Source organism: Rhinatrema bivittatum, chromosome 4 (assembly GCF_901001135.1).
Source record: "Rhinatrema bivittatum chromosome 4, aRhiBiv1.1, whole genome shotgun sequence".
NCBI lineage: Eukaryota > Metazoa > Chordata > Amphibia > Gymnophiona > Rhinatrematidae > Rhinatrema > Rhinatrema bivittatum.
In genome coordinates, this window is record NC_042618.1 from 137,581,092 (window position 1) to 137,725,270 (window position 144,179).

A 144,179-nucleotide genomic window follows, 5' to 3' on the forward strand; every position below is an offset into this window, starting at 1 on the left:
CTCTACTGGCAACTCTGAATGCTGTGAATAAAAGCTGTTAGTTTGTCATTCCATCTGCTCACGATGGCATGTTTTAAATTAAGCTTCTGTTGAAAATATCAGCAGTTCTTTGTTGTTATAGTTATTAGAGGTCCATATTCAGCGGTGTGGTGAGCAGGAAGTTACTCAACTAACTTTGGTCAGGATATTCAGCAAGACTTAACCTAGTAAGTCTCCTGCTGACTATGCTCAGCTAAAGTTATCTAGATAGAGTTTTTTGGGTTATTTTGCCACTCACCAGAGTTTTGAATATTGGCAAAAATACCTAGTATGCTGAGCAGGTGCCAACCTCCCCATCCCCTAACCTTAAAAAAAAGACGTTAGCCAAATCCCCACCTCGTGAACCCTCAAAAGTGGCCTGCTGGGCTAAATACTAATGTAACAGAGCTGACGGCTCCCATCCCACAGCTATTAAATTATTCACGTCACTCTGGTCCCTTCACTGACCCAATTATTCACGTCACTCAATAACTGGCCCCTTCACTGACAGCTGTCAGCGAAGGGACCAATCCCTGTTCAAACCTCAGTAGCTTTAAGTGGTTAAAGTTATCTTCCTAACTTAAACCGGATATCTAACCTCCTAAAGTTAGCTTGTCAGAATCTGCTGTGACAGCAATGTTGGGCTTGCTGTCAGAACAATGCTGGAAGTGGCCAGGAGCAGGGAAAACAGTACTGGCTCCCAGCTCAGGTTTGGGGCTTCGGGGGGGGGGATAGAGGTTGCAGGTGGGTGGGAAAGGTGGGTTGAGGGCAGAAGGGGGCTAGGTACCTTTCATTTCAATATCATGGAGGGAAGGGGGCTGCCTCGGGTTGCCAGGGTCCTTGCGTTTTGTTTTGTTTTTAATTTGAGGGGTTGGTAGGATTTATTTATTTATGCTAGCCTGCACCTACTTTTAAGTATTTTAGGGGGGTTACAGAATTGATCCTGAAAGTCCAGAAGGATTTTTTTAATATATACTTTACAGGCTATATTCTGAATATAGCCAGTTACGTATCAAATCATTCAGGTACACACACTCAGATAACTTTAAGACTGCTCTGAGGCAGTCCCAAATTTATCTGACTAACTTAGGGCCTGATTCATCAAGTTATTTTCCCATAGACACAGAATGGGAGAAAAGCCGTAGTGAGTTAGGCAGTTAGCCAGATAACATTGCTCTGCCATTGAATACCCCTGGCCCAACCTTGACTTAACCGGCTATGTTTATAACCAGATAATTACTTAGCCACTTAAGGTAGTGGCATGGAAACTGGCAGGATTTTTAAAACCCATGGTTTGTCCAGCTAAATCGTGAACATAACCGGATAGACACTTTTAAAAGGGTCTAGAGATATGCAGCCAAAAAATTTAATTTTGATTTATTTTTTCTTTTTTAGTTTATTTGGTGTTTGGTTTGCTCAAATGTTTATCTCAGTTTAGTTCATTTGCCAAACTGAAATAAACATTAACCCTTCCCCCTAAAAAACAAAAATAAAACCATAATGGGGTCCTCTCGACTCTTCCACCCCCACCCCCACTCCTGATGCCTGCCACTACTTCCCAGGGTCTGCAAGGCCTCTCTGATTCACTTCTCTCCACCTGGTACCAAAATGCCAGAGTCTGGCCCCTCAATCCCCCTATCCCCTGGAAATGAGACAAGGTCATTGACCACCCTAGCCCTCAGTTAGCCCTTCCATGGAGTCTTGCAAGAAGAAAAGGGCAGAAGCAATCCTTACCAAGTCCTGCCCAACTTTGTCTCTTTTATAAATGGCATCAGCCAGCCCTGAGAGTGGCACAATTTTTTTTTTCTAATTTTCTCTTTATTAATTATAATAATAATTTGACAAAGAAACAAACATGTCAATAAATGATGTCATTAATGTGGAAACAAAGCAAAAAGAAACTATCCCCATGGAAGATACATTATTTTAATGGCCCTAAAACCATGCAGTAGGGGAGCCAAGATCCTAAAGAGCAATACCAATTAGCAAACAGATTTAGAAGAATAATGAGAGCTAACCCCGATATTACAACATTAGTTGGCTGTATTTCCTAATAAAGCATGGGAAGCTAGAAAGGACTTTAATTGTGTGGGTTCAAAGTAAATGTATTTAACATTGTTAATTTTCATGATACATTTGCAAGGATATCGAAATATAATCTGGGCTCCTATTTGTCTAGCTTGTTGACAAAGTGCTAGGAATTCCTTCCTCCTCAGCTGAGTGGATTTTACTATATCTGGAAAAATCCACAGTTTCTGTCCATAGTATGGAACTTGCCTATTTCATAGAAATAATTTGAGAACCAAGTCTCTGTCAGATGGAAAAATAAACTTAATCAATAACGTTCCACGTTTTTCAACTTGTTCTTCTGCCAAAGACTCAAAAAAAGCAGATGAATCAGCAATAGGAGGTACTGAACCCAGTACTTGAGAAGATACATCATCTCTTTTATCAAAGGAAATGAAATACATTTTTGCAAAAGGTGGCAATGCTTCAGATGGAATTTTCAAAATTTCCTGAAGATATTTTTGGAATTGATCCCGAGGGGAGACATGTAAAATCTGAGGAAAATTCAGCACTCTTAAATTCAAGTACCTCACCTCATTCTCAATTTTTTCAAGCCTCCTTGAGTGAACTGTATCATCCTGCATTAGTCCAACTTGAACCCTCTGAATTTGAGACACTTTCTGCTCCATTTCTTCCAGCTTTATGGTATGCGAAGCAACCAGATGTTTTGAGGTTTATATAGGTTATTTATATCCACTGTTAGAGAAATTAAAGAGGAACTAGACTTTTCCAAAGTCATTGCAGATCATACTGAATCCAATGTAATGACTGAAGGTTTAGCAACAATCAGTTTAGGAATAGAGCCAGCCAAATCAAAACCGCTAGAGTTTACCACATTACCGTGGATACTAAAAGTTCCTCCTTCTCCCATGGCAGTCAATGCCACTGCAAATAACTTCTGGCTCTCCCCCCGAAGCATGCTGACCCAATGGCTGAGGTGAGTTGTTAAGTTTTTCACTTACTTCAGGTTTCTCAGCTTGGACCAAGGGATTCGCCCCAACAACCTCCGGGGGTAACTGAACTGTTCCCAGATGTTCCACCGGTCAATCTAATCCAGAGGTCGGTTCACAGAAAGGGGGGGGGGGAGGGAGTTATCAGCGCTCCAGGACTTAGCGAAGTTGATGAAGCAAGTGACGCCGACATGCCGGAGGTCACAGCAGTTCCTATAGCTGGAGTTTGTCCGGGGTCAGTGATGAAAAAACCCTCAATTCTCTGCTCAGCCGGGCCTACTGGGGAGAGAATTGGGGCTACCTCCCTCAGTTTGCCCTTGCGCTTAGTATGAGGCATGCTTTACTAAGCAACCAGGAAAAAACCACAAGAAAAACGATCAACGCAGAGCAGAGCTGATCCAACGCGTCTCTCCATCAGGACGCCATCTTGGCTCCCTGGGTGTGAGTGGCACAATTTTGATGTCCCTTTGGCATCAGTCTCAATGCTAATTGGAGCTATTTTTAAAGAGCTGTGGAGGGGGAATCATTCCTATCCCTTTCCTACTTACAACACCCTTACAGAAGGGGTAATTAAGGCCTGGGAGGCAGAGCTGTAGCCAGGCAATTTGGTTCCTATGGCAAATGAAAAGCTGTGCCCTCACCCATTACACAACACATGACACCATGTATTGGGAGACTCTGTTCAATGTTTGTACTGCAATGTCCATGGCCAGGGCAAGGGTATTAGGTGCCCTAAAAAAACCTTACAGTCTTCCACCCCCACCCCATCACACCCTCCTTACACACAATTTAAAATTATGCATTTATAATAACAGATTTTACATGTAAAAGAGCATTCAAAGCACAGTCTTCTGAAGTAAAAATATCACTTACAATATGTATATTATATTTACATGCACTGCTGAGGTGCCAACCAGAAAGCCTTGAAAAAAAGCAAAAGAGTATTGGAATGTATATGGTATTAGTCCTACTGTAATGCATCTTGGGCATGGACATGGATATGTCCCCAGAGAGCCACTCAAACAGCAACAATCCTACCTATGAAAGTTAATATTATAAATATTACACCAGCCCTAAAATAGTAATAAACCCCATATTAGGAAAACAGAACAATCCAAGCTGCTATAGATCCCTACATAGAAACTACACACTAAGGGCCGGATTTTAAATGCCCTGCGCGCGTAAATCCGGCCGGATTTACGCGCGCAGGGCCCTCACGCGCCGGCACCTATTTTGCATAGGCTGCCGGCGCGCCTATTTTGTATAGGCTGCCGGCGCGTGCACAGCCCCGGGACGCGCGTAGGTCCCGGGGCTTCGTAAAAGGGGCGGGGGAGGGGCGTGTCCGGGGGCATGGCACCGGCCCGGGGGCATGGTCGAGGCCTCCGGACCAGCCCCGGGTCGAGTGATGGCGCGCCAGCAGCCCGCTGGCGCGCGCAGATTTACCCCTGCTTTCAGCAGGGGTAAATCTGGCAACAAAGGTAGGGGGGGTTTAGATAGGGTCGGGGGGGTGGATTAGGTAGGGGAAGGGAGGGGAAGGTGAGGGGAGGGCGAAAGAAAGTTCCCTCTGAGGCCGCTCCGATTTTGGAGGGGCCTTGGAGGGAACAGGCAACGCGCGCCGGGCTCGGCGCGCGCAGGTTGCACAAATGTGCATCCCCTTGCGCGCGCCGACCCTGGATTTTATAAGATACACGCAGCTACGTGCGTATCTTATAAAATCCAGCGTACCTTTGTTCGCGCCTGGTGCGCGAACAAAAGTATGCCCTCGCGCAAATTTATAAAATCTACCCCTTACAGAATAACTAACTTCAGTCACTCATGCAAAATACAGATAGATCCTCAAACACTGAATAAAGAGACAATACAGTTTAAATAGAAATGTACAGACAAAAACTGAACTGGAAATCACAACAAGTCAAATTCTGTATGTACTGCAGCAATGTAAAAAACAGAAATATTACCATTTCTCATAAAACGAAATTAATAAAACCATACCAATAAAAAGAATAATTCAAAACAATTAATGAATAGAATAACATTCAATAATTAAAAACCCATATAAAAATCTTCCAGACATCAATAAAATATCAAAACAGACATATCAAATTAAACCCAACAATTAAAATAAGGATTTTTAAAAATGCCCCATTATCCATACCTTGGAACTTTTGATTTCCAGATGCCCTGAAATTATCATGGATTATCAGGCAGAGAGTAACTGGGATAGTTATGCACACACATGTTCCCTTTCATACATACACATGCTTTGTCTCATTCCCTCACACACGTACACACATGCTCTCCTTCACTGTCCCACACACATGCCCATATTCCCAGCAACATGAAGGACACTAGATATCTTGCTGCAGAGCCTTGGCCCTGTGAATGATTCTGGTTTTAGCTAAGCTCACATGTATCCCTGACCTGCCTCACACCGGGACTTGAAATGCAAAACCTATGGACTTTAAAAACCTTGATTAAGGATTTGATTAAGGACTTATTGATACACTATTGCCAAGCCAACAACTGACCAGTTTTCCTTTTTTACTTATGCAAGCTGATCTAAAGGCCTAAACTCATATCTGACCAGCTTGTCTGTCTGTTGATCCATAGTCTGTGAGTACATCATGCTGGGGTCCTAACCTTGTTTTATAATTCCAAGAATATTTGCAGATTTTTTCCTCTTTAACTCATTACTATGTCACCTACCAAACTTTCTCCCTTTCATGCACTATTTGGTGTCTTTTTACTGATTAAAAATTATTAAAATCTACTGCTAAATAAGTCTTGAAATCCAGAACATGTCTGCAAGTGAAATTATTATTTGAATGACTAATAAATCCTGACTGAGCTCAAAGTCATGCCCCTGATAATCATGGTGGATGAGAGAAGGCTTGACCATCCTTAGTTGATATAAATTTCCTGATTAGAATATGTAATATCATCATCCTATAAATTGAAAAATGGATCTGTTGAATTGTTTAGAAACTTTTGAATCAGCACATTAGATTTATACTGCGTATGTCATGGCTTAGTACTCTCACAGTCAATTGCATCCATCTCCTGTGTGCATTTCATAATTAAAATAATAATTCAACTTGCTTGACTAAACATAATCTGATATAACCTGACATATCCCAAGTTGCAAAATAATGTGAGCTTATGATACATATGGCTGAATTATTTAACACATCAGGAAAAGTTGAAATGGAGTCCACTTATGTTCAGTTTCACCAAATTTTGTAGGTTAAAACAATGAGGAAATGCAAGCTGTAGACTACAGATACTTTATTGCCTTCAAAAGGTTACCTTCAGGGATGTGAAGCTCTTGTCCTCAAAGGCTGAGATAGGCTTGGTTTAGAGTTTAACCAAATATGCAAATTAACCAAAAACTATAATAGCTGAATGCTAATTAATTTCCTAGATATTCATTGTGAATACCCTAACAATAAGACTTCATTGCAGCCCTTGTGGACTTGAATGTCTCCAATGACAAACAGGTACAATGACCAACAAAGATGGATCATGTATCTCCATCTCATGCTGGCTCCAGATGATTCTTCCAGAGCTTTTCAGGAAAAGCTTCTGAGCATTTGAGGAAATTTCCACATGCAGACCTACTGCTCCTCAGTTTTTACATTTTCATTCTTCGGATGTCCCATCATAATACTTCTGCCATAATTTTGAGGATAATTTTGAAAAGCCATTCACTTGGGTAAATACTGATTTATTTAGGTAAAAGAGTATCTGAAAATTTCCCACCATTAACTAGCCTAAAAGTATGCGTGGGAATACCTAGTGTATGTAATTTTAATTGAGTTAAGGATAGGCATTCAGAGGGGTAAGTTTTGATTGGGATTAGGAAATAGGTGTATACATTGCATATGATACATATGATATCTCTCAGGCAAATTTAGATTGCTTAAAAAGCAGGTGCAAAGGCTGTGGACCAGTTTTACCAGGGGTAATTTTCAAAGGGACATACAGACTTTCCTTTTGAAAATTTGTACAAAGTCCATGGGTACAACATACCCTCGAACTTTGCATTTGGGATGGCTGTTTTGAAAACTTTTATGTTTAGATCCACTTTTTTTTCGGTTAAATTGGCTCCTTCTTCTTGCCAGAAAGTACTCTCTCTAGTCAGGATTTATTATACCCTGGCCTAGGAGCATAATGAGAAATTACTACTTACCTGATAATTTCCTTTTCTTTAGGACAGACAGATGAATTCAGAACCAATGGGTTATGCACCTCCACCAGCAGATGGAGACAGAGCAAAGCTGACATAATAATATATATACTCCTGCAGTGACATCAGTCTGCCAGTATTCTCTTCAAAAGCCAACTGTGGACAAACTAGCAAAAACTTGATTAATAACAGATAACCATTTCAGTACTCAGCCAACAGGAAAAACTGAGCCCAGACAAAAAATGTATCAACACTAGTCTAGGGACTGGACTAATACTTACCAGTAACCCCTGGAACACATAGCCATGCAGGAGGACCATAGCACAATTATTAGACAGCCAAAGGTGGGAAGCTGAATTCATCTGTCTGTCCTAATAAAAAGGAAATTATCAGGAAAGAAGTAATTTCTCATTTCTTAGCGTTCAGGCAGATGAATTCAGAACCAGTGGGCTGTACCCAAGCTACTCCTGAGTAGGGCGAGAGGCTGCCCACAGTCCTGTAAAAACTGCACGTGCAAAGACTGCATCCTCCAGGGCCTGCACATCCAAACGATAATGCCTGGGAAAGGTGTGTAAGGAGGACCATGTTGCAGCTCGGTAAATGTTGACGGGAGACAACAATCTAACTTCCACCCATGACACTGCCTGAGCCCTAGTGGAATGAGCCCTAACCTGACTAGGTAACGGCTTTTCAGCATCCACATACATGGCCATGGCTACCTCCATAATCCAGCGAGCTATTATAGGCCATGAAGCTGGCTTGCACTGATTACCTCCACGGAGGAGGACAAACAGGTGATTTGTCTTCTAAAAAGGTTTAGAAACCTCCAGATACCTCATGATATGTCTCTTGACATCCAAGAGTCAAAACAGGCGATGTTCCTCCACATCTCTTTCCCTATCCAGAGTAGGCAGGGAAAAGGATTGATTCAAGTGAAAATCCGAGTCCACTTTTGGCAAAAAGGAAGGAACAGTATGCAGTTGTATCGCCCCTGACTCACTCAAAGGAACGGCTCCCAGCAAGTTAAGGCCTGCAGCTCGGATATTCTACGCACAGAACAAATTGCCACAAGAAATATCATTTTCAATGTTGGCTACCGCAAGGAAAGGTTATGCAATGGTCGAAACGTAGGGCCCGCTAAGAAATCCAAAACCAGAATACGACTCCACAAGGAGTCTGGATGAGCCAAAAAGTGTCCACCATTCACTTGACCCATGAAACAGGCAAGAGCCACTACCTGTACCGTCAAGGAATTAAGGGCCAACCCTATATTCAATCCATCCTGCAAAAATTCCTTAATGAGTGGGATCTTAACTAAACAAGGAAGCACCCCTCGATCTTCAAGCCTCAAACACTCGCCAAACCCTCACATAGGCTAAGGAAATGGAGAACTTTCATGCACATAGTGAGGTGGCAATCACCACAGCAGAATATCCATGCTTCAACAAGTGAGCCCTCTCAAGGGCCATACCATAAGACTAAATCGAGTTGGATCTTCGTGAAGAAAAGGCCTCTACCGCAACAGATCCCTGTGTGCTGGAAACCGGAGGGGGGAGTTTATCAGGAGCCTCCACAGATGCACATACAATGGTCTCCTGGGCCAATCTGGTGCCACCCAAAGCACCATCCCTCTGTGATTCTTGACCTCTGAATCATTCTGCCCAACATAGGCCATGGGGAAAAGGCATACAGTAACTTGTCCTCCAGCAATTCCTGCACAAGAGCATCGATGCCCAATGACCAGATCTCTCTTCTGACTGAAGAATCGGGGAACCTTCACATTGAGAGAAGTCGCCAGCAGGTCCAGAAATAGAAGGCCCCAGCAATTCTACTATCAGCTGAAATGCCTCATCTGACAATACCCATTCTCTTGGGTCCAGACTCTGCCTGCTGAGAAAGTCTGCTATTACATTCTCTTTGCCAGCAATCTGCAAAGTTGAGATCTCCCGAAGATGCAGTTCCACCCATTCCATAAGTTGGTCTGTTTCATGTGACACTTGTTGAATCTTGCTTCCTCCCTGCCGATTGATGAAAGCCACTGTCGCTGCATTGTTCGACATTATCAAGACCGCTTGACCCTGCAACCTGTCACCTAACTGTAAGCATGCCAACTGGTCACTGCCTTCAAACCAAGCACCTATAGATAAGACCACACTGTTGGGTGTATTGTGTTCACCAACAGTCACACCTGTGCCAACAACTTCTGAATACGACCCTCTGACAGGAAAACCTATGACCACATGACCACATCACCCCTATTCTGATTGGCTTACATTGGTTTTTAATTAATGAGTGGATCAAATACAAAATAGACATAACAATATTTAATAGAGATGTGAATCGTGTGATCGATCATCTTAACGATCGATTTTGGCTGGGGGGGGAGGGAATCGGATCGTCGCGGTTTTGTTTTTTTAAATAGCGTGTAAATCGTAAATCGGGGGAGGGCGGGAAAACCGGCACACTAAAACAACCCTAAAACCCACCCCGACCCTTTAAAATAAATCCCCCACCCTCCCGAACCCCCCCAAAATGTCTTAAATTACCTGGGGTCCAGTGGGGGGGTCCCGGTGTGATCTTCCACTCTCGGGCCACGGGTGTGTTGATAGAAATGGCGCCAGCGCTACCTTTGCCCTGTCATATGACAGGGCAAAGGTAGCGCCGGCGCCATTTTGGTTCCTGTCCCCCGACGTCACGAGCATAGGAGATCGCTCCCGGACCCCCGCTGGACCCCCAGGGACTTTTGGCCAGCTTGGGGGGGCCTCCTGACCCCCACAAGACTTGCCAAAAGTCCAGCGGGGGTCCGGGAACGACCTCCTGCACTCGAATCGTGTTGCCGTAATGAAAAATGGCACCGGCCATACGGCCATACGGCCGGTGCCATTTTGCAGTACGGCAATATGCCATACGGCCGGCGCCATTGCATACGGCCGGCCCCCTTCCCCCGATTTACGATTTTTGACGATAAATCGGGGGAATTCCTATTATATATCGCCTCTAATGATTTTTGACGATTTAAAATATATCGGACGATATTTTAAATCGTCAAAAAACGATTCACATCCCTAATATTTAAACTGATTAACAATCACTCTTGCCCATGGTCCAAAGCCATCCTAAAGATATATCAACCATCCAGAAATTTGCGATTCTCACAAAGAGGCCTTTTAGACATCTCAGCACCAAAATTAGCACACCTTCACATTACTCGAGAATGTGCCTTTTCTGTTACAGGCCCGGTTCTTTGGAACTCCTTTTCATTAGAACTGCAATTATGTGACTCCTTAAAAACATGTAGAGGACTTTTAAACACCTTTTTATTTCAGCTTGCATACATGTGATTCATTTTAACTTTGTTTTATATTGAATATTTTTATTACCTGTCTGTTTATTTGAATTATTTAATGTATTCATTGTTAATTTTTATTTTGTATGTTTTAGTTTTATATTTTTATGTATGTTTTATTGTATATCGCTTAATAAATGTAAAATGTAAATGTAAATACTTCATGTTAACCCAAACACCTAGATACTCTAGTGACTGGGATGACTGAATACTGCTCTTGGCCAGGTTTACCACCCAACCAAGCTCTTGCAACAAGGAGATCACCTTGCATATCACCAGGAGGCTCTCTTCCAGAGACTTGACTCGAATCAGCCAGTCATCCAAGTACGAGTGTAATAGGATCCCATCCTTTCTCAACTCTGCTGCCACCACCACCACTATAACCTTGGAGAAAGTTTTGGGCACTGTGACCAGACCAAGAGGCAGTGCTCGAAACTGATAATGACAACCCAAAACAGCAAGTCACAGAAAACTTTGGTGCTCTAGCAAGATGGGAATATGCAGGTATACATCAGACAGATCCAAGGAGGTCAGAAATTCCGACTATGTGGCCATTATCACTGAGCGTAATTTCTCCATGCGAAAATGAGTAACCCACAAATGACAGTTGACCCCTTTGTGATCCAGGATGGGACGAAAAGAGCCCTTCCTTCTTGGGCAGCATGAAATAAATGGAATATCGTCCCATATTTTCTTGAGACATGGTCATTGGAAGCACAGCCCTCAGACTGAGGAGCCTTGACAATATACACTCTACCACCTGCCTCTTCTGCGGGGAGTGGCAAGGAGACACCATGCACATGTCTTTGAAACTCCAGCATATATCCATCTCGTATCACCTCCATGACCCACTGGGCTGACGTGATTTTGACCCACCTCTGATAAAAGGGAGAGAGGTAACACTCTATCTCCTGTTCCCAGGGGTGGGTCGGCACACCTTCATTGAGAGGCTTGGGAGGTTCAGCTATCCAAGCCTGCACCCCATCTGGGCTGTCTGGGACAAAAGAAAGGACTGAGACCTACCGAATGGTCAAGTCCTCTGAAAGGTCGCTCCTCTATAGGGACAAAAATGATTGGATACCCTAGCATGACCTCTCATGCCAAAAGAGTGTGGTGTCTGTTTCTTATCCTCTGGCAACCGAGGACCTGGGGACTTACCCCACTTATTGACCGTTTTCTACAACTCACTCCCAAACAAGAGCGAGCCTTTAAAGAGCAATTTCATAAGGTTAGCCATGGAGGTCGCATTGGCACCCTAGTCCAGATCCTGCATACAGGAAAACTTGCACTGAAAACAGATGCTGCTTCCAACTGGATGCCCAAACAGGTGTCCAACTAAGCGTCCAAAAACTAGGCGCAGAATTTGGACACGCAATGAGACACACTTGCACAAACGACAGTCCTGAAGAGGGCAGTCTAACATGCAGGAAAAACTCACAAAAATGACCGCCGTGGCCTGCCACGTGTTGCACAGAGAAAAGCCTAAGAGGAGGGCCTAGCCCAAATAGCCTGCTCAACTCACCAGGCTGACCATGTCCCTTAACCTCCGTCGGCACACCAAGCACAGAGACCGGAGGAAGGAGGAAGCCTATAATAAACCCTCCTTTTATGTTCTCTGTTTTTTGCCTTTGAGCTGTTTCAACAGCTAAGTCCACACCACTTAAAAAGCCAGACCAAGGCTCTCATTTGAGGGACCATGGAAATCACCTCACAAATTCTCAACTGGGGGAGGGACCATTTGGTATCACCGCAGGAGAGTGGGACAAATTAAATCTCCTTTCTTTCTCCTTCTAAAACTTGAAGCAATCCCCAGTAGGGAGATGCACGTCCACCATCTGCTGGAGATGAATAATACTGGAGGCTGGATATCACTGCAGGAGTATTTATACTGTGATGTCAGCTTTGCTCCATCTCCATCTGATGGTAGAGGTGCATAAGCCACTGGTTCTGAATTCATGTTTGGATGCTAAGAAAGAAATGCACATGCCAGCCATGCAATTTTTCAGTGACAGTGACAGTGATGTGCCGGACCCAGAGCCTAGAGGGTATTCTGGGCCCCACTAGCCCCCAAGGAATGTAAAGGTATGGCAAGATAGAGTTGGGTGATGAGCTAGGTAGCGGAGGGGGGAAAGAGGCCTGGAGGTGCCTTGGAAGCCAGGGGAGATCAGAGGACTAGAAGGGATATTTGTGAAAAGAAGTGAGGTTTGGGAGGGAGAGGAGAGGAGGGTCTTGTGCTGTTACTCTTTCACCTTTTTTAATTAATTATTTGTTCACTGGGTCCACCTTAAGAGGTATCAGAAGACGTGGGACAGGAAATCTTGCCACATCCCCAAAGAGGTCTTTCTACTTGAGGTACTTTGTCGGGACCTTTAATTCACTGCCCCAGGAGCATCAGAATGTATGTTAAAGTTGTAACTAGCTTTCCAGAAACTAATGTGGCTTGCAATTTTTCAGGCAAGCCTCATTATTTACCAAAACATTGTGAAGTAATGAGTTGCTTGAGACATTTAATGCATGGTAAGCATGGCAACTTAGTATATGACCCTTAAGATGTACTGGGAAGGCAGCTCAGCAGGAAGCAACGCCATAGAGAGACATCATTGTGGAACTGAGGCCTTTAGGCAAGAGGTGCGGCATGTAGGGCCCCATTGGCTGAGCTGCAAGGATGCCCAGTCAAATTGCAGAGAATGTTTCTGTAACCAAGGTAATCCAAGGACCAAGGGATGAATAGCCCGGTCAATGACATGGAAAGCCAGCGTTTCTTCATGCAAGACTCCGGTGCAGAAGGTGATTGGAATGGTGGTATGGGTGACCTTGCCCGGCAAGGGCTCCCTGGAAATTGACAACAGCACAAGAGGGACTGGAGCGAGGCAGGTGGGAATCCTGAGGTGCTGGACTAGTTGTTTGAGGATAAAATTGCTCCCGGCTCCGGAGTCCACAAGAGCTAAGGCATGGAATTTGTGCTTGTTCAGCATGAGGGATACTGGAAGCATGAGAGGGGGATTAGGAGATATCAGGCCTAGGGGAACTCCCCTAATATGACCTAGGACTGGGCATTTCCTGGACATACAGGGCATAGGGCCAGGCGTTCTTCTGACCTCTACCCAACTGCTTGGGCTCCTCAGAGGTCATTTTACCAGCCCCCACAGACTGTTTGGGAGAGGGCGAGCGTAGAAGCCTCCGCGAGGCTATAGGAGGCTTTTTAGAGAGTTGTAGCTCTCGAGTTCTCTCTTGGAATCGACGATCAATGCGACCCACCAGATCGATGAGGGCATCGAGTGTTGAGGGTAACTCACGGGACGCCAACTCGTCTTTGATCCAGTGGGAGAGGCCATCCAAGAAGATAGAGTGTAAACAGTCCTTGCCTCACTGGAGTTCAGATGCCTGGGTGCGAAACTCGATAATGTAATCTGCGAGAGACCGGGGACTTTGGCACAGGTACAATAGAGACGAACTGGAGATAGACTAGCATCCAGGATCATCAAAAACTGTATGAAACAGTGAGAGGAAGCCTTGCAAGTTTTGCAGCACTAGGTCAGCATGTTCCCAAAGTGGAGAGGTACAGGCCAAAGCCTTACCGTCCAACAGGGAAAGGATATATGTGATTTTAGTGAGATCATCAGGGAAAAGCGCTGACTGGAGACAAAAGTGCATGTGGCACTGGTTCAAGAAGCCGCAGCAGTGCTGGGGATCCCCAGCGAAATGTGGAGGAGCCGGGAGGGGCAGAACTGGATGTGCAGTTGGCGAAGGGGCGGAGTGGCCCACAACCATAGAAGCCAATGCACCCAGATGAATGGAGAAATCCAGAAGTTGACCCAGCCATTCCACTGCCGAGGCGAGGGACTCCAGCACCTTCTGTTGTTCAACTATTTTTTTGGGGCTAAGTCTGGTATGGCCTGCAGAGCAGAGGCCTCCACCGGATCCATGGGCTTGGCAATCTGTAGAAACCACGGCGTGGTCTGTGGACCCCTAGCCTGAGTTGGAGTTGACATTACTTGAGAGGGAAAACTCCCACAGGTCCCTAACGTCAGGATGCGAGGCTGGAAGAAGACAGGGACCAGCTGGAACTTCACCAATATCAGTCTGCGTTCCTCACAGGTTGTGCCCTTGGGTGCCAGGACCAGCTGGACTTGGGTGGGCCCCTGAGGCATGGTATAGGTACCGAGTCTGAAGCTGAAGCAGCAAGCATTAGACATCATTGGTATATCTTAAAACTACATCAAGATATTTTTCCTGACTTACCTTTCTTCTCTTATAGAAGGGGTAGAAATATTAGAGACCAGGTGGTCCGCGCTATGACTAGCAAAATGAGCTCTGAGCCTACTACAGGTTTTCATGGGGCATGTAATGACTGTGATATGTGTGCACAAACAATTTCTGGCACATTTTGGCAACATCCACATACTGGGATACAATACAAAAAAAGAAAAATCACTGATTGTTAGGGATGTGAATTGGACTTCGGACGATTGAAAATATTGGACGATATTTTCAAAATCGTCAGAAATCGGGGGCTCCCGATAAGAGAACCCCACGATTTTGTTCCTGGGGTTCTCTTATCATTTTGGGGGAGGGCGGGAAAAACGGCACACCAAAACAATCCCTAAACCCACCCGACCGTTTAAAACTGTTTCCTTAGCTTCCCCCACCCTCCCCAACCCCCCCAAAACTTTTTACAAGTACCTGGTGGTCCAGTGGGGGTCCCGGGAGCCATATCCCGCTCTCGGGCCGTCGGCTGCCACTAATCAAAATGGCGCCGATGGCCCTTTGCCCTTACCATGTAACAGGGTATCCGTGCCATTGGCCGGCCCCTGTCACATGGTAGGAGCACTTGATGGCCCGCGCTATTTTTAAAGATGGTGCCGGCCATCCATTACTCCTACCATGTGACAGGGCCTGGCCAATGGCACGGATACCCTGTCACATGGTAAGGGCAAAGGGCCATCGGCGCCATTTTGATTAGTGGCAGCCGACGGCCCCGAGAGCGGGAGATCGCTCCCGGGACTTCCACTGGACCACCAAGTACTTATAAAAAGTTTTGGGGGGTTCAGGAGGGTGGGGAAAGCTAAGGGAACAGTTTTAAAGGGTCAGGTGGGTTTTTTTGTTTATCGGCTCGGGCGCAGCCGATAAACAAAACCGCGATCGGGCCACACAAAAAAAAATTAACGATGTGAATCGGAACCGATTCCGGTTCCGATTCACATCTCTACTGATTGTACTTCTATCAATGTTGTCTATTTAATACAGTGCCCTTGTCCATTCCAAGCAGAGCAGTGAAGATTCGTCTGAGAGAACATAGAAGCAGGATTAACACTATCTGGAAGCTCCTATGGTTAAACACTGCGTTGAATATTCCCATGCTTTTCAACAGTTGTGATGGACAGTGTTGGATCAAATAATTGGTTCAGATAGGGGAGATGATCTACATTATAAGTTAAATTATTGCGAACAAAAGTGGATTTTCAAATTATCATAGTATGGCCCTGCAGGCATGAATTAATTGGTGGATTAGTTAACTCTAATCTATCGTCACAGGTTTGCATTTTTTCTATTGGTAGACAAGCCTGTTTGTTCTTCATTTTTGTGATTGGCTGGTAGCAATATCCCATGACAGGGTTTAAATAGAGCTTGGGAAAAACAAGTTGGAGGATCGTACTTGGGAAACTCTGTAGTGACTGAAATGAGAAGAACGATTTGAAAATCTGTGGACAGTATGTATGGCGGTTTATCTATGCCTTTTTTGGTTTTTATAAATATAAAAGGCAGTAATTATATGTTTTTTCATTTTAGTAAATTTAAAGACAGAGTGTCAGCGCCTGATGAAGTAGCCGACGAAACACGAGCCGTGTCGGGCAGGAGACTCTACTTGATGTTCTCAGCATTCATCTGTTTCCGCTCAACTCTCAGCTTGCAGCTTTCAGCAAAAAAATTATAAGATAAGTTGCCAGAAATAGCGTTAAAACGCTTAGCAATTTGCCACCATGTTCATTTAACAAAGAGAAAATCTTAAAGTATAAGAACAACAAGGAACTGTGTCTGCTTTTGAAAAAATGAACGCTTGCTCATCTCAAAAAAAAAAAGGGAAAAGAAAAAGAGAAAGAAAAAAAGAAAAAAATTGTGAATGAGTCCCATGATTATACAAAAATTTTAAGATGGTGATTTAATGCACCTTTGGAACACAGGGTACATTAAGCAAGAACTGTCTTTATTAAGTGTGAGTAAACAGCAAGTTGCCTCCACTAAACTATATATGAGGTTTCTATTCACCATATATAAATATTATATACAACAGTTTCCATCTATATGATGTTTTCCATTCATATTTGACCAATGGATTTCCCTTACAAATTTTTCTCCATCTAATTTTAATGATCCTGCTCTTAGATAAATGTCTACAGTTTTACAGTGCAGTTTGCTTTAAGTACTTTCTTCCCCCCTCTGGGAATTGTTATTGGCTACCACAAATTCAGCTGTCCTCTTTCTGTCTTCACAGATGCAAAACTATAGAAGTTCACCTTTCTTGTCCCCTTTCATCATCATTTTTTGCATGACAGGTGTTTTATTCACCGGGGATACCCATCGTTGCTGCTGTTCTCATATTGAACCAAAGTAGCATTAATGCATAGATATTGAGCTTCTCTTGAACAGTCAGAAAATTCAGAGTTCAACAGAACTGAACAGCAACTCCAAACACTTGATGGTCCATATCTAAACTGAGTGCAAGCTCCCTTAATTGTTGATTATATTTACACAATTCGATTTTGAAAATGTTAATTTAAAAGGGATTAAAAACTACTTTGAATCTAGCAGTAGCACCTTGATATAACACTTTATACCTTGGCTATTCAAAGCTAAATTGGTTGGATATGGGTATATTCAATACATGAAAAGGCTTGATTGACCAAATAGCCTTTGTATAATCTTAGCATTTCTTGGCTTAGTAAAGCTAATTTGTTTTAAATTGCCCTTTTCAACAAATAAAAATACAGTTTTTATATGACAATGTAAAGGATTGCATAGTTCACTTAGAGGAGGTAAACACCTAGGGCTTCTGGTGCCTCCAAGTGAAAAGATTTAACATTCATTTAATGAAGATGAGGACTATACTGAATATTCTAAAGGCCTTCAGTCTTTGAGTGGTCAAAAATAATTTTGTAGTACAAACAAGCAGGTAAATATCTGAACAAGAAGAGAAGAATGGAATCCCATCAAGAAGCAAACAATGTGGAACTGTTCTGTCTCACTCTTCCATGGGATATCCAGGAAAGATATTTTCATGGTAGAAAAGGATAATATCTTAGCAGACAAACTAAGGGGGTTATTTTCTAAAGCTTTATTGACTTTAAGAGAATAGGGCCTTTTCGCATGTGATATAATGCAAATTGGGGGAGGGGAGGAGTCAGGGCGGGAGGGGGCGGAGTTGGCAGTGGCTTTGCTGCAGGTGATAATGTTACTAACATTATTGTCGGCAGTAGCGTGCTGAATAGCGCCACCTTTCACGGTGGTGCTATTTGGTGAGAAAGCCGGCAGCCAGCGCACCGCCGTGGTGTGAAGGTTGCGGGCTTTCACACGCCCGCCCCACCTTTGCATCCCCGCCCCCCCTTTTTCGCAGGATTCATCATTCTGCGAAGAATAATGAATCCAGGCTTAAGTACGTTCCTGCTAAATCCCCACAGATTTTATTTATTTATTTATTTAAATCTTTTCTATGCCTTCGTTAAGCAGGTGCCATCACAACGGTTCCTGAATCATGATGTGGCAGATAGAATCTCTCTTATGTAAAGTTTACCTGAGGTGGATCTCTCAGAACAAGAAAGGGTCCATTTTTCCTCCAAGAATAGAACAGAAGACAGGTTAGAATCAATCACCTTGTCCCTACATTGGATGACAGGTCTGCTGTATGCATAGTGGCAGATTTTAAAAGCCCTGCGCGCGTAAATCCAGCCAGATTTACACGCACAGGGGACTTGTGTGTAAATCTGGTGCGCCTTTGTTGCATAGGCCACCGGCACGTGCAAAGCCCAGGGACGCGTGTAAGTCCCAGGGCTTTGCTTGGGGGGCATGCTGGGGGCGGCGTGGCATTCGGGGGCGTTCCGGGGGCAGGGCCATGGGTGTGGTGCTGGCTCGGGGACATTCTGGGGGCGTGACTGAGGCCTCTAAACCAGCCGTTGGGCCGGGGAATGGCGTGCCGGCAGCCCACCGGCGTGCACAAGTTATGCCTGCCTCAGGCAGGCGTAACTTTCTGCACAAAGGTAGGGGGGAGGATTTAGTTAGGGCTGGGGAGTGGGTTAGGTAGGGGAAGGGAAGGGAGAGGAAGGTGGGGGGGGCCGGAAAAAAGTTCCCTCCGAGGCCGCTCCGATTTCGGAGCGGCCTCGAAGGGGATGGAAGCAGGTTGCTCGGCTTGGTGTGCGCAGATTGCACAATTGTGCACCCCCCCTGCGCGCGTCGATCCTGGATTTTATAACATGTGCGCGGCAGCGTGCGCTTGTTATAAAATCGGGCATAGATTTGTTTGTGCCGGGTTGCGCGAACAAATCTACGCCCACGCATAACTTTAAAAATCTACCCCATATTCTCTTAAAGTCAAAAACTTAAAAAAAAATTCTGAGGTGATAAGGAGGCCAATATTCATTAGGCTGGTAGTGGACAAGTTATCCGTCTAACCTTATCCCATATATTTAGCAGGATAAACATCCCTCTGAATATGCAGCTATAAAGATATCCAGTTACATATAGCCAGCCAACTTTAAACCTGCTCAGAAGCAGGTCTATAGTTATCCGGCTAACCTAGTTGGATATACCCGATATTCAGTTAGGTTAGCCGGATATCTCAGCCCCTCCCTGGAACACCCTCAAAACACCCAGCTAGAATTTAGATGGATAAGAGCTGAATATATCTGGGTATACTATTTAGGTGGAAAACTGTTAGGTTATCTGTCTAAATGGCTTTTGGATATGGACCTCCAAGGGGTCTATAATCCTCATAGTAATAATAATAATAACAATATTTATTTATAACACACTTTACCACCAATAGATGTCCAATGTGTAGAACAATTAGTAAAAATATATTGAAAACTCTAGAAAATTCCTGGGACAAATATATACCACAAATTTGCTGCTTTCCTTATGATTTTATCTGATGTTTTCAATGGGATACAACCTAGAATACAAAGGAGGAAGAAACAGTTTTTGAGATAGGTTTTTCTATTGGCAAAGCAAACTATTTTGGAATGTTGAGAAGTGCTAAAAAATCTACCATATACCAATGGAGAGTGCATTTGCATAAACTATTGATGTTTGAGCATAAAACAGCTAAAAATCTCTCCTTTACTAAATATGACATTTTCTTAGAGATCTGACATGAATATACCTTATCAATGTCTACTAAAGCAAGGAGTTTACTCTTTAATATGTGATATGATTTCTTTATAAAATGGTTAAGAGTTTTTCTTTGCTAAACTGTCTAGAATGAGGCTCAGAAAGATTATAAAGTGTATGAGTTTAAAGTGGATATTTGTTGTCAGGGGGTAGGTCATGGGAAATAGGGGGGCATGTATTGCATTGTGGTATTGATGTTCTTTACTGCTATTGTTGTAACTCATTTTGAAAAATCAATAAATAAAACATTTTAAAAACTCTGGGAAAAATACAAGAAAGCCACACTATCATAAAAATATATCACAATACATTATGATAAATATAACAATGAAATAGAGCAACCCATTCTAAACCTGGTGGTCTGTAATGCAATCACCATAAATAAAAACTGGAGTAAGTCAAAACAGTATTGAGAAATATAATCACAGCCCCCAGCATATTGTAGGAACTTGTGGTAGATTCTATGACAAGAGATACTAAATCCTACAGCAAAGTAGCTAAAAGACTGATATCAACCCCGCCCCCACCCAAGGCATGAAGCATCCCAATAGAGAGGTTCCAATAAAAGCAATAGTAGTCCATGTACCTATAAGAAAAGAACCACCTAAGTTAAAAGATTCCAAAATATCGTGGTCAAGTGATAAAAGAACAGTGTTAAACGGAGTGCCAAAAGGATTGGGGTTCAGACCGGTTCTGTTCAGTATCTTTGTGAGTGACATTGCAGAAGGGATAGAAGGTAAATTTTGTCTATTTGAAAACGATACTAAGATCTGCAACAGAGTGGACATATTGGAAGGAGAAGAGAGAATGAAACATGATTTAAGAAAGCTTGAGCAGTGGTCAAAGATATGGCAAATAAGATTCAATGCCAAGAAGGCAGAGTCATGCATCTGGGGTGTGGTAATACAAAAGAGCTGTATGTGATGGGGGTTGAAAGGCTGTTGTGCACAGACCAAGAGATGGACCTTGGGGTGATAGTATCTAGCAATCTGATGACGGCAAAGCAATGTGACAAGGTGATAGCTAAAGCCAGAAGAATGCTAGGCTGCATACAAAGAGGAATAATCAGTAAGAAAAGGAGGTAATAATAATCCCCTTGTACAGATCCTTGGTGAGGCCTCACCTAGAGTACTGTGTTCAGTTCTGTCTCAAAAGGGACAGAGACAGAATGTAGGCGGTCCAAAGATGGGCGACCAAAATGGTGGGGGTCTCCATCAAATGAGTTATGAGGAGAGGATGAAGAACCTAAATATGAATACCCTGAAGAGAGGAGTTGCAGGGGAAATATAATACAGACCTACAAATACCTGAAAGGTTTTAATGATGCACAATCTACAAATCTTTTCATTTGGAAATAAAAATCAGTAGAACTAGGGGTCACAACATGAAACTCCTGGGAGGACCACTCAGAACCAAAGTCAGGAAACATTTCTTCATGGAGAGGGTTGTGGATGCCTGGAATGCCCTTCCAGAGAAGGTAGTGAGGACAAAAACAGTGAAAAAATTCAAAGGGGTATGGGATAAATACTGTGGACCTCTTTTATAATCTCCATGTATTTTTCGAGATACTATTTTTATGTCCAGTTTTCCCATTTGCATTAAATCAGTCATTTTATCTAGCCTCAAGGTCAGACTTGGCAGGGTTTCTTCTATCAATTGGTGAAGAATACATTGCCATGCTATTAAAGTCCTATCTTAAAAATTTAGAACTTTTAGTTAAACATAGAAACATAGAAATGATGGCAGAAAAGGACCAAATGGTCCATCCAGTCTGCCCAGCAAGCTTATGGTAGCACCAGCCGCGCCATACAGGTATCCCCTATAATGGTATCATCAGGGGATGGCAACTGCCGTGCCTTACAGATTACCCTCATACTTAGTTTCCCAAACCATTAAAGTATTGTTGTTTACTCTCCGTGTCCATTTCCCCGTTATCTCTTGCTGTTGAAGCAGAGCACAATGCTGGAGTTACATGACAAGTATAAGGCTTATTGGTTAAGGGTAGTAACGGCTGCATCAGCAAGTTACCCCCATGCTTATTTGTTTTCCCAGACTGTAAAATTCATGTACTTATTGGTTGTTGTCCAAAACTAATTCCCCTTTTCCCCCTGCCATTAAAGCAGAGAACAATAATGAGTTACATCAACAGTCTGAATGCTTGTTGCTTAAGGGTAGTAACTGACACACCAACAAGTTACTCCCATGCGCTCTTTTCCTCATCTCCATACTCTAGCCTTTAGGGATCCACAGTGTTTATCCCATGATCATTTGAAATCCTTCACCATTTTTGTCTTCACCACTTCCTTTGGAAGGGCATTCCAGGCATCCACCACCCTCTCCGTGAAGAAATATTTCCTGACATTGGTTTTGAGTCTTTCTCCCTGGAGTTTCATTTTATGACCCCTAGTTCTACTGATTTCTTTCCAATGGAAAAAGATTTTCAAATGTGCATCATTAAAACCTTTCAGCTATCTGAAGGTCTGTATCATATCTCCCCTGTACTTCCTCTCCTCCAGGGTATACATATTTAGGTCCTTCAACCTCTCTTCATAAATCATTTGATGGAGCCCCCACCATTTTTGTCGCCCTTCTCTGGACCGCCTCCATCCTGTCTCTGTCCCTTTTGAGATACGGTCTCCAGAACTGAACACAATACTCCAAGTGAGACCTCACCAAGGACCTGTGCAAGGGGATTATCACCTCCTTAAGGAAGCACAACAAATTCTTTCTTCAAACAATAAAGCCAAGCCATAGAAGAGTTCTGCTGTTCCAGTAACCTTTACAAGCATCAAAAGGACTTTGTCCTCAAAAGAGAAAATCTTATGAATTAATAAGAATACGTTCACAGCAATCCTTTTTCTATTTTACGTTGACAGTAGAGATCAGTCCTCACATTCCATTTTTCTCACTCATATATGCTCTCTTACTCACACATCTCTCTTCTCTCCTCTCCCTCACAAACACATGCTGCCTCTACCTTTCCCTCATACAAACTCTCTCTCTCTCACACATACATACACATATACACACACACACATCCTCTCTCTCATACATTTCCCTCTCTTTCTCACTTATACATGCTTTCTCACACACACTGCCCCTCTCTTTCTCTCTCTCTCATACCAGGCCTTGCCCTCTGTTCTTCAGACACTGGCAGAGACCCCAAGGATCTCTTCCACTCTTCAGCCACTGACAGGATAGGTTTCACCAGGACTGACCATAGAAGGGAACAGGGTCTAGGGCAAATCATCTGCAGTGGGGACCCCCCCATCTATGACTGAAGGTCAGGAAGGGGTTCCCTGTCCTTAATTAAAATTGCTTTCACTTGCTTCCCACAAGTTTATTTTTTCTCTAATTATTTTATTTAAAAAAACACTTGTATACCGCCACTTCTAAGAATACTTTGAACAGGGCAGTTTACACATAAACAGTCATTGTAGAAACTTGTCATTTGTTGTTACTACTAGCATATCCTTTACACGAAGACCTGAGTTTTGAAATTCAAAAATATGGATTTTGCTGAAATGGGAAAATACCTGGAGATGGAACTTGAAGACTGAGAGAAAATGGGAGAGGTGGAACAACTATGGGCCAAAGAAAAAGGAGCAATTACAAAGGCAACTAATCTTTAGGTTAGAAAAGTAAACAAAAGCAAGAGAAACATTTATATGTACAAGTCCTTTCATGATTTTGTAGACCTCTGTCATATCCCCCCTTAGCCGTCTCTTCTCCAAGCTGAACAGCCCTAACTTCTTTAACCTTTCCTCATGGGGAGCCCTTCCATATCCCTTATTATTGTGGTCACCCTTCTCTGCACTTTCTCCAGTTCAACTATATCTTTTTGAGATGCAGCGACCAGAATTGCACATAGTATTCAAGTTGCGGTCTCACCTTGGAGCGATACAGAGGCATTATGACATCCACAGTTTTTTTGCCATTCCCTTCCTAATAATTCCTAACATTCTGTTTGCTTTTTTGATCACCACAACACACTGAGCTGACAATTTCAATGTATTATCCACTATGATGCCTAGATCTCTTTCTTGGGCAGTAAATCCTAAGATGGAACCTAACATCATGTAATTATAACAAGGGTTATTTTTTCCTATATGCATCACTTTGGACTTGTCCATATTAAATTTCATCTTCCATTTGGAAGCCCAGTCTTTCAGTCTCACAAGGTCCTCCTGCAATTTATCACAATCTGCTTGAGATTTTACTACTCTGCATAATTTTGTGTCATCACAAATGTGATCACCTCATTCATAGTGCCCCTTTCCAGATCATTGGCTTTAGTAATTGAAGAACATGTAATTATGTAACTATTTGATGTGAAAACGTCATATCTTCACAAAGAAGAAATAGTCTTTATAGAGCAACTTACAGGGATTAATGAAAAGGAAAAGATGACAAGAGTCTGCAAGTTCAAAAGGGCAACATATGGCTTAAAACAATTAGATGGTAACTTTGAAACCCGCACGTGGGCATCCATGTGCCTATGTTCTGCGACAAGAAGAATATGCTATACTAGCTATTGATGTAGATGATATGTTAATAGCATCAACAAATGGCAAGTTTCTACAATGAGTAAAGACGTTATTAGAGACTAAGATTGAACTAAAAGATTTAGGAGAGCCAAGTCAAATCTTAAGGCACTGGAACAGAGAAAAATGCAGATAAAAAAATAATTGTCAATTAGTCAAAAAAACTATATTGAAGAAATCCTAAAACATTTGGCATGAGGGACAGTAAGATGATATGGGGCCTCATTTTCCAATATCGCATGCGATACAAAAAGGGGTGTACCTTATGCTAATAAGCATGTGTACAGCTATGCAAAAGGCTATTATTGCACTATTAGCCCCAATTTGGGCTATATTGCAGTTCATGAGAGAGCAAGAGAGAGCCTTACTATAGTGGCTCCTCCCTAGCAGGTATTTGTATCCCTATGGGAGGCCCACCTAGTAACTCGAGGTGAGGGCTAAGTATTAGTGTAGGGGGTTAGGGGCCACTTTCACATTCAACGTGAGACATACGAACAGAACAGTGGTCTCTTGTGAAGATTTGCTGGCCTTCGGAGTGAGGAAACTCACTCCAAGATGAGATTTGTGCAATGTTCTCTCAACCTAGCTTGATGGACTCTCTACCTGGGTAACAGGTAGACATCGTAAAGCGCGATAAACCTTTACCGGCCTGTAGCGCACAACGTAACGCAAATGAAAGAGGTGTAGTTAGGAGCCGCGCTAACAGTGCAGCTGTTTCACAGCACATGATAAATCCTCCCTACTTTACATTTGCTCCGCCCCCTGAATACAAAATTAAAAATTTGCATTCGCAAATCGCATTAACTGCTGTTAGCGTGATTTGCGGAATTATCACACGCGGTAACTCCTAGGAAAATGAGGCCCATAAATACCCACTGAGCTAAACCATAAATAGTGAAGATCCACACGGAATAGATTATCCATATTTTCCATACCAGAATCTTATTGGAAATATGATGTATCTTGTACAGGCAACAAGAGCAAATATTACAACTACAGTTAATTATTTAAACCATTTCAATACTTGCTATACTACTGAACAATGGAAGATGTCCAAACATATTCTCAGATATCTTCAAGGAACCAAAGATAATATTTTGTATTATAAAGCTTCAGGTGAAAGAATAATTTATTATTCAGATTCAGGATGGAAAATCTACTAAAGGTTATACATACAAGCTATCATAAGCAGCAATTAGCTCGAAAGCTCTTAAACAACAGATGGTATGTTTTAAAGCTGAATAGATCACTCTATGCAAAACTATCAAAGAAGAAACATGGTTCACAAAAATTCTGGAAGACCTTGGATTTAACAAATACTATAGAAACCCAGTTGACATATAAATTGACAGATGGAGAATACAATTGAACATCAGTGAAAAAATACATTGATCTTAAACATGTATTCATAAGAGATGAAATGAAACAGGGAAATTTTCAACTGAGCTGCATCCCAACAGAAGAGATGATTGCTGATGCCTTGATCAAACCTCTTCAGAAAAATAAGAATCAATTCTGTATGGAAGGATTTAGACTTATTAAATAATGTTAATGTAGCAAGATATATTCATGTGAATGAGTGGAAGAGTATTGAAATACATTTCATATCACTGCTAGACTGTATTGAATTAGTTATTAATTATTTTGAGCTACTAGGGCTTGAATACTACTTTGTATGTAATCTTACCTGCTTCCTTATTCTGAGTGAGTTGACTTACTTGTTTTTGCAAATACATTTTTATGTTGTTAATAAAAGCAGTTCTGTTTTTACTGCTCTTCCAAAGAAGACATATTCCTGGCTTATTTATATTTCTTTCAAAGGCATTCTCTTTTCTAAACTAACTCCATTGTGCCATGAATTTCTAAAGGTTTCCAACCTAGTCATCAGTCCTCCATCATCCCCCTTATGTTATCACCCATTACTTGGGTGTGTAGCACAACCCATATGTACCCTGCTGGTTTAGCCCTGCTAAATCTTTTGCCTGCCCTTGCCCCACCCTGTGCTGTCAGGTAGAAGTACCACTCTTAAAACCCACCTGGCACGTATAATTTTTCAAGTACACACTGTTGCCTTACTCAAAATTAATATGCCAACTGACACACCGCCATCTGTACTTTAATAGTTCTGCTGGTGCGGCCAACATATACCATATACAAACCCACCAAAGAACAGAATCGATTAGTATGTACATTGCCACAAAGTACATCTACTGCAGCTATCAAGGCATCCATCTGGAAACATTGGCATATAGTGGCACTCCACAAAATTTTGGAAGAAGAACCCCTCATAACAACTAAGAGAGGGAGGAACATTCGAGATCAAGTGGTGCATGCACAACAGAAGATCAAGAAACCTTACAGTATGGGGCATCATAGTAAATGTGGGAAATGTACGGTCTGTGATACCACAATTGAAGGGGATGTATGGATTCATCCAGTGACTGGATACAAAGTATATAGAAAATCCAAGACAGATTGTACCACCAAAGCAGTGATATACGCCATTGTATGCTCCTGCCCAAAGGTATATGTTGGCTGCACCAGCAGAGCTATTAAAGTACGGATGGCGGTGCACCGTTCCCGATTAAATACCTCTATGGTAACAGCTCCGATAGTACTCCATTGTGTGGAGAAGAGCCACACATATGACCAACTGAGATGGACCGTGATTGACAGCGTTGAAGAGAAACAGGGAAGCCTGTCACTACTCAATTACCGCGAGCAAGCATGGATCTTCAAATTACGTTCTGAACAGCCCACAGGGCTCAATGATCAATTGGATTGGTTGTCTCTGATTTAATGCCCTGTGATAGGTTAAGCTGGTATCCTGGGTGTTCTTTAAATAGCAAACAGGAAGTGGGCTAGGTCTGAACACCATCAGATTCAGCGTTACATGGAGGCTTGCTGAGCACCGAGTTGAAATTGGAAGTTGCGGTAGAACGCGATAAATATTGCTTTGGATTTTACAAAAAAGAAAAAGAAAAGAAAAAAGGGGGGAGACAAACCCTGATGAAGGCATTCAGTGTCGAAACTTGCACAAGTTGGAATTCTTGAAACGGAATTCTTTAAACGGAAGCAAGGACGAACATTCAGGACATTTCAAAGCTAAGTAAATGTGGTTAGTTTTCTGACAGTTTAATAAACAAATAGGAAGTGTGTGTAGCACACGAAGATACACATGAACATAAGTTAAAATAAAAGGCAAAAGAAAAAGGAAATAGGGGTAATCCTGTTGCCTATCTTAAAGTTTTTAAATATACATTTGAAATTAAAAAAAGGGAGGTCAGAGGGTGAGTTAATGATTAAAAAATAAGGCACCGAGGGGGTTGCCTATTAACAAACGTATGAAACCATCCTCTGCCCTCCTAATAAATTTATTGGTGTGTCAATTGGCATATTAATTTTGAGTAAGGCAACAGTGTGTACTTGAAAAATTATAAGTGCCAGGTGGGTTTTAAGAGTGGTATTAAGCACACATTTGGGGTGATCTCTTTTGAATTAGTAGTGTCAGGTAGAAGTAGACATGGGTAGTATTCAGGCTTATCTAGATGTTACTTATAAAATGGTTGCTACTCCCCTCTAGCTTGGACAGTATCACCTGTATTTAGGCAATGTAGGAGTCACAATTACTACTACTATGTATAATTTAGAATTTATAAAGCGCTACTAGACATATACAGAGTTGTACAGATATACATTAAAGACAGTTCATGCTCCATGGTGCTTACAGTCTAATCAAGGCAACTGCCTACTACATGCTGTCCTGATGTAACTTTGTAATTTTGATTTAAGACGTGCAGCAACCACCCAAATTCCATATTCTGGAGGAGCTGGTTGTCCAGAGAAATCATTTCCCCAATGGTCCATGTCACCACCTTCGATGCTGTCTGCTTCTTGCCATTGATGTAGGGCTGCTAGCCTGCTGCCTCACTGGGAGAGAGGCCAGAGGGGTCAGCTTGGGAGGTGGCCTTCCCCTTTGCTATGGCTTTCCCGCATCTGCTGCTGCTTTGAGTGGAAGATGGTCTCCCCAGACTAGTGCAGGCTTCCCCAAACCTGACAGTAATAGATGGTGTTTTTGCAAATGATGGAGCATACCACAGTTTGAAAAATTATCCACCTCCTCCCTTCTACAGATGGCTTTTCAATAGTGACTGAATTCTGCAAAATGCTGATCTTCCATAACTGTAAAGTGCCTCCACACTGTCTTTCAGGATCCCCTTTCTGGATCCATGGGTGTGCTGCTGGGATTGGGGTTGAAAGCAGATCAGGAGGTAAAGGCCAAGTTTGTCTCTCATGCTGTCAACTGCTTGCTGTTTCTAGAGAGTGATCTTGTCCCCAATAGGACTGCTTTCTGTTTCTATGGCTATGCTATCAATCTGCTGCTGCTCACCAGATAGTACAATAGTAACTAGGTCCTACAAACTCTCCTCAGATACTAGCTTTTCAATATCCTCTACCTCTAAGCCTTCAAATCCCCTGACATAATTCATCTGAGTCAGTAGCTTGTGAAGAGATCTGCCACAGATTCTAGTCAGAATGGAACAGGGAATACTGTGCTGGCTTTCGCTTATGCCCTCCAAGTCCTCTCCTACTACAGCTGCCATCTTGCACTGAGTGGGTTTGTTTTTTTTTTACCCTGTACCATACTCACAGTGGAAACGGGAGTAGGTGACAACTGTTCCAGCTTCTCAACTAAGTCTGCATCTCTAGCTAATTTTCTCTTCATTTAAAAAATCCCATCTGAGCTTGATAGGAGGGCTCATGGTCCTCATCCTATGCCTCTCATCATTGCCACTGCTATTTGTGCTTGCCTCAGGATTCCCTGGAGGAATAATAACCATCTCTCTTCCTCCTCCATTACCACATTTGCCTCTTGATGCTAGTGACATGATGTAATTTATTCCACCAGATCATTGGTGGGTAGGAGCTTTTAGTGTTACATTTAACGTACACCTTAGTGTGGACATACACAGACAGCAGACCAAACAGTCATTTTTGTGTAAAAAAAAACAGCACATTGAATTGCAGATGCTTGCTGACTAGTATACTTAAGAACATAATGCAAGAATCATACACAGAATTAATAAAACGTCACAGTGTCACTGACTTTTTAACTCAGAGAAAGCATTCTACCCTTTGTTGCAGTGGGTCACTGTCTACACATGCTACAATTAAAAATCAATCTCTATGTAAGTTTTTATAGAAACTGATGCACACTGCTTGCCTGCTGGGAAAAAGCACAATGTTACCCTGCAGATATACAATTTCACTTTATCTCTCTGGTAGAGAGATGATGGTTTCTCCTGCTGCTAACAGCACAGCACTGTGGAAGTGACTATAAAAGCACACTTTGCATTCTCTTCCAAATATAAATCTTTTTTCCTATTCCTCTTTTTAATTCTGGAACTTTTAAGCAAGGAGCTTCAAAATCTCTGCCTTTTCTCTCTGAGATCCTAAAGAGGATCTTCTGTGTTCTTAGTTTCATTTTCATCTAAAAGAATGATGAAGTCAATCCAAGCAGCTGCTATCTGGTTGAAAAAGTGATGAAACATGATTGGCCTTCTTCCTTTGTCCTGTTCCCAACTGGTTTCGCTCTGTCTGGCTTTACTTTCCCCATAGACTTGAATTAGACTGAATCGAATACACTAAAAAGGATTCAGTATTTTGAGGGAACTGCATCTGTTCAGTTTGGTTGACTTGAACCAAACTGAAAATTGACTAATTTGTCATGTTTTTCATTTCCAGATCATCTGAAGGCACATCCTTACTAAACCTAGAGTCAGTCACAATCTGGGCTACAGCATTCTGAATAAGTTGTAACCTGTTAGGAGATTTTAAAGAGAGACCACAGAAGAGACTATCATAATAATAAATATGGAACACAATCAGTGTCTGCACCAATATGATTACATCTGGTTCACTTAAATATGGTCATAACTGCCAGGTGACACAAAAATGAAAGAAGATAGAGAAGTTACTAAAATGATTTTCCATACCTATTTTGGAGTCCATAACTACCCCAAGATTTCTAGCTTAGGCCTGGATTCTTTAAGGTGCAGACATTAGAGAATCCGGCGGTAACAGGGGGAGGGCCTGCAAAAGTTGGCAGTGATTGCACCTCCATGGTGCTATCGCTGCCGGCTTTCACACCCAATATTACCATCGTAAAAGATAGTGCTATTCGGCACGCTACTGGCAGCGAAAAGGGTTCTTACCTTTTCGCAGCCAGCGATCTTTCTGCCGTGTCCGCCCCGACGAAACTCAGACTTCTCCTCTTCCGGGGCCGACTCTGCCCCGAGCTAGCTATCGCACATGCGATATGCTACGAAAATGACCCCCTAAGTCTGTTACAGATAATCCTATACCCTCTAAAACAAGTGATAGGAGTAACCTAGTGGTTAGAGCAGTAGGCTATAAACCAGTGATCCAAGGTTAAAAATCCCACTACTGATCCTTGTGACCTTGGCAAGTCAATTTAACCTCTGTTGCCTCAGGCACAAACAGAGGTAAATTTTAAAAGATTGGCACACACCAAAATCAGGAGATAAGCACAAGTGGGGCTTCTGTATCCCATCAAATTTTAAAAACTGCCAAGATGCACGCATATCTCCCACTGTATGCACATCTCAAAAGTTTTCAAAAAGGGGCTGGGTGTGGGTGTGATCTGGGTAGGACATAAGTGTTTTGGGATGTGACCAAGAGATGTGCACATAAATAATGACATGCCTGGGCATGCACATAGAGACAAGGTGTAAGTTAAATAATTAAAAGAAGGAGCCATTTCTCAGTGGTTTAAAGAGTCTGGAGAAAACGGGGGAGTGCAGACTATCAAACCAGGGGGGTTTGGAGGACTTAGGTACTAGATGAATTGGTGAAACTGGCAATGGCGTGGACATGCTCCTCTTTTAAAATTCCCTGACTTACATGGTAGAAGTGGGATTTATATGCATAGGCATGCACCCACTTAAAATTGGGTGCACATATATGTGCGGTCAGGCTATTTTATAACATGCGCAATATACAAATGTAAGTTATAAAATGTATATCTCTGTATATCTGGGCACATGCTAACGCACACATGATGAAAAGCACTCACGCACCAGTTTGAAAGTTACCGTCTTACTGCTTCCTTCACTAAGACTTTTCTCCCATTCTGTATCTATGGGAAAAGACCTTGATAAATCAGGCCCTTAGATTGTAATCCTTCTGGGGATAGGGAAATACCTACAGAACCTGAATGTAATCTGCTCTGACGTGCCTGAAAAGCAGAATATAAATAAATAAACTCTAATAAAGTCACCTTACCTACAAATAAAATCAGGTATTTTTTAGGATTAAGTGATAGCCTATTATTTAATATCCATGTCTGGACCTCTTTTAGGAATAGATATATTAGATTTGCAGTAGCACCATTATCTAATTCTAATGATACAGAATAGCCTAATTATATCTACTAATGGCTTCATGTAAATGTTAAATAGAACCAAAGATAGTGCTGAGCCCTGAGGTACCCCATAGTTCACTTGGTGACATACAGAGGAAAATTTGTCCATATCAACTTGCTAATTACATTTCCATGTCCAACAACTTTGTTCCCCCAAGGATTTACCCAGATTAGCTTTTAAGGATTTTACCTTACAGTCAGTAAATTACATTGTTATACCCTATAAGAGTTATGGAGCAATAACCAAAAAATGATGAAAACAAAATACTAAAATTATACAGAAAAAAAGCTATAATGAGAAATTGAAGACCAAATGAAAATAGCACATTCTCTGCATGGGTCAAAACAAGGGTAAATCACATATCCCAACTTGCTGTTTAGAAATGAAACCATCCAAGCAAGAGCACTTCTGTCTACATTATATTTATGTGATCCAGGAGGACTTCATGATCTTTGATGTCAAAGGCAGCAGTGAGATGCAGCAATATTATAATACACCTCTCACCCCCATCTGAGGCTCATAGCAGTTCGTCCATATTCTGCAAGTACTGTTGCTGTGCAATAAGCAGCACAAAAATCCGATTGCCTGTCATCCTGGTATCTCATTTCTTCTAGCAATTTATTAATCTGGAATATCACAACCTGCTATGTTAATTTGGCCAAAAATGGTATGTTGATAACTGGACTATAGTTTTTTAAATCATTCATTAAAGAAGGTTTTTTTAGAAGTTGGAATGTTGATAAGTTGGTGGGTATCTCCTTCTATTGGAGATACCCACCAAGGAATCCATCAGGCTGGGGTTTTCTCCATGTCAGAACCAAGGTTCATTTTTTCATCTCAACATTCAGTCTTTAGTCCTCACAAACAGGATGTTTAGAGGGTAATAATTGGTAGACCTGATATCTCTCAAACTGTTAGGCGTGTGGACCCTTGGGTCGGCTGAGATGGATGGTGATGCACTGTGGGAATCCACAGTGGATGTCGCAGCCGGGAGGCGGCACTGAGAAGGCGCTGGAAGACTTCACCTTTGGAAGCTCGCGGTCCCCCTGGGAGAAGCCTGTGAGAACTCGAGCCGCTGGGACTTAGGCGAGATCCTCTGTGACCGAGGACCTGAGGAGACAGGCCCGGGAAGCAGCTGGTACCAGGAGGTTGATGAAGACTTCACCCTTGGAAGCCTACGGTCTCCCCGGGAGGAGCCCTTGAGGACCCGAGCCGCTGGGGCTTAGGTGAGGCCTCCTGGTGGGCAAAGAGCTGGATGCCTGAGGATGAAGAGAAGCCGGAAGCCGGGGTCCAGTCAAGTACGGAAGCTGAAGCCAGAAGTCAGTGGATGAGCCAAGGTCGGAAGCCAGGAGTCAGAAGCTGAAGACAAAGCCAAGGATGGAAGCTGAATCGGAAGTCCAGGAACAGAGCTGGAGTCACAAACCAGAAGACGGAGGCTGAAGAGACAAACAGGGATCCTGATGCAGCAACTAGTAGGGATGTGAATCGGTACCGGACTCGTTTCCGGTATCGAATTCAGGTAAAAACCATGGGAAATCTTCATTCCCGCAATTCTTACCCGTTTTAATCGGCTGTGTCGTGCCGGAAAAAAAAACCACCCCGACCCTTTAAATTTAATCCTTTCGCATCCCCCACCCTCCCGACCCCCCCCCAAATTTTTTTTTTAAGTACCCGGTGGTCCAGCGGGGGTCCCAGGAGCGATCTCCCGCGCTCGGACTGTCGGCTGCCACTAATCAAAATGGCGCCGATGGCCCTTTGTCCTTAGCATGTGACAGGATATCCGTGCCATTGACCAGCCCCTGTCACATGGCCCCTGTCACATGGTAGGTGTGCCATCCTGTGCTCCTACCATGTGACAGGGGTCGGCCAATGGCACAGATACCCTGTCACATGCTAAGGGCAAAGGGCCATCGGCGCCATTTTGATTAGTGGCAGCCGATGGTCCGAGCATGGGATATCGCTCCCGGGACCCCGCTGGACCACCATGTACTTAAAAAATTTGGGGGGGGGGGGGTCGGGAGGGTAGGGGATGTGAAAGGATTAAATTTAAAGGGTTGGGGTGGGTTTGGGGTTTATTTTTAAGTGCCCTTTCTTTCCACCCCCACCCCCAAAACAATAAAAGAACCCCATGAAAAATGTTGTGGGGTTTTCCTATCAGGTTTGGGGGCCCCCCGAATTCTGACGAGTTTGAAAATATCTTCTGATATTTACAATCGTCAGAAAAATGATTCACATCCCTAGCAACTAGTAACTCTTAACAAGAGTGAACCTCATTGCAAGGCGAGGTTTAGGCCAAGCTGCAGGGTTTAAATACCCTGCAGCGTCTGACGTCATCTGAGGGCTGTCCTCCCTCTTCCCACGCTGGCCCCTTTAAAAGTTCGAGCCCCCGCGCACGCACCTAGGGGACGAGACCAAGCGCATCGGATCGGCGGCATCTCCCTCACGAAGGGAGAGCCACGGCAGGAGCCAGGTCGGGCCTAGATGGCCGAAGAGAACTTCCTGTGGCCCGGGCTGGCCCCGAGGTAGGTGAAGGGCCCGGGGCACGGCCCGGGACCGTAACACAAAGAGTGTCTCAGGTTTTTCTAACCTCTAGAAAGAGTGTGCTTGGAGGTCATATGTTTTAAATGGAGGTTTACCATCTGTATGAGGGTAAATGCCTAGATTCTCTCTCTTGCATCACACAAACTGCATAAATGCCTTCTGTATTTCTCAGATTTCTCGGTCTGGTTTGAAAACTAGTTCAATTAGCTAGGGTTCATCTTGGTGCAATTTGTTTTGTCACCATTTAAAGAGGAATCTGATTTCTGTCTAGTGTTTAGTTTTCAGCTTTATTTGAGCTTGCTACAGCTGATAACTCTCCTAAAGCCTTCAGCAGTATTATGAGATATCAATGTGTACTTATCCCAGCTTATGAAAATCCATTTCAAGTTTCTCAACTTTTGTGAGCTCAAGTATCTAACCTGGAAGGTCACATTTTTGGTGGTGCTTATTTTAAACTATAGAATCAATGAGCTCCAGGCCTTAATGACTTTTCTACCTAAACTTTTCATCAGAATAGGTTGGTGCTTTTTCCCCCCCTTCTAAGTTCCCATTTAAGGTAGTGACAGAATTCCAGTTTAATCAGTCTTCACCCTTTCAATATTTTCCCCTTATCCACATGCATGAGGCTCCACTATATGGCATTCACTTCACACATTTACCAGTCATTAAAGTCTAGACATGTCCACCTACTAGGATTCTAGGTGTGGAATGTCGGTCCAAAAAATTCTGTTTGTGGAAAAGAGCCCCTCTCTCTCTCCTAGGGCCCATTTTCTGTTGGTTTTCACGTTGCCCACCTATCTTCTGTGTATGTTTTTGTTTTTTTTTTGTAATTGTGTGTTTATTAGCAGAAGAACCAATACAAAACACTTCCAAACATCGTGCAGTCTATTCTAATACAGAGACAGCCTGCCCTAAGAACAGAAAAATCCAACAACAATCCAAACAACGAACAGAAAGTCTGTACCACATAAACCCCTCAAATCCCACATCTTGGTTCCTCCATTTTCTCCCCCACTCCAAGTTTAGTTATTTATTTCGTTTCATTTTATTACATACTCTAACCACAAGAGCCTCAGCCTACACACAGTCCTTTGTTGGAGTTCTTATCCTGTTTATTCCTCTTTTGTTGGAGACAACCTTAGGCTAAGGAGTCCAATATGTGCGGCTCATTGCACTGCTGCAGTCAGAGAACATTAATTATAATTAAACAATTATACTTCCAGGTCCCTTTCTATTTTAAAAAGTCCTGCTACTGAATGTATTCATTTGTGAATTCAGTTTCATGATTGGATTGGCTGTTGAAGGACCATTAAAGTGCAAATTGGAAAGGAGGAAAGTAATTTTCAAAACATCCTGTATAGGCTAACGTTTAAGTGGATTTAAGTGCATAAATCCGCCTCGAAAATTCACAGGTGCATATAGAATCTTGTGCAGCATACACTCAAGGATGTGTAAGTTTGTGAAAGTGAATTTACATGCATGCCTTCGAAATCAAACATGGGCACATAAATCCCGATCCTGCCCCAAATCCGCTCCCATTTAGTAGGCACATAAAAAAAAAATATGCAAAATTATGTTCTGCACATACTTGTACCTGCATATCCACCAGGGCTATTTTCAAAAACCCATTTGTGTAAATAAAACTGGGCTTTATTCATGTGCCTTTGAAACTTACTCCTAAAATGTCTTTCTTGTAACCAAATGTGATGATTAACTCGGGTCCCTTTTTCTTTGAATCTAATTCCACTTTCATGTCAATCAACATTTTTCCCCCAAGGATTTTCCCAGTTTAGCTTTTAAGGATTATACCTTACAGTCAATAAATTACATTGTTATATTCTTTAAGAGTTATGGAGCAATAACCAAAAAATGATGAAAACAAAAAAACTAAAGTTATACAGAAAACAGCCTTAACGAGAAATGGAAAACCAGATGAAAATAGCACATTCTCTGCATGGGTCAAAACAAGGGTAAATCACATATCCCAAGGCAAGAAACTAAATACAACTATCAATCAGCTAAAAAAAAGAGGTCTTCATACAATTCTAGAAACAATATATATATTGGAAAATGAATGTAAGGCACGTTCTTTTTTAAAATTCAATTTTCACAAATCTATCACATTTAAGTGAATCAAGAAATCACCCAGCCAATACAAAATAATAAGTCTAGAAAGTGGAAAAATTACATACCAAACAAAGGGGGTCATTTACCAAATTGCTTTATGGCGTTTTCGCACGCAAAAAGCACCATAACGAATGGTGCAATGCTAATTTGGGAAAGGGGAGGAGTTTGGGACAGGATTTCTGGCCAAGTGGGCTGGCTTTGCAAATTATGAAGCCATATCACACAGTTTTAATGTGGGAAATAGCTACACCTTTTTCATTTGCGTTAAGCTGTGCGATATGGCTTTATCGCACTTTGCTGCTGTAAGTAAACCTCATCGGAACTGCTACAGACTTCCTGCAGAGATTTCCTCTGGCTTCTCCCTACCCAGGGATAGTAAGTTTATCATCTTTCGGCTTCTAAATGGTTTGATTAGTCTTGTGCCCTATACATGGGTCTGAGATCTGATTTGCACATCAAGACCATTGCAGGCCTCCTCCAGGGGTTTCCTCTGGCGTCTCCCTACCCAGAAATAGTAAGATCTACCATTATCCAAATTCTAGATGGCCCCAGTCAAACCTCAGTCACTTAAGGCAGTGGTGATGTGGGGGAAGGGGTCTGGGAAAGCCTTCTTTTTTTAAGACAAACCAAAAAACTTTTGGGTTGCCTCACTATTACACCTAGTGCCCATGAGGTTACACCTCCTCCCTGCTGATGGAAATCCAGCACCCCAGTGGCCAAGCAAAGCTATTTAAGATGTTAGAGGTCCGGGATGATGAGTATTGGCACTAGCACCGTGTGATCCCCCTTATTTCAGCCATCCACAGAAAGAGAGCTTACAATAAAAAATTAAAAGCTGAAAAAATGTGATTTAAAACCTGTTCTTCCTACCCCTTAACATTCCAGCTACCTTTTCCCTGCACAAATTAACCTGCTCAAGATAATTTTCTGTCCTAGCTAGCCTGCACAAAAAAAATAGTACTACCTTTCCCCAATGAATATTTACTACCACACAAACATCAGTACCCTCTATCTCCAAGCAGCTCTTTAATTCATCTGGAAACAACCAGGTCTTCACCTTTTTTCTAAAAGTCAGATAGATTCCAACTGCACCTCTAATGCAGCAAAATTCCGCAAATCTGGACCTCTAACCGAAAAAGCCCTCCTGCAGTTTGTAACCTTGTACATTTCTTGATTTAAAGGGACTTGACGCAACACGCCATAAGATGATCATAAATTGTGGCCAGGAATATAATCCCTCAATAGCTTCTGCAAATACCTAGCCCCCATACCCTTAATCTCTTGATGCATCAAAATCATCAATTTAAATTTCACATGTCCCCTTTCAAGAAGCTAATGTAATCGACATAAAAAAAGGGGACAGTACTTAATCTATGGGAGCAGCTACAAAATGTCCTTGCCACCATATTCTGTAAAACTTGTATGGACAGAAGAAGACGAAGAAAAAAAAACCATTTTTTTTACCTCTGGTTAGAGGAGGGGAGATACCCATGTCCCTGAATGAAGCCTCGTGCACAGGCTGGCTGGAGAAAGGGCTGTCATAACCCAGCAGCCCAGACTGGAGCAGGAGAACACAAGGCAGCCATCAGCAGCCGCAGGAGGGACCATTCCCTGCCTCCCATGACACGGGAAGAAAGAGAAGGCCACCGTGGGAGCATTTTGCTTGCCTCCCGTGGCTCTATTAATGCCTTGGGGAGAGAGCAATCATGTACCTGCTGCAGCTCTTCCACCAGCTGTGCAAGGAGGCTTCTGCCACTGCTAGCAGCAGCAGCAGCAGAGAGCAGCGGCAGGGAGGCAAGAAAAGCGGAGAAAAGTCCTAAGAACAGTCCCACCATGTTGGAAAGGCTTTTGCTGGGCCTGGCATCACGGGAGAGATAACATCACCACTTTGACCTTTAAAGGGAGTCGGGTCACAGTGGTACCATGGGGGGGAGGAACAAAATAAATACAAGAAAAAAGAGGGAGAAACAAAACCAAAATAATTATAAATAAAGGTGCGGGGGATGGGGAGCATAATGGCAGCAGGAAGACCCAAGTAAGCCACTGCCACAGTCATACCCCCTCGGGAGTGCCAGCATACAAAGAGGTACAAAGGAAGTGGGCCTGGCAGCAAGGGCTCTGGAAAAATCCCTGCAGTGCCTGCAGAGGTGAAAGAAAATCCAGGGAGTGAGCTGACCGTGCAGCCCCTGGGGAATTCAATTAAAATAAGTATATGGGCCAGTTGAGTGATGGGGTGCCCAGTACTAGCCCCTATCATTTGTGCAAGAAGGGTTAGGCACTTTAGTAGGGCCAAGGAAAACCCCTGGGTGATGGTTCCAGTCTGCACAGGAATCCATGCCAGGTTTTACCTACGGAGCGCTGTTCTATCTTCTGCAGTGCCTTAAACGGAGAAGAAAGATTACTAAGTCAACTCCAAAAGCACTAGGGCTAACCCTTTTGGCTGTTGCAAGTGAGATGGGCAGTGGAAGGACACCAGGGAAGTAAAGTAACCTGTACAAAATTGATAGAAATTAAATAGAAGTGGCTAGCATCTGTGCCAGGATATCAAGAAGGCTGAGATTGGCAGCATCAGAGAAGGTAAGAGCTTGGTAAAATGTATTACTTTATGATGCTGTCATCTGAACAGGGATCTGCTCTGGGAAAAAAAATGTTTTCACATGGGAAACCTTTGGCAGAACTGCTGTTCACCAGCTCTGGCAGACGGCAGAAAAATCTTGGTGGAATCAGCTTGCACCAAAAGGGGACAGTCACAGGGACTGCTAATACCTGTGTTACTGTGTAACTGAGAGGACTGGAAGAGGAAAAAGTGAATTTAATTCAAAGTGATTCATGTACCTTGTGCCAGGCTAAAGGGACCGAATAGTTAATTGAAAAGGAGTTGGACACGAATGTGAAATATTGTACCTGTTCTTAATAAAAAAAAAAGGTTGTGTGAAGGAGTGAATGCTCCTCCCTTAACACATTTAAGATAGGGAATTTTTTATTATCTGTTTATTTTCTACAGCTAGAAAACCAGTTTCAACAAACATTCAGACATCACATTAGGGATCACCTAGCTGAGGGAAGATTCTCATTGTCAGGGAGATAGACTTTATTATTGATTTTGTACACTCAGGCAGTAGATACCCCTAGAGGAGAGAACGCTGGAGGAAGAATCAACACCCAGTGCATCTGGACTCCTCGCCCTGAGGATGCCCGCTGCATTTGGAACCATCAACCAGGAGATGTCTGCTGCAACAGAGGCCATCGCACCAGAGTTTGGACCAAGACCAAGGACCAGAGATAAGTGTGTACACTCACATGTGAGATTGGCCAGACTAGTAACATTTACTAAGCTCTGTAGTAAAGCAACACAAAACAGAGAATAAAAACACAGGGGCTCTGTACAAGAAGAGCATGTAAGAAGAAATAAAATATAAAAACTCAATTTATTAAGGTACCAATTTGAAATATAAACACTCTCAGAGTAAAGTAAAGAGAATCACAAAGACAATACTTATCTGACTCATAGTTGAATTTGGTATAAGAGTAATAAGAAACAGCATAGTGTTGCGTCCGTTGGTCGCAGACGGCTGCGACCGCTCTGCCTTACCTCTTTTTCTCCCCTTTCCCTCTCTTTGGGCAAGACGGCTGTCTCCGGTGCCGAGTGCTGCGGGCCTCGGCATTTTAAAACCAGCTTGGGTGTCCCCATCCGCCTTGCTCACTCCCATGGCCTTCTAGGGCGCGAGCGCGCACATCTCTGGCGCTCAAATACACGTCATGGAGGGAACCTCGGGGGCGGCCCCACTGCATGACGTCAGTACCTCCGGGTATATCTAGCCTCCACTTCCGCTACCAATTTGAGTTAGCAAAGACTTCGCTTCGCTACTCTGCCTGCTCTAAGCTGCATGCTTAGACGCCTCCTTTTACTAAGGGCCTCGCTCCAGCAGAAGCTCAAACACCCGCTCCTCGGGGGTCTCTCACTTCCAGCTCCCTTCGGGGTCCTCACTAACCTAGACAACCGCTCCTCGGGGGTCTTTTCTCTTATTTAATTCCAGGATATTGGACCATTGGGTACTCGCTCCTCGAGGGTCTATCTACTTCATATCCTGCACCAAGGACCTTCGGTCCCGCCATTCTACCATCAGGAAGACGCCTTCACTCTGTGAGTACCTCTACGGACCGGCGCTCCAGCTCCACCCACCAGCCGCGGCGTTACCCGCACTGTGGGCCCCTGCCTATCGTGAACATCTGGGTGAGACTACACTTCTGAGCCTGTTGAGCGTATTGGCACCTCGTGGATCAGTGCCTTACCTTCCTGCTTTACCATCTATTTACAGCAGTACAATAAAGACTCTATCCATTCTGTATCTACTAACTGTGTCAGCCTATCGCAGTGGTTCCCCACGGGACTCCTCCCCATGGGCGGATTCATATCCATTGTGACCAAGGGTCCATAATGCCTCAAACACAAGAGATTGCTAACTCCATGGACTCGGCTCAACTCGCAGCCCTGCAAGCCATTCTGGGCCTAGCACAGCGGATTACAGAACAACAAAAGTCTTTGGAGAACCTTGCTACTGCCTTCAATCAGTTACATGCTCAACTGAACTCCTCAGCTACTCCCGTGAAGGAGTTGCTGTCACCAGTGGTAACCCTTAAGATCACTGTGCCTTTATTTACACCTACCTGCTTCACAGGCAAAGCCAAGATGAGCAGAGGGTTCATCAATCAATACAGCATGCATTTTGCTTTACAGCCTACCCTCTTTCCCACTGAGGCTTCAAAGACCACCTACATCCTGTCGTTCCTTGAAGGACGAGCCCTGGCCTGGGCTTCACTGCTATGGGAACGTGAAGATCCTATCCTGAAAAACCTATCAGGATTTCTACAACTTTTTAAGTCTGTGTTTGATGACCCGGCTCGCCAGACCATCGTTGGATCCACCTTTCTCAGCCTTCAGCAAGGTAACAAGCCACTTACAGACTTTGCCATTGAGTTTAAAACTCTAGCATCTGAACTGCATTGGGACACTGGATGCCTACGTGCCATATTCATGGAGGGTCTCAACTCTCGCATAAAGGACGAACTAGTGGCTTGTGATTTGCTTGAATCCCTTGAGTCCCTGATGGAACTAGCAGGGAGAATTGACCGCCACGAAAGTCTACAGTGAGGGCTAACCATCCAAAACCTGTACCAACTGCTTCCAGCTTACCGTCTATATCCCTAGAGGAGGAAGAGCCTATGCAACTAGGCCGAAGCCACTTGACCTCTAAGGAAAGACGCATGGGCCTGTGCATGTACTGTGGCCAATCGGGTCAAGCAGTCCAAACCTGTCCCATTTGTCTGGGAAACTGACGGGCCTGGGATCTGCAGGAGGACTTCTCCTGGGCCTTACCTCTCCTACTCCTCCATTATCTTTACCTGTATCCCTGCTTTGAGGAGGTCTTCAGTTCCAGACTCTCGCTCTCGTTGACTCCGGTGCAGGAGGTAATCTTATTCTGAAGCGCTTGGTCGAACATCTGAGGATTCCTCCCACACCAATAGATAAGCCTCTGCTATTGTCATCTATCCATGGAGAACCACTTCCTGGAGAATTTTCAATGATCACCCAGGCCACTGGCCTGCGCACTGGAGCTCTACACTCAGAATCAATTTCCTTTCTGGTGTTGGAAAAAGTCATGCACCCGGTGGTGTTGGGTCTGCCGTGGCTTCAAGACCATATGCCACAATTTAATTGGGATACCTTGGAAATGTCCCGGTGGGGACCAGACTGGCATGGTTGGTGTCTAGATGAAGTTTCACCGCTCATCTGCATACCTACCACTCCATCATTACCTGGCTTACCTCCACAATACGCCTCCTTTCAGGATGTTTTCTCTAAGCAAGCAGCTGATGTGCTTCCTCCACACAGAGAGTTCGATTGTGCCATAAATCTGAAGCCAAACTCAGAACCTCCCAAAGGAAGAATCTACCCTCTTTCTGGAGCTGAGACCAAAGCTATGTCTACCTACATACAGGAAAATCTACAAAAGGGATTTATCAGACCTTCCAAATCCCCTGCTGGTGCAGGCTTCTTTTTTGTAGGAAAAAAAGATGGCACCTTATACCCCTGCATCGACTACAGGGGTCTAAATGAAATTACCATCAAGGACAGGTAACCCCTGCCTTTAATATCTGAACTGTTTGATAGACTCCAAGGGGCCTAAATATTCTCCAAATTGGACCTAAAAGGAGCTTACAACTTGGTGCGTATTCGAGAAGGAGACAAATGGAAGACTGCTTTTAACACCCATGATAGACACTTTGAATACCTCGTCATGCCCTTTGGTTTAAGTAACGCACCTGCAGTCTTTCAAAATATGATGAACGACATCTTACGGGACTTACTGTATCAATGCGTAGTAGTATATCTTGATGATATACTGAGCTTTTCTCAGAATCTCCAAAGTCATCAAGAGGATGTTAAGAAAGTCCTAAGACGCTTGCGTGAGTACCACCTTTATGCAAAGCTTGAGAAGTGCGAATTTCACAAAGAAACTGTACCCTTCCTGGGATATATCGTTTCGAAGAACGGTTTTCAAATGGACCCTAAGAAACTCGAGAGTATCCGGGACTGGCCTCAACCCACAGGCCTGAAGGCATTGCGTCGCTTCTTAGGATTTACCAATTACTACCGATCCTTCATTAAAAACTACTCATCATTGACAGTCCCTCTAACTGCTATGACCAAGAAGGGAGCCAACCCTGCCAATTGGTCTCCTGAAGCCATCTCAGCCTTCATGATGCTCAAAGAGGCTTTTCAAAAGAAGCCGTGTCTCTGCCACCCTGACCAACCAGTTCTTAATTCTTTTCTTTTTCCCATACAATAAATTTGTTAAATCTATTAGCACAGTATCATTTCTTTTTACAGAGGTTTTCAGGCAAACATCCCTCACAGAACATTTTCTTAATTTTATCCCTGATTCCCCTCCCTACCTCAGGAGTGGGGCTGACTAGATGGGTTAAATGTGACCACACAAAGCCCGACATGAAAGAGGACTTTTCAAGTGTGCTCCCTCAAGGAAACATTGTGAGTACCTACTTACCTTCACTCCCTTGGCCCAGAAAACCAAAGTGGACTCCATTGCAAGGGACTCCATTGTGAGGCAGTTTACTTCTAAGCATTAAACACTTTTATTTGGAAACAATTACAGTAATCTAACAGAGGTGAAATATAAATCTGAATTTCTGTTTAAAAAGAGGAAACATTTAACAGGGAGCCCAGGCTCCATACCTGTCCAAGTTTTTAAAAACCCTTCTGCACCACTGTGAAAATATGGGATTTCAAATTGAACAAAGGATCCATCTGGGCACCCAGATCCCTCAACTTTGCCCTATAAGTTTCCTAAATCTCATTTATTTTAAGAGCCAAAGAAGAGATTATAGAATCCCAACCAAGCACAAACAACTCCATTTTTCCTGTATTCAAAAAGTATACAATTCTCTAACAACCATCCTGAGATCACCTTCAGCCTATTATTCAGACTTTCTAAAGTAGAGGCTGGTTCCATAAGAACATAAGAACATACCATACTGGGTCAGACCAAGGGTCCATCAAGCCCAGCATCCTGTTTCCAACAGTGGCCAATCCAGGCCATAAGAACCTGGCAAGTACCCAAAAACTAAGTCTATTCCATGTTACCGTTCCTAGTAATAGCGGTGGTTATTATCTAAGTCAACTTAATTAATAGCAGGTAATGGACTTCTCTTCCAAGAACTTATCCAATCCTTTTTTAAACACAGCTACACTAACTGCACTAACCATCCCCTGGCAATAAATTCCAGAGTTTAATTGTGCGTTGAGTGAAAAAGAACTATCTCCGATTAGTTTTAAATGTGCCACATGCTAACTTCATGGAGTGCCCCCTAGTCCTTCTATTATCCAAAAGAGTAAATAACCAATTCACATCTACCCGTTCTAGACCTCTCGTGATCTTAAACACCTCTATCATATCCCCCCTCAGTCGTCTCTTCTCCAAGCTGAAATTTTCAGTACGGTATCATAGTCAGAGTATCTCTCTTTTGCGCATACAACTATATAAGAGTTTTGAGACAGTGATGACTTTCATCTATAAAAAGAGCACTGTTAAGAATATGCTCTTACATTACTCAAGTTTCCATCTGTGATGATTTAAAATATTCCTGTGGGCCAGTTTCTAAAGCTACATTGGATTTGTACCATGACTGATGAGTGCAAGAAACAAACTGCCCAACTTAAACAAAGATTTGTGGAGCAAGGCTATTCATAAACTTGCATTAAAAAATACATATAAATGTCATTATATGCATATCAACAAAATTTATTATTCAAATTTGACAAGTCTTCTTTGACCCTTATGGTTTGCACGGTGCCTTATTATATGAGGTCAGTGGCCATTAAGCAGATTGTTTTAAATCATTGGGGCATTTGGAATGCAGAGGCACCCAATAAGGGTGGAGAAGCCCAAACTGCAATATAGCAGTAAAAATCAAAGGTAAGGGAACAAATTTTAATGTCCACCAATTTATGCTGTTCACAAAGATAATTTATTATAGTTGCAAGAAGAGTCAATTTATCATTAGAGAAACAAGTTGGTGGTAGAGATGTAAATCGGGCTTCGGACAATTGAAAATATCGTTGATATTTTCAAAATCATCAGAAATTGGGGGCTCCCCCGAAACGATAGGAAAACCCCATGATATTGATCGTGGGGGTTCTCTTATTGTTTTGGGGGAGGGCGGGGAAAATGGCACACAAAAATAACCCCTAAACCCACCCCGACCCTTTAAAACTAATCCCTTTGCTTCCCCCACCCTCCCGACCCCCCCAAAAACATTTTACAGGTACCTGGTGGTCCAGTGGGAGTCCCGGGAGCGATCTCCCGCTCTCGGGCTGTCGGCTGCCATTAATCAAAATGGCGCCGATGGCCATTGCCCTTACCATGTGACAGGGTATCCGTGCCATTGACCAGCCCCTGTCACATGGAGGGAGCACTGGATGGCCGGCGCTCTCTCATACTTCCATCCTCCTACCAGGAATGCATGTGTTTCGAATGCGGACCCTTGGGCCGAGGGGGAGTTGGAGCTACCTGTGGGGAGGAGCCCCACAGAGCCCCACTGTCATAAGCAGAGGCCCAAATGGAGCTTCACTGTTATTATTTGTGATAATTGTGGGTGGATCCTTGGGCCGGTGGCAGATGACCATGCCCACGGGGGAAGATCCCGAGAGGGGCCACCGGTCAGGCTCAGAGTTGGGAGACACACACACACTAGATCTTTTATTAAACTGTATAGTAAACCACCAGAGGTGGCAGTAGTGAGCTGGAAGAGCCCGGCTGGGCTATAGTCCCTCAGGCATTGGAACAGCGATCCCAGGATGGCTGAGCTGTAGAGAAACTGAGTATAGTGAGTAGGCAGAGTATGCAGAGTTCAGGAACAGAACCTTGATGGTAGCACTCACACAATAGTCTCTTGAAGCAGCCCAGGGGCTGGAATGAAGTAGGCCCTCAAGGAGCGAGTACCTGGTTCCAGCGAAAGCTCTGAGAGAGAGATGGTAACTCACTGGTGTTGTAGGCAGCGGTGACTTCCTGGCAGAAGTTCTATTCCGTAGCAGGTCCAGGAACATGGGCCCTTGAGGAGCGAGTACCGGTTCCAGACTGCGACCTGAAAAGCAAGAGAGAGAGCGAGGCCCCCGAGGAGCAGGTTCCCCTGGTAAAGTCCGAGGAGGCAGAGTAGCAAGGTATGCGGAGAATGAATCCCATCCACTGCGATACCTGGAGGAAGCTAGGAAAAGCTTTGTAAACCTTTGATAACTCAAATAGCTAGGAAAACGACAGAACTTAAGTATCCATTGAGGATGACGTCATCACAGGAGGATGCCCCTGAGGTTCGCGCCACAGCTGGTACTTGAGTCGGGGCTGCGCCGCACGCGCGCCCTTAGGCTTCAGGAGAACATGGCGGAAGGCAGCATCTAGCCGGTCCGGGGACGCCAGAGAACAGCAAGATGATGCCGTGGCAGCCAAACTTCCATCAACCAAAGAGGGGAGTCGCAAAAGAGGTAAGGTGGGCGGAGTGGAGACATCAGGCAGTGACGGTCACAACATTCACCATACTAGCTCATGTTTCCCTTAGGTTGAGCCCTTGGGTTCTAGGGCCAGCTGGTCTTAGGTGGGGGCCTCTGCAGTGATGGAAATCCAGGCAGGTGGGCAGTGCTGCAGGCCAGCATGCTGTGGGAGTAGCGGAAGGACAGACCAGGGTCAAGTTAAGATCAGAGCAAGCAAAGCACTGTAATATCGGTGTCCAAGCAGTAGTCAAAGGCAGGCAACAAAAATCAAGGTCGGTGTCCAGGCAGTAGTCAGTGGCAGGCAGAGAAGAGTCAAAGTCGGTGTCCAGGCAGTGGTCGTGGCAGGTGAAGTTCATGTAGCGTCAGGGTCCAGTCCAGGGTCAAAGCCAGAAGGTCAATCCATGAAGGATGACAAAGAAGAGGAAGATGATGACCACAAGGTCATCGTCTTCCTCTTCTTTGTCATTGATTGAAGATTGATGAGAGGAAATTGACCACAGACAAGGAAATTCAGGGACAAACAGACAATTGGAACCACAGACAGAAGACAGACTCAGGAAACCAAAGCAAAGACAGGAACCAGGTAACAAAGATAGGACCGCAGGCAATACATTACTCCCAAAGGAGTCGACCAATTGCCAAGGCATCTGTGGAGTGCAGGAGGAAACCTTTAGCACAGGACCACCTCTGACAACATCGGGAGGCAACCTTACAGAATTCCCACCCTCGGCCCTTTAAGAGAAAGTCAGTTGGCATGCGCGTGCCCCTAGGAAGGCGGGACTGGGCACGGCGGCATTCTGTCAACTGCTGTGTACCAGGCCGCAGCAGTGTTCTGCCGTGACCTCAGTGTACCAGGCTGTGGCGCATCTGCCACGTTCACTGGAGGAGGCTGGTGCCAGCCCTAATGGAGATAAGAGCGGTGGTCTGCGTGACAAACCCGTGAACCGCTGAGCACAACAGCATGGGAATCCATTCCTTCTGTTGACCTCTGAAGGATCCTTGGATCTCTCTGAGTACGTGACTCCTTAAAAACCCTTTCTTCTTAAATTCCATAGGCCTTGGGGAATTTAGTTGCTAAATCAAACATAAATATACAGACTTCCAAAAACAACAAAAAGGTGAAGGAAGGGTGGACAAAACTTCCTCCAAAGCAAAGTTCAAAAAGCAATTAAAATAGTTTCTCAAAAGAGCAAATAAGTTACCTTTTTTTCTTTCTAGCTCTGATATTACACCAAAAGTCCAAAAATACACCTTCTAAATTAAAAAAAAAAAAAAAAAAAAAGACAAAACAGGAGTAGTTAAACTTCAACCTGCCTCCTCTAGTTCAACTAAAAATTCCACACCATATCGAAATGTTTTCCTCTTTTATAGTAGTAAGAAGTGCTCACATAGGGGAGCTGTACACCAACTAAATATATTTCTCTTCTGCATTATGAATTTTATGAAATGAGACTTACCTTGGAAGACAGAAGAGGGAGAGGGAATATGATAGCAACATTCAAATAATTAGAAACTATAAATAATGCACACATTTTTTTTCAGTGGTAAAAACATTCTAGAATAAAGGGTTATAAGATGAGGCTTAAAAGGATTAGACTCAGGAGTAACATTAAAATATTTCTTTCCAGAGATGATGGCGAAATAACCAGTAATATAATTCAAGAAATTATGGCAGAAAATTTCATTGAGAGTTCATGAAGGTTAACCCAGAGATCAGACAGGCTCTGTGGTATTGTAACTGGAAAGGATATTGGGCAGACTAGATGGGCCTTGAGGTCATTATCTTTCATTGTATTGTTTGTATGAGTCCCTTATCCTCATTGCTTCCTATGAAGTTTGGCCATATATGTTTTTATTTAATTAGTTAGTTAAAATTACTTCTATCCTGCGCCCTCCAAAGTTCGGGATGGGTTACATAAATAACATGCACAATTATGAAAGCAGCAAACAACAAATAACATACAATAGAACAAATCAATAGTAGTCTACAAAATTCTCTGCGAGGACTTTGGTTCTGTGCATATTTAATAAGACAATATGGTAATTAAAGTGTTGATAAGCGTTTTTGACATCTTGTCTTTATTTTGAGTTAAGATCATGGTAGAAGCATGCTCAATGGGCTTCCTTTGCCTAGTTCCAGAGGCTAGTCATGAGACATCATGAGAGAGATTCTGCATTTCAGAAAACAAGTAATAAGAGTGATACATATTCTAGTGATGATGATTATAATGCATTACATAATTCAGAGCGGGAACTGGTTTATAAACCCAACATAAAGAGAAATGTATTGAATTTTCCTAAGATATACAGGAGTCACTTTTAACACAGAATGTGATTATTTTGACTTCAGTGAATAACTTTCTGCTGGGAATGATTCTCATTCTAAAAGTTGGGTAAAGTGAGCCATTTGATTGTGTCAGTTCTTCCCTTGATTCATGGATCATGGGTCAAGAAGCACAGATTCTAATTAATATGAAAGGCTGGATTCATTATAATTCAGGACCAAGAAAAAATTTCCAGAAGAAAAATATTTGCTGACTTTGATGAATTAAAAATGTTCTTCCTTCCCCCCCTGTTCCTGGACTTCCTCTTCTTATCAACAAATACTCCACCTTTGATGTCTCTCTCATTCATCTCTAAAGGCAGAGATAGGTGGAGTTCAGGCCTGTCTATTTCCCAGAACTCCACCCCAGGGCTCCTGAGTGCCTTTTGATGTGAAGCTGTCTTTCTCAGCACTGACTTGGATGCTCTTCCCTTAGCCTTGCTTACTATAGTTATTTCAATGCCATCTAGTGGATTTGTATCACTTTTTGTTTTCTTGTGTTTTCCCTGTGATGGATACAAATCCCATTGCATATAGTGAAAGTATTGTAAACTACGTTTTCCATTAATACAGGTTACTCCACCGTATGGCCAAGCCAGATGTTTCTTTTAGGCGTTATTTAATGACAAGAAAATTAGTCAGCAGCTCCCTAGGATTTTTCTAGGAGGCATACTTCCCCAGAACTCTGCCTTTGGACTGTGTTACAACAAAATATATTTTAGAGAAAAGTCATACAAAATCAATGGTTCTCTCAGATGCTGAGAGCAAGGATGAGAGCAGAATTTTTATGCCAATAATATAATATAATAATATACAGCACAGAAAAATAGTAAAGATTCTCTTCTGAACTTTTCTGAAACTTTTTGACACATTTTTTTTGCCAAAATCACACTTGATTAAAATAACACCATATGCAATAAAAACAACAATTTTATTATTCCGTATCTCTTCAGGAACTTTAAAACTGTAAACATAAGTATGCATCATCAATACCTATTACATGAACTATCTCACTATTGCAAAACAGGGAGTGGTAAGAATGGAAATAGCATTTTCTATATTCATCCTTTGTATTACTCACTTAAGATTATTTCACAAGTTTAAGTCTGCTCAGAATTAATGCAAATGAAGTTTATGAGATCTTGCATGACCTTAAGGGAAAAGCAGTGCAGCTGATGATGATTCCCTGATGCTTGAATGTGTAACACTTCCCTTTTCCTGGCAGCCTGTCTCAGACCCTCTTATCTCAATGGTCCAGATGTCCCTGGGCAGCAAGCACTTATCTAAAGGCCGTTTACTTTCAGGAGCTTCTCAGAACTATATGGGAGTTTCTGAATAGCTTACTAGATACAGTTTATTATTTTCTTTAATATAAAATTATTCCTATTCTCTAATAAGCGATTCCCCTAGAAAATATGCCCCCCTTCCCTGCTTAATATACCCACATGAAAAAGTAACGTAGTAACATAGTAATAACAACAGAAAAAGACCAAATGGTCCATCCAGTCTGCCCAGTAAGTTTTTTATGGTAGTAACTGCCACTCTGCGTTGTTTATCCCCATGTTTCTGTTAAGGGTAGTAACTGCTGCTCCGTGCAGGTTACTCCCAAGTTTCTGTTAAGGGTAGTAACTAATGCTCTGTGTTGTTTACCCCCATGTTTCTGTTAACAGTAGTAACTGCTGCTCCATGCAGGTTAGTCCCATGTTTCTGTTAAGAGTAGTAACTAATGTTCCTTGTTTGTTACCCCCATGTTTCTGTTAAGGGTAGTAACTAATGTTCCTTGTTGATTACTCCCATGTTTCTGTTAAGGGTAGTAACTGTTGCTCCATGCAGGTTACTCCCATGTTTCTGTTAAGGGTAATAACTAATGTTCTGTGTTGGTTACCCCCATGTTTCTGTTAAGGGTAGTAACTAATGCTCCATGCATGTTACTCCCATGTTTCTGTTAAGGGTAATAACTAATGTTCTGTGTTGGTTACCCCCATGTTTCTGTTAAGGGTAATAACTAATGTTCTGTGTTGGTTACCCCCATGTTTCTGTTAAGGGTAGTAACTAATGCTCCATGCAGGTTACTCCCATGTTTCTGTTAAGGGTAATAACTAATGTTCTGTGTTGGTTACCCCCATGTTTCTGTTAAGGGTAGTAACTAATGCTCCATGCATGTTACTCCCATGTTTCTGTTAAGGGTAATAACTAATGCTCCATGCAGGTTACTCCCATGTTTCTGTTAAGGGTAATAACTAATGCTCCATGCATGTTACTCCCATGTTTCTGTTAAGGGTAGTAACTAGTAACTAATGTTCTGTGTTGGTTACCCCCTTGTTTCTGTTAAGGGTAATAACTAATGCTCCATGCATGTTACTCCCATGTTTCTGTTGAGGGTAATAACTAATGCTCCATGCAGGTTACTCCCATGTTTCTGTTAAGGGTAATAACTAATGTTCTGTGTTGGTTACCCCCCATGTTTCTGTTAAGGGTAGTAACTAATGCTCCATGCATGTTACTCCCATGTTTCTGTTAAGGGTAGTAACTAGTAACTAATGTTCTGTGTTGGTTACCCCCTTGTTTCTGTTAAGGGTAGTAACTAATGCTCCATGCATGTTACTCCCATGTTTCTGTTAAGGGTAATAACTAATGTTCTGTGTTGGTTACTCCCATGTTTCTGTTAAGGGTAGTAACTAGTAACTAATGTTCTGTGTTGGTTACCCCCTTGTTTCTGTTAAGGGTAGTAACTAATGCTCCATGCATGTTACTCCCATGTTTCTGTTAAGGGTAATAACTAATGTTCTGTGTTGGTTACTCCCATGTTTCTGTTAAGGGTAATAACTAATGTTCTGTGTTGGTTACCCCCATGTTTCTGTTAAGGGTAGCAACGAATGTTCTGTGTTGGTTACCCCCATGTTTCTGTTAAGGGTAGTAACTAATGCTCCATGCTGGTTACTCCCAAGTCTTATGTTAAGGTTGTAAAATTGACATTCAAAACCAAACAAATGTTAAACCCATTACAAAATTACAGGGTGAGCAGCCTTCTTGAAATTCAGACAATGCTGCTTGAATGTACTTTGCTTTTGGACTTAGCCATAGAAGCAGTCCTGCGTTTTTTCCCTAATGTCTGTGTATCAGTACCCCAGACTGTAAAAGTCGGGGTCTGGCATTGGCTGGCATCTGAATCCAATTCCCCTTTTTCTTCCTGCCGTCGAAGTGGAAGCGATGTTGCAATTGTATCAAGGCTCACTATCAGGACCTTTCTTCAACAATTTACACTGCACATTCATATATCTGTTCTACATCTGAATGTAACCATTCTGCAACTTATATTCTCAAACTGAGAAATGATCATGAAAAAATCATTGCCTTCACTGGTTGTAAAGAAAGCCAATTAATCAAATACATTAAACTAAAGTGAACAGCAGATGACACTGTCTTTTTTACTACAGTTTAGAGAATTCAAATCTCATCAAGTTATCTCACTAGACACAGAACCACTTTATAATACTAACTAATTAATAGCAACTGTCTCTTTAAATAAATTTCCCCAGCATTGGCTGTCTTATGAAAGTCAATAATGAATTGTTCATTTCTCACCACTCATCTAAATCTCTTCTTTCTCACAACAACAACAACAAGATTGAAAAGGTGTACTGCATTGAATAAATTAAGGGGTATATTTTAAAAGAAGCGCGCGTGGCCTACATGTGCGCGTGCTACCCGGCGCGCACACATGTACGCCCGATTTTATAACATGCATGCACAGGCGTGCGCATGTTATAAAATCAGGGGTCGGCGAGCGCAAGTGGGTGCACAGTTATGGACCTTGCGCATGCCGAGCCGCGCTGCCTTCCCCTATTCCCTTCCCCCTAACCTGGCCTTCACACCCCTTCCCCTAACCTTTCCTCCCCCTAGCCCTACTCTAACCCCCCAAAAAAATTTGAATTAACCTTTTGCGCCTGCTTCTGGACAGGCGCAAGTTGCGCGTGCCAGCCAACTGCCGGCGCGCGATCCAAACACCGGGGCAAATGGCCACTGTGCCTGGAGCATCTGACCCCGACCCCGCCCCGCCCCCGGACCACCCATGCCCCACCCACCTCTTGACGTGGAGGTGGCCGCCTTCTTCGATGTTCCTTGGGGGGAGGAGAGAATCCGGCTCCCCCTCGGAATGGCTGGAGCTGGTTCAGGTGTAGGAGCTGGGCCTGGCCTTTCCTCTTCCTGTTCATGTTCTGCAGCATTTTAAAACAAAAGCAGGGGTCAAAGAAACTGTACATTAATGAGGAAAAACACGTAAGATATGTAAGAACATTCCATTAGCATGGAAAATTCACTTACCACCAGGCCCAGCCCACTCCGCCCGCAGCTGCTCCAGCAACCTCCCCTTCTTTAGGCATAGCCACCAGGCCTTCTTCTTCAGGTCCTCTATCTATTGGAAAAAATGGAAAGAGTACCATGAGTGTACTCTGTAGGTGCTAATAGGACTTGCATACTGGTAAGTGACAATGAGTGCTATAACTACAATTTCCAACCATGAAGAACCATAATACTGAGGTTCAATAGTCATGTAGCAAATAATCAATGCAAATAATCTTTGGGGTTTACATTACACTCTCCATCCATAACCCTATACTATAAAAATTTCCTCCCCCCAGGCCTAACCTGACCTTCACACTCCCACATTGCCCCCATCTGCAGTAGCTTACATAACTGTAAAAACTGTCTACTTACTCCACAGGGGTGGGAAGCATTCTGGTTAAATTTTTCCTGCAGCTCCCTCCAGGCCCAACTCAAGCTTAGGAAGTTGGTTCTTCTTCCCCTGACTGGGAAGAGGGAGTGTTCTTTTTTCACCATCAGGGATGCAAGCAGAGTAACATCCCTGGTGGTGAAATTTGGCTGCCTAACCCTCCCGACCATTTTGCTTGCAGAAAAAAATTAGCAGGAAGTCCCGCCCTCACATTGGCGTGCGCTCCTCAAACATGAGCGCTCGAATGCACGGTGCACGCAGGCACATATGCAAATTCATGCACCTATAGCAGTGCGCACGGGGCTCGCACAACTACACACACTGCGCATAATGGATGCACACAACTCGCAGGCAAAACATGCGTGTATTTTGCATAGTTCGCGTCCAACCCTGTGTGTGTTTATGACTGCGCGCGCACATGTTTTAAAATCTACCCCTTTGTGTGTGAGTGCACTACTGGAAAAACAGAAGTAAAAGTAAATGCACTAGTAATTTGCATGCAGTAATAAAATTAATGAATCCAGAAAGTGGCTGACTGTACCAGTGGTAACTGGTATAGACTTACTGCATACTTTGTGGATGCAGTGACATATCTATCTAACAGACACAGACACAGACAAAGTGAGTTAAAATAGCTTCTCTATCAGGCCGATACAGTTCAGTGCGCTCCAGTGGAACGCACTGTTAACCCGCATTTGGATGCACGTTTTTGACGCACTAGCTTTAACCCTTATTCAGTAAGGGGTAATAGCACATCGAAAACGCGCGTCCAACCCCCCCGAAACTAATAGTGCCCGCAACATGCAAATGCATGTTAATGGCCCTATTAGTTATTCCCACGCGATACAGAAAGTAAAATGTGCAGCCAAGCCGTACATTTTACTTTCAGAAATTAACGCCTGCCCAAAGGCTGGCGTTAATTTCTGCCGGCACCGGGGAAGTGGCGATATTAAGCCGGAGGCCCCAAAAGCTTAAAAAAAAGTAAAAATGTAAAAAAAAAATTTAAAATCTGCCCGCAGCTTGCGGGTTGAAAACCGGATGCTCAATTTTGCCGGGTTCAGGTTTCCGAACCCGTGGCTGTCAGAGGGTTTGAGAACCGACGTCGGCAAAATTGAGCGTCGGCTGTCAAACTCACTGACAGCTGCTGCTTCTGTCAAAAAGGAGGCGCTAGGGACACGCTAGTGTCCCTAGCGCCTCCTTTTACCGTGGGCCCTAATTTGCATAGGCCACCCTCCTAAATCACGCGCCCAGGAGAGTGGCCTGTGCACGCGCCGGGAGAGCGGGCGCTCGCCAGTTCTCCCACGCGTTTTTCTGAATCGGCCTGCAAGTGACATGCTATGACAGAGTTCAGTTACAGTGCTGGTACTATACTGGTTAGCAACAGGTTTAAAATTTAATAAATTACTGCAAAAAGATCCACTGCCAGGCAGGCAACCTGCAGTGCCTTCCCCCTGCAGGGGAGAAGGGAATGATGGAAAACAATAATCTTCCCCTGTGTCAGTGGAGATGACAGCAGTGATATGTTAAAAAAAATTGTACACCTGTGCAAATGAATACAGTGTGACAGCAGCTAACAGCTAATAGGATTAGAACAGATGGAATGTTTCTAATCTTGAACCAAAGCACTGTTGATACAGAAATCTGTAACAATACGAAATTCAAAGACAGCAAAGCAGGATGCATCTTCCATGAGTGAGAGAATCCAATTGCAAGCTGAAACACCCAGGGAATACAATAAGAAGGATGGAAAGTTCAGTAATTCACTGATTTAGAAAACTGCTTCCCTCTGGTATGTTCCCTTGCTTTTCAGTCTGGTTTGCTTGACAACAGATCCCGGTTCTCCTCTGACTGCACATATGAGTGATAGGCATGATGGCTGGTTGCTATGAAAATTCCCAAATGACCTTCCTAGCCTCAGACTCTATCTTTTTAATGCAACCAATACTTTTCAATGAGGACACAAACGAATAAAATGAATGACATATGTTTCATTCCTAGGACTTGATTGTATATTTTCAGGGGCAAATAAATCAAACGAATATAGTATATTCATTGCAGATAGCCATTCATTTTTTTTAAACTTTATTTATAATTTTTCACAATATGTAACAAAAACAACAGCATACTGTGTAATATGATCAGTAGCAGTAAACCCCCCAAATGAGTAGGGAGGGAAGACATAGCCATTCATTTTAAACAAATGCACATCCTTATAATTCAGTAGCAAAGAATGGATTTGTCTCTCCAAGTTAGTAGAGTTTCAAGTGCCACTGAGCATGTGTAGGAGTTCCCACATGGGTATTGCTTTGTGAGCCTCCTCAATCATTTTTTGTCTGAATACAAGCACTGATATGTATGTATGCTAAATTTTGTAAACCACTTCGACCTTACTGTATAGGCGGTATAAAAAAGCTTTTAAATAAATAAAATAAATAAATGTACTCAATATCTCATCATACTTTTTTCTCTAAACTTAAAATTTTGATTTATTTATACCTTTATCATATCTTATTGTTGCCTCAATGCCTCAGCAGTACCCACAAAAGCATTTCTCAGTATTATCTAAAAAAAAAAAAAAAAATGAAATACAAAGATTTTCTTCTCAAAGGCCTTGCCTCTTCAACATGTTGGACAAAAAATAAAAACCAACGATGAGCGGTTTTAAAAGTTTCATCTGTGGATAGGTAATGTCCCTCACTGACGGTCATGAGTGCTGCAATCAGTACCTTGGACCAGAACATGACCAGGTAAATTTCTATGCCTGTGGAAGATGTTCCTGCACGCCCAACATTCCAGGGAAATTCAAATTGAGGAGCTGCATAAATCTCTTTGGAGTCACAGCAGATTTGTTTTCGACATTGCAGTGTCCTATGCAATGTGAAAAAAGATTCCACCATCAGTCCAGAGCAAAACTACGGAGTCAAGTATGATCAGCCTCCCTTCATTAAAGAAAAAGCGGCACTAATCCCTGGAACCATCAGAGTCTACATCAAAGAAGCACAAACAGTCCAAACGTGGAGCATCAGCACTGGTGCCATCAAAGTAGCCATCATCAGTACCATCAGCACAAGATATGTTGCACACTCAAAGCATCAATGCATCCCATCTATGCATCAAAGTGTTCAACACAAAATGTTCTTGATTCATGATGCACCCTTTTGCTCAATGAATGGCACCCCATTGCATACAATGCAAGGCACACTGATGTGTTTGATGCATGACATGCCAGTGCATCTTACACATGATGCACTGAAGTTCACAATGCCTCCAGCCCTTGTTCCATTGATGCATCTTGGAGCCTGTACACATGAATTGCACTGTGCATCTGGCCCTCTGAAACATGTCCCCACAATGCATGCCACAAGATCACACCGTGCAGCCCTGACATATTTGACAAAATCGACACTCACATCGGGTCAACAATGGTTTCAGTGATGCAATTGAAGCCACACTCTTCTAAATCATCCAAGCAGTCCACACAATCAAAGCTGTTACACATCAAACTCACCTGATCCTTCAGGCTGCTCTACCAACATAACTTTATTCAGCCGATCCTAGATCTGTAAGGAAGAGGGTCATGTTACCACTATCCCCTTCAATTACTAGAACTCTCACTCCAACAAGAATGCTCTCAGAGGGACTTCGCTTGGAAACATCAGATCCCATGTATGCCATAGTTCTGCACACCTTCAATAATCCACAACCAGATGCAGGAATTTATACTGGTCTCTGAGGAGGATGTATCACCATCCATACCAGGTCAAAGTATACAGCAGTTACTTGACCAGACTGCAGGTTTGGAGAGGAATTTATTTACCTCTCTAACTAGGGAGACAGAAGGAACAATTTAGACTCTTCTCGTCTCCATTACTACAGCAATTCCCTATACTGGGGTCCCAATCTCACCTATCAGTCTGAACACATCATCAGAACCCATTTGGGGTTCTTCAACATCATGCAGTGGATTCCAGTCTCTAGAAGGTGATTGGCCAGGATGTATATCCTCAGGTACAATTAAAGGGGCATACTGGTTGACCCACTTCATTATTGGAGTCCTGGATAAGTAAACCATTGATAGTGGGTTCATGTAAAGACTCTACAGGTATTCCATCTGATCCACTTCCAGACCCTTCTGACCCCCCCCCCCCCCCCACACACACACACACACACACACACACCGGAAGACCTCACCTACTCTAAATTTGTAGAGAAGGTGGGTACAGTGGTAAGAATCCATGTCCATATAGATAAAGACTCCTGTTCAGAGTTACTTGGAATGCTTCAAATTCTGGATACCCTGTCAGAATAAGCAGCCCTTCCAGTTCACAACATCCTCTACTATTCTACTAATGAGAATGTGGGAAACTCCTGTCTCAGGCACCCCATGGTGAGACAACGTGACCTTAAATATAGAGTTCAAAAGTCCCCTGCTTTCACCATCATCCACACTAATCTGTAGTAGTTGAGTCTACTATGAAAAAAGCAAAAAAGACCAGAATTCATTCAAACTCACCTCCAAGAAAGGATCATCAAGTAGATGATAAATTCAGCAAGAAAATCTTTCAAACTTCCATGCTTTCTGCTCATATATTATCCACCAATTTTATATGGTGCAATACATTCATGAATACATCCAGAAGCTGTAAAGGGTAGTGGGCATGTGAGCCCTTTGTGTTGCAGCGTAGTTGATGCAGCCTCAAGAGCGAACCCATGAGGCATGCACAATGTAGCAGGACAGTCTGGAGCTTTGCCTTTACCAGCCACCTTCTCCACAGGTTGAGCCCTTGGGTTCTGGCAGACAGCAAGAATTAGGTGGGTCCCTAGGGCGGTGAAGCACTAAAATCTGAGCACACCAGGGTCAGGGCAGGCAGCGGACTAACAAGAGTCAGAGACAGGCCAAAGTTGGGGCAGAAAGCTAACAAGACAAGGCAACCATGGTCAGGTCCAAGCAAGAGGTCAAGATCCAGAGAGTCAGGTCAAGGGTGGATGAAGACACATGGAAACACTGGACAAGGCAAATAGGACAAGGTAAGGCTGGATGAGGCAAGGCTGGAAGAAATATCTGGATGAGGAAAGGCTGGAAGGCATGGCTGGATGAGGCATGGCTGGAAGGCAAGGCTGAATGAGGCAAGGCTAGAACGCAGGAACAAAAGGCAATATGCACTGCAAGGCAGAAGACCCATTGCAAAGCTGAGGCAGGGAGGTTCGGGGAACCCTTATATAAGGCAGAACTGCTGCGTCATCCTAGGGTGTTGCAGGGCATTTCCTGCTGCAGGCCTTTTTAGAGGTGCTGTGTGCTGCCATTGCACACTAGGGGGACCATGGGGAGGAGCAGGAGCATTGCATCAGGGAGTAGCATCAGAGCCTCTGACAGGGCTTGGGGCCTGCAGGGTCTGAGTGGCATCAGGGATGAATGCAGCGGCTCACTAGGCTGACCTGCAAGCTGCAAATCTTAACAAAAGCGAAAGCCTTTTCTACAACCTATCAAGGCTAGTATTTATCCCAGCTGCTTTTGGATGTGGAAAAAGGCATTCAACACCTGCTCAGATCTGTGTATGAGTCATTTGATTCCACTTCACATACCTCATCAGCCTCAATTGGACTCAGTGTATGGTGTGGCTTCAAGTGAATAGCATTCAGGAAGATGTCCATCTGAAGTTGGCTGATTTATCTTACTTGGGTGACAACCTATTTGGTGAAAAGCTCAGGAAATGGTTGCTCAAATTAAAGGTCAGAATGCAGTAGTGCAGCCTCTCTTGATGGCTTTCAAACAGTCTTTTGTGACAAGTCACTCCTTCACCTACAAATGGGCATATTTCCAGTGTCGACCATACCTCTCTTTTCAACAGTATCATTTTCTGCCTCTTTCAGCCCACCACCAACAGCCACTTCCAGCCAGACAGAAACAGCGTGAATGTCATAAACCAAAAACCATGCAGCAGGTCCAACTAAAGTCTGGGCCCAGTTTTTGATCATTTCCAACAATCCCCATGCCTCTGTTCGGTAGGGGAAAGAATCCAGCCCGTCTTGAAAATGTGTCATCAGATAACCAAGGAATTTTTTGGTCCTCAAAATCATGAAGTCTAGTTGCCAGTTGCATTTCTCCCAGCTTCCATCCCTTTCACATTGTGTGCCTCTCCTTTCACATTGTGTGCCTCTCCATCCAAACTCCACTCACTGCTGCAACTTCGACTGGGAATCCAATCACTTCAACAACAAGTGATAGAGCTGATCCCTGCGTCCCAACATGAGCAAGGCTTCTACTCCCACAATTGAAAAATGGTTACAAAGCTGGCAGGTTTCACAATGCACAAGTTTTTTTACATTTATTGTTCATCATTATAGCATTTGCATATATAAAAAGGTGAATGATTGATAAGACTGTGAGTTGGATGAGATCTCCACACACCATCTGTCTTGCTGATATCCTTCATAGTACCACAATTTATATGTATTTCCAGTTATAAGATTTTGTTTTTTTGATGTCTCTTTCTACTTATCTGATTTGTCTTCAGAGAAAGTGGATCAATCTTTTTCCCCAGTCATTATATTAAATCCAAGACATACCAAACCTTCAGTCTGGGAGAATATTTTGAACTTGCCCAGAGGTGAATCTGAAAAATGGAAGGTAGCAGCTGAAGAAGAGATACTCCCTTCGCAAGAACGAAACCTGAAAACTTACACACATGACACCTGGTCACAAAATGGTCAGATGTAAGAGGATATTCAAAATCAAAGACAATGCAGAACAAGAAGTGAACTTCTACAAGGTCAGAAGTATGGCCAAGGCTACGTAGAGATGTTTGCATCAGTCATCAAGCAGGCTATTGTGAGAATCTTACTCTGCAGAGGTATGCAAGTAAGACACCTAGATATGAAGTCAGCATTCCTATATGGAGACATCAGCGAACTTATGTACATGAAACAACCATCTGGATTCATAGATCCAGAGCATAGTGACCTGGTATGCAAACTCCAAAAGAGCATCTATGGGCTCAAGCAGGCTGCCAGGGCCTGGAATGAAAACTTCAACAGAAGAAAAGTCATCATCCAAGGAGGATTCATGAGAAATAAGGCAGATCCTTGCCTCTACTCCAAAGAATGAGACAGCAGATAGACCTACATCCTAGTTTGCATGAATGACATATTAATGTGTTATGAGGAAGGGGACTATTAGGAGATCATGCACAGACTCCATGAGAATTTTAAGATCAAGAACCTAGGAAACGTCATACACTACCTTGGTATTTAAGTTGAGAAGGAAGATAATGGAAATTTCCTGACCAACCAAAGCAACAAGATCAGACTGAATTTGGGCTGAGGGAAACAAAAGATGTATTGACACTCATGGACCTGAAGGGGTATGATACAGATAATCTGCCAGACAACAACCAATACCAAAAGGTATTTGTTAAGCTAGTGACCAGATCAGACACTGCATCTGCAGTCATATTACTGTACAGGAAAGTTGAAACACCAACCCAATGCTACTGAACACAGTGAAAAGGGTTATGTGGTATCTGAAGGACAAGATCCACAAAAAACTAAAGTTACCAGAAACTGAGAACCCAAAGTTCATTGGCCCAGTGGACTGGGCTGGTGACACAATAGACTGAAAATCTACCATTGGGCATGTCTTTCAGTTCAGAGCTGGAACCATCAATTGCTTCAATAGTGGCACTCTCATCCACCAAAGTGGAATACATTGCAGCATTTGGCTAAGCCAATTGCTGGCAGATGGAATCAACATGCAAGAACTCATAACTCTACTAGAGGACAACCAGGGGTGCATAAAACTTGCAGAAACTGAGAAGATTAACTCTTACACCAAGCACATTGATGTGGAAGTACCACCTTCTGAGAGACTTGCAAGAAAAGGGTATTATTGAACTTGAATACTGCCCAAAGGAATGGATGGCTGCAGATGTGCTAAAAAAACCACTGCCCAGAGAACACTTTTCAACCTTGCAGAAAGAATGAACCTTGGGGGCAGTCCATTCAGCCATCGAGAGGGGTGTTGGGGGACCAATAGCAGCAGGCCATCTTCCAGTACAGAGAGCAAGGGTTAACACCTCCACCCCCCACTCCTAGTAATGTCACCTGACACTGTGTGGAAGGGGATAGGTCTGCAAGGCTGCCTAGATAGGATGTAACCTGTACTAGCGAATCTGTTCTTGTCTTTCTTCCTGCCTGATGTTGTTGTGTCTTGTGGCTGCAGCTGCCTGCAGCCGTGACCCTCTACCTGAGTCGCAGCGCTGGGGCTGCCGCGACAGCACCGGGGAGTCTAGGCCCTTCATCCCAGCTCCTCGCTATGGCTCCCCGCAGTGATTACCGGTGGGGGAGGCGCCCCAGGCCTCCCCTCACGGCGACGGGCCACTCAGCACAGCTTCCGGGATCCAAGATGGCCGCCCTGTCCTTAGGCGCGAGGCCGCACCTCCTCTGCAAATTTAAAGGGACCTCATCCTCCAAATTGACTTTACCTGTGCCTGATGGGCCAGGCACAGGGAAGTATATAGCAGGCTTCCTCCATTCACTCGTCGACTTGGCAACTTGTTGCTACAAGTCTGCTCGCTCTGGTGAGTCTCCTGGTGCTTCGGTTCCTGGTTCCTGATTCCTGTTTCTTCTCGGTGATTCCTCAGTGTGTGACTTTGGACTGGCAAGTGGTGATCCCTCGGTGTGTGACTTCGGACTGGCAAGCAGCGATCCTCTGGTACTCGACTTCAGACTTCTCTCGGACCATCCACCTTCAAGGACCCGCCTAAGACCCAGCGGCCCGGGTCCCTATGGGCTCCTCCTGGGGGGACCACGGACTTCCAGTGGCGAAGATCCAGTTGGCCCTTGCACCGACCTCACGCCTCGCTGACCTCTCAAAGGTCCACCTAAGTCCCAGCGGCCCGGGTCCCTATGGGCTCCTCCCCGGGGTACCGCAGGCTTCCAGTGGCGAAAATCCAGTTGGCCCTTGCACCGAATCCGTGCCTCTTCGACCTCTCAAAGGTCCATCCAAGTTGCCTGCAGCGAAGATCCAGCCAGTCCCAACTTCTGTTCTGCCTCGCCACCTGACGGGGAACCTGAGGAGCCATCTCCTAAGGTCGTACCAACTTCCCCGTCGGTCCAAGGGTTCACATCCCTCCTGGTCATAACAGCTGTGCTGGTTATATTCCAGCACAATCCCCTGTATAGAACCAACAGTTACAGTATATATATATTGTTTATTGTATTCTATCCCAGTTTCCCAAGTAAAGTATCTTGCATGCTGCCACAGAATATTTATTTATTTATTTATTTAAGTTTTTTATATACCAACATTCAAGACGGTGGTCCCATCATGCTGGTTCACAAGAAACAGGGGTGAAACTTTACCATTTAACAAAAGTGCAGAAAAGCAGTTACATAAAACAAGGGAAAACAATAACTTGGAATGAGAAGGGAAATGAAGATTAGATAGTAAAATATAAGTATAAATAACATTTTGAAAGGTGGCTGTTAACGCTAATACTAGCGGAGCTTGTTGTGTGAAGGGAGATTAGATGGGGTTGGAGTTAGGAAAGGCCTGCGTGAACAGCCACGTTTTGAGTCTTATCTTGAATGTTGAAATGTTGGGTTCCATTCTAAGATCCGGGGGAATGGAGTTCCATAATGTTGGACCGGCTGTGGAGAATGCCCGATCTCTAAGCGTGATGTGTCTGGTAGTCTTGGCTGGAGGTACTTGAAGTGATCCTTTATAAGCATCTCTTGTCGGTCTTGTGGAATGGTGTAATCGGAGGGGAATATGGAGATCGATTGGGGCTAATTGATGGATGTTTTTGAAAATGGTGAGAATGGCCTTGTAGATTATTCTGAAGTGGATGGGCAGCCAATGGAGGTCCATCAAGATAGGTGTTATGTGTTCTCTTCTCCTGGTGTTGGTGAGTATACGGGCGGAGGCATTTTGTACCATTTGTAATGGTTTGGTGTGTGATGAAGGGAGACCAAGCATGATGGTGTTGCAATAGTCCAGCTTTGCGAAAATGATTGATTGTAGGATCGTTCTGAAGTCATGTGTGTGGAAGAGAGGTCGTATTCTTTTCAGCACTTGGAGCTTGTAAAAGCAGTCTCTGGTGGTTTTGTTGATGTTAGCTTTCAGATTTAGGTGATTGTCAATTTGAACTCCTAGATCTCTCACTTGTGTAGTGCTTGGTACGGTAGGATGAGTGTATGTGATGGAGCTGTTTTCTGGAGTGATGAGTAGAAGTTCCGTTTTTGATGAATTTAGTATCAGGTTGAGACTTGTAAGAAGTTGTTTGATGTTTTGGAGGCAGGATTCCCAGTGCAACATTGTTTTTGCGAGCGATTCTTCGATGGGGATCAGGATCTGAATATCGTCAGCGTAGAGAAAATGTTTGAGATTGAGGTCAGTGAGAAGTTTACATAAGGGTAACAGATAAATGTTAAACAAGGTAGGAGACAGGGATGAGCCCTGAGGGACTCCTATGGCTGCGGGGTGTAGAGAGGATTCTTTATTATGAATCTTGACCTTATAACCTCTGTTGCTGAGGAAGGTTCTGAACCATGATAGGGCAGTGCCTGAAATACCTATGGCTGATAATTGGTTGATGAGAAGGGAGTGATTGACCGTATCAAATGCAGACGAGAGGTCGAGTAGTATCAGAAGGAAGGCTTGTCCTTTGTCTAATCCTAGGATGATGTGGTCAGTCATAGAGATGAGGAGGGCTTCCGTGCTTAAGGTTTTACGGAATCCGTATTGTGATGGAAATAGAAGGTTGTTGTCTTCAATGTGGTTTGAGAGTTGTGAGTTTACCAGTTTTTCCATTATCTTGGCTATGAATGGGAGGTTAGCTATCGGTCTGAAATTGTTAGGATCGTTTGGGTCGAGATTTGGTTTTTTGAGAAGGGGTTTGAGTGAGGCAAGTTTGAGGTTGTCCGGGTAGAGTCCTTGTGTGAGGGAGCAATTTATGATGTCTGCCAGGGATTTGGAGATAGATTCTGGAATTGCTAGTAGTAGTTTGGTTGGGATGTGATCCGAGGGATGAGAGGATGGTTTCATTTTCCTAAGAATTCCTTGGATCTCAGCGGATGAAATTGTGTCAAGTTCTTCTAACCGAGTGTAGTTGCTTGAGGGTTGAGGAGTAGTTAATGGAACAGTGGGGTTCGTGGGGAGCTGCGATAGGAGAGTATTGATTTTGTTGTTGAAGAAAAGAGCTAGTTCTTCTGCTTTTGATTGAGCTTGGTCATGTGTAATCTCAGGTTGGTTTACTTGTGTGAGGTTGGCTACATAGCTGAAGAGGGCTTTGGCATCGAAAATAAGGTCGTGTATCTTCGAGGCGTAGTAGTCCCTCTTGGATCTTAGGGTGCTTGATTTGTATTGATGCAGAGATGATTTGTAGATTGAAAGGGTGATGGTTCCTGGGTTTTTGCGCCATTTAGCCTCATTTTGTCTTAGTTGGAGTTTGAGCTTTCTTAATTCTGCTGAGAACCATGGCTGTCTTTTGGAGGAATTCTGGTGTGGTTTTTTTGTAATAAGCGGGCATAGCTTGTTGGCTATAGTTTCGGTGATTGTGTTCCATGATTGAAGTGCTGCGTTCGGATCAGTAAGGTCCAGTTGGTGGAGTAGTGGAGATAGGTGATTATTAAGGTCTTCAGGGGAGCAAGTTTTCCTGTATTTGAAGGAGGGCAAAGGAATGCAAGCCGGGTTGGTATCTTTAATAGAGAATGAAGTAGTTATGAGATAGTGATCTGACCACGGGACCTTTGTGCAATTAGGTGTAGAAACTGACTTGATTGCAGCGTTAACGAAGATCAGGTCTAACGTGTGGCCGGCTTTGTGGGTGGGTTTATTAACTATTTGAGTGAAGCCTAGCGCTGTGAGAGCAGTGAGGAGAGTTTCACAGTTAGGTGATGGAGTAGGGTTATCAACGTGCATGTTGAAATCCCCTAGAATGATGGCTGGCGAGTCAAAGTTGATGAGGGAAGAGGTTAATTCAACCAGTGGTGAGGCATCTGATTCCAAGAGTCCTGGGGGGGCATATACGAGAAGGATTTGTAGCTTGTCTGAGATGAAGAAGCCGAATTCAAGTTTTGAGTTGGGATTGGATTGCTGTAGCGAGAATCTGAGGTCCTTTTTAGTTGCTAAAAGAATGCCTCCTCCCTTTTTTTTATGACGAGGTAGCGAGAAGAAGTCATACGCCTCTGTAGGTAGTTGATTAATTATTGCTGTGTCTGCTGGTTTTAACCATGTTTCCGTAATTGCACATATCTCCGGTTTTACATCGATGAGGTAGTCATTCAATATTACAGACTTTTTTGTAAGGGATTGAGCATTGAAGAGGCTTAAAGAGAAAAGGGTGAGGCCTAGAAGTTGTGTGGAAGGAGAGACTAAAATTGAAGAGAGGGATTTGAGGTTGTGTTGTTGGGCATGTCGGACAGAAATTCTTTTAGGTGGAGTATTATGTTGGAGAATTGGAATTGTGAAAAATGGGGCCATTTGTGGGGTCTGTGTTGTATGAATGTTTATGGCTTGCTGGAGGGGCTGGACGAATGCTGGAAAGGTTGGATGAGTGCTGGACGCTTGCTGGACGAATGCTGGAAAGGTTGGATGAGTGCTGGACGCTTGCTGGACGAATGCTGGAGCGGCTGGATGAGTGCTGGACGCTTGCTGGACGAATGCTGGAAAGGTTGGATGAGTGCTGGACGCTTGCTGGACGAATGCTGGAGCGGCTGGATGAGTGCTGGACGCTTGCTGGACGAATGCTGGAAAGGTTGGATGAGTGCTGGACGCTTGCTGGACGAATGCTGGAGCGGCTGGATGAGTGCTGGACGCTTGCTGGGCGAATGCTGGAAAGGTTGGATGAGTGCTGGACGCTTGCTGGACGAATGCTGGAAAGGTTGGATGAGTGCTGGACGCTTGCTGGACGAATGCTGGAAAGGTTGGATGAGTGCTGGACGCTTGCTGGACGAATGCTGGAAAGGCTGGATGAGTGCTGGACGCTTGCTGGAGAGGTGGACTTTTATTCCCTATGGCAGAAACGGTAAATCTGTGTCTTTGCTGGCTGTTGCCTTTGTTGAAGATTTAGGTTGTTCTGCGAGTAAGGCACAGGGCCTCCTCGGGGCTCTACGAAGGGGCGAGACAAAGGGGCAGGCCCCTTTGTCGTGCTCCTTCGGCGCGCGACGCTCGGCGCGCGGCGCCTGGCTGGGTCCAGCTGGGTCCAGAATAGCTCTGTCTGCTCCCTGGAAGTGTGAGGATTCCTGTTGTACACATACCCAGTTTTGACCCTGAATAAGTAGACTAGGCCAGAACTAGTAACATACAAGAAGAGAAAAATTCATTACTGCCATCAGAGCAGAAAAAGACTAAGAAATCACCCTGCTAGCCTAATGCCACTGGTCAGTATTTAATACTAGACTTTATTTGTCTTCTTAAATCTTCAAATATTGCAAAAACAAAGATTAAACAATATGATGAGTCTGCCCAATGGGTCTGATTTATAAAAAGCCTTTCCAGAAGAGAAAAATAAGGTAACATCTTTTCTGTATCAGGCCCCATCTCCTACTTGCAAGAGGGATTAGTAGACAAAGTTCAAAAGGGGTTTTCTTTTTAATCAGCACAGACAGTATGACTCTAAAGGCTCCCATAGTTTCAGATAGTTTTGCAAATTACAGGCACTTCATTGCCTCTTCACTGAGATTATCTCTTCTCTGACTGAGGCATGACATCTGCATGTCTCAGAGATGTAACATCAAACATATGAATGATTTCTCATTTTATTTTCATGTCCACTGGGTTTTTTTTTTAGTCAAGAGGAGAATTCACTACTTACTGTCTTAAATGTTTTGCAAATTTAATATGCTCAGGGGATAGCTCGGTAATATCTTGACTAAAATGCTACATTTCAAGTCTTGCAGACATTGTAAACACTTTCATAGCTGAAAAATATGAATGTTTTCCTTAATAAAAGACTCATTTTAGGGGGTACCAAAGATGGGTTGAGCTCCTGGGTTGAGCTCCTGGTGATTTCTTAGTCAAACATTAAAATTGTGATATCCTGTTTAACATCAAGGGGTCCTTACCAGAAATGTGAGTCAATTGGTTGACAGTACCCAGATTAGGAGGCAAAATATGGTGCAGTGATAAAGAAAGCTATGCAGAGAGATCTGGTCTCTGAAGAGGAGGAAGACCTGAAAGATGTGACCCTATCACAGGACTTCATGAAGCAATAAAAGGGTTATGGATAATTTGCTGACATGATACACTCTTCCTTTGATGCAAGACTTGAAATTGTAATAGAAAAAAAATGGTGCAATTAGTCTCCATGGTAGGGGATACAACAGTTATGGTTGATGTTATACAAGAGCATAAGTGCTGAGAGACAGTCTTCAGCCGCAATCTTGTTGGTGACATCTGACATCATCAACCAGTGCCCGGAACACCTACAAGAGCTGTCATCCTGCTGTGGAGCGGTGGAAGAGACAGAAACCATTTCCTGGCCTATCCGAGTACTAAGAGGCAGTCCAGCTATGGTCCTGTTCTTGGCATCTGACTTTATAAACCAATACCCGGAACATCTACAAGAGTTGACATCCTGTGGCACGCAGCTGCCTGCACAAAGCCAAAGTCATGCGCCAAAGGGGTACACCCCGGGTGAGAATTTGGACCAAACTCATTAAGTCTTTAAGTTAGAAGATATAGGCAGAAAGAGGAAGGGTGTGGTATGACCGATCCCACTGCATCCTGCTTCTAATCCATCCACTTTGCAACCTACTATTGAAAACCTCATGACTGTTCTTCATACAGATAGACATAGTGCAGGACAAGAAGGACTTGGAGGTACTTCCTCCATCCATAACAAGACTCCATTCTCCTTGAGTTCTGAGGCTCAAAATATAATTTAACCAGGTGGGGATATTTCTGCAGACATGTTGGAGGAGAGACTGTTAGTCCAGAGTGTCCAGTTTTCTCCATCTGATGGTGGAAATACATCTGCAAAATGGGTAGCTCTTGGGATGGTTACAACATATACCTCTGTGGGTTTATCTAAAGTCCCTTCAACTGCCCCTAGTAGACCATCTTTGATTACCCTTGAAACTTTATGGTTTGATATTACAGGGTTGGAACATTCTTTAACATCTAAAATTGATAATGTTTTATTTACTGTTAATGACCTTTCTTTGAAAACAGTTTCTCATTCTCAAAATTTGAGTGAATATGATTTGAAACTTCAAGAATTGAATGTTAATATCTCTGAACTAAAAAAGAGTAATGCAGCTTTAATTAAGGATAAAGAATATTCCCATCACAGGATGGGAAATTATGAGAATCTAATGAGAAGATTTAATCTTCATTTTATTAATTTCCTCCAAATCTTTAATATGCTCATTGAAATTGCTTAAAAAATCCTATGAAGATATTTTGTTAATTTCTCTTGAGCCCTTTCCTCCTATTTCCAAGAATTTTTATTTACCATCTCAAAATCAGAATTTAATGGGAAGGGATGTGGTGGTAAAGAAAACTCAAGTGACAATTTGGATTTATCCAACTTCTTGCAAGACTCCAGCATAGACTCTAGAGTTTCCTTGCTCGTGGGCTACGTTTTGGAGTCAGATAGGGAGTGGACACTTAAAAAATCCTTTGATACTTCCTCAAAAGAATTTATGGGACTTAAATTATCTATTTTTCTATATATATATCCAAGATATCACAAGCCCAGCGGAAAAACTTTTTAGTCTCTTTAAGAAAAAAACTGTTGCCTTAGGATTTTCTTTTATTTTACATTTTCCATGCAAGTGCTTGTTAAGATTGGATGATATCATATATGTTTTATACAAACTTAAGCAACTTGAAGCTTTCCTTGTTACTGGAAGCAATGTCCCTGTTTGAATGCCATAATGTCAGGGCAATATCATATTTTAGAATTTTTTATTTTTTTCCTTTTGGTGGTTCTCTCTCTCTTCTCTCCATATTGTGATGTAACATATTATTTTGTTTCTCTATATAGTTTTCTATTTGATGAGTATTATTTTTTTTCTATATCAGGTAATCATATTTGTTGGGTTTGTGGCATATTGTGGGCTCTTGTTCGAAGTGGCAATGACTCCTCCCACGGGGAGGGGCCCCGTGGGGAACCACAACGATTGGCTAGACTCTATTAAGCAGACACTGAGGAAAGAAAGCTGTATTAGACTGCTGTTGATGAGTTGAATCTTGCCCAAGGAATGGACAGTGCTGCAGTCCAGCGATATCACAGTAGCTCAGACAGTCTCTGTAGTAGATAGTCTCACCCAGATGTAGCAAAGGTCTGGTAGTGTTCCGCAGCACAGGATAGGCCGTGAATTTGAAGGGTGGAATGAGGAGAGCTGGAGCGTAGCAATACTCACAGAGTAGCAGTGCTGACAACTTCCTTAGGTGTTTGAATGAAGAGAGGAACCTGTGGTCCACAGTGCAGGATCCCCTGAGCAGGATAGGCCCTTGAGGAGTGAGTACCTAGGAGCGCTGAGGGTTTCTTGAAAGAAAGCAGACAGGACCCCCGAGGGGCAGGTGTCCTTAGGTTAGGCAGCTTAGCCCCGGAGGGTGAATAGAAGCGAGAGGCCCCCAAGGAGCGGGTACCCAGAGCTTCCGTAGGAGCGACATACCCCGGAGGGTAGTGAGGACTCCAAGCGAGCAGCTTAGAAGCGGTCAGAAAAGCAAATCCGAAGTCTTTGCTAACTTGTTGTATTGGAGCGAAGCGGTGGTTTAAATACCCGGAGGTACTGGCGTCATGCGGTGGGGCCGCTCCCGAGGTTCCCGCCATGACGTATTCAAAAACGTAGGCAGCGTGCACGCGCACGCATGCCCTTGGAGGCCTCAGGAAGAAGCATGGTGGATGGGGATGCCCATGCTGGCTCAGAGACGCCAAGGGTTTCGGCAAACAGCAGCAGAGACAGCCATCCTTCCAAGGGAGGAGGAAAAGGGTAGAAGAGAGGTGAGGCAGAGTGGTCGCAGCCGTCAGCGACCGACGGATGCAACAATATTCTTGATTGTAAATGATAAAACTTAATAAAAAAAAGGAAAAAAGGAATCCAAATTCACTGTTAGGAAACACTGGCAATCTGGTAAACAGAAGCTGACATAACAACAAAGAACTTTGGGTCTTCCAGAAAAAAAAACCCAGAAGGTACAAACCCTGTGAGCTTTTTCTCCAAGTGGCTGCCAGAAACTCTTAATATCACTGCCATGCCTAATGGAATAAAAAAGGATCAGGCTCACAGAACCATAGTGCCAATACCAGGAGGCAATGAAGGACCATGAGTGGTAATTATAAAACTTCATGAATTTGGTGATAAAATTAAAATAATGGGGGTTACCAGAAAACCGGGTAACCTTATGAATCGGAACACAACAATCTATGGCCTATATTTTCTAAAACACCGTGGCATTGTGAATCGCACGGTGCAGGGGGGCAGGCCTGCAACAGCGTCATTTATTTATATTTTATTATATAATATATTGTTGTTTTTTATGTTAATTTAACATTTATTTTGTATAATAAAAAAAATTTTGATATTCTAAAATTTGTGATTTATTATACTATTAATTTATTATTTAAATTGTATTTAAGGGATATTGCTGCCACTACTGTGCTCAGTCTCACTGGCCTCTAACTCAAAAACCCTATCCTCTAACTCTGAGGGAAACAAAGCGGTCATGCCGCCAAATTATGTAATCAACTAATGTTAGTGCAGCCCATTCAGAGTTAGCCACATAAGTTAACTGGCTAACTTCTGATATCAGAGAGCTATCCAGTTAACTTATCTAGCTAACTCTTCTTATCCCTAGAACACCTCCTGCCCACCCCAGAATGCCCCAACTAAACGAGTAATGTGTTTCCTGGCCGCGGCAGGTTCGCAGCTGGCCTCACTCATTTCCAACGCCCGGGTCCTTCTTATGCTCCCAGGCCCCTCCGGTGTTCCTGCAGTCTCCCCTGGTCCCAGCCGGGTCTCCCACAATCGTCATGGGGAGATGCTTCCACCTCTTAGTTTCTGGCTGGTCCGCTTTAGGCACACATGTGTGCGCCTTCCCTGGCTTTAAAGAGACCACGGCGGGAAAGCCTCCCATGGCCACGGATGATGACATCACTTAGCCTCCGTATATAAGGCGGTTCCTGCCACTTAGACTTCGCCTTGGCATCAGGTCTCCACGCTTCCTGTCTTGAGCTTCGTTGCTGTTTGTTCCAGTTCCTGTTCCACCATTCCTGTTCCTCATTCCAGTTCCTGTTCCAGCGTTCCAGTACCTGTTCCTTGTTCCAGTACCTGTACCAGCTTCCTGCTCCTTTTACCCTTTTGATGGATCTCCTTGGCTTTGACCCTTGCTCAGACCTGACCTTGTCTCCAGCCACCTACCCTGACTTCTGCTTGAACCTGACCTTATCTCCAGCTGCCTGTCCTGACTTCTGTTTCAACCTGACTTTGTCTCCAGCCAGCTGCCCTGACCTCTGCTTGAACCTGACCTTGTCTCCAGCCACCTGCCCTGACTTCTGCTTGAACCTGATCTCATCATCAGTTGCCTGTCCTGATCCTTGCTTGGACGTGGTCCTGCCTTAGGCTTTGTCTAACTTACAGTTTGGACTTAACCTTATTTTTAAACATGCTTCCTGCTTCAGTCTGTCCGGACTTTGGAACCCAACCTCATCTCCAGCTCTGCCTGACTTGTGATCTGGACTTGCCTCTCCCCCAGTCAGTTCGGCCTTGAATACTGCCTCTCCACTGCTTCCTGGCACCCCACCTTGGGCATCTGCTCTGGGATCACCTCACGGAGGCCCACCTAAGTCCAGCTGGCCCCGGTACCCAAGGACTCAACCTGCAGGGAACGAGGGCTGGTATTGGAGAAACTCCAGTTGGCCTCCGCTTCCCGTTTGGCCTCACCTCCCAACGGTGGGGACCCATAGGGGCTTCCCCCATGGGTAGCACCAACATCACCTTGGGCCAAGGGTCCACCTCCACAACAACGAGTGTGTCTTTCCCACAGATATTGATACCTTATCAGTCTAAAAAGCCATCATGAATATGAGAGTCTTGGCCAAAAAGTGTTGAAAATTGTAGTACACTAAATATATTTTAAAATTTATTCAATAATATTATAATATACTTACTTATGATTGATCATTCATCATTCAATCTAACAAATCACAAACTCTCAATGAGGTTGAATTGGCTCAAGTTTTAAACTAGTGGATAGTGTTATTATTTGTAAGGGTTTTGGGTGGATGCCTGGACCTGTGGCAGATGACCACACCCACGGGGGGAAGTCCCGTGAAGGGCCACAGGTCAGGCTCAGCGTTGGAGACACACACACACTAGTTCTTTTATTATACAGGAATGGTGAACCACCAGAGGTGGCAGTAGTGAGCTGGAAAGTAGCCCAGTTGGGCTTGTAGTCCCTCAGGCTCTGAAACAGTGATCGCACAATGGCTGTGCTGTAATAGAGAGAACTGATATTGTGAGTGGTAGCAGGATATGCAGAGTTCAGGAATAGGGCCTCGTTGGTAATGTACTCACACAGCAGTCTCTCAGTGTGGAGCACAGGAACTGGAGTAAAGGCAGGCCCTCGAGGAGCGAGTACCTGGTTCCAGGGAATAGCTCTGAGAGACAGAGATGGTAACTCACAGATGTTATAGGCAGTGGTGTCTTCCTGGCAGAAATGGAGTCCAAGTAGTGAGTCCAGGAACATGGGCCCTCGAGAAGCGAGTACCGGTTCCAGACTGTGACCTGAAAGATAAGAAAGAGAGAGAAGCCCCCGAGGAGTGGGTACCCCAAATAGAGTAGGTCCAAAGGAGGTAGAGTTGCAAGTTACGGAGAGCGAATTCCATCCGTTAGGAAACCTTTGTTAACTCGATTAGGTAGCAATCGCGTAGGCCTTTTGCATCCTGGATGCATGACGTCATCACAGGGGAACGCCCCTGAGGTTTGCGCCACTGAAGGTACTTGAAGCAGGGCCACGCGGCGCGCACGCCCTAAGGCAGCTGAACAGCATGGCGGGAGGCAGCGCCCAAGCCGGTCCGGGGACGCCGGAGAGGACAGCAGGCAGACGCCGCGGCAGCCAAACATCTGTCAACCGCAGGAGGAGTCGCCAGAGAAGTAAGGAGGGCGGAGTGGAGACATCGGGCCGCAACAGTCGTAACAAGCAGCAGTGTGAAACATCAAGGCTTCAACCCTTGCTACTGTCCATTCACACACCTTTCAAAATCATTCATGCTCCACACATAAACTTCATCCACACAAACATTTTTTTTGTAATGGAAGTGAGTCTGAGTCAGTGACCCCCAAGGTTTTCAGGGCAGACAGACTAACAGCCCAATAACTCTTCTGGGCTATGAGTCACTCTCTGTCACCCAAGGTTTGTAGGGCTGAGAGAGAAAAAGCCCAGAAGTTCTATGCTCAAGTCTCTCACCCAAGGGTTTCAGGGTACACAGAGTCAGACAGACACAGACATTTTAAGTATCCTAGTGTTGGAGTTCCAGCCCCAAGAGGCTAACAAACACAGACGTTTCAGGTGTCCCAGAGTGGGAGTACAAGCACCAAGAGGCTTAGATGAGGTATTTCTGTAGTGTTAGAGATAGAGGGATGAAGTAGGGGTGTGCATTCGTTCCCTACAAATTGGTAATCCGCAACATATAGGGCCATATTCATTGTATTCGGGAGGAAGAGAAACGTATAGCCATCTTGTGCTCCTACCATGTGACAGGGGCTGACCAATGGCACCAGTAGCCCCTGTGACATAGTAAGGGAAAGGCTATCGGCGCCATTTTGATTACTGGCAGCCGACGGCCCGAGTGCAGGAGATCGCTCCCGGACTCCCGCTGGACCACCAGGGACCGTCGGCCCCTGTGACATAGTGAGGGCAAAGGTTATCGGCTGCCAGTATTCAAAATGGGGCCGATAGCCTTTGCCCTCACTATGTCACAGGGGCCGACCGGTCTTGTCCACGCTGGACTTTTGGCACATCTTGTGGGGGTCAGGAGGGTCCCCCAAGACTTGCCAAAAGTCCCTGGTGGTCCAGTGGGGGTCCGAGGCTGATGACGCCGGCTGCCAGAACACCCTGAAGGGGCGGCCTCTGCCTTCAGCGCCACCCCCTTTTGCTGACGCTGCCCAGGAATGCCCCCCACCGGGGCTGGACCCTGCTCCCGATGTCATCGGGATGCGCCACAAACCCGCGGCGCACCCTGATGACGTCACACTGCGCGCTCGGCTGCCCTCCCCAAGCCCAGGTAATCTGTGGGCTCCGATTAAATATCGGGCCTACCTATTATCTGAAAGAGTAAAAAAGCGATTCACATCTACCCGTTCTAGACCTCTCATGATTTTAAACACCTCTATCATATCCCCCCTCAGCCGTCTCTTCTCCAAGCTGAAAAGTCCTAACCTCTTTAGTCTTTCCACATAGGGGAGCTGTTCCATTCCCTTTATCATTTTGGTCGCCCTTCTCTGTACCTTCTCCATCGCTATTATATCTTTTTTGAGATGCAGCAACCAGAATTGTACACAGTATTCAAGGTGCAGCCTCACCATGGAGCGATACAGAGGCATTATGACATTTTCCGTTTTATTCACCATTCCCTTTCTAATAATTCCCAACATTCTGTTTGCTTTTTTGACTGTCGCAGCACACTGAACCGACGATTTCAATGTGTTATCCACTATGACGCCTAGATCTCTTTCTTGGGTAGTAGCACCTAATATGGAACCTAACATTGTGTAAATATAGCATGGGTTATTTTTCCCTATATGCATCACCTTGCACTTGTCCACATTAAATTTCATCTGCCCAATTTTCCAGCCTCACAAGGTCTTCCTGCAATTTATCACAATCTGTGACCCAGCTGTGACCCAGTGACCCAACTGTGACCCAGCTGTGACAATATGTGACCCAGCTGTGATCAGAAGGCCTGTGTCTCCAGGAGCAAGGAACTCCTATCCCTCTCTGCTAAAGATTTGTGAGTACACTGTCCTGAGGTAAAGCAGTCTACTGTGATATTGTTTTGATATTAAAGTAATAAAACTTGAAATTGCATTAGAAAAGGCTGGAGTCAGTGTGGTTTTCTGCTCCAGCCCAGAAGACTTTCTCGGTCATCCTCACACTGCTGATGACTTCAGTTTTCACATAGTGTATAAGACAATGACCCAGCACTTCGATGCAGAGCCCTAAAGCCATATATTAACAGATAAAATAATTGAGCATGTGAGCTATATTAAGAGAATTAACCCTGAGGAGCAGAAACAGGTGGAAAAGCTTATTGCAGAGTTTGATTTAGAACACAAAAAGAACTGTTCAATTAAAACATATCAAAAATTGGCAAAGTTGTAGGATTTCCTCAGAGCTCTTCAGATTAATAAAACTGAGTCTGCTCTGAGATATACCAGGCAGCGTTGCTATGAGCAGAGGAGCAAGACAGGAACATTATTGGCAAGAGTGGTCAGAGCAGACTCGATTTTATTAATCTGAAGAGCTCTGAGGCAATCCTATATCCTTGCCAATGTTTGATATGTTTTAATTGAATATTTCTTTTTGTGTTCTGATTCTAATTCTCAATAAGCTTTTCCACCTGTTTCTGATTAATTATCTTAATATAGCTCACATACCTAATTACTTTACCTCTTAAAATGGCTTTTAGGGTTCTCCATCAAAGCACTAGGTCATAGTCTTGAACACTATGGTGAAAATCAAAATTACAGAGCACAAATGGCACTCTAACTAATGACTCAAAGAAAATGGGAGAACACTCCGGTAATAAAGGCAACGGCACTATAAGATAGTACCTAAGCAAGGCTAAGCTTCCATATATTATAGAAGAAGCAGTCAAAATCCTGAAAACTCCTATCGCTGAGCTGTAAATTCTGAAGGTTAAAGGTAGTCAGCCCCCTGGAAATAGCCCTCGCCCAGACAGCTTCTATATTGATTTTTATGAGTTGTATGATAGATCTAGTAGTAAGTTGGGGATGCTATTCAACATCCTTCTTGTGGAGGAGCACATATAGTATTTATGCATAAGAAGAAGGGAGATGAGACCGATGTGGGGACATATTGTTCTATTTCATTGATAAATGCAAACATTAAGATCCTGATAAAAGTTCTGGAACAGAGAACAGAAGACCTTCTGCTGCTCACTGTGCACCCAGATCAGACAGGAGTTATTAAAGGACAGTGGTCAGTGAATAATACAAGGAAACTCTTTACAATTTTATAAAATTACCAATATGAAAAAGGAAAACTACATATAACTACTTGAAGAAAAAATCAATAACCAAATTAAACAGTATTTCCTTCATTGTTCAAGATAAACACATAGGAAACAATGCGGGGGGTGGTGACAGAAATTTAAAGCAATAAATCAACAAAAGATAAATCTGAAGAGAAACAAAATATTCTAACTGAAACTCCTAACATACACCACCATATCAACCCTAGGGGACTACAACTAGATCTCTTATCAGAAATAAAGGTTTCTAGGTCCATAAACATAAACTTGTTCCTTTGATACTCAACCAAACGTTTGCATGGAAACTTAAGTTAAAAGATCCACCTTACTTACTACTAAGAAACTGTTTTCTCCTCATCTACATGGATCTAGCGAGCTACATCTGGAAAAATGTGAATCTTCTGGCCACAGAAGGAAAAGTTCCTACAGACAAAAATTTTTTTGAAACACCCAGTCCTATCCTTTTCACAACAAAAAGAAATTAATAAAGTTGCCCTAACTGCAACATCAATAAAGGCTTCTAACAAGATGGGTAGATTGGGGCTGGCTGGTATCAAAATGTCTACTTCTGTTGCATGTGCCGGTCGTGGCAGGCCCACGGCCAGGCCCTCTTACCCCTCCTTAGGCTCGTGCATGCTCCGCCGCCCAGGATGATGACGTCACTGGGTCCCGGTATATAAGGCCGGGCCCAGCCACAGTTAGTTGCCTTTGCAACAGGTCTCCATGCTGACCGTGTACTTCATTGCTTCCCTGGTGACTCCTTCGTGTTCCTGTCTTGTTCCTGTTCCAAGTTCTGGTGTTCTCCTTGTTCTTGTGTTCCTGTGTGATTCTACTTGCTCTACGGATTGACTCCTGGACTCAACCTTTGCTTTGCCCGACCACACTACTGATCATCTCCTGGACCCGACCTCTGCTTTGCCTGACCGCGCTACTGATCATCTCCTGTACCCGACCTCTGCTTTGTCTGACCACGCTACTGATCATCTCCTGGACCCGACCTCTGCTTTGTCTAACCACGCTACTGATCATCTCCTGGACCCGACCTTTGCTTTGCCTGACCACGCTACTGATCATCTCCTGGACCTGACCATTGCCTTGCCTCTCCGTTCTACTTTGCCAGCCACCTGCCTTGACTCCTGATAGTTCTACGATGCCTCTACTATATTCAGTCTGGACTCGGCCTCTCAGTCTTTGGCCTGTTTTTACTTGAGCGCCTCCTGTCTGCCTCTCGTTCCACTTGGCGCTCAGGTCTCTTTGACTCTACCTTGTCCAGCTCAGACCTGCGACTCCTACCACTGCTGGCACCTGGCTGACTTCATCCTCGTCCTCCTCCTCCTGAAGACATCGGATGGAGGCCTACCTAACTCCAGCCAACCCCAGCACCCAAGGACTCAACCTGCGGGAAACAAGGGCTGGTATTGGCGAAGCTCCAGCCGGCCTCCATCAGTCAGCCAGCTCTGCCTACCGACAGTGGAGACCCGTAGAGCTTGCCCTACAGATAGCACCAACTCCACCTCGGCCCAAGGGTCCATCTCCGGCGCAACACAACACATCAACTTCATCCTCCTCCCGAGTATCTTTTTTATAAATGAGTACATAATATATTTTTGAAATAGACATTTCTTTATCTACAGGATAACTCAAAATACCATAAATACATTTTTTGAACAATTCAATTGGTGACAACAATCCTGTAACTGGGAAGTTCAAAAAATGTAAACTCTTAGCCCTCTGGACATTATCTGAAGCCTCTAACTGATTGTGAAGAAGTAAGCTATCTTTAACAAGCAATAAGTTAGAACTTTGTAATGTAAAGACCTGAGTGGACAGAATATTAGAAGTAGCTTCTAAAGAATTTATACGAGCCTCATTATTTTTTTAACTCTTTATTTATGCATTTTTAGTTTGAAATCAAGAAATACAATCTTAACAGTAAAGGAAGAAGGAAAGGAAATACATATCCCATGGCAAATAAACAAGGAAATACAAAATACATTTCCTACACCCATAAGTCTACTATTAGGAGATTCAATTACAAAACATGAAGAAAAAGAAAAAATAAAACCAAAAAGGGGAATTAGAAAGAAATGCTAGAGTGCATTTATAAATACAGTGGGTAATATATCCATTAAACAGGGTACTCAGTCTTCTAAAGGAGAACCAGGCCGAGCTAAATCTGAACTCCCAGACACTAGAACTGGTTTATCAGCAAGAAAAAAAGATAATTGAGAAGGAATAAAAAAAAAAAAAAGGGGGGGGGCCTCATTATTTTAATCTTTACTTCACAGTCATCCATGAATGAAGAAAACTGTTGGACTGACTTAGTTAAGGTCTTACCCATTTTAATCACAGCCCTCCAAACATCCTTTAAAGCCATTTGGAAAGGTTCTTCTAAACTTCCCGTTTGAGATAGAACAGTTTGTTGGGAAATTTCACCTTCCCCTTCCTGCGGTAACAATGAGTGGGGTGCTTCACTTACTTCAGGCTGCTGCAATTCGTAGGCTGCGACAGGTTGAGGCGGTGGGAGATTCTGGCCCAGGCTCTGTGAAGCCCCAGAGCCAGGGACATCTGCTGTATCACCCACTGCACATGGTTATCCATTGGCCCATGTGCCACTGAGGAGGTTGGAGAGAATGTCCACACCTTTCCTTTCTCATACAAAAAGATGTTACAAACGCAGGGGGAGAACATTTATCATAAGACACATGCGCCTCTTTGGCACCCGGCAGCACACCACAGGGACGCTACTTGATGACACCAGCACGGAGGCCCAAGCAGGTAAGCAGGCAAATGGATTCCCGTAACTCCGGCAGTCTCTCAGGGTCTCTCCCCAGCAGCAGCTCATCTCACTCTCTCACCTCCTCTGGTCGCTAGGCAGGGACGCTGCTTTTATGTGTCCCGGTTGCTTGATGACTTCAGCAGGGAGGCCCGAGCAGGTAAGAAGGCAGATGATCTCCAGTTACTCTGCAGTATCTCAGGATCTCCCTCCCCCCTGCCCCCCCCCCCCCCCGCAGTGGCTTGTCTCACTCACCCCCCACAAGGAAACTCTTTAACTTATTACATATAACAAAAACATATAAAATGAATAGCGCAATTAAACATAGAAACATGATGGCAGAAAAAGAACAAATGACCTATTTAGTCTGCCCATCCACATCAACTGCTCAGCTCTACAATCCATACCACTCCTTCAGAGATCCCCTGTGCTTGTCCCTTGCTTTCTTGAACTTAGATTCTGCCCTTGTCTCCAGCACCTCCACTAGGAGACTGTTCCATGCATTCCCTATCACCCTCATCCCATGCCATTGTAAGTGGTCCTCCTCCTGTGGATTGATACCCTGGAGTTACTTAAATGTCTCTATCATAGCTCTCCTAGCCTGCCTTTTCTCTAGAGTATACATATTTAGGTCTTTAAGTCTATCCCCATATGTTTCAAAATGAAGACCACTGATCATTTTAGTAGACACCCTTTGGACCAATTCCATCTGGTTTAATTCCCTCAGAATTGTACACAGTGGGCCGGATTTTACAAGCCCTGCGCGCGTAAATCCGGCCGGATTTACGTGCACAGGGCACTCGCGCGCCTATTTTGCATAGGCCGCCAGCGCGTGCACAGCCCCGGGACGCGCGTAAGTCCCAGGGCTTCGTAAAAGGGGCGGGGAGGGGGCGTGTCCGGGGACGTGTCCGGGGTCAGGGGGCGGTTCGGGACGGGACCGGGGGCATGGCGCCAGCCCGGGGGCGTGGTCGAGGCCTCAGGACCAGCCCCCGGGTCGGGTGATGGCGCGCCAGCAGCCCGCTGGTGCGCGCAGACCCCGGATTTTATAAGATATGCGCGGCTACGCGCGTATCTTATAAAATCCAGCGTACTTTTGTTCGTGCCTAGTGCGCGAACAAAAGTACGTGCTTGCGTAGATTTATAAAATCTACCCCAGCATTCTAAATGAGGTCTCACCAGGGACTTTTACAGGGGCAATATCACCTCCTTTTTTTGCTGACCATTCCTCTCCTCTCTCTTTGCACCCATGCATCTTTCTAGCTTTTGCTGTTGTTTTATGTCACAGATGTGAGTCCTTGGGCTGTGACATGGTTGACTCAATCTAGCAGGCAAACCCGCTAGATCCACACTGACAGCTGGTAGACTTGCTCTTACTGAGATTGGAGCTGGAGCTTCATCTATATCAGCCCCGTTCCCCACAGGTTGAGACTTGGGTTCCAGGGGCCAGCAGGGCTTAGGTGAAAGTCCCTTAATGAGCAGTTGGATGAAGGCAAGATTCAGGCAATGATCAGGGCTGACAGCAAACAGACGGTATCTCGGTCCAGGCAAAGCATCAGGGTAGGCAGTGATCCAGGAATGAGGTCAGAAACCAAAGCATAGGTCAGAACTGGGGAATTAGGCCAGGTCAAATAAGACAAGCAAGACAGAACACAGAGAAGACATGACAAAGCAGGGCAGACCAGGCAAGACACAGAGAGGCAGGGCAGGCAAGAACAAGGCAAGGCAAGACAGCAGGTCAACAAGGCAAGGCACAAGAAAGAAGCAACATGCACTGCAAGGTAGGAGGACCTGTTGCTGAGGCGGTGTCTGGGAGTGCGGCTGGGGTTTAAATCCCCAGCCTGTGCTGTCATCTTCTCTCAGTGTCATTCAGTCTTTCCCACATGGGACCTACAAGATCAGGGTTGGTGTGTACACTCACTTCTTAGAAAGGTGCATTGCATGGCGGCATGTTGGCGGCGTTTGTACCATGAAGAGTGTTTGGGTAGCATTGGACAGGTTAGCAGCTCCCCGGGGTGAGTGCGGCCGGTCACCGGACCATCCCATGACCGGCCAAACATTACACTTTATCCATCTGTTTGGTTACTTTGAGGTTATTAAATAAGATCAACCTCAGATCTTGCTCTTGTTACGTCCATAGAAGTATTTGGGCCCTATAATGTCCTACTCCCTTGAGTGTTTGCAGCTCAAATGCATGATCCTGCATTTTTTAGCATTAAATTTTAACTGCCAGATTCTAGACCATTCCTCAAGCTTTGCTAGATTTTTCCTCATATTTTCCACACCTTCCTAGGTGACTACCTTGTTGTAAATGTTGATATCATCTATAAAAAGACAAACCTTTCCTAATAGTCTTTCCACAATGTCATTAATGAAAATGTTGAAAAAGCAGATCCAAAGACCACTAGTAATGCCTCTTTCCTTGGAGTATCTCCATTTACCATTACCCTTTGTCACTTCCCATTTAACCAGTGTCTAACCCAGTCAGTCACTTTAGGACCCATTCCAAGAGCACTCAGTTTATTTATAAGTTGTCTAAGCAATACTGTGTCAAAAGCTTTACTGAAATCCAAGAACATTATATCTAAACTCTCCCTTGATTCAATTCCTTGGTCACATAGTAAAAAAAAAGTTGATCAGATTTTAGTGATGTGAATCGTGTCCTCGATCGTCTTAACGATCGATTTCGGCTGGGAGGGGGAGGGAATCGTATTGTTGCCGTTTGGGTGTTTGAAGTATCGTGAAAATCGTGAAAATCGTGAGCCGGCACACTAAAACCCCCTAAAACCCACCCCCGACCCTTTAAATTAAATCCCCCACCCTCCCGAACCCCCCCCCAAATGCCTTAAATTACCTGGGGGTCCAGCGGCGGTCCGGAACGGCAGCGGTCCGGAACGGCCTCCTGCAATTGAATTGTGTTGTCTTCAGCCGGCGCCGTTTTTCAAAATGGCGGTGCAAAATGGCGGCGGCCATAGACCAACACGATTCAACTGCAGGAGGTCGTTCCGGACCCCCGCTGGACTTTTGGCAAGTCTTGTGGGGGTCAGGAGGCCACCCCAAGCTGGCCAAAAGTCCTTGGGGGTCCAGCGGGGGTCCGGAAAATGATCTCCTGCCGCGAATCGTTTTCCGTACGGAAAATGGCGCCGGCAGGAGATCGACTGCAGGAGGTCGTTCAGCGGGGGTTCCGGACCGCCGCTGAACGACCTGAAAGTAGGGCTGGGTGTTCCCTAGTCAGAGGCAGGACAAAAGTCAGGAGGTATAGATTTCAGCAGCCAATGAAATGATCCGTGCACACCCCCTGAGCCAAAGCCAATAGTGTAGGGACTCGTCTGTTGCTATGTGGAAAGTAGCCAATCATGTAATGACACATCATCTGCCTTTGTATGAATGTACAATAAAGGAGAGCGCCGAAGTGTGCTCCAGTCCTTTTGCTGCCTGCGATGAAAGCTGCCTCAAGTGTGTTCTATGCCTCCATATTCAACATCTGGTGAGCCCGACAGTGATGATAAACTCCATGCTTATTTCGGCTGGTCAAAGCTTAGGTACGTACCGTTCAACAGATTTGCAATCGTAATATTTTTTAAAAAGTACTTCTTAGTAATTTTTAAAGTATTTTTCAGCAAGTTTGTTCCCCACATTCGTGAGCATGGGCAGTGATTTGACTGTACAGCAGAGGCTACATGCCAGGGAGCTGCAGAAAATAATCAATAATCATTATTTCATCACCAGAAGAAAAATAGCGCAAATCAGCCTGGGGGACTTTGAAAAATTAATAAGTGAAATAGCTTGCCGTTGCCCTTGGTATTCAATGGAGGCTGGAACTCTAAATACCCAGGACTGGATTTTAATCGGCAATTGTCTTCATATGGCTCCCAGAGCTCCCATAAAGCAAAGATTAATCTGGCAAAAATGTACAGAGGCCATAGAACACATAGGAGAAAAAAGTTCCAAGACAGCATTTTCAAACCATGTGCTTTTAGAAGCAGGCAGACTCAATCAGAATACCCTTCCCCCATCTTATGCTCAGTCTTCCTCAGAGACAGCAAATTCTTTGTATCAGCTCTCCATACCACACCCAAGCCCATTCACACCTTCCCCACTTCTTTAGAAAAGCAGTCCTTGAGAACAATTGAGCCACAACCTGGCCTGGGTGGGGCGATTAGCATTGAATTTCAGCAGAAAGAAAACCTTACAGAAAAAGAATTGTTGGAAGGACTTCAAGCCTTTCCCATCACAGAAAAGAACCATGAACAAAGGGGGACAGAAAATGAAATAGAACATCTGGGGACACACACTCACATGGCTCCTGTGGCTTCCTCTGCGTCCACCTCAGAGAAAAGGCCCCAGGAAACTGAAAACACTGAGGTCAGAAAAACTAGCCTTCCTCCATCTTGCCTGCAACCCCCTTCCCCCACCAACCACTCCCTGTACCCTCATTTGCCATTGCCTGAGACAGTCATTGACTCTGCATCATCAATTTGTCCAGGTAAATTACCATCTCAAACCACTGCTCCCGGTAACAATTTATGTGCCGCGGTCAGCATGGGATTTCATCTAGAACATGGAAATCTCACAAGAGAGGAATTATTGAAAGGGATTCAAGCCTCTCCTATTACAAAAGGGATTAAAGAGCTGGGTGTGGCAGCAATAGAGTTGAGTGCAGCCCGGAGCGCCATGAGCAGTGGCTATGCCCCCAGGTCTTCAAAGAAATCAGCGTATAAGACCTTGGGCCAGGCAGCTGCACTCCTGCGTTACAAGCAAAGAAAATATCAATATGAAAAAAATGATTTAATTAGACTCCTGCGTTACAAGCAAAGAAAAAATCACTATGAAAAAAATGATTTAATGAGACAGTACAATGACCTGTTACAAACCAGACTACACCTAGTGCTGGAGCAGACACAGCAAACTTGGAAAAAATGGTTTCTATTAGTCTTTGATATTCAGTTACAGAAAATCTGCATACTTTGAGAGTATTTTCCCCCACAAAGTGTATGCAGAACCTTATGTTAAAACTGTACTGAAATTTGAACAATTGCTGTGTGGATTTCATGTGAAATGTTCACATTTAAAATGACTCCATTTCTCTGAGATTTAAGTTTATAGTTTGAATTGCTAGCGTACAGAACTTATATTTTTACTGTGATTCTCCCTTTCAGGACAAAAGTAAATTAAAATAGTACCTGTCTGCAAGGAATCAGCAAGTCCTTGCCAAGCCATTGTCTGTGGTTGATGCAATCTAAATTGTTAAACAATGCTATCTTTAAGTTCCTATTGACTGAAGGATTAACTCCTTGGGTGCAGTTCTTTTCTTTTGAGAAACACTGCTCCTCCCTCCCTTTACTGTCTTTCTGTTAACTCTTGCTTGCCACTCATGGGGGAGGGAGGGAGAACTTTTGAAAAGAAAAAAACTGGACTTAGTACTGCAGTTTCTCTCTCTAGTTTCTATATGTTATAACTCAGCATTCCTGTACTAGCCCTTCCTCGTGTTAATCTTTTAATACTTTCAAACTTCCTTAATACTGAACTGAGATTACTGAACAGCGTGTTTAATTTCCTATTCTAATAATTATATGAAGAAATTCTATTCTGATATTCCACATTGAAAGTAAGCTCAGAGTATTATTGATTGCAACCTGGAACAATAGTTGCAATCTATAAAGTAATGATGGGGTCTCCACTAGGAGGCGCTATGCTATTCTACAAGTTATATTATATTATTGTTTTAATAATTCTGTTGTATAATAGTTTTTATTTTTCAGGCCTACAGACCTTCTGTATTAAAGAAACTTCAGTTTTATTTTCTTTTTCACAAATTTTTACAGAATTTTGAACCTTCTAATTTTTACTGACAGAGGTTGCTACATCTAAAGCAATCCCTCCCAAGCCTTTTCTTGCAAATCCAAATTGATTTTATTAAATTGAATAATAGAATTGATTTCTTCAAGGTTAAAAAAGTAAGAAGCTCACTTTTATCCTTACCTTAATAAATTTTTGCTGTATGCCAGTTTTTAATATTTTCCAGATTGACACTGCCATGAAGAGATGTGAAGATGAACACTTTGCAGTTTATTTTAACATTTTTCTAACACCTTTTGACTTTTGATCCTTGATCTAATTTTGTTTTTGATAACTTTTTGATAAGATTTTTAGCTCATATTATGTGTTATCTGTTGTCTGTCTTGAGGTCAAGAAGACTATGAATGAATATTTGCAGAATGAATATGAATATGTGTCAGTTTTGTGTAAATGAATATTTGCAGGATGAATGAATATGTGTCAGTCTTGTGTAACATATGTTTAATGTAATGTCTAATATACTTGTCATTCGTGATTCAGCTTACAGCTTTCTTTTAAACGATTAATTTACATTTATTGCTATTTTACTGAATGAAAATTGATCACTGCATAAAAAAATTCTTGATAATGGGGTTACCCTCTGTTCTGAAAACTGATAATGGCTCTATTTACTGCAGCCATTCCTTTGCATGAATTTTGTCAATAATTGAACATTAAATACTTATTTGGCATCCCCTACAACACCACAGGGCAAGCCATTGTGGAGAGAGCCAATCATACCCTTAAGAGCTCTGGACCAAACAAAAAGAAAAAGGAGGGATTGCCCCTGGATTTTCCCCCTGAACAAAGTATTGTTTACTTTAAATCATCTAAACATATCAGGTTCACATAAGAACACAGCCATGAGTAATCATTATGGGACTAGGGTTAGTCACCCACAGCCATCAGTTTTGAATAGAATATTTAATGTCTGGTACGGTCCCGTCCCCTTATCAAAGGGACGAGGATATGTTTCTCTGCTTGCTTCCACAGGTATCAAGCCGTGGAAAGATGGAAAGGTGTCCAGGTCTACAGGACCCGATCCCAAACTTCTCCATGAGCCTCCACAGCCCTCAGAAGGACAGAGACCGGACTCCTTGAAAAAAGCAGCACCACATGACCTGGGGACAGATCAAGGCCCTATCCCACCAATCTGCACAACTCTTAGAACAGCAAGGCCTTGAGAAAACTCCAGAGAACTTATTAGCCGTTTTTTCTTGCCTGAATGCCAACTCATTAACAATTGTGTTCTGCACCCTCCTCCTCTGCCTTATTTCTCCAGCTATGGCGATTTCAGAACAAGGACTCTGACAGGACAACATGTACATCCTCGATGCACAGAACTTTTCACACCTGTTGAATCGAACAGACTGTTGGATCTGCACACACATGCCAACCCAAGCCTGCGGAGAACTACCGATGCATGCTGTACCATTTAACCTTACAGTATGGACTAATTATCCTTTACAGAGAGGTTTTCATTAACTCTCCAGTTAATAATACCATACTACACATTGGTAGCTGTATTCAAGAGACTGCCGCTCTTTGTTGGGACTATGATACAGGGGACGGAAAGAGGATTCAGGTGGGAAATATCCATATTGTAACTGAACTTTTGTATTAATCACTGAACACTTACATAATTATACCACATATATGTGCAATTGGCAGATTTCAGGATGTGCAGTGGGAGACCCAAGCAGGTGCAGAAAGTATAGCGGGGACGAAGGATTTACCCTTTGTAGTTATATAACCCAAATGATATGAATTACAGAGACTTACACATCCTAGCTAACTGGACGACTGCCCTATTTAATCAGACAGTCCATGCATTAAAACTACTCACAACAGAAGTCTCTCAGATTAGAGAAGTAGCATTACAGAACAGCTATACCTTAGAAACCATTTTAGCCTTAAAGGGTGGTGTTTGTGCATTAATTGGATCTCATTGCTGTGTGTACATATCAGACTATAAAGCAAACCTCACACATACCATAGAGCAGATAGAAACCATGGTTGCTGACGCACCATTTTCAGGCAGAATACCTACTTCTCCATGGGACTGGCTATGGTCCTGGCTCCCTGATATTTCTGGTCTCAAAAGGGTGATTTCTATTATAATGACCATAATTGTCTTAATTATCTGCCTGTGATGCTGTATTCAGTGCATACCCAACCCTCATATCCATACTGAAACCTTGCTCTCAGCCCGAATACAAAGATGTCTTGTATGCTGCTTAATAGGGAATCTTGAGCCCTGCAGCGTTGGCACACCACCTGCACCAGCTCTGGGTGATGTGGAGATTCAGGAGCTCATCGGTGGCTGGCACACCACGCCGAATCAGCTTTCTTCTCTCCATAATCCCCCTTCCCCTATTTCCAGCTCATACCAAGACATAACAGATTTCAGTAAGGGTCTAAAGCTTTATTGAGCTGCCTAAACAAAAACAGAAAGGGTGAGTTGTGGGAAATATAAGCTTTGCCAGCAAGCCATTTCAGGGTTTTACACTATCTTCCCTTCTCCCTGAACTTTGCCTGAATAAAAGCATCACTTGTGCTTAAGCCTCTCTGCCTAGGAAAGGATACCTGACTGTCATGTATTTCTCTGGCTTATAATTATTCCTGATAGCCTGAAAGTAGGGCTGGGTGTTCCCTAGTCAGAGGCAGGACAAAAGTCAGGAGGTATAGATTTCAGCAGCCAATGAAATGATCCGTGCACACCCCCTGAGCCAAAGCCAATAGTGTAGGGACTCGTCTGTTATATGGGGAAAGTAGCCAATCATGTAATGACACATCATCTGCCTTTGTATGAATGTACAATAAAGGAGAGCGCCGAAGGGTGCTCCAGTCCTTTTGCTGCCTGCGATGAAAGCTGCCTCAAGTGTGTTCTATGCCTCCATATTCTACACTGTGGGAAAAATCAGGTTACAAGAATCAGTGGTAGGAAAGAATAAGAAGACAAAGAAAGTAATTATATCAATCATATTATAGACCAGTGTTTTTCAACTAGGGTTCCATGAGCACACCAGGAAAGCAGGGAAAGAGGGTTTGGGTTCTACCCAAATGAGGTTAAAAAATTGTGTTTGGATTCCATCTGCTGGACTGGAATAAAATGATGGGTTACTGAATCAACAATTTATTTAAATACTGGCCACTAAAAAATGCTTAGCAGAAAGACCTTACATTAGGCAACACACCACTGGCAAAATCCTTCATCATTAAGGAAGGATATTAGGAGACAGTCAACTATCCAACATTCTACATCTAGATTTTATAACCTGTTTTGGGATGTAACAAACCCAGCAACAAAACAATTTGAGACCACTGGAAAGCAGAATTGATGGGAAATATCAGTATGGAAACCTGGGATAACATCCAGTCCAATGGGCAAGCAGACAAAAGGCAAGACCAAAAGCAATACAAAATAATCAACAGATGGTACTGGACTCCTGGCAAGTTGCAAAGGGAAGGGATAAGTGTTGAAGGTGCAACAAATGAAGGCACACAAATATGTATATTGTGGAGTTGCCCATTATTACAGACATTTTGGAATACAGTCTGGCAGATGATTGCTTGCACAATAAAAGATAAAATACCACAGAAGCCAGCAGAACTAATAAAAGATGGCTAGCAACTGCCCTAATAAGTGCAACATGACTAACACTAAAACCGTGAATGTCAACAACCATCCCTAAATTGCTGAGACCTTCCAAGAAATGGCACAGATCGCGTTAAATGAACAGCTGACATATAAACATTTTCTGTATATAATGGTATATGGACTCCTTTTCTAGGGAACATATAAAAGGAATTCTGGGTTGAAAGACAACTACATTTGTAAATGCCCCTCCACCACCACCCTTACCTCCTTCTCTTTCTGGCTTCCCCTTTGTTTTTTCTTTCTAGCTTCTTTTATGTTTTTCTCCTTTTAGATTATGTCAAGTTTAAATTCTGTAATCTAATTTTTCAACTAAGAATAGTATAAAATAGTAAGACAGAAAATGATAGTTGTCCATAAATATAGTGTTATACAAAAATGCCAATTTTAGCTATGTTTTAAAGGAGTCTCTCTTTATAGGATTATTTTATTCAGGATTTTATGAAAAGTTGATAATTCACTGAGAACTGTGTTTGAATTTGGTATACAAAACAAATACAGATGAATATTGCAAAAAGTAGGGTAGCTACTGTGGTTTTTATCACTTAAACTTTGCTATCAGCTCTCGTATTATCTGAAAATCCAAATAGTCTTTAACAGCTTCTAAAGCAATAAGGACATTTTCTTGTATGCCCAGAACTGAGCACCCATTAGCCTGTCACAGATGGAAGGATATCAACTCAGCTAAAACAGCAGCATACTTTACCAAAATACATCTTTAAAATAGCACAAAACATAGCCCTGCAAAAGTGCCAGAATGACACAGAGAGAGTAGTTAACATCATGCATACTCTGATCCATATGGTAGGATGTGTTGGCTGTTGTTCTATAAAGATGGAACGCAACTAAGCAAGAAGAGGAATCTGTCCAACAGAGCTGGTTATCCAAGTTAGAAAATGAGACATCTGACCATTCCTCCTGTCACAAGATGATACTAAAAAGGACTAGCTATGATCTTACCTTGTTACATGAGAACTATGCATAACAGAGCAAACTCCATTAAAACAATTCATGGATGAAGCCAAACTTAGTCAACATGGTGAACAGGAATGTAAGAAGAATGAATGCCCTTGGGAGCTAACAACACAAAATATCTACAAAGAAAAGCATGCAGCAAGTTATACTCAAAAGCTAACACAGAATGACATTTAACAAAGTTCAGTAAATTCACATAAAGCAAAGAGAAAAAAAAGTTGGATGGAAAAATTTATATGGAGGACAAACCCAGTGTGTGGTTTGCAAAAATGCTTCCTCGGGGAGCAGAGGGACACTCTGCAAAACATATATTAACATAGCTTGATACTAGAAGTTCTCTCATGTATTTTTCTTTTCCCTTTATATTCATAAACAGTGTTTAATATTTCCCACTTGCTCTTTTTCTCTAGGTAAGGGTTTTTTTTTGTGGCTAGCCCAAGTTGTTATTTCTTACTGAAAATATGAATTTCCACTCAGCATTGGCAGAAGGCTTTTCCTGGATCTAGACTTGATGACATTTATTTGCACAAAGTAGGATGAATTGTTTCCTCCAAAACACGTTTATTTTTTTCAAACAACTCCAGCTTGATCCCTGAAGTTCAGTTTTCCATGGTTTAATCCAAATCCTAAAGTTAACACCTTATCAAGTATTTTCATAGACACAACCAACATGTTCACTGATGCAGAGAAATCTTTTACCTTAGTAACTTTTTAAAATTCCAAATTGGATTCAGATTTTTTTTTTTATAGGAAATTCTATTTTGCCATGGTCATATAAATTTCAGCTGATGTAATTTTAACAACTCACACGCTACGGATTTTAATTTACAGAATTCCTGAGCTGTATAAATGGGCCATTATCAGAGATATCCAGCCCACAACACTTTTCTGTTGCTGCAAGATAGATATGTGGACCAACTTGTCCTGCAGAGATTACTGCTATGCATAATTTTATATTTTTCATGCAATGTGAATTTTGTAAAATAGAGGACTGTGTGACTTAGACCACAGCAAGAATTGTGAAGTTTTTCTTTTGCTTGTGTTGATGCTCCTAAACCAGTGCTTTCCATATCTGTCCTCAGGTATCCCCAGCTGATCACATTTTAAGAGTATCCACAAAGAATATGCATGAAATGTATTTTCATACAATGGAAGCAGTGCTGGGGTACCTGAGTACAGGTTTGGGAGTCATTGTACTAAATCTGGCACAGGCATAGCAGGGTCCAAAGCATAGCATGAAAGCTCTGCCTTGGACCCTGCTGAGTGGTGGTCAATCAGCCATTCATTCAGGAGACAAGGCCTTCATTTCTTGCAAAGCAACATCTTTTTATTTTAAAGGTATTTCCAAACAGAATCACTTTTAGCCTCTTTCTAAAGTAGATAAATAATAAGCAAAGAGCTAACAGTCCAGTTTAACGTTTCTCTCTCTCTTTCTCTGAGCAACAAAGGAAAAAGCACACCAAGAAGCACTTTCTCCCCAAGAGAATCATTGGGCAAAAACTGATTCTACAAGACTCACAGAGTTTTTCAGTGAGGAACCAGAAATTTAGTAATGAAGGCAGAAAAAGTCCAAATAGTGCATTCAGCCTGCCCAGCAAGTTTCTTACGGTAGTGGAGAGAACACAGAAAACCATAATCAGCATTCTAAAGAAGTATGTGTCCACATCAGGTAAAGACTGGAATATCAAATTACCCCTAGTGTTAATGGCTAGCTGAGCCACACCACACCGTACTACGAGGTTCTCCCTATTTGAGATGATGACAGGAAGAGAAATGACCTTACCTGTGCATTTGCTTTACAGGACGCAGGATGCTAATTTGGCTGGTGCTACAACTGCACAAGAATATGTTACCCATCTGTGGAAACATTTGCAAAACTCTTTTGCTTTTGCCCAAAAACATTTGGAGACGAATGTTAGAGGTAGAAAAGTATATTATGATTTAAAAGCTACCTCCAAAGAATATGAAATCAGAGACAAGGTCTTTTGCTATAATTATAGTAAAAACAAAGCCAAAGAAAGCAAAATTTTGCCTAGCTGGAAAGGACCTTTTATAATTGTGGATAATGTCTCAGCAGTTGCAGATCTTTTTCGAATTAAGATAAATCCTGATGGTGAAGAAGTCCTTAAATGGAACCACATTAACCAGCTCAGACCTTGTTACCCTCATACATTTGTGGATCTGAATGCTGTGAGTGACACTGACATTAACAATAAAGCAGAGTAGTTCTCTACTGTTTTTCAGATGAAGAGCCAGTCCCTGAGGGCGATCGTCCTAGTGCTAGGGGTGTGCATTCGTTTTCGCCGTATTGGTGATCCGCAACGTATATTGCACTATTCGTAGTATTCGTGGGGAAGCGAAACGTATCGTGATTCCCCACGAATACACGCATCTTCGCCGAATTATACAGCCACCTAAATAAAAATGTAAACAAACCCCCCCACCCTCCTGAACCCCCCAAGACTTACCAAAACTCCCTGGTGGTCCAGCTGGGGGGTCCAGGAGCCATCCCCTGCACTCACACCCCCGGTGCCGGTTTCATCATGGCGCCGATAGCCTTTGTCACAGGGGCTACCGGTGCCATTGGTCAGCCCCTGTCACATGGCCATCGGTGCCATCTTGTGCTCCTACCATGTGACAGGGGCTGACCAATGGCACCAGTAGCCCCTGTGACATAGTATGGGCAAAGGCTATCGGCGCCATTTTGAGTACTGGCATCGGACAGCCGGAGTGCAGGAGGTCGCTCCAGGACCCCCCGTTGGACCCTCAGGGACTTTTGGCCAGCTTGGGGGGCCTCCAGACCCCCACAAAACTTGCCAAAAGTCCAGCGGGGGTCCAGGAGTGACCTCCTGCATGCCGGTCGTCCGATGCCAGTACTCAAAATGGCGCCGATCGCCTTTGCCCTCACTATGTCACAGGTACCGACAGTCGGCCCCTGTGACATGGTGAGGGCAAAGGCGATCGGCGCCATTTTGAGTACTGGCATCGGACGACCGGCATGCAGGAGGTCGCTCCCGGACCCCCACTGGACTTTTGGCAAGTCTTGTGGGGGTCTGGAGGCCCCCCAAGCTGGCCAAAAGTCCCTGAGGGTCCAACGGGGGTCGCAGCCATCTGCGACCGATGGGCGCAACAGAGGGAAGGGTTAGGTCGGCCATCATATTTGGTGATTCAATTATTAGGAATGTAGACAGCTAGATGGCTGGTGGGTGTGAGGATCACTTGGTAACATGCCTACCTGGTACGAAGGTGGTGGATTTCATGCATCACCTAGATAGGATTTTGGACAGTGCTGGGGAGAAGCCAGCTGTCGTGGTGCATGTCGGCACCATTGACATAGGAAAATGTGGGAGGGAGGTTCTGGAAGCCAAATTTAGGCTCTTAGGTAGAAAGCTGAAACCCAGACCCTCCAGGGTAGTGTTCTCTGAAATGTTACCTGTTCCACGCACAGGTCCCCAAACGCAGGCCGAGCTCCGGAGTCTCAATGCGTGGATGAGACGATGGTGCAAGGAAGAGAGATTCAGTTTTGTAAGGAAATGGGGAACCTTTTGGGGAAGAGGGACTCTTTTCCAAAGGGATGGACTCCACCTTAACCAGGGTGGAACCAGACTGCTGGCACCAACATTTAAAAAGGAGAAAGAGCAGCTTTTAAACTAAATCAAAGGGGAAAGATGACAGTTATCAGCAGTGCATGGTTTGAAGGGAGTTATCTTCAAAGGATACTAATGAAGCATTAGAGTTAGAGCATCCCAATAGAGAGGTTCCAATAATAACAAAAGTAATCTAAGTGCCTATAATTAAAAACTTACCTGAGCCAAAAGATTTCACTTTATCCCTATCAATTGAAAAGCAGAATGTAAATACAAACAAAAAACTCTCTTTGAAATGTTTGTTTGCTAATGCCATAAATCTAAGAAGTAAGATGGGAGAATTAGAGTGTATAGCAATGAATGATGACATAAACTTAATTGTCATCTCAGAGACATGGCTGAAAGAGGATAACCAATGGGATAGTGATATACCGGGGTACAAATTATATCACAATGACAGAGAGGAGCATCTTGGTGGTGGGGTGGTGCTTTATGTCGGGGATGGCATAGAGTCCATCAGGATAAAGATTCTGCATGAGACTAAATGTACAATCGAATCTTTATGGGTAGAAATCCCTTGTGTGTCGGGGAAGAGAATGGTGACAGGTGTGCAGTAATAATGGGAGATTTCAATTACCAGAGAACACTGGTGCAAGCTGAGACTTATAACCACCAGAAGTTTGAAATAAAGACTTTTTTATTATTCCAAACACATTGAATGTGACAAGCAACTTGAAATGGCAACTCCGTGAATCATAACAACTTTCAACAGTCCCCCGACACGGTCCCGTGTTTCGCTAGGCTGCATCGGGAGGGACCAAAAACATAATAATATCTGCAAATACAAGACATATAACAGTGAGTCAATAAATGGTGGAAAAAGGCTACACACACTATAAAAGATTTTTGCATACAATCCACATACCTGTAACAGCGTTACCCGGAGCGCAAGCGCCCTCACAGGTGACAGGCATTTAAAGGGGAAGAAAAGGTGCGAACGCGGGTAGTCTCGCGAGAGCTGTCAAAGAACTAGTCAATAAACAGTCAGCGGATCCAGGCAGAACTCATGATGTCCTGAATCAGGAAGATAGGAGTCTCCAGGCAGGAAGGCCCTCCGAGTAGAGGATAGCCAGAACGTAACAAGGCCCCCGAGGAGCGGGTACCTAAGTCGTTCTAGTTCAGGAAGTAGTGAAGCGAAGCGTCTCCGAATGGAGTGGAATAAGCAGGAAGGAAGTCCTTGCTAACTCGTAGGAAACTTAGGCTGACCATGTGGTTCTATCATGCCCCATCTGTCCGGGAAACATGCAGACCTAGGATCCACGGGAGGACTCTTCCTAGGTCTTACTTCACCATCTCCTCCGCTGACTCTCTCAGTCTCAATTATCTCCGGAACCCTCAAATTTCAGACCCTAGCACTCATTGATTCTGGTGCAGGTGGCAATTTTATTCTAAAGAGACTGGTAGAACATCTTCGAATTCCTATCGTCCCAACACCAACTCCACTGCTCCTTTCTTCTATACATGGCAAGCCTCTTCCTGTTGCATCCGTCGGACCTCGACGGCTTTGCCCCCTTTGCCTCACCTTATTCTCACCTCCTCCCGCTTACCTGGGCAAGATGGCTACCACCGCATCTACAAGCCGACCTCTCTGGCATCCCTGGAATTACTATGGTGCAGCCTCCCGCCATTGCTCCTCCCAGGTACCTACTAGGGTGCCCACGCAACCCACGTCTTTGTACCACCCTTTGCGCGAATCTCGAGGGCGTTCCCTCATGCTGACATCACGCCATCCGGGTATATTATCTTCACTCAATTGCTAGCTCCCCAAGTTAGCAAGGACTCAAATCCATTCTTGTCTATGCTACTCTGCCGCTTCCATGCTGCCGCAGGAAGCTCTCTCTCTCTGCCCTTCGGGGTATATGCTAACCTGGGTACCCGCTCCTTGGGGGCCCTCTGCTTTATTTCAGGTGCCTTACAGGGAACAGGTACTCGCTCCTCGAGGGCCTGCTCTCCCTGCCTCGGTGCCTGTACCTTCTACAACAGACCTGGTGGAATCGCATATCAACAGCAAACACAGAGTGAGTACTCTAACTCTCACTCTATCTCATCCACAGTATCTCCTCGCTGGGAGACCTGCTGCAGAACCTCATGACATCATCAAGGAGAGAAGGGCTCCCTCTGCCAAGGTCCCTGAGACTGCAACTACGAGACTTCCTCACTACTGCTACCTCTGGTGGTTCTCTTCAAGCTGTGTAATAAAAGAACTCTTGTGTTTGTGTAGTACGAGTCTAGCCCAGTGCTGTGGCTCCTCACAGGGCTCCTCCCCGTGGGCGTGGTCATCTCCACAGCACCCAAGGATCCACAAACACACATAATTACAACACTTGTTGTAATTATGCTTCTTACACCACACAACCTATAAACCTGTGCACAGGTTCTTTTCAAACTGAAACCATCTCATTTCTGGTTCTTGAGAAAGCCATTCATCCCATAGTGCTTGGCCTACCCTGGTTGCAAGGCCATACACCCCAGTTTGACTGGGGCACCCTGGAACTCTCACAATGGGAAGCAGCCTGTCACAACCAATGCCTGAAGAGAGTAACACCTATACCCTGCATGTCTACCTCTACTTCTCTCCCTGGTCTGCCGTCACAATACTCATCTTTTCAAGATGTGTTCTCAAAACAAGCAGCGGATGTATTGCCACCACACAGGTCCTTTTGATTGTGCGATTAATTTAAAGCCTGGTTTGGAGTTCCCTAGTGGAAGGGTCTACCCACTTTCTCTTTCAGAGACTGAGGCCATGTCGGCCTATATTCAAGAAAATTTGGAAAAGGGTTTTATCGGCCTTCCAAGTCACCAGCCGGAGCCAGATTCTTTTTTGTCAGCAAAAAGGATGGATCTCTTCGTCCATGTATAGACTACAGAGGACTCAACGAAATTACTATAAAGGATCACTATCTTTTACCTCTGATTTCAGAGCTTTTGACAGACTCCAGGGGGCCAAGATTTTCACAAAACTAGACCTAAAAGGGGCATACAACCTGGTCCGTATTCGTCAAGGAGACGAGTGGAAGACAGCCTTTAACACTCACGATGGCCACTTTGAGTACATGGTCATGCCTTTTGGCCTGTGTAACGCCCCAGCCGTATTCCAAAATATGATGAATGAGATTCTACGAGATATGCTTTACCAATGTGTGGTTGTGTATTTAGACGACATACTAATTTTCTCCCAGGATTTGCTAAGCCATCAGACAGACGTTGCCAGAGTCCTGCAAAGACTACGTGATAACCGTTTCTACGCCAAGCTCGAAAAATGCGCTTTCCATCAGGAGTCCGTTGCCTTTTTGGGCTATATGGTGTCTGGTAGAGGGTTCCAGATGGATCCACAAAAGACCAAAAGTATACAGGACTGGCCTCAAAGCACTCTGCCCGCTTCCTCAGCTTCACTAATTATTATCGCAAGTTCATCTAAAATTACTCTATCTTGACGGCACCACTTACCGCCATGACGAGGAAGGGAGCCAACCCTTCGCAGTGGTCTCCAGAAGCTGTTGTGGCTTTTCAAACCCTGCCTTCACCACCTGGACCCTCGACGTCCATTTATAGTCGAGGTTGACTCCTCCGATGTTGGTGTAGGAGCCGTTCTTAGCCAGAACAGTGATACCCATACTCTATACCCCTGCTCTTTTTTTTCCCGGCATTTTTCTCCTGCTGAGAGAAAGTATGGCATAGGAGAGAAAGAGCTGTTGGCTATTAAGCTAGCATTTGAAGAATGGCACCCTTGGTTAGAGGGGGCACAACATCAGATAACTATATACACAGACCACAAAAACTTGGAATATCTGCGACATGCGCAACGACTTAATCATAGACAAGCCTGATGGTCTTTGTTTTTTAATCGGTTTGACTTTCTACTCAAGTACCGCCCTGTTGACAAAAACACACGTGCAGATGCTCTCTCAAGATCCTTCACTGTTGAAGATGTTATGGATGCACCTCACCATATAATCAACCTGGAAAAGGTCATTCTTGCTGCTACCCATTCCATTCCAGCTGGGAAGACAGTGGTTCCACAGTCTTTAAGAAAAAAACTTCTTAAATGGGCTCATGATGCTCATCTAGCCGGTCACCCGGGACAAGCCCGTATGCTATCCACCCTAGAGAGATTCTACTGGTGGCCTTCAATGAGGAAGGACGTGCAAGCATATGTAGAATTATGTGTCACCTGTGCAAGACAAAAGCCTCCGGCCGGTCGCCCTTAGGGCCTTCTCCAGCCTTTACCTAGCCAGAGTAACCATGGATGCATATCACGACTGACTTTGTCATTGACCTACCAGTGTCTAACGGAAACAACACCATATGTTACTGTAGACCGCTTCTCAAAAATGGCGCACTTCGTGGCATTACCTGGACTCCCATCTGCTCCAGAATTGGCTAAGCTGTTTATATGGCATATCTTTTGCCTGCACGGCATGTTGAAGCATATCCTTTCTGATAGAGGTGTAGAATTTACGGCAAAGTTCTGGAGAGCTCTTTGCAAGAAGTTTGATATTTCTCTTGACCTGACGTCTGCATACCACCCTCAGTCAAACGGTCAAACCGAAAGAACAAACCATACACTTAAACAGTTCCTTCGCTCCTACGTCAACTCCGGACAAAGCGACTGGGCAGAGCTGCTCCCATGGGCTGAGTTTGCCCTGAATTCACACCCATCTGCCGCAACTGGATCAACACCATTCCAGATAGTGTATGGCTGTCAGCCACTACCTCCGCTACCAATACTCTTATCTGTTCCATCGCCTCAGCTGAAGAACTCCATCAGCTCTGGGGCCAAACCAAAGGCCTTTTGCAGAAGGCAGGACAACGGGCCAAGAAATATTATGATGCTTATCATAGAGCAGCAACTGAGTTCCAGCCAGGAGACAAGGTATGGCTCAGTACCAAATTCATCCGTCTCAAGCTGCCATCTGTTTGATTGACTCCATGCTACATTGGCCCTTTTTCTATTCTCCGCCGCCTGGGACCCGTGACTTACAGCCTGCGATTACCCACTTCCATGAAAATACACAACGCCTTCCACGTATCACTTTTGAAGCCACTCATCCTCTCAGAGTTTTCAAAGAAGACCCTGGATCCACAGCCTCTGACTGCAGAAGAGGACATTACATACCAAGTGGATGAGATCATAGACATACGCAAAAATACCTATTATCCTGGGAAGGATATGGGCCGGAGGAAAACAGCTGGGAACCTGCTGAAAACATCCTTGACAAGGATCTTGTACAACAATTTCATCTAACTCACCCAAGGAAGCCAAAACCCCCTGGGAGGGGCCCTAAGAAGGGGGGTACTTTTGCACCCATCGGTCGCAGAAGATTGTGACCTTTGCTGCTCACCTCTCTTTTCCCTGCTACAGCGATTCTCAAGGCCATGACGGCCTCAACCTGCAAACGCCATCTTCCTCGGTGTCCCCAGGACGGCGTGGGTGATCCCGTCCGCCATCTTGAGTCGGGGATTACTTAGGGTGCGCGCGCCAGGCCCTCTCTTATTGATGTCATGGCGGGAACCTCAGGGGCATCCCCTCCGCATGACGTCACCCACTTGATGTATTTAACCCAGCCAGTCTAAGCTTCCTACAAGTTAGCAAGGACTTTCTTCCTGCTTATTCCACTCCATTCGGAGATGCTTCACTTCACTACTTCCTGAACTAGAATGCCTTAGGTACCTGCTCCTCGGGAGCCTTGTTATGTTCTGGAGACTCCTGTCTTCCTGATTCAGGACATCGTGAGTTCTGCCTAGTAAATACTACTTCTGCTTCAACCTCCTAGCTGAAGGATCCGCCGGCGTACCCCATGCCTCGAGCCACTACCGTGCTCTTTCCAGATACCCTTCTACACTCCGGAGTAAGTACCATCATCTACTTCACTCTGCTGACCTTCTGCACCTCTTTGGGCTTCTACCTGCTGATCCTCGGCATACCCTGTGCTGCGGGCCACTACCGGATCCCTCCAGAGAATTACCATCAGGAGAAGACTTCCTTGGCGTACCCCGCTCTGTGGGCCACTACTGGGGATATCTGCATTGAGCTGCTGTACTACTTTGGACAGTGTCTTCTCTCCATGCTGTGGGTATTTCCCACAATTCCAGTACAATAAAGCCTATCTCATCTGTGTCCGTCTCTATTGAGGCCATGCAGTGAGTCCACACAGTGTCCGTCTCTATTGAGACCACAGTGAGTCCACACAGAGCTCCTCCCTGTGAGTGAAACTAACTCTCACTACGATTCAGGGTCCACAACCACACCAGATTATAACATCCTCTTTGGCAGAAGCCTTTGGAGACACATCCTCGGTGCGAGAGGACAACGCACCACCTGGAGAGGAGGTCCTTGCTACAGGATCATTTCTTGCTGCACCAGGTTGATGCTCTCCGATTATGAGAACTTCATCCTCCAAGGCAGCACCAGGGATGTCAGACTGGAGTTGGGACTTGGCTACTATGTCCCTGAAAGTCTCATCTATGTACCTCTCTGTCTGCCTCAGCTCCTCTAGGTCTGCCACTCTAGCCTTCAGAGATCAGATTTGTTCTCTGAGAGACAGGAGCTCTTTGCATCGGATGCACACATACAACTTCTCACCAACGGGTAAAAAGTCATACATGTGACACTCGATGCAAAAGACTGGGAGGACCCCTCTTGGAGCTGACTGCTGCCTTCATCTTAAATTTGTTCAGTTCCTAGTTAAGTTTTAGGTTGTTATGGATATAGGATTGCGTATTATTAGGGTCCTTTAAATGTATTAGTGTATTCACTATGGGGTAGATTTTAAAAGAAGCGCGATCAGCCTACTTTTGCTTGCGCATCAGACTCAAGCAAAAGTACGCTGGATTTTAGTAGATACGCGCGGAGCCGCGCGTATCCACTAAAATCCTGGATCGGCGCGCGCAAGGCTATCGATTTTGTATAGCCTGCGCGCGCCGAGCCGCGCTGCCTCCCCCCGTTCCCTCCAAGGCCGCTCCGAAATCGGAGCGGCCTTGGAGGGAACTTTCCTTTGCCCTCCCCTCACCTTCCCCTCCCTTCCCCTACCTAACCCACCCGCCCGGCCCTGTCTACACCCCCCCCTTACCTTTGTCGGGGATTTACGCCTCCCGGAGGGAGACGTAAATCCCCGCGCGCCAGCGGGCCTGCTGCGCGCCGGGCCGCGACCTGGGGGCGGGTACGGAGGGCGCGGCCACGCCCCCGGGCCGTAGCCACGCCCCGTACCCGCCCCCAAAACGCTGCCGACACGCCCCCGGAACGCCGCGACGACCGGGCCCGCCCCCCGACACGCCCCCGACACGCCCCCCTCCGAGAACCCCGGGACTTACACGAGTCCCGGGGCTCTGCGCGCGCCGGGAGGCCTATGTAAAATAGGCTTCCCGGCGCACAGGGCCCTGCTCGCTAAATCCGCCCGGTTTTGGGCGGATTTAGGCGAGCAGGGCTCTGAAAATCTACCCCTATATATCTGGTAGTGACCTATAAGGGAATGATCAAATTCTTGATAAGTTATGGGAAATTTCTGAGTTTAAGTTAAAAGACTGATTTTATTTTTTTTTTGTGAAGGTAACACCTGCCTATAAATTAAAGGATGAGCTAGGGCTGGGTAGGGAGAGGGTTGGGAGGGTTGGGAAATACAACACACAAACTTCTGTTTGTTACCAGACTTTCTGACTACCTATCTAAAACAAAATACACAAAATTCTGTTGGTTTCCTGACTTTCTAACAACCTATTTAAAACAAAACACAAGAATACACTAAATAATATACCCCAACAGTTTACTTCTCCCCAATACTTTTAAGTTTTAAAAATGTCTCTAAGCAGTACTTACTGATTCTTTCCAGCCACCAGCAAGGTGATCCTCTCCTCTCAGACATTCTCTGGGGGATGTGAGTCCCTGGGCCACTGCTAGGTTGGTGCAGCTTGCGGTGTGCAAACTCAGACCAGGTCCTACCAGGTGGCAGCTGTCATGCCATGAGGCAATGTTTTACGTCTGGCTTGATCCCTCCCTCCTTGCATTGAACCTGTGGCTGTGCACAGATTAGGAAAATGGATACTCATAAAGTTGAGCATCCGTTTTCCTAATCTGCTGACAGCTGACCTCTCCTGGGCGCCCGCTACTGAGTAGGTTCTAGGGGTGCACATTTGTCCCTAGTGCGTCTTTGGCAGTGCGACCCTTCATTTAAATATTCAATTACATGCCCAGAAGAGATGGCTGGACGCATGTTAGGAAAGCGGATGCTCAATACTGAATGTCCATTTTCCGCGCTGCTTTATTGGATTGGCCTGTTAAACTATTGCAACTCCCTACTAGATTTTAAATGGGATCTCTGAAACAAGCTTGAAATGATTTCAACTCATACAAAGCACAGCAGATAGACTCTTGGTAGGTGTCAAATCTTCCACCATATCATGCCCATTCTCCACAATCTTTACTGGCTTTCTGTTGAAGCCAGAATTGAATTCAAAATCCTCTGTTTCACCAACAAATGCATGTACAAACAGGGCCCAAAGTATCTCTCATCTCTCCTTACTACCTATATCCCAGCAAGAGAGCTCTTGTCCTCACAGATTTTCCTTCTTGATACCCTTTCTCTGATGTCCGCAAAACTAGCCTACATGAGAAAGAAGGCCTTCAGCTGTTCTGTTCCCAAACTCGAACATGGTACCACGATCCATTTGACTTGAACCATGCTACCTCACTTTCAGAAAGAAAGCAAAAGCATGACTATTTGACCAGGCCTTCTCCCAGCTTGCTTGACAAACAATCCTGCCACCAATGAACTTACCATGGAGGGCAACTAAAGCCCCAACATGCTGACACAGAACGTTGTTTCTGGGCCACTTGTAGAGACTGAAATCAGCAGCTCAGTAGCTACTTAACTATGTGCTGACACCCTTACCACTTGGCAAGAGATCAATTATGCTATTGTTCTTTGGTCTGTTTCCTTTAAGTTATATTAGTTAATTTATATTAGTTCTGGCACTGTCTATCAAAGTTTGACCTATGTTTTGTACTGCATTAAATTAAAATAATTCTATACTGTTGATTATGTTTGAGCAGTTGTTCCGATACTGACATGTTAAACTATTCTAATTTATTGTAATCCACTTTGAGTCTGATCTGGATAAAAGTGGAATATCAAATGTTTGGAAATAAATAAATAAACAGTTACAGAAAGAGGGAAAACAGCAGACTGCTAATTCTGGCTCAGCTCATATAGGCCTGCTGTTCTCTGCAGGGATTTCTCGGTGAGTAACCTTCTTAGGCTATACAGCTATACAGTTTATGATGCACTGCCCAAGGAATAGCAGTATCTGGGGCTGTACTGCTGTATTTGCTAAAGCTTTTGTTTGATTGCTCAGTTCTGGACAGCTGGAATAAATACTCCTAGAGTGGAGAACATGAAATCCCCTTCCCAGGAATTTGGGGGAGGGGTGGAAGAAGAGCCTGCTACCATCGAAATGAACTGTGTCAGGAAGAGGCAATGTAACATGAGCCACCAGCCTGGAAGTCAGAAAAAGGCTGAAAAGGTTATCAGACCCCCTACTGTGAAGATGATTAAATGACTATTGAAACCATGAGTCAAGAAGGTGATCTGCATGTGGCAGCTCTTTGACTGGTGCTACTGACTTAGAGTGGCATATCACTTCACAAACAAATAATGGCAAAGTCCTAAATTGTAGAACTTTGACTGAAAACATCCTAAATTGCAGAGCTCTGACTGAAAGAGGGATTTGTATGGGAAATGTACTGAAGGACAATCTTAGAAAACAAACAGATTCTCACCCTGAATGACAAGAAGGGATCAGAAACCTTGGGTAACTTGTTCTCAGAGCAGAGAGGAAAATGGACAGGCAGGATTGAAGAATGTATACTTGTTCTCTTTCCATAATGGTGCCTGGGTCTTGGACTTGTAGCTGAGAGGAGGTGGTCCCTCCAGGCTGGGTTAAAACAAATAAATGGACATGGGCTTCACTGAGCTGGAATCATTGACATAATCATTGAACAATGAACTAAGTAAGCCAAGTTGAGCTATAAGCCCAAGCAAAGGAAACCCCCTCCTACCAAGGATGAAAAGCCTAAAGACACTGGCTGTACAGTGGTGATATTGGATCCCCACAAAAACAGGGACCTCAGTGGAAGATCGAGAGAAGACATTATCCTCCAGGAAGATGGGAACCCCAGTGGCAGATCAGGCGACAATGGGAGGAAGTGGATCTCAAGATCATATCAAGAGGTAACAATGGGTTCTTCAGCAGGGCATGGTCTCCCAGGAATCAGTACCTAGCCAAGGCTGAGGTCGAGGCCCCAGCATACAGCCTAGCCCAAGACATCAGGACCAGGCATCCAAGCCTTGGCCTTGAGTAAAGTCTAGGTCGAGGTTGCTGCAACCAACCGTGGCCTTGTTCTACTCAAGTTTGAGGCTTTGGCTTGGGCCTAGGCCTCACCAGTGTTTCCCCACTGGACTGGGTAAGTGGGGGCTGGGGGAGATCCTAGCTCTAGCATTTTTCCAGGTGGGAGGGATGGGTGATGGGGACAGGAGGCCCCATTTCCTTATTGTTTATTTTTAGGGGGGGGGGGGTTTAAAGCTCTACAGTATGCATGTATAGGTTTAAGGTAATGGCAAATGTCACCATAGTGAACTATCAGCTCAGAAATCAACTCAGAGCCCAATAACCAGGCACCCTGTATGTATCTGAGAGAAGCACTCATACTTCCAAGGATTACTGGATAATATTCTGTTTGTAAAGCCTCCATGCCCACTTACATTGAGGGATGCTCCTGGCTCCAGGACTGACCTGGCTGGAACTCCCATTCGGGCATACTCTGTCTGTCCTTGTGTTCTTGGCACCTGGTACCTCTTCCTCTACAAGAAGATGTTAGTGGGTGGGATCTCCAGTTAGTGGGTGGGATCTCCCTCCCTTCACCACAGGAAAACAGATTGAACAGGGAATAGGGATGTCAGTATTTACAAATATGTACAAGTTTTATTAGACTATGTGATTATATATATTTCTACATGACTATGTACATTCCAACAGGATATCAAACAACATAATTTTTCTAATTGTTAGGGGTGTACAGGGGTAAAAAATGTGTTTCATTTTTTCTTTCATTTTCAGGGGGTTTCCTCCATGAATTTCATTGCAGCACACATCTGTGGAGGGCCAGAGAACAATTGCATTTGTTTGTGTATGTGTATTACTGGATGTAGTGATTAGCTTAGTAATATACCCTTGAGGGATATAATGAGCTCACTAATAATTTAATGGTATACCAGGATCAGTACCAGTAAATATAAAGATTTATAATATCCATAGTTAATTATTGTATGGGTAAAATGTTACTATAAAACTGTCCATACTGATTATGGATGTTTGCACTTGACTATGTTTAACCTTTATGGCACAGCTTTTTAATGTTCTTGCAACAATAAAAGCAGTGTTTTATTTTAGTGTGTTGATGGTTCAGTGTTTAGTGTGTTGTTGGAACAGTTCCCCTCAGAAGTCTGTTCATAGAGGGAGGATCCATTTCTATACAGGCCTCACCCCTGGGTGGCGCTACAGATACATAACAAGTATCAGGTAATTCAACTGATCAGCAAAACCATTGTGATGCACCTTTTTTCACTCTGATATTTAAGTTTTGAAAGGGATTAGTATTTAGAGCACTTCCTTGACCATTCAGTGCCACCTCTCATGGCCTATGCAAGCATTACACTGATATAAGTATAAAGTAGCATGAAGAGCATACTTGAGAAAATGATATTTTATAAACAGAGGATGTGATTGATATAAAATTAAAAAAATAACAGTAATAAAGACAAAGACCTAAAGGTCCATATTTAAGCCATTCAGCTGGATAACTCACAAGTTATCCAACTAAATGACAAGTTTTTGAACACTGGGCCACTTATCTGGCTACATTTTGAAAACCAATTCGCCCTGTAGCCGAATAACTACCCCCTCCTCTAACATGTCATAACTGGCCCTGCTAGGCTGAGCAGGCCTCACCCCTTAAGCCCCTCCAAAGACTTTTTAAAAAAAAAGTTGTGGAATCGCAGATCAACCCCCCACCCCCATTCCCCTCCTTCTCCATTTTTATTTTATATAAGGCTCCCTCCTGTCCCCCTTCCCAACCACAACCTCAGGCACATGACCTTCACCGCCCCCTCCCTCCGGACCCTGAAAACCTCAGACTGGTGGGAGGTATCTCATCCATTCCTGGCACTTCTAGCACTGCTCTGACAGCAGCAGCAGCACTGGAAGCGTAAACTACGCACAGCTTATATTTCCAGTACTTCTTTTGTTGTTTTTGGAGTTTTCATCTTTTCTAAAATTTTAAACACATCACTTCATTTGTAACCTTTGGAACATCAAACACTTCAGCACAGTCTTCTTCAATGTTATAATATTTGTCCATTAAGGAGGCAATGATCACCATAACAATTTACATGGATAATTTTTTTAATGTTCCCAGAGCTTCAAATGAAGTGATTTGTAAACTTTCAGAAAAAGTGAAAACTCCAAGATCCACAGAAGATGCACTAGAAACATATGCTCCCCTCTCTCTGTGAAAGGTCCACAGAAGATGCACTAGAAACATATGCTCCCCTCTCTGTGAAAGATCCACAGAAGATGCACTAGAAACATATGCTCCCCTCTCTCTGGGAAAGATCCACAGAAGATGCACTAGAAACATATGCTCCCCTCTCTCTGTGAAAGATCCACAGAAGATGCACTAGAAACATATGCTCCCCTCTCTGTGAAAGATCCACAGAAGATGCACTAGAAACATATGCTCCCCTCTCTCTGTGAAAGATCCACAGAAGTTACACTAGAAACATATGCTCCCCTCTCTTTGTGAAAGATCCACAGAAGATGCACTAGAAACATATGTTCCTCTCTCTCTGTGAAAGATCCACAGAAGATGCACTAGAAACATATGCTCCCCTCTCTGTGAAAGATCCACAGAAGATGCACTAGAAACATGTGCTCCCCTCTCTCTGTGAAAGATCCACAGAATATGCACTAGAAACATATGCTCCCCTCTCTCTGTGAAAGATCCGCAGAAGATGCACTAGAAACATATGCTCCCCTCTCTCTGTGAAAGATCCACAGAAGATGCACTAGAAACATATGCTCCCCTCTCTCTGTGAAAGATCCACAGAAGATGCACTAGAAACATTTGCTCCCCTCTCTCTGTGAAAGATCCGCAGAAGATGCACTAGAAACATATGCTCCCCTCTCTCTGTGAAAGATCCACAGAAGATGCACTAGAAACATATGCTCCCCTCTCTGTGAAAGATCCACAGATGCACTAGAAATATATGCTCTCCTCTCTCTGTGAAAGTAAAAGTATGTGCATATTCACAGCAAGCATAATTTTACTGCTAAAATAATGGGCAGAGTTAGCTTGGGGGAATGAAACTGCACGTGAAGATTGTATAATCAATTTCTTTGCATCATTTTCAGCATGTATTTTTACGTGTGCTTCCATGCAAACTCAACAGTATGTGGGTACATTGTAGTCACGATCCATTCACTGAGTGCATGATCTTCCAGTCCCACAGGTGCAAAGTACCTGCAAGATTGCAAACTCCATGAGGAATTCCATGATTGGCCTCCCTATTACTAAATCCTTGACTGAAAACTGCAAAATCTCTTTCGTTTTGGCCCATGGATTTTATTGACTATGTATAGATTAGTAATTCATTTTTTGAAGTATAATAAAGCAGTTTTTGAAACATGAAGTTTTTTTCCATTTAATATTTATTAGTCATTTAAATAATTTACATGAAACAAAGCAAAGCAATAATTTTGCACTATACAAAGAAACAATTAGGAAAATGAAATATTAAGGCACAAACAAATTTCCCATCATTGTGCTTTATTATAAGTCCACAATAAGGGGGAACTAAAAAGAAAAACTTAGCATTCTAGAAGAAAATTAGATGACCATCTCTATTCCCCTAATAGACCCAATCCCTAACTAGGCACCAGTGAAAAATTAATTTACCACAGATTTATCTATAAGTAGGGATTGGGTCTATTAGGGGAAAAGAGATGGAAAGGGTTAGAAAATATACTGTAAACATATTTCTTTGAAACATTATAATACATTTACATAGAAAGCTTAGGAAAAAAGAGGCTCCTAATGCAAGTACATGCTGCTTCATAGAAGGGAAACATTTCCTTTTCAACTGAGTCACACGAGCAACATCGGGAAATATTTGAATTTTCTGACCACAGAAAAGATGATCTTTATACTTAAGAACTGCTTAAGGACCAAGCCCCTATCAGATTCTAGAGCAAAGGTAACAATAAATGTTGCTGTGGTATTAAAAATATCCTGTGAATTTTCCAAAAAGACAGTTAAATTGGAACTATCCACAGACTCAACCAAAGCGACCATCTCTCCTTCTGCTTCATTAATAGCATGCTTCCTAGCCAGTATATTATAAGACAACCAGGGTAATATCCTTATCCTGACAAATCTGTAGCACCTCATTCATATATTTTTTAAACAATTCATCTGAATTTTGGAAAATTAAGCAAACACAAGTTCTTACAACTGCCACATTTTCCAAAAATTCAAGTTTATGGCAAAGCAACAGATTATCTTTGATATTAATCACACCAGAGGCTTGTAGTGTGGTCATTTGATTTACCACAGAGGAGATCTGACTCTCAAGATGTTCCACTGTTTGCTCGAGTTCACATAATTTCGAAGAGGTCCCAGCAGAAAAATTACACAAATGGAATACAGTAGGAGGCAGGGTGCTTTCAGTTCATGTGATCACTTTCCAAATATGTAAAAGGGTCATATTTAATAGATAACAGTCCTACCTCTGCTTCTCTAAAACCTTAGGATGGATCACTGCTTCTAGCACTGGGACCCCCTTTACATTTCAGAGAGCCATCCTAGCAGAGGAATCAAATATAGTGCCTATTCCTACTGCAACTGGGGTCAAAACAGTAACATCTTGCTGTTGCTGAGTGCCCTCTGAGCTCGCCGCGGCTTGCATAACTTGTCTAGCCTCTTCAGGATCCAGGAACTCTCGTCGCTCTGCACTTTGATCGGCAGCAGTGGTCACTGATCTGTCAGCGAATTCTCTCACATCCAAGAGACTGGCAGAGCCAGGACTAACTGTCTGCTTGATCTGCTCATCGAAATTGGATGCAATTGAAGTAGAACCACTGTCTGGACTCCCGGTATACAATGGTGAGGGAGGGAAGGTCCTCACGCCATGGCTGAGAGAAGCATCAACAGCTTCCCCATTCAAGCTTGACTATGTATAGATAAGTTATTCATTTTTTGAAGTGTAATAAACCAGTTTTTGAAAACTAAGAAGTTTTAACATTCTTAAAACACAGTGATTGCACCTTAATCTTATAGGTGTTCCCTCTTATGTGATTCAGCAGAACAAAAATTAATATGAATGTAGAAATGCATTTTGCTCTTGATAAAATTCTATAAATGGTGTATTAAAAAGAAAAAAAAAAGAGTGCCTGCCTGAATAGGCATGTTTAAATAAACAAAAAACATGGTTAAATGGCTTGATAATGTGCTCTCAAGCTGCTGGATGAGTCTACATTATGTCCTTTATTCTGTCTTTGCTACCTATTTCCTGTGTGTAATTTAAACAGATACTTTAACTCACTCTTTACTTGCAGAGGGAGGAGGCAGTTTCTTCAACTCAAAATTTGGGCCACAGAAATAAAGACAGGTAAAATGAGGATTATTCTGCAGGGCTGGACACATAAGCTGCTGAATGAGACATGACAAACAGTCCTGACCAGACTTGACCTGACCAGATCTGACTGAACATAAACATAGAAAAACATCCAGGAACCCCTGACTGTGCAGGCAGTATAACAGTAAACAAAAAAACTATGCAGAATAAAGCATTAGCAACAGAAAATAGAAAGGCTGCTGTGGAAGCAGGACACTGTGAAACCAGGACAACAATAAACAAACAGGAAAACACCTGTGGAGACAGGATATCATCAGAGTGAAAATGAAATGACCTCTGCACATCTGCCAATCTACTGATGGAGGAAAGAATGAGACTGTTTCACCATTCCTGCTTTAGGGTTCAAAATAAGAGATTCACAGAAACCAAAAAAACACATTTTATAGGCCATTCAGACACTAAGGACCAGATGTAGAAAGGGATTTTTTCCATTTTATAACTATGAGGAAAACCCTTAGTACACCTGAGTCTAAAACTATTGTTTAACTGGTGTTCAATCAGAAAGGCAATGTCACTTGGCTAGAAAGTAGGGCTACTCTTCTTAAGGGCATCAGAGATCTACTTTCATGAATACATACCCTATGGATTTGGAAAAGTGCCTGCAAACAGGTAAAGACATTGAAAAAAATTATTAAATGTTATAGATGGAGCATTTTCTTATGCATAGAACTGTGCTCCCTCTCTCAAGAGGCTGATGCTAGTTTATTTCATTCAAGTAGGACTTTGCAAATACAGCCCTGTTCCAAAAGCTAGTTCAGTTAACCCTTATCCTTATTTAATTTCGACACACCCTTTTTCAATGCATGGTGCTTGTCCCTGGTCAAGATTAATTTCAGTCCAAGTTACCTTGGCAAAATATGTGTTTCCTTTTTGATGATAAATTGTTTTCAATGCTTGTTTCTATGTTTGGCTCCAATTTCCTGAAATGATCATTAATTCATCTTCTCTGTGGTGGCAGCATGGCTAGAATCACCAATTTCAGATGCAGTTTGGAATAGCAATGGTCATAAAACAGCGTTACTGAGCACCCAAGAGTAAGGTAATCAGACATCTTCCTCTATAGCTGTGTTTCTTATTGCGTAAGGTAAAAGGTGTCAATTTTGACTGATTTTCAAAGGAAGATATATGATAGGGCTGACTCCAGATTTTTAGCACAGGTTGATCCAGTTCTTGTTTTACTCTCCTGCATGCAGGTACTTATGCTCTTGCTTTTCTTAGGGAAAGCAATAGGGAAATCAAAATAAATCCCAGCATGCAATGGGGTAAAACCAGGACTGGCACAACCTGTCCTGAAAATCTGGATTCAGTTGGCAACCCTAGTATAGGACCCCTGAACCCATAATTGCTACTTTTGCAGTCAGCTCTGTAACTGCAGGATCCTCACATACAGAGCAAACAGACTGAAATGTACTGACTCAAGAAAGAGCGGTGCTCACATACAAAACAAGTATTATTGCTTCCAAATCAAAGAAGATTGTTTTAGAAAGGGCTGAATTCACCTCTGGAGAACTGGACAAACAGTTGAATACTGGGTTTCCATGAGTATCTCATGTCCTAAAGAGGATTTCAGATGCTGTTCTTGCTGTTATGAAACACTTAAGAAAGTATTCAGTAGACCTGAAAAAAATATATATTTCCAATAAACAGAGAACAGACTGTGTTCTCTCCATTGATGGGTTCTGCTACACATCCATCCCCACAACAATGTTCATCCAGCTATTCAGGCATCTTTGATTCATTTCCCTAAGATGAATAAAAAGACCCAGGGCTGTGCAACCTATTACTGAAGTTCAGCCTATGCCGACAAGATACCCCAGGTATTTATGGCAGTAAGTTAGGGGTGGTACAAAACACCCCACAAGTCTCCACCACTACTGCCTTTTCTCCTGTCTCCACTACCCTTCCATGACCCCTGCCTCATCTTTCTCTTTCCAGCTACTCACAGGCACTACTTCCATCTGTGTACAGCAGGAGCCTCACTCCATCCCTTTGCATGGGGATTGTAAGCCAGAACATGCTCACAGTCCCCAGGGTGGTCCCACTTCCTGCCCTGTTGTTTCTATTTTCAATAGCAAGTGGGAAGAGGTGGCAGCAGGGCCACCAGTGGGAAAGTCTCCACAAGCAGAGGCGGAATAATGATGTTGCGTTGTGCATAAACAGCCATGGGACTCAGGCCTACCATGCTGCATGGAGGAGGCATGGGATGACAAGGGGTGCTTAGAAGGAGTGAGGTGAAGCAGGTGCATATGGTGGTAGAGATCTAAGGGTGGAGGGAATGTTCTGCTAAATTTTGATGGTACCAAGGGCAGCAAAATACCTTGCGCCATCCCTGCCTTTTACCCTGAATATATTTAATCTTGCACAGACCAGGAGTAAGTCCAGCCAGCCTCTCTTTGGTCCACATAAGTCTCAATTGACAAAGTCCTCTATGAGAGACTCCTCGAGAAATGTAAAAGTCATGGGATAGGAGTCAGCGTCCTTTAAGTGGATTGGTAATTGGCTAAAAGCCAGATGAGAGGGTAGAACTAAATAGTCAATGTTCCAAATGGAGAAAGGTCATTAGTGGAGTACTACAGGGATAGTACTGGGACACGTGCTCCTTAATATATTCATAAATGATCTGGAAAAGGGAACACGTGATGTGATCAAATCTGCAGAAGACACAAAATTATTCAAAGCTGTTGAAACAGCAGTGGATTGTGAGGAACTGCAGAAGGAGTTTGTGAGACTAGGAGATTGGGCAACTGAATGGCTGATGAAATTTAATATGGAAAAGTGATGCACATAGGGAAAAATAATCCCTACGTCAGGTACACAACGCTGGGTTCTGTATTGGAAGTCACCAACCAGGAAAAGGGCCTTAGCGTCCTGTAGGCAATACATTGAAATCCTCAGCAAAATGTGCAGTGGCGATCAAAAGAAGCAAATAGAAATGTTAGGAATGATCTGAAAAGGAATGAAGAACAGAACATAAAATCTCATAGTGTCTTTAAATCGAGCCATGGTGTGACCGCACCTTGAGTATCAGGTGCAATTCTAATTACTCCATCTCAAACAAAACACAGCAGAATTAGAAAAGGTGCAGAGAAGGGCAATAAAAATGACAAAGGGGGATGGAACAGCTCCCCAGTGATGAGAGGCTGTACAGGTTAGAACTCTTCAGCTTGGAAAAGAGTGAAGAGAAAGGGGCAAATAAAGGATGGTTACCTACCTTTCCAAATAATACTAGAATAAACTAACAATCAACTGATTTAAAGCAAATTGTAGAAAGTATTTTTTTCACTCAGCGCACAATCAAGCTGTGAAATCTGTTGCCAGAGGATGTGGGACAAGGCGACTAGCATAGCAGGGTTTAGAAGAGGTTTGTAGAAGTTCCTGCAGGGAACGTCCATAAAATATTATTAGCCAGGTAGACCAAAGAAAGCTATTGCTGTCCCTGGGAGTGAACAACAATAAATAGTTCTGCTTTTTGGGATCAGCCAGATTCTTGCAACCCTGAGTGATCACTGCTGGAGACAGGATGCTGAGCTCGATGGACCTCGCTCTGACCCAACATAGCAATTCTTATGTTATTATGTTCTTCTCTTCATTGTTTCCTTTTGGAGGAAAAATGTGTTTATTTTCTTTTCATCTCCTGGAAAGTCACTGGAGCAGGGTCGGTGGAAGTACTAAGCAGACTAGGTAAGCCGCTTAGAGTGCCACAGTTTTGAGGATGACTGCCTAGTGCTTCCATTAGCCCTGCTCAAATATAGGGTTACCAACTGACCTAATCTCGGCTTCTTCCCTGCCCTAGCTCACTCCATGGCACCTGGCAGACTTTCAGTAAGGCAGGACTCCAGGGACGCTTCAAAACCTCCGGTCCTTCAGATCATACCAATGCTCAGAAACACACGGCTGCAAAATCAGTTTCAGAACATATGGCACACACACAGCAGGCTCACAGGGGCAGAGATGGGAGTCTGTGCCAGTTCCTCTTCTAGGCCCCATCCACTGCTGGTAGGAGGCAGGGCCTGGAAAAGAAGTGCTGACCCCCTTATTCCCAGTCCCGTTCCTACTGCCTGCACCCTCTGTTCTGAAACTGATTTTGCTGCAGCAACACACAGCACCCCCAGCCCCAGCCAAACCAAAAGAGCACAGCAGTACAGCGCACTTTGCATCACCACCATGCAATGTGCAGCCTTTTGCTTTTGACTCTCAAGAGACTCCTTTCCAGCTGGTATAGGGCCCCACAGGACCACCTAACAACCCAGGCCCCAGTCAGTCTAAAAGTGTACAGTGCATTTTCTTTGCACCACACTGTGTGCGGCCTAGCCTGAGAGAGCATGTGTGTATGAAACAGAGAGCATATGTACGTGTGTGCACATGACTGTGAGAGAGAGCAAGCAAGCGGGCGTGTGGGAGAGACAGAAAGAGAGCATGTGTGAGTGTGTGTGTTTGAGCACATGTGAGTAAGCAGGTATATTGCACTGAAGAGTGTGTATATGCGAGAGAGAGAGAGGAGAAAGTGTGCGCCCCCCATCCTCCCCACACACACTAATCTAGAACAATCTCAGGATAACTGGAAATCATAAATTCCCAAGTATGGAGAGTGGGGGGGGGGGTTTTCTCCTGATTAGTTTTAATTATTGGGTGTTATTTAATGTGTCTCTTGTTTTAAAATATTTTATTAGTGTTTGGGCAATTTTTAAACATTTGTATATGAGCTTCAATTAATGTGCATTCTATTGGTTAGCTGTTTTGAAGTATTTATTATTTTTCTTAGTATGGTTTTATTATTGTTAATGCTTTATATTTCTTGATTTTGTTTGATGCTTTACAAGGGCTGTTAGTTTTGGGGGGGGCTTTCCATATAGAGTCTGGCTTGTTGCAATTTCCAGTTCAGTTTTTTTCTACATATTTCTATTTATACTTTATGGTCTGTTTTTATTCTGCATTTGGTGAGTTTCTGTCTGTGTTCTTTATATGTGACAGAGGCAAGGAATTCTGCTAACATGTAGTTTCTGTGTACGGATTTATAGCAGCCTGGCTTTTTCTGTTTTCCTATTAGGAAAGGGATGGCCATCTAGTAACAAAAAAGCCTCATGCAGCTCTTCTGAGCTTAAACTCAAGCTCTCGAGTGAAATCCTCCTCCACAGTGATTCTTCTCCTTCTCAGAAGCTGGCTTGGAGGGAAGTTGTAAATTTGCAACTTCCGCTCGAGTTGGCTGCTGAGAAGGGGGAAGATCGATGTCTGCATGAGCTGCTATCTTCACACAGCTTTCCCTTGCCCCCCACCCCCCATCAAAGTGCTTGCTCCACAGATCTGAAGGGCTACCCAGGGGGCAGGTCAGGCCAGTCATGTAGCTGGGGTTGATCAAAGTGTCTCCATGCCTGTGGAGCCACTGTGACCAACACCAGGCCTTTGTGGTAGCCTCCCAGCTTGATTCTACCTTTTCTCTGCAGTGGCAGGAGATCCCAGGGTCTGTTCCTTTAGGGACCCTTCCCTCACACACCATCAGCCACAGCAGCAGGAAACAAAATGAGTGCTTCCCCCTTACATTTCTGGGCCTAACATACCTCCCAGTGCTGCCTCAGGGGCCCCTACTACTCTCCTCTGCTGATGGCCCCTTCATCCTCGAGCTGCGGCAAAAAAAGAAAATATGGAAGCCTTGCAGTCTGCCCTTTCCCGGCCAAGAAAGGTATCCAGAAAAGTTAACCTATGTCAGTGAGAGGTACTGTGCGTGTGAACAGGCACACGTGTGCATGAGTAAGTGCGTGTGTGTGAGCATCAGTGAGGATGTGTGTGTGTGTGTGTGTGTGTGTGTGTGTGTGTGTGTGAGCATCAGTGAGGATGTGTATGTATGTGTGTGTGTGTGTGTGTGTGTGTTAGAGAGTGTGAGTAACTGTGCGAGAGGAGAAAATTTGTGAGCCACGACCCTCTCCTCACCCTCCCAACTATCCACGACAAAGTCAGTGTGGCAGACTCACCTAGTCTGGCCACTAGATGCCACTATCCCTGTCCAACACATTTTACATAGGAGCCATCCGTACCTTTCAGTCCCTTCCACCAGGAAGGTTCTGGGTTGAGTGCCTCAGTGCTATTTAGCTTAGTCGTGTTAAAACTTGGGAGGGGGGGTTCATTTTGAGGAAGCAGTCAGAGAGTAAATATGTATTTTTTTCCACACTCTGGTAGGGCCTCCCGACCTTGCCCTAAGATGTTTTCTTTCAGAGAGGTTAACTCATAGTGCAAACCCTGCCAGGAGTCCTTCTTACTTTAAGTTACAGAGAGACAGATTGTTGTGCCTGAAACCTTTTAGGAGCAAAAGGGGCTCTCACCAGGGGACCAAGACCTGTGAACCTACTCTAAACCCTATGGGGCCAATGCAAACAAAAGCGCGGAAAACAGGCTCTGAAAAGTCAGCGCCCGCTTTCTTAACGCGCACATGAAGCCCGCAAGGGGGGGGCACCATGCCATATTATAATTAGGGGGTTGCCAATAAACTCGCGTCGGTTTTCATAACGCAGCCGGCCGGTTATGAAAACCGACGCCGAGCATATTGGCGTCGGTCTTCAATGCATCCGGCTGAGTTTTTTTTTTTGGTTTTTTTTTTTAAACTTAACTTTTAAACTTTTAAAAGAAGTACAGAAAAGCAGTTTTTTCTGCTTTTCTGTACTTCTTTTGAATGCGCTCAGCTATTAACGCCTGCTCCAGCCGAGCGATAAATGTGCGTCTGAGATGCACATTTATCTTTTTGCATGTGGAGTGAATGAGTAATAGCCTCATCCACATGCATTTGCACGTGATGAGCGCTATCGCATTCACTCCTCGTGGGATGTGTGTTAAATAGGCGCTGATACCCCTTTTGTATTAGGGGGTGGATTAACGCCTATTTAAGCCGTGTCCGAGTGCGGGTTACACAGCGCGCTCGGCTGAGCGCGCTGTATTGCATCGGCCCCTATGTAGGCAAGCGCCTGTGATGGATCCTGCTGTGGGAGAGTGTGAAGGCTAGCAGAGTCCTATTTTTGGAAGGAACTGTGTTCATCCATAGAAACATAGAAACATAGAAATGACGGCAGAAGAAGACCAAACGGCCCATCCAGTCTGCCCAGCAAGCTTCACACATTTTTTCTCTCATACTTATCTGTTTCTTTTAGCTCTTGGTTCTATTTCCCTTCCTCCCCCACCATTAATGTAGAGAGCAGTGATGGAGCTGCATCCAAGTGAAATATCTAGCTTGATTAGTTAGGGGGTAGTAGGGGTAGTAACCGCCGCAATAAGCAAGCTACACCCATGCTTATTTGTTTTAACCCAGACTATGTTATACAGCCCTTATTGGTTGTTTTTCTTCTTCCCTGCCGTTGAAGCAGAGAGCTATGCTGGATATGCATCTAAAGTGAAGTATCAGGCACATTTGGTTTGGGGTAGTAACCGCCGTAACAAGCCAGCTACTCCCCGCTTTGTGAGTGTGAATCCTTTTTTCTTCTCCCCTGCCGTTGAAGCTATGCTGGGTATGCGTGAAGTATCAGTTTTTCTTCTCCCCTGCTGTTGGAGCAGAGAGCTATGCTGGATGTGCATCGAAAGTGAAGTATCAGGCACATTTGGTTTGGGGTAGTAACCGCCGTAACAAGCCAGCTACTCCCGGCTTTGTGAGTGCAAATCCTTTTTTCCACATTTCCTCTTGCTGTTGAAGCTTAGAGTGATGTTGGAGTCACAGTAACCATGTGTATGTTTATTGAATAAGGGTATTGTGTCCAGGCAGTAGCCATCATTCTGGCGAGTCACCCACTCTTCATTGGCGGCCTCTTGACTTTATGGATCCACAGTGTTTATCCCACGCCCCTTTGAAGTCCTTCACAGTTCTGGTCTTCACCACTTCCTCCGGAAGGGCATTCCAGGCATCCACCACCCTCTCCGTGAAGAAATACTTCCTGACATTGGTTCTGAATCTTCCTCCCTGGAGCTTCAAATCGTGACCCCTGGTTCTGCTGGTTTTTTTCTTATGGTAAAGGTTTGTCGTTGCCTTTGGATCATTAAAACCTTTCAAGTATCTGAAAGTCTGTATCATATCTCCTCTGCTCCTCCTTTCCTCCAGGGTGTACATATTTAGATTCTTCAATCTCTCCTCGTACGTCATCCGATGAAGATCCTCCACCTTCCTGGTCGCCCTTCTCTGTACCGCTTCCATCTTGTCTTTGTCTTTTTGTAGATACGGTCTCCAGAACTGAACACAGTACTCCAGGTGAGGCCTCACCAAGGACCTGTACAAGGGAATAATCACTTCCCTTTTCTTACTTGATATTCCTCTCTCTATGCAGCCCAGCATTCTTCTGGCTTTTGCTATCGCCTTGTCGCATTGTTTCGCAGACTTCATATCATTAGACACTATCACCCCAAGGTCCCTCTCCTGCTCCGTGCACATCAGCCTTTCCCCCCCCATCGAATACAGTTCATTCGGATTTCCACTCCCCATATGCATGACTTTGCACTTCTTGGCATTGAATCTCAGCTGCCATATCTTCGACCACTCTTCCAGTTTCCTTAGATCCCATCTCATTCTCTCCACTCCTTCCGGCGTGTCCACTCTGTTGCAGATCTTAGTGTCATCCGCAAAAAGACAAACCTTACCTTCTATCCCGTCCGCAATGTCGCTCACAAAGATATTGAACAGGACCGGTCCCAACACCGATCCTTGCGGTACACCACTTAAAACCGCTCTCTCTTCAGAGAAGGTTCCATTTACCATTACACATTGTCTTCTGTCCGTCAACCAATTTGCAATCCAGGTCACCACCTCGGCACTCACTTCCAAGCTTCTCGTTTTATTGACCAGTCTCCTGTGCGGAACCGTATCAAAAGCTTTGCTGAAATCCAAGTATATGATATCGAGTGCTCTTCCTCGATCCAATTCCTTGGTTACCCAGTCAAAAAAGTCAATCAGATTTGTTTGACAGGATCTTCCCCTGGTGAATCCATGTTGCCTCTGGTCCATCAATTCTCCAGACTGTAGATAGTTCACTATTCTCTCTTTCAGCAGTGACTCCATTACTTTTCCCACCACCGAAGTGAGGCTAACCGGTCTGTAGTTGCCAGCCTCCTCCCTGTTCCCACTCTTGTGAAGCGGGACCACCACCGCTCTTCTCCAATCACTCGGCACCACTCCTGTTTCAAGGGATCTATTGAACAGGTCACACAGCGGACCCGCCAGAACATCTCTGAGCTCCCTCAATATCCTTGGATGAATCCCATCAGGCCCCATGGCTTTGTCCACTTTCAGGTTCTTTAGCTCTTCCCACACATTTTCTACTGTAAAAGGATTTTCATCTATTCCATTTCCTTCCAGTTTCTTGTTGTGTAGAGATGGTCCTTCTCCAGGGTCTTCTTTAGTGAACACAGAGCTGAAGTATTCGTTTAATATTTCTGCCATTTCTTCGTCTCTCTCCACGCATTGATCATTATCACCTTTCAATTTCACTATACCACTTTGGACCTTTCTCTTTTCGCTGATGTATCTGAAAAATGTTTTGTCACCATTTTTTATCTCCTTGGCAATCCTCTCTTCCGCTTGACTTTTTGCCAACTTGATTAATTTCTTTGTCTCCCTCAGTTGAATCAAATATTCTTCTTTGTGTTCCTCCCTTTGGGATCTTTTATATTGCTTGAATGCTGTTCTTTTAGCTTTAATTTTGTCAGCCACCTCCTTTGAGAACCAGATAGGTTTCAATTTTCTTTTGCTTTTCTTTACATTTCTAACATATAGAGTAGTTGCCTTGGTGATTGCTGCTTTGGGGAAAGGACAGGAGCTGAGGTCCACTGAGCCCATTCACAACCTGAATGTGGCAAGCACCTGTGATACCAGTTTAGGAAGAAGGATACAGTTTAAGCTTTAAAGTAATTTATGGACTTTGAGATAAGTGGGGGAGGTTTTGTATCCCCCTTCCCCACTGGGATTGCAGTGCTGTGGTAAAGCCTGATCCCGCTGATTTTACCCCTCAGAAAACTCCACAGAAAAAAAAGAGCAATCAAGGACAAAGGAACAACAGAACTGAAGGAATGAAGAACTTGAATCAGGAGATCCCATCCGGCTTTCCACCCATCAAGGGAACATGACAGGCTGAGTATTCAAGGAGGAGAAGATGACTAAAGGTCAAATTTTTGCAATGCAGAGAGGCCCTTATCACTAGGGAACAGCCACTGGAAGAGTCTGCACATTTAAAATCACTACGGACTCTACCCCGATGTCTGTAATAAGGACACCTACACAGCAATAAGAAAATCCTGTACCAACAGTCAGATGCACACCCATTTTTTTGGACGAATGAACTTTATTTAACTTTATGAATCAGTAAACTATTATTTTACTCCCAGTCCTGGACCATTTCTAATTCTTATTGCATCTCACATCATGGGAGGAACCTACACTTTTTAAAGACACACCCTGGTGACCTTTTTTCATTGTCTGGGCCATAAGTGAGAGCTTCCCCCCCCCATAAAAAGAATTCCCCCCCCCCCCCCCAGGGACTGAAAGTCAGAGTGGGATGTGACATACTAGCCGGACAGCCCCGAAAAAATAAATTAGATTGTGTGCCCTGCGACTTAACATCCATGGCCCAAGGTGGAGGTTGATACTACCTGAGGGGTGGAGCTCCACAGGTCCTCACCGTCGGGAGGCGAGGTCAGCTGCAGCAGGGGACACGACTGTAGTACAGCAGAGTGAGAACATTCTGAGTCTCTGCCACGTGATCGCAGGTACCTGCACTGAGATTACTGTGAGGCATCCCAAGGAGCGGGGCAAAGAGGCACAGTCCAGAGAGGTCACAGTACTCAGGCAGGACTGAAGATACAAGTGCCAGAGCAGGAACCTCCAAGACAGAGGAGCACTAGGTAGGCCCCGAGGAGCGGGGAGCGCGAAGACAGGATTTTCTGGAGAAGTGATGCAGAGACTGTCTGGAGGGGAGGGACAGCATAGCAACAGAGTCTCTGGTGTGATGACGTAGGGCTGCCCTGAGGAGCGGGGAAGCGTAGAGTAAAGCCATTGGTGGAAAGGCATAGAGACTGCCCCGAGGAGCGGGAAAGTGTAGAATCAAGTTGTCAGATAAGTGATGTAGAAGCTGCCCCGAGGAGCGGAGAAGTGTAGAGTCAAAGTCTCTGGTGTGGTAAGGTAGAGATTGCCCCGAGGAGCAGGAAGCGTAGAGATGGGATCTCTGATAAGCAGTGCTTGAGGCAACCCCGAGGAGCGGAGAAGCGAGCAGGCAGGATCTCTGGTGAGAAGCACAGGGGCTACCCTGAGGAGCAGGGAAGCCTGGAGACCAGGTCTCCCGAAGGAGGCGCAAGCAGGCCCCCGAGGAGTGGGTACCCAAGCCAGAGTCCAGATAGCAGGTGGAGATCCAAGGCAAGAACCACGGGTCTGGAGAGACAGGAACAAGCACCAGTGAGGCGAAGGAACTCATTGCCAAGTCGGTTAGAGTAGGCCAAGGGAGGTGCTTATGAATCCCAAGCTTGTGATGTCATCCGTCGGGGATGCCCCTGAGGTTCCCGCCATTGAGCCTTTAAAGGGAGGCCCGGTGGTGCGCACACACCTAGGAAGGCCCAGAGTCGGCGTGTAGGTCGGCAGCGTCCCAGCCACCACGAGGAGTCTCGAGAGCCAGGAGGTACGAGGCGGTAGTGGCTAGCCACAGTCGCAAGTTCACCCGAAGAAGAGAGCAGGGCAATACATGATGTGAGTTGGGTCGGTTACAGCCGCCCACAGCTGATGGTCATAACAGTTACCTCAGTGTATGAAGAGTTGAGGGTTTTTCAATCTTTATTAGTTTTAATTATTAGGTGTTATTTGATGTATCTGCCGTTTTGAAAAATTGTATTGCTGTTTTGGGTGAATTTTAAAAGCCCAGCACATCCCAACACCGAGAGATACATGAGTATGTCTGGCCAGTGCTATCCATGCGGATTTTAAAAGGCACAACAGTATGCATGTATCTCCTGATATCACACAAATAAGTTGCAAAAAAAGTGGTAGAGCCAGGGCACGGTCTAGGTGGGGCATAGACAGGACTTTAACGTGAAATGGTGTGCATACATTTTTACATGCTCAAGGGTGCACTGTGGTCCCCTTCCACATAACTTTACTTCTGCTATGGATGGTGTGTAAGTAATAAAATAAAAAATTATTGGCTAATCAGCAGGGGTTTTAAAGGTTGGTATTAACAGGATAAAAGGAAAGCTATTTAACTAGGGGGGGGGTTTAGGAAGTCCTATCCCTTATCTGGGCGAACTGGGGAAACTGATAAATATGTTGGTGCACATGTTTACTAAAATCCCTCCACTTACGCGATAGAGGAAGCATTTGCGTGCGCGCGTCCATATAAAATTGCGCACACACGTACACGCTTATAACCTGTTTTATACCATGTGCGCATATATGCACATATGTTATAATATGGCTACATCCTTTGGCGCGAGCCAGCATATGCGCCTACATGTGTGCCCGCATGCCAGCATCAAAGTTACCGTCTGAGTGAGCACATGAGCAACAGCCCAATGGAAGAATGTTTGTGTGGGTATGGGACAAAGTGCCTGTGTTTATGTACCTTTGTGTCTGCAAGAAAGAGAAGGAGTGTATGTGTGTCTTTGTGTCTGGGAGAGCATTTGTGTCTTGGCAAGGAAGAGCGAAAGAGGAGTGTATATGTCCGGGAAAGAGATGGAGGGAGTATGTGTGTGTGTGTCTGGGAGAGAAAGGGAGAAAGTATGTGTGTCTAGGAGGGAGAGGGAGAGAGAGAGGGAGTATGTATATGTGTATGTGTCTTTATTATTAGGTGCTACAACCCAAGAAAGAGATCTAGGTGTCATAGTGGATAACACATTGAAATCGTCGGTACAGTGTGCTGCGGCAGTCAAAAAAGCAAACAGAATGTTGGGAATTATTAGAAAGGGAATTGTGAATAAAATGGAAAATGTCATAATGCCTCTGTATCGCTCCATGGTGAGACCGCACCTTGAATACTGTGTACAATTCTGGTCGCCGCATCTCAAAAAAGATATAGTTGCGATGGAGAAGGTACAGAGAAGGTAACCAAAATGATAAGGGGAATGGAACAGCTCCCCTATGAGGAAAGACTAAAGAGGTTAGGACTTTTCAGCTTGGAGAAGAGACGACTGAGGGGGGATATGATAGAGGTGTTTAAAATCATGAGAGGTCTAGAACGGGTAGATGTGAATCGGTTATTTACTCTTTCGGATAGTAGAAAGACTAGGGGGCACTCCATGAAGTTAGCATGGGGCACATTTAAAACTAATCGGAGAAAGTTCTTTTTTACTCAACGCACAATTAAACTCTGGAATTTGTTGCCAGAGGATGTGGTTAGTGCAGTTACTATACCTGTGTTTAAAAAAGGATTGGATAGGTTCTTGGAGGAGAAGTCCATTACCTGCTATTAAGTTCACTTAGAGAATAGCCACTGCCATTAGCAATGGTAACATGGAATAGACTTAGTTTTGGGGTAATTGCCAGGTTCTTATGGCCTGGATTGGCCACTGTTGGAAACAGGATGCTGGGCTTGATGGACCCTTGGTCTGACCCAGTATGGCATTTTCTTATGTTCTTATGTTCTTATATGTTCTTATATCTGGGAGATAGAGGAAGGAAGTATATGTGTGTGTGTGTCTGGGAGACAGTGAGAGAGAGGGAGTGTGTGTGTGTGTTTGTGTGTGTCTGTGTGGGTCTGGGAGAATGAGGGAGTGTGTGTGTGTGTATGCGTGTGTGTGTGTGTGTGTGTCTGGGAGACAGAGGAAAGTAGTGTGTGTTTGTCTTTGTGTCTGGGAGAAACAAGAAGGGAGTGTGTGTGTCTGGGAGAGAAAGAGAAGGAGAGTGTATGTTTATTTGTATCTGGGAAAGAGAAGGAGGGAGTTGTCCTTATCTTTTTGAGGGGAAATGGGGTGGCTTTGCTCCCCCTCCACCATCACCACCACTTGTGAAAAGTATGGTGGCTCTTTGTTACTGTGAATTCTGGTTTTGTGCCTCGTGACATATGAAAAGTTGATCATCCCTGTAATAGGAGGTATATTGGTGTTTAGGATCTGATGTAATATTTGCAGTGTTGCTTTTCATAGGTAGGGTTGTTACTGTTTGAGTGCTAGCAGTTAGCACTTTTTTGATACGAGAGGTTTACTATATTGAAATTGTAATTTAATTTACTCATGGCTTTCTGAAGATCACTCACACCAAACAATTGTTTCAACAAGCCTAACATATAGGTTCCAAGTGTCTCTTATTGGTAGAGTTTTCTGATTGGCACCACAGCAGTGCATATAAATATAATATACATGTTATTGTAAATGATATTTTTACCTCAGAATGTCCTTTTTCATGTAAAACTTGTTATTATAAATGCATACATTTTGTGTATGGTGAGGTCTGGGGGAAGTATGGAAGGATACTAGGCTGTAAGGTTCACCTAGGGTGCCTAATACTCTTGCACTGGCCCTGCATGCAAGTCGGCCAATGCCTCCCTCTTTTCTTTTTCTCAATCCAAGTCCTGGATCGAATCGAGTTTGTGAAAAAGTCTCAGAAAAGAGATGGGGAAATAAAGTCAGGTGCTAGAGCCTATTCTTGCTGCTTTTACAGAGACAACTGCAGGAGTTCTGCAGCAAACACTGGCATTTATAATTTGAAAAGCACGCTTTCCAGTCACTATATACCTGGCAAGCAAACCAAAAATACATTATTCACTAACCACACATGCCATCTATCCCCACTCCAACATTATATTAATATATCAAGCTCGGATTCTCTATTGTCTCTTAAAAGCATGCTAATTGTCTCAGAGAATATCAATGAAGAATTATTATTGAAATTTCAAGGTGGAATGACTTCCACATCAAAGAAGTCCTTGAATTGTTGGAATATTCAGCATTGAGAGAGAGTACACAAAAGATGTTTCAAACACAGCTATAGCCAGGTAATGCAGAATTCTGGTGCTGCATTTTGAGCACTAATGGTTGCAGTGAACAGGAAGCCCAGGGACATTATTGTATGTCTGCACTCGTTTGTTGACATGGAAGCAATGTCTTAAAAAGCTCGATATGTATCTAAAATAATTTTTGAAAGGAATATTATTTTCTGTCCTCACTTTTGACAAGTGCCATGTTTTAAGAGAGGTTACAGATACAGAGGGCAATTTATAGCATCATACATAATACTTGTGCTGCCAAAGAGCATAAGTTCACTTTGACAATTATCTCTAAAACACGCACAAACTCGCCCGCACAAAGTTACACTTGCCTTCTGCAGGGTACAACTTGTACGAGTTAATTTAGGTGCATGCATTTTAAAATCAAAAGATTGTACATAAATTCCAACTCTATCCCAGTGCTTTCCCTGTGCAGCACTTATTTGTTATGCACAAAGAACTGGATTATACAATACTTTTTTGCACACAACCCTTGCACAAACCCGTGTTTTATACATGTAAATGACTTTAAAAGTTTCGTTAATATTGAACAGCGATTAAATTACGTCTAGCTGGGCTTACCCATTTAAATTATGCTTTGGGGGCGTTCCAAGATGGCAACGTAGTTGGTCTGTGCTGCCGCAGCTCTCGTTTTGCTTTTTCCTATAAAGCATATTTAGACCAAGTTTTGATATCTTGGTCTTGGAAACTTTAAAAAATGTCTCATAAGCACAAGGGCAAGATCAGGGTATTCCCGGCGGACCCTGGTCTTGTGGTGGAGCAGCGCTTAATAACTCAGTACACTGCCGCTGCACAGATGCGGCTTGGGGAGGGAGGTCCTGATATCGCCCGGGGAAATCACCTTAAGCCCGCCGGATTCAAAACAACCTCTAATAGCGTCCTCACCGAATCCTGCCGCTTCAGCATCGACAGACGGTGAAAGTCTCATCAGAAGGTCTGTGCTCGCGGGGAGAACCGGCGGTGACCCGGAAGAACTCCCTACCTCTACTCTGTCGAGAGCTCCGGATCCCCTGGAGAGAGGAGCGGTTGGAAGGGTGACCTATCCGGTGGGAGAGGAGCGTGGCTCAGCAGGAGAGATTGGATTAAACGATCTGGAGACAGAGGATTTTGTCAAGCCAGAGGTTGTTTCAATGGATTCCCTTTGGGGAATGATGGTAGGTATGTCTAAACTAATAAAGGAACAAACCACTCGAATAGTAGATTTGGGAAAAAAATTAGACTCAGTGTCTAAGGACAGTTTTCAGGCACAACAAGAGCAAGTGCAAGCTACTGAGTCATTAAAGCTGGAAGTGAGGAAATTACAGGACACATCTACAGGTCTGGTGCGGGACTCCTCAGTCTCTTCAAGGCATTTGGAAGCTGTTGAAAATTTCCTCAGACACTTGAACATCAGACTCTTAAATTTCCCCAAGATTATGGGTGAAATACCTATTGTGACTTTTAAAAGATACCTTCAAGAGGCCTTAAAGATCCCAGTTGAGCAAATACCACCTGTGAAAAAAAATCAGTTTTTTGACTCAAAGAACTGTTAATGTTTCTTTAAGAGAGGGGAATAGGCCTGATTTTTCGAATCTCACCCAGTATTTGGAAAAATTCAGAAATAGAAGTAACAGAGAGAGCTGTAGTGTTTATTTCATTATATTTGAAAAAGATTTCAGCTTTATAATGAGAGCTTATTTTAAGAATATGAAAGAGTTGTACCAAGGTCAAATGGTCCGTATATTTCCTGATCTATCTAGGCCGACACAGTTGCGGCGAAAAGGTTTCTTAACTATGAGAGCGGCGGTGTTGGCACTAGGAGCGAGTTTTCATCTTCGCTATCCGTGTAGATGTGTGGTAAAAATTTCCAATAATGTATATATTTTCTTTAATCTGGACCATTTAGTAAAAGTCAACCTCCTCAAATAGATGAATAGGAATAGTTAAAGCTGTGCATAGTACGCCTATTTTTCTTTTTTGTATTAATTAAATATCTTCTCGATTATATAGTAAATACGCCCCCCAAAATTTCCTATATAGATTTACTGAGATACAAAATTATGAGAAGGGTTATGTCTAAGATGTAGCCAGAATCATATGATTATCTATGTTTACTGATTTTCCTGTTATTTTTTTCCTGTATCTCTGGAATTTGTTTCATACAAAGTCATTCTTTGTGAATTTTGTGCAAAATGATAAATAAGTAATTTAAAAATAATTAAATTATGCTTTTATGTTAAATGGGATCTATACACAAGCTTAGATTAAAGTCATTGCAGGGAAAGTGCAAAAGGAAGGAAACTTAGTAACAATGGATCTTGCAGTCAATGCCGTCCCTAAAGCACAAAGAGATGCTCTCAAGTGGTGAAGTCTAGCTGCCAGAGGCAAAAGATCTCAGCAGAATTATTTCTTTCCTGCCTGAGAGAGATTTCTTTTTGCTCAAGATTGATGACTCTAAAAGTACTCATTTTTTAATGCACGTTTTATAGGTCTGAATTTTAGAAGAGCTGTAGGAGTTAAAGAATCAAGTTGTGACCTGAGCTGATAAATTGATGGATACAACTGAGATTGCTCTATGCCACGTTTAATGTTCTTTTACCAGCTGAATGTATTTTCCAGCATGCATGAGATTCACTTATGAATGGCTGCCAGCTAAACCAGTACTGAAGAACACAGCAGGTTTGAGCAGAAGCTCTTTTTGTTTTTTGCAGCTGAGATGAAGTTTTTACCCGCCGTACACAGATGTACTTGTTTGATCCCAGAAGAATTTGTGGGTTGGCTCTTGGCAAATTTGAATGCTATCTTGCAGAACAGCACTTGATAAAGCCCTCTCTATGTGACTGTTATAATGAAAAATATTCGGGTGCTACCTGACTTAAGCCGGAAGCTGTTTATCTTGATTTTTACAGGTTTCCATTTCATCAGAGAACATTCTGAAAGCAGCAATCACAGCAAGATTCAAGCCCCCAAATTTTTTATGTGAGATTATCATCCATCCAAATGGTGCCTAGAAGTGAATGAATTCAGTGACAGATTATGTGTTATTGCTTTACACAACACTTAACTGAAAGATATGATGCTCCAAGGATACCATATACAATTATTTGAGCAGTGTAACAGGTAGAATTTCTTATTATTTAATGTGAGGCTAAGAGTTAAGATTATTTTAAATTATCAGGAATTTAGATCATGTAGGATGCACATGACCCCCACCTCCATTTCTGATGGATGGAGTGAGTAAAGTTGCTGCTAGCTATAAGAACATAAGATTTACCATACTGAATCAGACCAAAGGTCCATCAAGTCCAATATCCTGTTTCCAACACTGACCAATCCAGGTCACAAGTACTGGTCAGGATCTCAAAAGGTAGACTGATTCCATACTGCTTATCCCAGGGAAAAGCAGTGGATTTCTCCAAGTCCACCTTAATAATGATGTATGGACTTTTCCTCCAGAAAATTGTCCCGGCCTTTTTAAACCCAGCTATAATAACAGTTTTTACCACATCCCCCAGCAATGAATTCTAGAGTTTACGTATGCTTTGAGTAAAAAAAAATATTTTCTCCTATTTGTCTTAAATGTATTGCCTAGTAACTTCATTGCATGTCCCCCAGTCTTTGTACTTTATGAAAGAGTAGAAAACCTATTCATGTTTACTTGTTCCTCTTCACTCATTATTTTATAAACCTCTATTATACCTCCACTCAGTTGTTTCTTCTCCAAGCTGAATCCTTACCTCTTTAGCCTTTTCTTAGCCTGAGCCATTCTGAGATGGCTTTTAATTTTTCAGAATCAATCCAAAGGCCATGATGTGACATGATGCACCCCAAAAAGGGGAGTTCTTCTTGTTAGAAAATACACTTCTCTAACTTAGTATAGAGATGAATCTCACGTAGCCTTTGCAAGACCTGATTCAGATGGTGCTGGTTCTCAGACAATGATTTTGAAAAGATCAGGATGTATTCTGTTATGCTTGGAGGTCTGTGGGTTATTTCCACAGACACTGCTCTGACCTCCTGGCCAACCATGCAGGTGCGCCATGTCCTGGCATAGGGGGTGGCTCCCTGTGTGCTGTGCCACCACCCACAATGAAGGCACTGCCGGCTCTAGGCCCGACACAATGCCTCCCAACATTGGGGGAGGCCCCCGCTCTAGGGAACTCCAGTCTGCTGGGCACTGCTGGCTTTGCAGCTGTCTCCAACAACCTTCCTCTGCGCTGCTTCCTGGGCCTCCCATAGGCACACCTGCGTGCCATCTGAACCCTCTTAAAGGGCCAGTGGCAGGCAATCCATTGGAGGTGCCTCCTGATTACATCTCAGCTCCTATTGGTTAAAAGGCCTTCCTCGGGAGTGAGAGAGAGAGAGATAGGAGAGCTCGAGCCTGTTACCTGATTCCTTTGCCTGAATTTTCCTACATCCCACTCCAGGAACCTCGGAATCATCATCGACAAAGACTTGTCGTTTAAGATTCACATATCAAACAAAACCAAAGAAGGTTACCACAGACTCCTAACCCTAAGACATTTAAAACCATTTCTCAACACTGATGATTTCAGAACTGTACTTCAAATACTTATCTTCTCCACCTTCGACTATTGTAACTCCCTTCTAATAGGTATACCCTTCTCATCCCTCAAACCACTACAAATACTTCAAAACTCTGCTGCTAGAGTCCTAACTGGAACAAAAAGAAATGACCATATTACGCCCATCTTGTCCTCTCTTCACTGGCTCCCTATCACTGCACGAATCGCTTACAAATCCATGACTATCATCCATAAAGTCCTTAACAATGATCATCAAGGACTTAAAACCCTTAACATAACTCTTCAAAACTCCTCAAGAAACCTACGATCCAGCAATTCAAACCTCTTATCAATCCCCACTGTCAACAACAACAAGAGAGAGAGCCTTCTCCATCGCCTCCCCTAATCTTTGGAACACTCTACCTGAAGACCTAAGATCTCAACACAATATAAAAACCTTCAAAAAAGACCTAAAAACGTTACTGTTTCGTAAATTCTTCATAGATCCACAATCATCTACACAGACCAACTCTCAAATAAACTCATAACCTTAATTCTCAACCTAACTAACCTCCCTCCACATGCAACCTTATATCTGCAGAGACTTACTTGGTTATGTTTATTATTGTAATTACAACATGTTATGAAATCTCAAAACCTGTTAAAATGTATTCACTTTGTAAACCGTTATGATGGCTTCCCGAATAACGGTATATAAAACTCTTCAAATAAATAAATAAATAAATAAATAAATAAATAAATAAATAAATTTCGTTTCTATCTTCCCGACCGAGGGTGAGGTCGCTGTCCCGGCCCGTCGGCAAGAGAGTCGCAGTTGTGACATCATCAAGGAGGGACTGGAAGGCCATAAAACCGGCCCCTCCTGCGGTGTCACTTTGGGGTGAGAGAGAGAGAGAGGAGAGTTTAAGCCTATTACCTGATTCCTTTGCCTGAATTTCATTTCTGTCTTCCCGCCCGAGGGTGAGGTCGCTGTCCCAGCCCGTCGGCAAGAGAGTCACAGTTGTGACATCATCGAGGAGGGACCGTAAGGCCATAAAACCGGCCCCTCCTGCGGCATGCAAGAGACGCCGGCGCACTGCCGAAGCCGCGCACACCAAAGGGGCATGTGGCTTTGACAAACATCGTGGACTCAAGAAGACTTAAAATATAGGAATCAATTTGGAATTTTCAGTAAGTAAAATTACTATTGCTTCTTTTTTTTTTCTTTCTCTCGCACCTCTCTCTCCTCAGTTTCCCTCATTTAAAGTAATTCCAAGAGCTAAATTAAACTAGAGGCAAATCCGGAAGTAAGCCCAATTTATTATTGTTCTCAATACTTTGGTTTCTTCTTAAATGCCACATTCCAAGAGCAAGGATCAAGGAACTGGGGATGAGTACCCCAATCCAGATATCTCCCAACCTACCATCACGGGGTTTATGTTTCCAGTTGTGGATTCTCTCACTCCACAGGCGTCCTTGGTGTTGATTCCGCGGGAGCAGGTGGAACGGTCACCGGACATGCAGGTCACTCTAAGCCCTGGAGCTCCATCTACCCCACCTTTTCCCTCAGAAGTTTCTGTGACATCAGAAAGTTTATTGGGCAATAGAGAGATATCTTCTATTGAAAGCAGGGCTGAGTTAAGGCTTGGCCCTGTTTTAGATCCCGGAGTAATGGGAATGCCGGAGGGCCCAGCACAGGGAGTAGAAATATTATCTCCCTCTGCACTAAGGGCCTCTACTCCTAGAGGGAATATAGAAACACTAGCCTTTAAGCCCGTAATAACGAGCTACATTTAAAAAAAAATTTCGGTCCATTTCCTTCCCACTCATTCTCCCTTCTACCTCCCCTCCCCATTCTCCCTCCCACCTCCCCTCCCCATTCTCCCTCCCACTCCTTCTTACCTCCCCCTCTATTCTCCCTCCCACTCGCTCTCACCTCCCTCCCCCCTCCCCTCACTCTCTCCTCCCTCCTCCCGTCAGTCACGTCTCTCCCCCTCTCCTCACTCTCTCCTCCCTCCCCCCTCCCCTCAGTCACTCCCCTCCCCTCACTCTCACCTTCCTCCCCACAGTATCTCCTCCCTCTTCCCCTCAGTCTCTCCTCCCTCCCCCTCAGTCACTCCCCTCCCCCTCCCCTCAGTCTCTCCTTCCTCCCCCTCAGTCACTCCCCTCCCCCTCCCTCTCTCCTCCCCTCCCCCAGTCACTCCCCTCCCCTCACTCTCTCCCCCCTCAGTCACTCCACTCCCCACTCCCCCCTCAGTCAATCCCTCCTCCTCCCTCCCCTCCGCTCACTTTCTCCTCACTCCCTCTCTCCTCCCTCCCCCTCTCTCAACCCCTTCCCTCGGATGGCGCAGATGGAAGATCTCCGGGGGGGGGGTCCCCTCCCTCGTGTGCATCGCCACCGCTACTCCTCCTCCTTGCCGCCGCTTCTGCTCCTCCCAGACGGAAGATCTCCGGGGGGGGGTGTGTTCCCTCCCTCGCGTGAGCCTCCACCGCTGCCGCTCCTCGCCGCCGCCGCTCCTCCCAGCACCATTTTTTTTTCGGGTACGCTCTGCTGACCGACGTGCTCGCCTGTGCATGTGCGGTAGAGCTGCTCTCTACTGCGCATTTGCGGCACGTCGGTCAGGGCTCCTTTATCTGGTAGATTGGGGGAATCAAAAGGATGGCAGGAGAATCAAGCTACTGTGCTAAATTTATTACGCCCTGCTATTCCTAGACCTATTGAGATAACCTTGGACTCTATCTGGGGAGCTATAATGGTGTTGGAGAAATCTATTGCCTCATTAGTCGATGTTACTTCAAATTTAACGGGTAAATTTCAAACTGTGGAAGCCAATATTTTCTTAAATACTCAGAAAATTACAACATTAGAATCTAAAGTTTCCCTCTTGCAACAAAATCAAGAACAATTGATTAAATCGGATCTAATACAACAACGAAAACTGGAAAATATGGAGAACTCTATCAGATATCAAAACCTGCATATGTTAAATTTTCCATCTTTGAAGTGGATACCTCCTTTGGAAATGGTTAAAAAATATATAACGGAAGTATTAAAAGTTTCCCAAGACATGTTGCCTACCATAGCCAAAGTTTACATGACAAAAACTGTAGATACAGAAATCCTGAACAGATGTCTGAACCTGATTTGGATCTGACACAATTCCTGGAAACATCTATAGAAATAAAGATAACTAGACGAGGAACTTTGTTTCTACAATGTGTTTTCGCTCAAGATAGAGAAATGCTATTGAAAGCCTTGTTTTGTAATAGAACATCTCAGTTTTTTGGCCAGTTGGTTTGGGTTTTCCCAGATATTACACGCTCCACCCAGGAACGTAGAAAAAAGTTCTTATCTAAGTGAGCTGAAGTAGTGGGTATGAGGGCCAGGTTTAATCTCAGGTTTCCATGTCAATGAGTAGTGAATATGCAGGGTGTAAAAAATGTATACTTTGAACCTGAACAATTGTGTACTTTCTTAAATGCACTAACTCGATATCGCCAGATTAATATGTTTTTTTTTATTACGGTATGTAATGAAAAATGATTCAAGATAACCTCTAAAATTCTGCAATTTTATTTCTTTATTAGATCCCGCTTAAATATTTATATTCTTGGAATTTCTTTAATATTACATAGGAGAAGATGACCTAGCAGTTAGTAAAATTATGTTAACTATAACTTTTTTTTCTTTCTTGCTTATGCTTATGATTATTGGAAATGTAAACTGCAATTCCTGTTTGTATTTTGCCTTTAAGTTACCTGTAACTTTGGTAAAAATTCTATAAATAAAATTAAAAAAAAAAAAAAAGGCCTTCCTGGATGCCCCTCCAATGCCTTGGCAATAGGTTGACTTCTCCTGTAGAAGTGCTTTGCCAGCTTTCCTGATCCTATATCCTGCTTCCTGGTTCCTGTCTCTGCTGTGGTGTTCCTGAGTCCATATCTTCTGCCCTTGGTTCCTGCTATCTGGTTTGTTTCTGTATCTTTTCATCTTTGACCAGTCTTCCTCCTGTTTGTCTTAAACATCTTCTCATGTTCCTGTGGTCCTTTGTCTTCCTCCTCGTAGTCATCCTCCTCGGACTGATCTTCATGCTTGACCTTGGACTGGACCCCGATCGATGCTACTTGATCTCTGCCTGACACTGACCACAGCCTGTACCTTCTCTTCAATTGAACTCTGCGTGTCTCCAACCTCTGCCTCATCCAGACTCTGCTGCCAGTTGCCTGTCCAGATTGTGGCCTGACCCATCTGCATTCCCTGCTGTGCTGGCCTGCCTCATCAACCAAGCTTTGGATCTTCATCACCACAGAGGCCTGCGCCTAAGTCCCCTGCACCCAAGAGCTCAACCTAAGGGGAATGAGGGCTGGTACTAGTGAAGCTCCAGTCGGGCCTCTGTTCCAACCAGCTCTGCCAGCTGACAGTGGGGACCTGCAGGTTACACCAACCTCGCCTTGGCCAAAGGGTCCACTTCTGTAACATCATCAAGTTAGATCATCACTTGGGAGTAGAAGTGGTCCTGAAATATCTCATTTACCATAAATTGGAAGACTGCGGGGGCATTGTATAACTCAAAGGCCATTACTAGATTCTCATAACGTCCATCACAAGTGTTAAAATTGGTCTTCCACTCATCGCCTTCACAGATTCAGATCAAATTGTATGATCCTTGGAGATCCAAGTTTGTAAATACTTGAGTGTACCAGAGACGGTCAAAGAGCTCAGATATCAGAGGAAATGGGTTTTCTATATATATATCACTAACTATAGTGATGTTAACTCAGTATAGATTTAAAGAATTTGAATCTTTGTGGAATTTCTTTTGCAGAGGACAGCAGATGAAGGTTATCCTGCTACAGATAACAAGTGTCTTCTCTGGTAAGTATATGTTGCTATATTTCTGTGACTCTCTCTCTTTGTGCTTGCTCTCTGTCACTGTTCAGATTTTGTTTCTCTATGATGCTTCTCGTTTCTTTCTCTCTCTCTCTCTCTCTCTCTCTTTTATCTGTGTCTTTCTGTTATTTTTGTGGTCTGTGGATGTCTTGTCCCTTTTGATAAGAGCTATATAGAAAAATTGTTGTTGGTCTAGCTAGACATGTTGTAGCTGTGATGTTGGTGTGCACTTATCTGTGTTTCTTCTGGATGAAGGCATGGAGTACGCTGTGTCAGGATCCAGGATCTCACCATGGTTGGGGTATACGCTGCTTGTGTAGCTAAGAGGCTCTGATGGTTTCTGTCTCAGGAACTTCCCTCAGGTACCCGGTGTTGATCTTCTCCTGGCTGTTTTATAAATAACTAAAAACAGAGTTACTAACTATACTATTGTGATAAAGTCTTCCGCATAAATAACTAAAATGTGAGCTTAGTGTGGTTCCATTGGCTTGGTGACACTCAGGACTAACTAGGATTCAATAACAAAAATGATAATTAAATATCCTGTTGTGTGTGCTGGTTGTGGCAGGCCCGCAGCCAGGCCATCTTACCCTCATCTATGTGTTCCAGCGACTGGCTCCACTTCCCTCATGGCCATGGGCTGCCACCTTCGACTTCAGGCCACCCCCGGTGCTCCTGTCTCCACGATAGACGTCCGTGGTCCGCGGGGAGACGCCACGGTCCTGCACCGCACTCCTCCCTAGGTGCTCACACATGCACATCTTCTTTCCTTTTAAAGGGGCCGCAGCAGGAAACCAACCTGTGGCCCCAGATGATGACATCACTGGGTCCCAGTATATAAGGCCGGGCCCAGTCTCAGTTAGTTGCCTTTGCAACAGGTCTCCACACTGGTCGTGTACTGCTTTGCCTCCTCTGGTGAATCCTTCGTGCTCCTGGTTACTGTCTCATCCGGGTTCTTGATCCTGGTCTTGTTGCTCTTCCTTGTTCCTGGGTCCTGCATTTACTCCACTTGTTCTATGGACTGACTCCTGTGACAATGTGTTATTGAGGTGGTTGAGATCTTACATAAACATTGGCCAGTTTTATCCCTTCACTATACCTTTCAAGCGGATCCAAGATTTGCTTTCTCAAGAGGTCAAAATATTCGTGAGATGGTTGTCCATTCAAATTTTAATTTGTTTAGAAATGTAAATGATGAATATACACCGAAGGGACATTTCACATGTGGCTCCTGTGACATGTGCCCCCAAGCTGTTACGGGGTCTACGTGGATATATCCAGGTTCCCATTAAAAAAAATGTTTTTAAATCAGCAACTTCTTCTGATTCGGAAAAAGTAGTATATGTGATCCAATGCCCTTGTCAATTGATCTATGTGGGCAGAACAAAAAGAAAGATCCATACAAAGCTAAGAGAACACAAAAGTTGCCTTAAAACAGCCAAAATGATAGCTCCGTTGGTATCACATTGCATTAAATATGCTCATAATTTTTCTGATCTGAAATGGAGTATTTTGGAACAAAACTTTGAATCAGATAGAGGAGGGGATATACAGAGCCATTTGAATAAGCGAGAACAATTCTGGATCTTTGCTCTTGATTCGATTCATCCCCGTGGTTTAAATGAAATTGCCAATTTTATTGTTATTAATCACTGTTTTGTTGTTTTTTTTCCTTATAAGTTGTATGTAAAGCCTCTGTTTGCTGATTTTGAAGTTTTATTGTAAACCGAGCTGATGTTTCAATACGAAGTCCGGTATATAAAAGCCACAAATAAATAAATAAATAAATTGGTATTCTCTTGGTTGATGAACTGTTTTGAAGTTTGATTCTAATGATCAATTGGTAGTTTTTGGAAAGAGGACCTGATAGAGAACTGCCTTGTGGCAACATGAAGTTCATGAATTGGTACTCTCGGCTGGAGGACCTGATGGAGAACTGCCATGTGGTTCACATAATTTTATGAATTGGTACTCGGGGGGGGGGGGGGGGGGGTGAAGACCTGATGCTAAGTTGCCTTTGTGGAGTCTGCAATACTACCTGATTGAAGACTACCAGCTATAGGAATAGCAAATAATGGAGGGGATGTTGTTCCTGGTTGAAGACTACCTAGATACACAAGGGTTTTTTTCTGGTCAGGTGATTTTCTCCCAGTCGCCATGTTTGTTTGGAAGTAACATTTAAAAGGTGCAGTGCTGCAGACAGCATTTTAAGACCAACCTTACTGGAGTGAAGATATGGAACTGGTCCTGGATGAATAACAAAACAATAGAGGAATGTGAGCAAGTAGATTCGGTTTTTTCCTGCTGAGGCAGACAGAAGTTTGAAACATGATATCGTGTCGGGGTTGGATCGGACATTTGATGACAAGATAAGTGCGGGAATACATTAGGGGTGTCCATTCGTTTTCACCGTATTGGCGATCCGCAACGTATATTGCACTATTTGTAGTATTCGTGGGGAAGCGAAATGTATCGCGACTCCCCACGAATACACGAATCTTCCCCGAATTATACGGCCACCTAAATAAAAATTTAAACAAACCCCCCACCCTCCTGAACCCCCTCAAGACTTACCAAAACTCCCTGGTGGTCCAGCGGGGGGTCCGGGAACCATCCCCTGCACTCACACCCTCGGTGCTGGTTTCATCATGGCGCTGATAGCCTTTGTCACAGGGGCTACCGGTGCCATTGGTCAGCCCCTGTCACATGGCCATCAGTGCCATCTTGTGCTCCTACCACATGGCCATCGGTGCCATTTTGAATACTGGCAGCAGATCGCCTTTGCCCTCACTATGTCACAGGGGCCGACATAGTGAGGGCAAAGGCGATTGGCGCCATTTTGAGTACTGGCATCGGACGGCCGGCGTGCAGGAGGTCGCTCCCAGACCCCCGCACGACTTTTGGCAAGTCTTGTGGGGGTCAGGAGGCCCCCCCCCCCAAGCTGGCCAAATGTCCCTGGGGGTTCAACGGGGTCCCGGAGCGACCTCCTGCACTCCGGCCGTCTGATGCCAGTAATCAAAATGGCGCCGATAGCCTTTGCCCATACTATGTCACAGGGGCTACCGGTGCCATTGGTCAGCCCCTGTCACATGGTAGGAGCACAAGATGGCGCCGATGACCATGTGACAGGGCTGACCAATGGCACCGGTAGCCCCTGTGACAAAGGCTATCGGCGCCATAATGAAACCGGCACCGAGGGTGTGAGAGTGCATTGGATGGCTCCCGGACTCCCCGCTGGACCACCAGGGAGTTTTGGTAAGTCTTAGGGGGGTCAGGAGGGTGGGGGGGTTGTAGTTAATTTTAATTTTAGCTGGGACACGAATAGAAATCGCCGTATTAACGCATCAGGGCGCCATACGGCCGAATGCAACGTATCTGCTCCCCGACGAATCCAAATCACGAATGCAACGTATGGCGTCCCTCTGCACATCCCTAGAATACATTGATGCTCATTTGAAAAGGAATTTTGTTCTGTGAATGTGCAGGACTGTTTTTGGTGATGTCTAAATATTTTTGGTGATTTGCAAAGATTTTTGAAAAAATACAAAATAACGTAAAAAAATATAGATAGTATTAAATAAAGTAAAGTGGACTTTTCTCCTGAATTGGCTCTTTTATAAAATTGAAGAACTTAGGGTTGTCTGCATAAAAAGAGTATTTTTACATAAAGTATGAGTTTATAGAAGATCAAGTTATTTGACCAGTTGACCAATTTTGTTTTTGAGAGTTTATATGACTGTGTGGGTCTCTGGGGCTTTTGTGAATTGATTGGATCACATGTATAAATGTAACATAATATCATAGCAATTTTAAAAAACCATTTATGCACATAAAGTGCAGATCCTATGGACAATTCAATGGCATATATTGTAACAATTTTTAAAAGCCCACTTACACCGGTAAAGTGCATTTACATATGTAAAACTCAATTTTAAGCATGTAAATGCTTTTTTAAAATTAGGCCCTATGCATGTAAATTACCACACACAATTACACTCTGCTCAGATCAGGTGTTATTTTGTGCAAGTTAATTTGGGTGTGTACTCCCAAGGATCTTCAAAGCAAACTTAAGTGATTTGGTTCGCCTTTGATAATCCTCAGTAAAGTCTGTGTGTGTAAATTACAATGCACAATGTAATTTACACACACAGATAATTTACAGACAGCCATGTGGGCTGTTTGTAAATTATGCTCTCAGAGCCCAATACTCTGACTTTGGAATTTACACATTTTTTTGACTTAGGCACCTACATTTGGACACCTTAAACACAAGGTGCCTAAATATAGGTTCCAAAAATGTGGGGACAAGGTGGGAGACCTAACTCAGGTGCTGAACCCAGATTTCCAGCACTGGACTCCAAGTTAGGTGCTTAAAGAATGCTGTCTCTGATAGTAAGTTTAACTTTAGCTACTTCAGGTTAAGACTCCTAAAGTCAAAGTTAGGTACCTTTATTCAAGGAAATCATGGAGGCCCCTATATGCTATGAATACAGGCACCTAATTTGTGTGTGTATAGTTGAGCGCTGAGCTCTTTGGTCTCCATGTGACCACATAGGGAAGGTTTCCGTTCGCCAAAAATAATGGATCTAACGCAATATCCTGCAGAGATTGTTCAAAGCACTTCAATTAATCACATATTTGATTACTCAAGGCTGAAAATATAAGGAGGCCCTTTAATGTTTTCAGTGTAATTTTTTTTCAGTTTAATATTAATGTGATATATATTGGTTCATATGAGGGAAAGAGCATTGGACATTCTCTTTCTAATGAATCAAAGTAATAGTTGCTTCTCTTAATGATCTGGAGAAAATATAATTACAGCAGGAGTCATTAAACATCCAAAGGAGGAGTGATGCTAATTTTCCCTTAAGTCTATTGAAAGAAATCAATGAAGAAGGACTTCATCCTAGCCCCTTTCCTGTCTGCATGATTTAATAATGCAAAAACCTGGGAGTCTGCAAAAATCATAATCAGCTCTGCTTATATAATAGTGCATAGGTTTTACCTGAAAACAAAAGGTCCAATATACTCAGTGCCACTTAGCCGCATACATTGTGACTTATGCGGCTAAGTGGAGGCATTTTAATATTCGGCCATGTTCAGCAGCCACCACTTAACCGGATAACTATTTATCCGGTTAAGTGGTAGGTGGGATGGGGGAGTTCTGGGTAGGAGTTGTTTATCCGGTTAACATAGCCGGATAAGCAGTGGTATTCAGACCTATCCAACTAAGGATCTGATTAATTAAGGCCTTTCTCCCATCCTGTGATATGGGAAAAACGTTCAGTAAATGATTCCCTAAGTTAACCTGATAAGTTAGACCTGCTATTGAGCAGCTTTAAAGTTAGCAAGATAAAATGATCTGGCTACTTCAAAGTTATTCAGGTATATACAGCGGCGCTGCTGGATATCCCAGAAGCTGAATATCGACTTCAAAGGAATCAATTCATCTAAATTTAGAACTTGGAAAAGTTTCTAGCAACTCTACATTTCTCCTTCTCCTTCTTTTACCTCCTCCTTGTACATGATCCTTTCTAATCCTCCAGCCCCACCAACCCCTTATCTTCCATTTCTGCCTCTCTGTCTCTGATACCCCCACTTAGCCTCCACCTCCCCAGCTTTCTCCTTCTGAATGCCTCTTTCCTCATTCCTTCCTGGCCTCGAATGCACTTCACCCCAACACCAGCTCCTCCATTCCTCTTCACGAACCACAGTCCACTTCTCTCTCACAGGGCAAACTCTTTCATCTCCGTTTCAGCTCAGCACAGCAGTGATGCAGGGCCAAGGACTGACCCTGCAGGTGCCCCTCCCCCTTCACGCTTTCTATTCTGAAAAGAAAACACTGCATGCCAAGGAGGAGGAGGACTTAGAAGTCATTTGAGTTTCTGGGAACTGCTGTCAATTTTTCTGCTGTTCTACAGAGCAGGAAATCAGCTAAATGAGTTCCATCAGATGCAACTGCAGCAGCAGAAATCCCCTGCTCTCCAGAGCCAGTTAGATGCGCTCTACTGGCTTACAAAGCTGCTCTTTGACCTTCAGCTGTATGTGCACATGAATATGAGAAAAGGTTTGCTTGCTTAAAGTGTGAGATGTGTGTTGGCATAGGTCCAGTCTATAATATCAATCACATGGGAAAACTCAATGTGCTACAAACATTTTAACTTGATACAATTAAGTGCTGTTACTGGGTCACAGCACACTGCATCTTTGTTGCTGGGCTCCCCTCTCAGTCCCTCCAGAAAACACACTAAAACCCAGCTGTCAGTAGGATCCTTTCCCTATTTCTACTCTGATACCATCTGGACAGTCACAAAAGAATACATAAGCAGGAACAAAAACCTGACTGCCAGATCTCTAGCTGTACTTCCATCAGCAGCCCCTAATTCCAGAGTTGCCACGTTACCCAGTTCCAGGAGGGAAACGTTTTGGCCAGTCCCGAAGCAGTGAGGTATTTGTAGTCCTTCAATCCATTGAAATCAGTGTTGCAGGTCCAGGGCCGGGGAAGGTTATTAGGTGCCTTAGGACCGCCCCCCCCCCCCCCTCCTGGTCCAGGCTGGTCCAGGCCCAGGCTCCGGCCCTGGCTCCGTCCCTGACCTCATTCTCTCAGACAGGCCCCCTCTCTTACACACACACTTAGGTTCCTTGTCTCATTCACTCATGCACCCTTACACAGGCTCCCTCCCTCTCTCTCATACACACACATAAACAGAGGTGCCGCTTGTGGCCCCCACACGGCTGCTCTTTGCCTCCCCCTAATGGCTGGAGCACTAGGCGACTGTCTAGTTCGTCTCTTGGGACGCGCTGGCCCTGTGCAGATCTCATAATGCCTCAGCATGGGGTTGTCAAAAATTCAGGACTGGTCTAAAATCTCCCTCCTGGATCTCGCAGCTCTGCTTGAATTCTGGTCCAGCTATTTCTGTCCCTCCTTTCACTTCAAATGAAACCTCTGTCTGTTTGGTATCACTGGCAGATATTTGCTTGGACATGGGGGTCCCCTTTTGACTGGGGTCCCTCTTCAGTTCCAGCGCTGACTCACGTGCCCCTGACATTTTCTCTGTGTTAACTTCCAGTTTCTTGAGGCAGCTTCTAGCCTCTCTACTCCTCCTAGGTCTACTACCCCCACTTATTTTTTTGAGGTCTCTTCTTAAGGCCTCCTCCTGGTTGGAGTCAGAGTACAGACCATCCCTTTTCTGCATGCTTTTCTTTTTTCTGCCCAATTTTATTCAGCATGCTTTGACCCTGGTCTAGGATTACCTTTCCTGTTGCCTCTGCCTGTCTCCATTCTTGCTGATATGTTCCAGTGTGGAATACAAATACCCGATCACAGTGCCACCAGGCTGCCTGGAAACATTTTACAAAATACTGACTTTACAATGAGAGCCCTCAGCAACTGCTGCAGTGCTCTTAAATTGGTTATTGCTCCAACAAAAAATGTTTGACATAAACCAGAATAGAATAAATGTAAGACGCATACCAATTTGGAACATAAGAGATGCCATACTGGGTCAGACCAAGAGTCCATCAAGCCCAGCATCCTGTTTCCAACAGTGGCCAATCCAAGTAACAAGTACCTGGCAAGTATCCAAACATTAAATAGATCCCAAGCTACCATTCCTTATTGATTAATAGCAGTTTATGGACTTTGCCTCTAGGAACTTATCCAAACCTTTTTTAAACCCAGCTATACTAACTGCCGTAACCACAACCTCTGGAAATGAATTCCAGAAATTAATTATGCATTGAGTGAAAAATACAATTCTCCGATTTGTTTTAAATGAGCTACTTGCAAACTTCATGGAGTGCCCCATAGTTCTTGTATTGTCTGAGAGAGTAAATAACCGATTCACATTTACCTGTTCAAGTCCTCTCATGATTTTAAACACCTCTATCATACCCCCCCTCAGTCGTCTCTTCTCCAAGCTGAATAGCCCTAACCTTTTTAACCTTTCCTCATAGGGGAGCTGTTCCATCCCCTTTATCATTTTGGTCGCCCCCTTTCTGTACTTTCTCCGGTGCAACTATATCTTTTTTGAGTTCACGATCAGAATTGCACACAGTATTTAAGGTGCAGTCTCGCTGCATATGGGGGTGGAATAGCAGGATCAAGGTCATCTTTTAAATTGGAAAATAATGTCAGGATTACATGTATGTTAAAAGAATATGGGGCGGATTTTAAAAGGAGCGCGAATAGCCTACTTTTGTTTGCGCTCCAGGCGCAAACAAAAGTACGCTGGATTTTAGTAGATATGCGCGGAGCCGCGCGTATCCACTAAAATCCGGGATCGGCGCGCGCAAGGCTATGGATTTTGTATAGCCGGCGCGCGCCGAGCCGCGCAGCCTACCCCCGTTCCCTCCAAGGCCGCTCCGAAATCGGAGCGGCCTCGGAGGGAACTTTCCTTTGCCCTCCGGAGGGAGGCGTAAATCCCCGCGCGCCAGCGGGCCTCCTGCGCGCCGGGCCGCGACCTGGGGGCGGGTACGGAGGGCGCAGCCACGCCCCCGGACCGCCCCGGGCCGTAGCCACGCCCCCGTACCCGCCCCCAAAACGCTGCCGACACGCCCCCGAAACGCCGCGACGACCGGGCCCGCCCCCGACACGCCCCCGACACGCCCCCCCTCGGAGAACCCCGGGACTTACGCGAGTCCCGGGGCTCTGCGCGCGCCGGGAGGCCTATGTAAAATAGGCTTCCCGGCGCGCAGGGCCCTGCTCGCGTAAATCCGCCCGGTTTTGGGCGGATTTACGCGAGCAGGGCTCTGAAAATCCGCCCCTTTGGGTTTACCTCACCCAGTCTGAAATTATACTGCTGTGCTGCAACCACTGTATAGAACTGGTGGGTGAGGACTGTTTTTTCTTTAGAATAGAAAATCTATTTTCCATACAATGAAGCAGTTATATAATGATCTATTTTGATGCCTTGGGGATTACGTTTCCTGCACTTCTGTTTTCTCACTCAGAGGATAGAAGGATAAGCCAGCCATAGTAAATAGAGTTGAGCTGATGCTGTTAGACATAGGTAGGGGAAAACTAAGTCCTCCAGAGTTATATTAAACTTAGAGGGAAGTGGAGAGACTGCTGGCATCATGGAACATGATACATTAGGAATGCTGCCCTCTAGTGTGGATTTTGTGTATGATCTGGTATACTCAGCACTCCCCCTATATAGCACTATAAATACATTCAACTAAGTTTCAATATTTGTCCAGTTTTCCTGCATAATAATTCCCTCTAAAGGAAAAAGGGTATGGGTAACTAGGGAAACAAGGAGCTGAATTCAATTTAAATTTAAAAAAAAAACCTAGGTATATATAAACTTATATATATAATTGTAGGATAATCATTTACATCTGCGTTTATCATCAAACTGATGATAAACATCTACAGTTGCATCCTCATCCACAAAGAATGATAGTCGGACAAGTACTACACATCATTACACAGGTGTTATCATCCATCTGCAACATGAATTGCTCAAGTTAATACTGATCTGATCTGCTGACAGCTTTAATGTGCCTAACCTTTCATTAAGCACATTTAGCATCTGCATCTAGTAAAGATCAACTAAGCCTTTTATCTCACAGTCTCCTAACACCTTCCCAATCAGCTTCAGTGCACAACCATCTGGTAGCAGTAGCCCTTTCTTCTGTCTCACATGCACCTATTGCTTAGGTACAGACGAATGATTACCTCGCCTAGGAAAAGTGCACGATCCCTGCAGCAGTCACTGTACTGTGCTTACTATAGAAACAGAGATGGTAGCTCCTTCAGGGAGTCTCAGCCAGTGCTTAATAGCGACACCTAGAGGTCAGGCTTAGGGTCCGTGCTAGTTGAGTTCTGGAGAGAGAGCCACAGTTTGTGGCCTCCGGTCGAGGGACTGTTGCTGCGATGGCTGGGCTGAGTCAGGGAGGGAGTTAGAAAAACACCCTGCCTTTGGTTAGTTGTGAATTAAGGCTCATGGCTTCATAGCCCAATAGAGATCACTTCTGATTGGGCTGGAAGCCAAAAGTAAGAGTAGGAAACTGCCAAGAAAAAAAAAACAAATCTAGAAGTAATCAAGACAAAGCAATTATTTGTGCCCGAACACGGTCTTTGGGCTGCATTTCAGTATTCTGACAAATTAGGACAAACTTGTTTTTTTCATTTTTTTTTTTTTTTTTTTTTTACTTGCTGAATTGCTTTGTTAGCCTGCTGCATGGTACTTCTGCCTATTTAAAAAAAAAAAATGTTTTTGAATCCTGGAAGAGTGCTATGTTTTTTTTGTCTTCTCTGA

At 43.9% G+C, this 144,179-nt stretch overlaps 1 long non-coding RNA gene across 1 annotated transcript; it reads right to left on the reverse strand.

Moving 5' to 3' along the window:
- Window positions 1-53,074: 53,074 nt before the first annotated feature.
- Window positions 53,075-108,765, reverse strand: LOC115089442. Its single transcript, XR_003856088.1, has 3 exons — window positions 108,672-108,765; window positions 53,315-53,405; window positions 53,075-53,208 (listed from the first exon to the last, which is right to left on the reverse strand). It is a non-coding gene; the product is annotated as an uncharacterized LOC115089442 (long non-coding RNA).
- Window positions 108,766-144,179: the final 35,414 nt, after the last annotated feature.